The sequence below is a fragment of the Saccostrea cucullata genome, unplaced genomic scaffold (genome assembly GCF_032062105.1).
Source record: "Saccostrea cucullata isolate Sc308-1 unplaced genomic scaffold, CSIRO_AGI_Scuc_v1 ctg260, whole genome shotgun sequence".
Taxonomy (NCBI): domain Eukaryota; kingdom Metazoa; phylum Mollusca; class Bivalvia; order Ostreida; family Ostreidae; genus Saccostrea; species Saccostrea cuccullata.
The window spans coordinates 1,623-145,801 of NW_026924928.1; the positions used below are offsets into that span (position 1 = coordinate 1,623).

Consider the following 144,179-nt stretch of genomic DNA (forward strand, 5'->3'; position numbering starts at 1 on the left):
TATAATATAAACAGCCTAACACGAATACTAACACTGAACCACCGAAATCCTTCTCAGATGTTTTAAAATTCACCCAGTAACGTTGCCCTGTTGAAAAACACGGACCAGCTGGTCATAATTTTTCAATCAGACATTGCAATGCTTTGATGACTGGTAGATTGGTGTTGAAAAATTCAAGTAAATATGATAAATCTCTAATTAATGCTTCGCAACTGTTGGGAAGAAGACATTGGTTAAAGAAATAGCACACTCTGGAAGAAATGTCTGTTTAACATGATTCATGTTTCAATTTTGTTTATTCACGTTTTTCTGGCGTTGGAAGTTGATATTGCCCATATCCTACAGAACTGGGGGATTGATATCTACCATGTGTCAAAGGGCTAGTTCTTTGTTCCAGCGCAAAACTTTGTAGATTTGTTAATACGGATAAAATTCATTTTTGAAAAATAATATCAATGCAAGAACATTAAATAAATAAAAGAAAAATAGCAAACTCGTTTTTTAAAGTAATTAAAAAATCTTTAAATTGACCGAAAAAATCAGAAAGGTTTTGTTGTAACTGTCCGCTGACGTTGTCAACACGTTTGTAAGTCTTTGTATGATTTATTAATTAAATTAAACAATGTTATCATCAACCACTAGGATTAATGACAATCATGTTCTGTGAAACTTATCAACGTATAAGTAATAGAAAAAAAATGAAAAAACCACATCACAAATCTAGTAATTAAAATTCTTTTAAATCTTTAAATTGACATCTATTTAAATATAAAAATTCGAACAAAGTTGATGCTGGATGTTGTGAGATATTCGCTTTCAAATTGCAATAATTTTTTACTTGATTGGGCCTTCACTAATTGTAAAGCGGGAACGACGGGACAAAGAATATATTCTAAACTCAATGAATATTTGCTCATTTGCATTAACTTTACAAGGTTTTTCCTTTGATCATATGGTGTAACTTAAGTCACAAACAACATTTTAGCGGTCTATTTGTTTTGAAAATAAGTCTTTGTCGGGAAAAAGTCTATGGCTTCATTTATCATAATCAACATGGCGGTAGTTGTTGATGTAGACGTTTTCATTAACTTTTCCATTTACTTAACGTTACAAGATAATCACTTTAAATTGTGTAGACTGGATAGCAACTATGCACTTCAAACATGTCTGTTTACATGTGAATCAACCATGTCTAAAAGAAAGATTAGTGATTTCGGCTGCTCAAGAGATATATGGAACAATTTTGTTGCCCTCTGATTTTATAGAAAGTGAATTTTCATTGTAAAAAAATATTTTATGACGTACCCGGTACCTTTATTTTTTTTTACACACACAAATTTTTTTTTTATAAGAAACCACAAAAAAGTTCGATTAAGGACATTTGACGAAAAAAAGGAAAATTATAATAATGTGGTGCATGTATTTCGTGCGGTTCAGCTCCATCACATTTAACCCTTATGTAGAATTTTTTTGTTTATTTACGTTTTCATGTTTATAATATCAAATAACTTGAAAATATTTTACCCAGGAAGTGCAAAACTCGTGTTGTTACTGAACTCGGGTAGGAAACACTTTCTAACGTGAAAGCTTGATATTTTGGTTATGTGTCCTCATAATGCTTTTCATGATTTCATGTCAAACAATAATTAAGGAGGAATAAAATGTGTAGAGGAATGTTTATTTCACTAGATTTTTTAAATTCTTAGGATGGAATAACATCGTTTCTCAATATCAAATCAATACAATTGTGTTTTTTTTTTACATGTGTGAAAATCCGTAAATTTATCTTTAACATTAATTTTTTTTTTTACGTCAAAAGTGACGACAAAAATGCATAAAATCATATTTGCTGTATGTTTGATACCAATAACTTACTAAAAGGGCATATTTACTGAAAAACGCATGTCCTCCTTTTTTAAGGGGATTCTTTCTATAAAGAATATGTTAGAGGCGATTTCACCAACAACTGAGTACAATTAAAAGAACGGATGACGTGTTCCTCAAAATTTAAATATCATAAATGTGAAAAATGCATTTATTCAGTTTATTTTATCAAGCTAATGGACACGTATTATTCGAAAAGAGTTAAAGAATGAAATATTTCTTTTAGGTTTAAACAAATTCCCATGATAAGGGGACATGTTTTTATGCTCAGACAGTACTCTAATCTTTTCATCACAAACAGCAGTGGCAAAATCCATTTTCATAAATCACTAAGTTAGCTACATCAATGCACCAGAAAATTTCATAGCACTGCCCAGCTGACCACGAAATGGCCACAGCACGGATGCATTAAATCTCGACTTTATCACCCGGGCGACTGACGGTCCAACGGCAAAAATGTGTAGCAAGTCATAAAAATCGACAGTTCTTTACGATTTATGACCGAACAGAAATTCTGTCTTCGATCTTTTTCATTCAGAATATTTTTACAAGCATCACCATATCCGCTAAGGGGTGTTATCAATGGATCGTACAAAGACACTTGGTTTTTTCTCACAAGTTACGCGTTAATTATGGCTAATTGTAACAAAGGTCCGTCTTCACATATGTCGTTTTCTTTCAAAAATATCTTTCGAGTTACCATCGGGCATAAAAAAACTTCGCTTTTTAACATTGCTACCGAGAAGGCTAGTAGTTGAGGGGGGGGGCTTAAAAATATTTCAAAGGAGATGGGTGAACTTAGCGTGCAGAAAGCCCAATAGCTTCAGATATATAAGAATCATATTCAAATTGTGAATTTAGTATTTAGAGTAAAGTTCTCATCATTGATTTTTATGAAATCATGAGAAACAAAAAGTTTTGAGGAAGATTTTTCGTTAAAATTTATTCTTTTATATTAAAAAAAAAATAATGTGGTATTCATTGGGTTCGAACCCTGGCAATAAAAATCTTGAGCTGTATTCTCTTTTGAGACCAGCACGCAAATCACTACGCTACACAAGTCCTGATGATGTATTGCCTTTAAATCATGACCATTGACTTAAGGAACTTCTAGTATTTCTCGAAAAGATACGAAAGTTATGTCATAAAATTATATTTTTAAGGTATAGTGGGTCTTTGCTCCATAATTTTGGAAACCAAAATATGTACATGTATGTTTTTATGCAAACTTTGAGGATTATCTTTCAAAAAAATGGAGAGAAGACCCACTCATAACGAAAAATAGTGTTATAGTGTGAAAAAATAACTCATTTTGTCCTCTTTTGTGTGTGTATAATATTTCATAGACAAATAACTTTAATCTTCATGAGATTTGTGCAAGTTATAGAGATTTTACAGAAAGTATACTTTAATATTAGGTGAAATATTAAGGAAAATTTTGATATAATTGAAATTTAATTTTTCACCTTCATGTTTGTCGCGTTATGGGCTTATCTCTCGACATGTTCACCCATCTCCTTTGCAGACATTTTACCAGTGTTCTGATATCGGGGAGTGTGTGGAATAGGTCGAGACATTAACACAATTAATTCGATACAGTTCAACTTTATCGAAGACAATCAGAATGGGAAGTGGCAGGACCAGTGCTAGGAATCAACCATGCGTGAAAATCTCAATTTCTACGGCACGTGATGAACTTGATTAGACACAGAAATTGTGTTGTAATAGCCGCGTGCCGAATGCTGATGCACGTGATAAATGAAAGAGCCATCCTAGTTAGAAACCTTCTGATCTACGAATCTATCGATTTTATCTTAGTTAAAATTCATTATCCCCCGTTTCATACTTGATTTTCCTCGTTTGCTCCAAGCTGTTCCAAGATTGGAAGTAAGCATTGACACCTATGCTCTAAAACATATAACTTCATTTGCATAGAAATTGCATAGTACATGTGTTCTTTTTCCTCATAACAAAGTAATCTCGCATTTATAAATTATCTTGATAAATATAAAATATTATATAAATTATGTAAAAAGCTTGATATCTTGATGTAAAAACAATGTATAAACATTTGCATTGAGGATGGGGGTTAGCATATTAAAAAAAAATTGTAAATCCATATTTTCACTATAGAAATCCGATATTGTATGACATTTTTTTAATATGATATATCACCGAATATAATTTGTTACCTTAAAATTTTATAAAATCCAAATACACTGTTTATGCAAAATGTTGAATCATGACAAATGTTAGTAATACTTTTTTTTTTTAAAATAAACAATTGGTTATTTGCAACTTCATATAAATAAAATACCATCCGCATTCTTAAGTATCTTCATTTACATCCACATTTTAGAAACTAAAATGTAAAGCTTCTTATGATCGAAAACATTTTCCAGGGTCTGGGAAAAGATACTCCACGACAATCAAATCAAATGTTTGATAAATATTAATAACATTTTCCGTATCAAACACGCTCGTAGGAAATTGTTTTACTCTCTCTCTCTCTCTCTCTCTCTCTCTCTCTCTCTCTCTCTCTCTCTCTCTCTCTCTCTCTCTCTCTGGGAACTAAGGATGGGGTGGACAAGCAATATAAACTGGGTAGATCAGTTTTCTATATTGAAAAATACAGGTGTAAATATCGGGAAAAAAAATCAGCCCCACACCATGTTCGATTCCTGTGTCCATTCAAAATGTAGTCAACTTTATTGTTATAATTTACAAAGTGCACATATAGCCAATGAAAAGTTATAATATTAATATGGACATAACATCAATCAGTTAAAAATATTACCTTATTACAAAAAAGTGCTGTTGTATTCTTTTCTTTTTTTAAATAAAAAATATTTTTTTAACCTACAACCTGTTTCAAACAAGTTGGTCGAATTACTCTTTTAATATTTTAGTATTGATCGTTTCACTCAGTATTCATGAACGTTGATGAATATGTCATGCAGATACTAATATTTGTCAAGAAATCGTTTGTGACGTCACTATGGATATTACTTGTCATATATTATGACATCAATCATGACATCACAAAGGAAGCACCTGCATCATAAGTGTCTTGCTTTACGGCTTGGTAATTCTTTTTATAGCTGATTGTTTATTTTGTTTCATCTATTTATATTTTTCTTTCAATTTGTCTGTTATAGATATCAAGCTGTAGGAATGCACATATCTATGGTTAAAAATAACACCAACTTTTGTCATGATTGTCCACATGTATGTAAAATATTCTAGATTGAAAATGTACTATAGGCCTACTGACGTTCTTCATTTGAAACATGCACATAAAAAGATTTAGAATCGTAAAGAAACGTTTCTTAGCTTAAAGGAAATTTAGCACATCACAATAAAAAAAATCCCTCTAGGCTTGAAATAAGTTAGACGCTATTTCATTTTCACACCTTTTCGCCAGGTAGAAAAATGACAGAAGGGAGGCTACTCCTGTATCATTCTTGTAATCTAGATTTCATTAACGGCGTAAGACAGCTTTATTGTTTTGTTTTTTTTAATTTGTAGTCTTTTTGAGAAAGTCTTGAATATGCTGTTTAAGTTTCACTTATGCGATTTATACATAATGTGAAATACTTTGTCGTCATCCCAAAGACGTGGTTGATCAAAGAAAGTAAACGGAGGTGTTGCACTTCATTCCTATGTATACAAATACTACAGCGCATGCGCCAACTTTAGTAGCAGAAAGTGAAACATGGCGAAGAGACGGACGGTTTTTTCAGTGGCTCCGTATTTTATTGTTTTAAGTTGTTTATCTACAATAGGACTATGCGCTAGAGAAGGTAAGATGAGTTATTTCATTTATGAAGTCAAATATTACATTTATACGTCTAGATGTGCACATCTTTCCAAAAGCGCGTGTTGAATATCCAAAGATTTTGGCAATGAGTGGTTGAATGAGCTCTCTCTAATCGTGGGGACAAAAAAAGCAAAAAGGACATTTTAGAAAAATAAATACCAAAAGACTACCTGATTAAAAAAATAATTTGAAGTGTATTTTGATTTTCGGGGGAATATTTGAGAGGCGTCCTAAACATGATAAATACAGGTTGGTCTGTCATTTGTATTTTTTTTTTTTCGTTGTCGGCTTTCGGGATTTGTTGACAGAAGGGATTTACTCAAGTCGAAAGAATTCCTATATTAAAAGCTTTCATGCGAAACTTATAAGGATTTGTAGTATTCAGTAACACATACAGAAATGTGTTTTTCTTTGGGATATATTTTATCAAATCACAAACCTTTGCCAACACTTGAAAAATCACACCAAACAACAATATCGGAATAAACTATTTATTAGATTCCTGTCATGGATACTTTTATTTTTAAAATTTTGGAATAACTTTCAAATGATATATTTAGGTACATATGTATATTACAATTAAAAAGATATATTTCCTTATATTTCTTTTTTTAATTGAATTGAAAATAATGTTGAAGAACTTATTTTTAATTTTTTTTTTTTTTGTGAAAATGTTGATGTTTCATTTGTATTACATTTTTTATTAAAATGAATTAGAAATAAGATTACTATAAATAATTTACACCATATTACTGTTAGGTTAGAAGTATATACAATAATTTAAAATTTCCATTTAATCATAATATTGTGGATAAAATATCACCACTGTACATATAATTGTAACATTGAAAATTGATGATTATATGAACGGATATGAAGTTTTACGAGTTTTAAAATGATGTTTAATCTGCTCTAAATCATTATATTAAATTTGATAAGAAAAAAATGATAGTTTTGAAAATAACACCGTGTCAAATGAGAGTACATTACAATGTGGAAATGTTGTACAAGGTAGTAAACATGCAATTTAAAATTTGTATATAAAAGAGTCCAACAACGACTAATATTGGTAAATTTGGTGGTGTCGTAGGTAGCAATTTCATATTTCAGTTGTCAGTGACTGCAATTACTGAATAAACAAGAGTAGACAATGTAGTATAATTATGGTAATTATCCTTCTTTAAATTCACCAACAATTGTAGCCTTCTGCTCTAAATTCAGCCAAGGAATCATTCCGCCTGAGTGCTGGAACACACAATCGGTCTTGATGCACCCAGTGGACTACAACTTGAAACTGAAATTCGTGATGGTCTTTTAACTGCGTTTGTGTGATGATAGCTCCATTACTAAATAGAATACTTTCATAGCAAGTGAATTTATAAAAAAAATGTGGTCCATTCAAAATATCTCAAATTTCAAAAGTTAAAATCTTAGTAGGTGGGTTTTCACCAGTTATTTTTATGCTTCTGAGCTAGAAAGGAAACTATTTGCCATATTAAAAGAAAATTAAAAGATGTTAATTTTTTTTTTTTTTTTTTTTTGAGATTGGAATAGAAACATCATTTGAGGGGAATTAATCATTTTGACAGAGGCTTTGACATGGTATTTTAGTTCAGGTGATTTCTCACTGCACTGGGGGTCAAGTCTTATCTTGTGTAGTTCTATGGTCATCTATCATATCGGCTAAATTGGTGTTTGATTGCCAGGGCATCAGTAGGATACTTGTATTCCCTTCGGAGAAATTAAAGATGTGTACAATGCGTAATGAACTCCCTACACATGATTAGCAAAGGGCATTGGGTCATTGTCAAGACTGGATTAAATTAGCTGTGTCAAATCATAAAATCAGTTACGCTTTAGTTTTTAGATGACTTATGCAAATATAGGTTTAGATGATACATGTAGTAAGTGTTTATTCTGTATAAACTTTTATAATTTACTGGCCACAAGAGAAAGTTCTTATCCTTTCAAATGAAAGATTACTTGAAATGCACACCATTATGTAAACTTATATAGATGTCTTTGTTATTGTTGGAAGAATATAAAGAGAAACCATTGTATCAAGTCTGATACATGATCATGACTGTGTGTGGCAAAAATTTGGCCTACGAGTAAACTACAGCTGAAATTCTGGAGTGTTTTCAATTTCCACTCCCAATGAGGGGCCTAGAAATACCCATGTCTTTCAGGGAGTTATAATTACTCTGATGCATGCAAATCCTTCCATTATTCAATGTGGGGTTCACTAAGTGAAATGGACCACAAAGATATCATCACTTGTTTTTCTATATGGACAGTTCCTTACCTTGGGGCAGGTTTAGTGAAAATGACGATGACCAACATAAATTACCTGGTCTATAGAAGGTGGAAAGCAGTGGCCACAGAGGTGGAGATCTGAGGCCATTAGTTTTGTCCAGTCAATTGGAAAATTGAGTGAAAATTGAGATGTTGAAAACAGAGGAAGCCATTAAAATGGAGTTGAGTTCCTGTGCCTGAATATAAGGTGTAAATACAAAAAGTAGATGGCCAATATCGATGGTGTGTATGCTTGTATAAACACAAAGATTATGAAATGCTTCATAATCAGAGAACTGAAAGTCTATAAACTTATTGATGCCCAACTCTGTGTTTAGTCAAGTGGATTTTTGACATGGCATTTATGATACACAATATATTTTGAAGTGATCAATCACACTCGATTTTATTTGCCTTTTCTGCATATTAAGTGGGGTATACCTTAGTGTATTATTACTTTATAACCTATTTCACACACAGTATATTACGGTTGTCAAAGAATCCTGAAAGCATCTAGTCAGAGGCTTAACTTCTGAAACCATCAGAGAGAATCATGCACATATCACTATATCACATAAACACTTATCAACATGCACTTATTGAAAAATGGTTTGACTAGATTTTACAATCTACTAATCTGTTTATATGTCATTGAGCAGTATGGAACGATGTTCTTTGTCAAGAAACATTGCATAATTAGATGGATATTAACTGATAGTAAGAGAAGAGATAAGGCACTTGTAAGTGGGGCATATGATAAAGGAGAAGAATTGCCATTGTCCAACATGGCTAGTTGATAATAAGTACTGTTAGCAGGTTTATGGTGGATTTAGTGATTTTTATGGTGGGGTTTTCTCAATTTAATTTATAGCCCCCCTGCTTGTCATAATACAATGTATGTCATAGTCAGTTATCACAAACACCCTGACTGGTCTACTATTGGTTATGCAGTACCTTTTCTATGGTGGACAAAAATCTACTCAATACACTGCATGGGAAATCCTGCAGTAAATATAAATATGTTCTGTTCTTATCCCGTGTTAATCTTCTCTATCTAAGTGTTAATGGACAGTCAAAGACTTGAGAAGCAGTTTGTTATTTCTTGCTTGTGGTATACGTCTGTCTGACTCTGGTGTCGGGACAAGTGGCCACAATAATGGTTGTAGTACCGAAAGGAAATGCCTTCCTACCTATATTTATCATTTGTTTTTGAAGTGGTAGCAGGCTTATGGTATTGCACTCTTTTCTGAAGTGCATTCATTATTTTTTTTTGAAGTACTAGTACTTACTGCTATGCTAAGTGCAAGCTTTATGTGCATCTTAGCTAAGAGCTGCATTCACATGATGTATAATATATATTCGAAATGTTTTTACCGTTAATTTATTGCATAAAAAATTAAATTTCCTTTTCTAGATATTCATTATTATGTATATACAGTCATGTTAGAAATATGCTGTGTGAAACATTTCTTTCATTATAATTATACTGTAAAGCAGGGTATTTAAATTTCTCATTTTAGAATATTTTAAACCTAAAAGCCCAATTGTTGTTTAGGCAAAGACATATTGGAAAGGAACAAGCTATAAAATATCAAATTTCTTGCATGATGTTGGGCATTTGTCTCAGTCCCCTTAGACTGAGGGAGGTGTTTTGGGGTCACAGAGATACGATTTTAGGTGATTTTAATGAGGGCCGATCTAAGGTGTCGTTTTGTGCAATAAAAAGGATGTGGGTCTTTATCTTAATGAATCTGATGTTCTTGAACATGATAGGAAGACGCCAAATGAAGTTGTAAATCTCCCTGAAGTAAAATGTTCATTATGTAATGTTGTTGAGAAACAAGCTGTTTACAAGTGCTTCCTCTCCATTTTTTCAGAATTAAGAAAGTATTAGAAACGTACTTTTTGAAGGAATGGAAATAATAAAAGAAAGGAATAACTTTGAAGCACTGCTGCAATTTTTTTCCCAAGCTTGTACAATAAATCTGCCAGTTGAAAAATAAATTACAGGTATATAAAGAGAAATTTCTATTGATCGTTGAAGAGTGTTAATAAGCTTTTGATATATGTAGTCTGGCACAATTCTTTGTAATGTGTTTTTGAAAGAAAAGATGTGAGATGTAAATAAATCAGATCGCTTAACAAATCCACAAAACAAACAAGTTTAAAAAGGTGGTGCTATAGTTCCCAGATTCGTTGGAGAAATAGGAAAGTTTGATCAGTATGTCAGGCTGCCTAATATTGCATAATCCTGAAAACAGAATGAGACACCTTAAAGTCTAATGATTTAGAAATAAAGCTAGGATAACATTTTTGTAACCTTGGCACAAAAGAGGGAAATAGATCAATTAGCTTAGTATACAGGCAAGGTCTTCAAAGTGTGGCTTTGTTGATATGTGAGAAAACAAATCTTAATTCTCATCAGATTTCATTTTAAACAGTAAGTTTCCAAATATACAATGCAGAAACTACTTTACGAAGGAGTGGTTTGAAAAACAATACCATGCAATGAAGCATGGTGGGAAAAAAATGTTGTATTTACATCTACCTCTGACTGGTACATGATATTTAATATTGCCATTTAATTATCAGGGTGGAAATAAAAATCAAAGCCCTTGTCACACTTTAGAGTTTCCTTGCTTGTATATTCCTTTATCTGAGGATTCGGCTGATTAGAGTAACATTTCAAAGAATGTCATTAAAGCAATCAATGCTAAATTATTTCTTTTGACACTCCAAGTCTAAATATCTGAATGACACATGTGAAAGGTATTTTTCAAAGTGTCTTCTGAAGGAAGATTGTGTTTTGCTCTGTTTATAAAAGAATTAAGATACCACTTTGGAGTATTCTTTTGCATTTACTCATAGGCGTTTATATATAATGTTCATTTTACATTTATATTGGTCACTTTCAATGTATGCTGGGCATATGTTGTCATTATTGCATACACATTGGTGTATATATAGAAAAGAATTATTGGACGTCAGTAATTTCCACCTCAAGTTCACAAAGAATTCAGACTAATTAACCGTCCACTGAATTCGTCATTTATAATATTCTCATTGTTTAACGTACACATGGAAAATCTTTACAGATTATGAATAATTTAAGACTCAATATTGACGAAATTTACAGCCTGTCCGTTTTACACTTGTGTAGAATGTAGCAATCACAATGGACCATTAGAACTTAAATGGGCATGCTTTTAGATAGTTCCAACTTAGCAGAGCAAAGCAATGTCATTTGAGATTGAAAGTAAGTGCCTGGGCAAATTCTTCCTGATATGGGAAAGAAAAGCTTTATTGGGAGTTGTGTAATGCAGATTGAGTAAATCAGGCCCGGTAACAGTGGTGCTATCTTGGTTAAGGTTGCTCTGTCAGGCGATAACGCTGGATAGCAACAGCTCAACCCGGGGTATCTATCTACACCGTTTGGCATTCACCCCTTTATGAGCTTGTACCATAATCCTGTTGTCTATTGACTTACGGACTATTTATTTTAAATTCAAATATAAGACAAATTAATTAATTTGATAAAAGGCGCAGGGCCCTATAGGCTTATAAATTTAGAGAGGTAAATATTTTAGCAAAGTCTTGGCAACATATTCATATATGCAGAGAAATGCCAATGGGTTGAAGGAGAGTTAGTATTATCCCAGTTACTCGGTCTCAGAGTTGATTCTCTCTGGGTTTCTCTAGATGTTGCAATAAAAGAGAATTAAATTACAGAAGCTATGTTCACTCTATGAGGGTAATTGTGAACTCTATGCAACAAGTTGATTTATTAATATAATTCACTTCTGCAGTTAAGTGCTGAAAAACTGGGAATGCTAACAAAATAGTGGTGTTCTGTTAGAATACTTGCTATAAAATTTGATTCATGTCAATTGTTTAATGTGCTCATTTTCAGTGATGTAATCAATTTAGAAGATTTTCCCTATTTGGGAGTCTTAACTGTTTTGACAGTTATTGGGTTAATGGTGAAAATTGGGTTGTGAGGAAGGGACCCCCGTAACCTCTAGGGTAACATCAAGCCAGGCAGGTTGTCAAAAGGTGCATAATTTGCCCTTCTTGCTTCCAAACCCATTCAGTCCAATCAAATTTTTATGCTGTGAGAGTGTTAAAATCGCTTTTGAACTTGAATTTGATTTGGTTGATAATTTTAAAGTTGTTTTTTATATTGAAAATGTTCACTGAAATGCATTTCAGCCTGAATGCTGTCGGCTTTAGACTGTTTTTTAAAAGCACGAAAAAAAAAAAAAGAACATTGAAGCAAATAAACTGCCATTGCATGGTTAAAAAATTACAGTTTCACAAAGTTTATAGTAAAGTGAATCTTTGAGTGAGTAAACTTCCAAGGGATTCTCTGGTCATATGATCAAAAAAGTTTCATTCTTCAATCATCTTCATTTTTTTATATTCTTAGATTTCTGATTATATTTCCACTCCTTTCCCTCTGGAGTTTCTTGGCTTTCATCTTCGCTATTCAGCTGATTTTTTTCCCCTTCCGTGTTTTTGAATGGATAATCTTGGAAGATGAGGAGTATATGCATTATCCTCATGGTCTTAGCTTCTAATTTGCATTTGACAACTCTGTCTCTTCCAGGCAACATTGCAGAGGTCTTTCATTTACCTCTCTGCCTCATTTCACAGCTTTCAATGGACATAAAAAAGAATTTCAAAGACTCAAATCTCCACAGAAATCATAGGGATGTTTATTTTTAATTCAAAGGCTTTGGAGATTTTTGTCTATCTAATAAGTTTAGTCAGCCGCATGTGATGTCTCACAGACAAGCGAGATGATTACTTCTTTCAATAGAGGAAAAGTTTAATATTGCACGGCTTATATTTCCCGAGGACAGCTCTAGTAATGGGGGTGAGGTCTTTATTTGTCAGGTGTCCATCATACTTTTTGTTGACCATTTTTTAGTGTCCACTATGTCTTAATCAAATGTATCCTGTCTATAATCCATCGAAAACTATCAAATTTTAAAAAAATTCCTAAAATTGTTTACTAGAAATGCATTTTGGCAGCAATCTTAATTTGAAAAAATGCATCAGTATATTTAGAGTCTAGATTGACCACAAGTAAAATGCTTGAAAATATGTACTGGTAATAAAATTAGAAAAAGGGTTTGGTTTGCTTCATGATGATTGGATAAATAGTTTTTGAAAAGTATTCACTTGGTATATGTAGGAGGAAAAAATAGAGGGTAATTACGGTAAATCTTTTTCAGCCCTCCTCTTCAGTAACAGATCGGCTATAAACCTTGTAAAGTTAATTCTATTTCGTCTCTTTCTAATTTTTTGTGAGAATGGATAGTTTATATGATGGCATTTATCCTTTTTCTGGAATCTGCTGTATGTTAACTGTCAGACGAGATCCTGTTTGCATTGATTTTCCTTCTGTTGAATCTTTCTAGTTTAAGAGATTTCAATGTGTTTAGTTGAATTTGGGTGTCTAAGTATTTGTTATTTGAAAGATCGGAATGATGTATGTAGTTCATTGAGGAATTATTAGACCACTAATAGTATTAACTTGACAATAACCTGTAAGCTCTTGGTACATTTATTGGGTAGGGGAGTTGCATGTTCACTTCACAAGCAACTTGCATTGTCCTTTCATTCAATCAAAATTTTATTACCGATAGTAAATTTTCTTCTTTTCATTGAACTGAAAAAGATTAAATATCCTTAAAGATCTTGTTTTGCAGGAAAGCAAGATATTTTAGGAGTGAAATACTCTTTCGCAATGTGTCCCAGTAGAAGTGTTAACTAAATGTTTGTCTTCTTGGAGTTGAGGAGGGAGGCTGCATGTTTGGTCTTCCTAACACATTTAAGTAGATCCCAAGGTGCAGATTGTTTGATTTCACCATTTTAACAAAGGGGGATATTGTCAGTTTGAAGTTTCCATCTCTTAGCAGAAGTCTTACCAAAAGTGAGGATTTGAGATTGTCTACAATCAAATCTGTTTATACAGGCCCATTAAATTGGGTTGTATTTCAACTTTCTATTGACATGAGCCTAACACAAGTAGGGATCCCAGCGTACCATGTTTGGCACTTTTAGCAGTAGATTTTATTGTTTTCCACCTTCTTTTTAAGGCGTAATTCCTCATTTGAGTGCCTTTAACAGCAAAGATCGACCTTTCACTCATTTAGATTCCCTTTGGGAAATTCTTGTGTTTTTCTTGGAAACAAGTTGCATTATAGTATCTGTTGACTGCCAGTTGATGCAAGTTTACTATTGCATAATTTCTGATTAAGTTTTTAATACAGAAGAGGCAATCAGTGACTCCAGAGATTTTTGATTCTTTGCAAATTAATTCTGTTAAGATCTTGTGCTGTAAATGAACTACTACTTTGACAAAGCTTTAATTTCACAGAGGAATTGTATCACTTTTTTTTAAAGGCAAATTATTTTAATTCCTTCTTTAATATCTAAAATTCGTAATGTTCTTTCTCATGATTACTAAAAGATGAGAGTTGTCGTTTTGAAAATATTATGCCTTTAAAATAGCTAAAGTTAATCACTAATCAGTAGCATAATGGTGCCAAAAATTTTATCTATAGTGATTATAAAAGAAATTCAAATATTTTTTCTTTGTATTTTAACAAACACAATTTTTAATGAGAGCAACCCACTTTTAACATATAGATATAAGAATTAACATAATGTCTCGCAGAGCAGCCATGACATCACATTAATTTTCTCTTGACAACCAAATTTACAAAATTTATCTTGACATCTATATGTATTTTATCTGAAAACCTGAATATATATGACTTTATAAGTATGACACTAAGAAAATATCTTTCATAAATTAAGTAGGAACATCAGTATTGTAGGAAGTATGGAGTGGAAGTGGGATTTTAGCAGCATTTCTGGATGGAAATTTCACTGTAGGTAGTTTTCAGGAGTAGTGTTTTATTTTGAGAGAAACATGTTAGAAGGGATCACTTATCAGAAACCTGCATCAGGTCGTGGTTTAAAAACAGATTATTTTATCTGTAGTCAGCTTCCTACATAGAATCCAATAGAGAACTCAACACGAGAAAAACATCAGAGAACTGTATTCAACATGTTCAAAGATTTCCCCCAAAAAGTTGGCTGCCAAAATTTTCATGCAGGTTTTTTTTTTGCAGGTCTTCATTTTCATTGTGTTTGGTTTTTTGGTAACCTATTTAATGAACAGTATCATTCCAAAACATCAAATACAAAGTGGGCTGCGGGGGATTGTTTTGCTTCACAGATATGCAGCGGGTTTGTAAATATTTTGTTGGACCTGCCAATGAGGAGCAGATGTAGGGGAATGAAATCATTGTCGGACCGGTGATGATGTTAGATGGCTATTTTAGTTGGTACCGATATGTGTTTCAAGTTTGTTAAAAAAAAAACCTTAGTGATAACAGATGTATCGGAGCTGTCTGTCAGAAGGATCCCACCTGATCAGTGTTAATCAGTCTAATTAGGTGGGGGAACCTGCCCTGGTAGAATGTAGCTTTAAGTTACACTCAAAAAATCCACCTCTGTACCCAGTCACCCTACAATTTTGTGAGAAAAATTTTTTTACTTCAAGTTTTATTTTTCATTCTTTCTAAATGACACTTCCTTAGATTGTTTCTTTTTCACACGTTAGATCATTCAAGGGGCCTTCTTGAAAGGTTTTTGTCAGGTCATCGTTTGGAGAGAGTGAAACTCACTTTCCCCGGAATCCTCTCAAACTCTGTGGTTTGTTGTTGATGGTTTGTTATGATACGTTTAGTGATAACATTCACATATCGGCCCTGCAGTCACAATTTTTGTCGAAGGATTATACATATTGTGAGTCATGTGACATTCACCATGCAATCGGGTCTTTGGGTCCACGAGAAAGACATAACCAATACACTAACAGATCTTATCACTGCTTTACACACAGATGATAAAAAATTTGATAATTAATACATGTATGCTTCAAGTTATATTTTAGATTGAGAATTTAAAGAAAGTTTTAAATATTGTCTTTTTACAGATTTTCCATATTATGAGTGTATGTACTCAGTAGACTACACTTGATGTAGATGTTGGTGTTGATTGAACAGTACAGAATGATAGAGTTTTGATGTTTATTTGATTGGCTAGATGTGTCCAGTCACTTAGAGGAGTGGAATTAGCCAGTGGTAGCTCTTCTGATTATGCTAAATAACCAGCTCTAGTGGTCACTCATACAAACCAAAAATCGATCAGACATGATCATTATGTAGTGTTGTGTTATAGACCAGCAATTTTATAGCCAAGGCAAGGGAAGTGTGCCATTGAGTGTTGTAATGTGTGATATCCAAGTGTGAAGTGTAAATATATTTAATATATTTTTAATATTTGCAGTAAAATTTCTCTTAACATTTAAAAGTGTGGTGGCTATTAAAAGATTTTTTAACAATAAAAGTTTACAGAAAAAAATTACCAAAAAAAAAAATCTTAAAGCGAAAGTCTTGTGCAGGTGCACAAAAAGAGAGAGAGTGTGTGTTAATGTAATTTATGAGCAATTAAATGTAGAAAGATATTAGATCTTTGTGATAGGCTGCGGTAATTTATGTTAAAAGTCTGGGCTTAGGAATTTTTGTAATGGTACATCGAGTGAGAGAGATTGACGGGGAACATTGTACAAGAGGTGACAGCTTAATCCATAGAACGATGGTAGATACAGGTACACTGCAGCCAGACAAAAACAATGCCTGTACACCTGTACAAAGGGAATTTGTGGCATTTAGTAATAACCATATGTTACCTGTAGGGCCTGACCAAGGTCCTTGGCTCGAGGGCCATCAGGCTCAAAATTCACAGACCAGTGTGAAATATGTGGACCTTGGGTTCATACATTTACTTTATCACTGGCATCAGCTGTGGTTGTATATTTCACACTCTATTACATATTTATTGCACAAGAGACACATTTCTTATTCCCATCTCAGTAAATTAAATGTGCATTAAAGTAAATTTGTTAGAGGCTGTGTGTGATGTTATCGTGCTAAAATCTTATCATGTAGATATAAAGTGTGCAGAGCCAAGAAATTTTCTGATGCTATAATATTTTTAATTGCTTCATTTGCTTTATAAAAGGAAAAATGTTGTTTTGATTTCATTTCATAACTGTTTTTTTATGGCATGGCCAGTACCTTTTATTCATCAATTTGCTGACTCAGGTAGAAGAAATGTGTATTAATATTATTGGTTATACATGTACATGCATTGTGATCTATTCACATTTTAAGTATATATATAATTACAAATAAATTTTATGGGAATTCCAAAAATCTTACTTTTGAATTAAAAAAAGGAATGAATCTTTAAAAGCAATTTTGTCAAAGAAATTGTCAATTTTCTGATATATATGTAAATATATAATTTGATTGGTAAAAAATTTTAATTATATTGTCTTTTCTGTTTTTCAGTTGTTTTAGTAGATTCTTCCAAATTTCCAAATCTAAAGAACTGGACAACACACATAAATGAAAAATCAGATTCCAACACTGGGGTACGTAGTATTCTAACATTTAAAACTGGGATGGATGCATGGTGTATGAAAAACCTGATAGTAAATATGAAAATGGGGATGGCAGCATGGCATACAAAATATCCAATAGTGTGAATCACTTTTTATTTTATACTAGAACTTTTTTTTTTATGCTTAATTACTTGAGAAGGTGTGCTTGTGCAGGGATAGACATTAACATTTATAATCACTTGTCCATCAGACTAGTGAACGTGTAATTTTGATTTGCCCGATTTTATGCAAAACTTGTTCGCACATTTTTTAATCCATGCAGTTTCTGTATCTTAATTTATTGTTTTTAAATATTTAAAAGTGAAAAATTGATTTCTATTTTGAACTAAGTCTTGCTTGCCAAAAAAAGGGTTGATGTGACGTTGATGCTACATTTGTAAATTTCCTGTCATGTACAATCCTAAAAACACGCACAGATGTACAATTTATGAATATTATTTCCTTATGATTTTTTTCCAAATTTTATTTTTTCTCTAAAAATTGAGGTCAGGCTAAAGGAAAACAGTTGCCATGTTTTGAATCAAGATATATCATGCACCGAGAATAAGTTTTTATCGGTAATCAGCCAACTCATTACCCTTAGTGCCCATTCCTGTTTTGAAAATGAAATTCTCATGTATAATAGTATTCCTTAAGATATATTATATATAGCAATTAATAACTATGATTTGTGATGTTGTCTTGCTGATCAGTTAAGAGTCATTTACTATCTTGTGAAAATAAGTTGTCTTGAAAATAAGATGTCGCAAAAATTTAATGCTCTATAGTAAAGATAATTACCATTGGTTATATAATATGTAGAATTTCATGTACAAATTTATTTTGGTGACTGCATATCCTTGAAAAATAAAATTAGAGAAAAAATTGCCATAAAAGTTCTAGGCAACATTTCAGTAACTGATAAATGGACATCATGACTCAGTGATTAAGCACATATTAAAGCTTGAAGAATTGGATATATGATATATAAAAAACATATATCTGCAGAATATCTGTATATCTAATAGACATAAAAAATATTTTCTAATGTTATTTTAGTGATATTATTTACAGTAACGAAGAACATTTGGCAATAAGGATATAGTCTCCACTGATTATACGATATTTTACCCTTTTCTCTGAAATAAATATCATCATTTGGCTAAATATACTCAAATTAAGGGAGGCAAATTACTTCCCCTTGTCATTTATTGCCATTTGATTGAAACAATTTATTTGTATAAATACGATTAATAAAATTGTTTTTATGGCATAGGAAGTCTATTGCTAAACTTATTATTTCTTCAATTATTTCTTTATCTATAACTGTACACTGTATTATGTTAGCTTTGTGCTCAGATTTCGGACTTGGAGCCACCTCTTTTTATTATTTCCCAACCTTAAATGTAAATGTATACTCTGGGTAACATTATTATGGCAATATTGAGTGCCTTTTTCCTGAAAAATAAGATTTATGGCACAGTGAATTTATCACAGTCAACAAGGGACAAAGCGTTTGCTTACAAAGCGTATATTTGTCAATGGACACAAACAATGTAAAATGATCTGAAGCTGACATAAAACAACATTTTTACCTGTGTTTTACAAACTAATTTGTACAGATGCTGGCTAAGATTTCAATTATCTATCTTACATTACAAACTTTGAAAGAATCACACAACATTGACTTTTGCCTGGGTTGCACCAAGCATGGGTCACAATTTGATTCACCTCTAATGGGAATCATGTCTAACAGTTATCTGTGTGATAGAATAGGACATTTACATTGGGTGCAGTAGAGTCAACATTTCAAATCTTCCCATGACAAACCTCTTGTTAGGTTTTTCGGAGAATTTAGATATGCAAACAATGGATTGCATTTGATTCTGTTCTCGGGGGCATGTGAACATTGTAGTATATTCAGAGCATCAAACAGAAATATGTATGCACATTGTCAAAAAAAAAAAAAAATTTGAAAATTTTAAATTCTTTAAAAAAAGGATTTCAATTTTTTCTTAATTAAAGGGGTGTAACGGAAGTTGAATGCTTGTACATTCTATTGAAAAAAGAACTTTTTCCTAACTGTAGATTCTAAACCCTATTGATGCAAAAATCTATAGTCAAGTATTCATATATGTTGAGGTAGTCAGAACTTTGGGCAGGAACCCCGTGGTGTTCTGTTGATGACCTGCTGTGCTTCGCTGAAAATTATAAAGTTTATTGTACAGGGCCTTGAAAGGTGAAAATTCAAAAGCAAATAGTTATACACAAAGGCCGTAGCATGCAAGTGTCTTGCACTGATATGCCACTGTATTTTTTTAAAAAAAATGTCTGTATTTTGGGTTTAGGAAGGGGGGAGGAGGGGGCTTAATGTCAAAGGGGATAAATTATTTTACCTAGTTAAGGTGGTAAGGAAAGCTGGCCCATATTGCATGTATGCTAGTATATATTTTATGCATTCTCATTAATAGGGACTTATTGTTACTTGGTGCATGTGTGCATGCTAAGAACAAGTTCAACATGTCAGTTCTCAAGGCAGCCCAGAAAAGGCATTGAGTTTTGATCCTTCCTTCTATAAATTTTACTTTAGTAATCTGTATAAAATACAATACGAAGGATAAGTATACAGATATACACAGTATACAGCTGTGCTAATTGGGGATAATCTTATTAATCATTGTCAAAATCAGATTAATCTGGATTATTGTCCATAGGAAGGGTTATTTGAGGAGATCACTATAGTATGAAGTACATTTAAAAGAGAAAAAATTGCCCTCCCACTTTTTTTTATTTGAGAAAAGAAGACTAGAATTAAAAGGCCATGAACAAATGACATTTTGGATTGCCTTCATCAAGGATTTTAGATGTAAACTGTACAATCTGACCATAAAGCTAATGTTTCTAACATTTGGGTAAGACGTGAATAATGGAAGGGAATTTCATTTTATCCTTTAATGGTTTACACGAGAAGTTAATATTGGCAAGAATTTCTTCTGGTAATGGCCAAGATCAGGTTTACAAAAAGAAATGTATTATTCTACAATTTTAGTTATTTAACCCACCAAAGTCATAATATTGAGACGAAAGTCTTACTCATTGTGGAAATCCAACACTTTTTGTGGTTTAAAAAACTAAGGTCATAAATCCTTTGCACTATATATGAAATGTGCTCTGTTTTTCTTTTAGCATGACCATTTCAGCAAAATGTTGTTTTAGTTTTATACTGGTATTTCCTGATTTTCTATAGTTTCTTTTTATGTTTTGAAAATTGAATGTTGACAAAATTTTGTTCCATGCTTCCCTGGGTGTATTTTCCATTGTCAAAACATTTTATTGTATTTAGTAATTGTTGGGGTGTAATGGCATATTGTGCTTCTGTAAAATTGATGGTTCCATTTAAAGGACCAATTTTAAAGGGTTCAAAGGTTGTATAGTGCCACAAAAGAATAGATTGTTGGGGACTTGTCGAACTTTTATTTGCCGGGGAATAGAAGGACCGTTTTTTAATTACGGCCTGTTAGAGTGATTATTGACACTCCCTTTCAGGGCAGTTTGGTTACGCATTGATATGTTTTTGTGGGGACCAAGCGAAAAATCATTTATCAAACAATGCCGACATATTTCATTACTTTATCATTGATATCTTGATCAAGCCAAAAAAAAAAAATGAAAACCGAGGAGACCGCAGGTAAAATTTTTCATTCTAATCAATTCCCCTGTTGTTAGAAAACATTCAACTTCAAATTTATAAACAGATTCTTTAACTAAGTTATCGCGGAAAACAAACAAAATATAGAAGATCATCACATAAGGGGCACATGCTGAGAAATATTTCGTCTGATTCATTTGTTTGGTCACCCCCGCATACACTAAAATCTGCTGACCTCTCAGGAATATGTCCAATACAAAGACTAAATAAAGGGGTAGAAATGGGTAGCTGAAATATTATTTTCAAATTTGTTAAAAATGGGTACACAAACTTAATCATGAGAAGAAAGGGAATTAATGAGAACCACAAGATGGGAGATAACTGTTGCTGCTCAAAAACGTGTAGTATTGTGGATGCTTAGGTGCTAAAGTACTCCACTTTTATACCTGGCTGATGTTAAAAAAAAATTCATGTTAGAATAAACTAAAATTATATGTATCAGTTTAGGGATTCAAAATACATATAGATATGGTACAAGTAATTTTAATTTATTTGATATGAAGGCTGACCGAAGACTGTAATTTATCTTTTTATTATCAATTCAAGTTAGATTAAGGCAGGTCCACACTTTTACGGATCCGGTTTTAATTTTACACACCAATATAAATCTATTGAAAAAAAATCTTTTTGGATGATTGAAAATAATTTAGCAAGTATATATTTGTTTATTATAGTGTCATTGTGCACACAAAGCATTTCAATTTATAGGAATAACCACTTTGCACTCTGTCCATAGGATCTACATGTAATTTAGTACATACACAGACAGAGAATTCTTAATTGCCTTTATGGACCTAAAGCTTTTTAATTTTTTTAAACAAACTAACTTATAGTTATCTTTAATTTTTAGCATATATCATCTTATTAAATTTACTTTTTAATAAGTTTTGCAAAGAAATGAAAAAATAGATATTCCAAAAATGGGGGTATAGGTGTTCAAAAGGCTGTTTTGTAAAAACTGGTCAACCATAATAAAATGTTTTTTTGCTAACCTAAGATATAATTCTAAATAATTTATAAACATATAAGATTTTGAGAAATATTTAAAATAAAGATATTTTGAGCTTTTTCTCTGAAAGATTTTGACAGAATCATCATCAATATTTTAGTGTTTTCAAATAGAAATTCAAATATTTTCTTGACAAAGAATATTTATGATTTTCCTAAGTTTTAACAATAATTGGATGTGATTTGGTACATAGCTAAATAAAATATGATGTTACACTTTTATGTTGAATTTTTGCTGTTGCATTTTTAGAGGTATATAAATGAAAATTAATCTGCAAGTTAGACTTATTCAAGAAAACAAAAAAAAATTGAAAGTAGCCTACCTTAAAACAAAAAAAAAATTAGGTTTTTTTGTATATCTATCATTTTTATCATGTCATTCCGAGGGGAAAAAATGCAAAGAAAACAAAAATGTGCTGATTGTAGTATTCTGGTTTGTAGTAAATGGCATGTGTCCATCACTAGGCGATTTGCTGGCCCCTGTCAGAAACAGTTTATTTTCCTTTGAATTCAAGCATGAAACTGAAATTAAGGAAAATAATACACACAATAGATGAAAGTTTCTTTTAACTTAATTCCCTTTCAAAAGGAATGAATACATAATACTTTTGGCATTTATAGGCTGGTTTATAAAATGGATGGTTCAGTGACTCATTCCCTGGGATAAGGTTATGTACCAGAATTTGATAAATTATATTTTACTCCATTCTTCATTTCAACCTAATATATCTCCAAAAAAGAAAGAATGCATAGAAATATGTAATCCATCATAACTGTTATATGAGGGGAACAAAAGAAAGGAAAATGAATAAATTAACAGTGAAATGTCATCCACTTTGAAGTCATGTGATCTAGTGGACAGTCTGATATATCTGTTCTGTTGCAGACTCTTTTATATATGGTTGAGGGATAGTGGACATCATCTTTAGGCTTTGCTTTCCTAATACATTTTGCTGCATGACCAAAATGCCATCATCTTTTAAATTTCCCAAGTAAGGTAGCTAGTGCACCCCTACCCATGCTCTTCCCTCTCATTTTGAAAAACTTCGTCAAAAGTAAATGAGTTCAAATAAAATGGAAGAGAGTCAATTAAATCATGAACAAAGTTACTGAGAAAGTGATATTTGTGAAATGTCAAGCACCTGTGAGATCATGATTAAGAGGGCAGGGGAGGCAGACATTGCTTGTCAACACCTTGTCCAACCTGTTTAATTCCAGACCTGATTGGTTTATATGACTCCAGAGTTGCCAGTGATTCATTCACACTCCAAAAAATACCCATAAACTTACTTTTCTAATCCACAAAATGTATGATAGAATATACAACTTTCTCTTTTTTTATTGGTTGGAGTGATGCTGATAGAACCATAGGTGTCAGTTTGATTAATTAATAAGATATTATGGTCCCGATGTCAATATTGGTTTTGATGTAATTAGTTTATTCATTATTAAACAGAGTCTGCACATTATTCTTTGTAAGTGTTAATATCTGCTAGATACAAATCGGAAAATCTCTCTTGGTATACCCAAATTTGGAGTCTTGTAGATCGAATAGGTGAAGAAATAGCCAGGCCAAAAAAAAAAAAAACAACCCAGAAAGACAGGTGGTCAGATAGAGGCTAATAAAGGGAAACCGCAGCTCCTTCAACACGTCAGGTGAAAATGAGGGTCAGACATTAGCCTATACCCTGATCCGCATGTTATGTATAATATGTGTCGGCTAAATTCAGATTTTTAATCCCGGGCTGAACAGTCAGCTTGGAATGGTGAGAGGATAAATAAATGTTTACCTTACAGATCTATTGTCATTGCAAATATTGTTTTTACCTGTAAAAGGTGTGTTTGATATGAGATCCGGGCCACTACCAGTCTGCTAAATCCAGGTGTACATTTAGCCAAGAGGCATCATAATAGAAAATCTCAGTTCCCACACTAATATAAAATTTTTAGATTTTAATATATTAATTGGTCAATGTGAAGAAAAAAATGAAAAGCTGCAGTTAAACATGAAAATATGACTGCATGAATGTTGTGATTTCTCTTTAACTTCAAGAAGCTTAGATAATTCTACATAATTGCAGCTATGGTTAATGTTCTTTTTTTTTTTAAATATTCATCGATCTAACAAATTACTGGTAGGGCAAAAGGTATTATTCCTTGGCCTGCATTTGTGCATAATTGAAAATAGATAAATCCTTTCACAAAAAACTCCCATCCGTCATTAGCTTAATATCTTATGGTATTTAAAGCTTGTCAGGATTTTCATTGCCATAAATGAGACGATTATGTAATGAACAAAATAGTGGCCGCTCACCATTGCAGTGTGTAAGTTAGATTAATTGTGCAAGTCCTTGTACCCTAAGTAGACAATGCTTAAGGTGAAATCATATTGATTTCAAGTGGTACCACTCCAGGCTTCTTGAAACACCAAGGATTCCAGAACCTGAAGTGCAAAGGGCTTCATTTGAATTTTGTTTCATGCAAATGGTCAATATTAAATATTATTTGCCACATTTTTGGAATCATATTTGCTTATGTATCATTGTATAATCTATTAATATGAAAATGTTGGAAACAATGTCTTCGTTTCCAGGCAACGCGAAAACGTAAACTTGTTGAGGGTATCTTGTTGATCGGACCAGATAAGGATATGTCATAGACACTCTGCGCTTGAAGTGCACATACAAATACCATTCAGTCGACAGGCCCAATATGGTAATCCCCTCCCAAATCTTGGTTTTGTCATTTTTCATTGATCTTGCCTTACCAAAAGAAGGAAAATGGATTTGGGGGAACTAAAAATGTTGATTGATTGACATGTTTAGTCGATAAGTGTACTGGAGTGAAATGAAAATGTTGTCTTTGATGATAGAGCTCTTTTTCAGAGTAATGTTCATTTTATGACTTATTTTTTTTCATTTCCACAAGTTTTATGGGTTTCCTTTAATTGCTTTTTAAGATGTGAATTAAAAATGATAAATGGTGCAATGAGTAAATTCATTAAATTTTACCATGCTTACTGACATGCGGGCAGCTATATAATATACTTCTAAAGACTAAAACGCTGCATTAAATCTGAATTTTTAAGGTCTTTTATAGATGACTTGACAAAATGATTAATGATGTTTATTAAGGTTATGAGTTAGCCATATGTCTCCCAAGTTATCTAATTTTTATATAGCAAATAAGCTCTAGTATTTATAGTATAGATCTGTCTCTTTGGATTCTAAAGGAAAGCAAAAAAAAAAAACAACAGAATCTTGGTGTTCGTGCTTAAAACGAGTTTCTCTTGCAGGAGGTGTCATGATGTTGGGTCGTAACAACTGCTTAAGAAATCTTTAGTATCTAGCCAATGTTTAATCTCTTCAGATTTTTATGACTTATTAATGAATTTTCAGACACGCTGGGACAAATTTTCAGATATCAGGATTTTTGGGGTGTCTTGCAGAGCATGTGAATGTGCAATTCAAGATTTCCATCTCACAGATTAACAGTAATAAATTATTTTGAGCTGAAAGGACCAGGTTCTCACAAAGAGAAAAAAAGAATACATCCAGAACTTTTATTTTCTTGTTATGCTGAAGGCAGTTCTTTTCTTTACCATATATCAGAATCATTTAATGTCGCTCACCATTAGGCCTTATTAGAACTGGGATTACCTCTGACGGAATAAAGGAAGATAAGCATTCAGTACACTGATCTACAATTAGCCTACAGTCATAAAAACGGGGAATTGCATTATAAAAAACTGAGTCTCCCTCCTGTGGTATTCATACTGACATTTATCACAACTCTGCATCTGAATCTTTGTGTACACATTTGGTGGGGTAAAATGCAACTGCTGGGATGGGATAATAAAATTCATAGGTGGGACACAATTTAATGCATTTAAATTTTTTTCATATGTCAGGAAACAAGATCAAATGACACCAAGTCCATGAGGTTTACGACCCTTTTTGATTACTTTTGGGTGCCAAATGATTGTAGGTGACTCAAGAGTTCTGAAATATGATGGAGTACCTGCAGCAATTTTATTACCTAAGGATGCAGGAGAAACATGTTTTTCTACTTAATTTTTTTTTACCTAAGGAACAAACAAAATTCCGGTAACCTACATATAAGCATGACAGAAAATTATTCCGAAGTGATATATTCTTGCAAACAAATTCTTGCATAACTGGTGACGTCCATTTTGAAAGTTCAAATTAGTGGATACAAAGTGACTACTTTGTCAAAATGACCTGTCACTGGGCTGGGGTTATTATCAGAACTGGCTTTTCTACAACAAATATGATCTGTATAAGGTTATCTTGGGTCAGAAGTCCCGATACAAATCATTGTATAGATAGCACAATCCTATCTCCCAATGGATTAAACTGTCCCACATTCCTAGCACACTGGCTGCTACCTGGGGTGGGCTGTAAACACAGTGTAGGCCATAGATGTTCCTTGTCAGTGACTATGCTCACAAACACACAGATATACCAATGGTTCAGCTATGCAGTTATCTGTTCCTGTCTTGCTGAGAAGAGCTTCTGACTCTGAGATACGGCCTATTTGCTTTATCATTTTTGTCACTTCAAGTGTTTAGATGAACTGGTGGTAGATTTGCACTATCTATTGTTATCCTGGCCTTTGTTTTCCGAATTATTGGGACACCTTCGTAGGAATGGCGCCAAGGTGTTTCGAGGTTGTCTCACGTTGACTCAATGTCCTGAACACCTACTGTTTTCTAAAGTATAGTGTACTTTTTAGGGGGATTTGAAAAATAATTAAACACACAAACATATTCTTTGTGCAGTTTTCTTGCTAAGCACTCTGAATGCATAAAACTTCTCTTTAGTTCTCCCTCCAATTAATAATTTTCAAGGCTTTAGGGCATTATGGAAAAGTTATCTGAATGTGAAAGAATATTATTGTAGACGATATCAGAAATAATTTTATTTTTTTGCTGTCAAAGGCTTTTGTACTCAAGGAAGACTTTGAGGAGGAATATAATTGTTCCCAACTGTGGGAAGTTCTTCATGCAATACCTTGTGGTTGTTATGATGGTGATATTGTGATTATGACAAGGGGTAGATTGTTCCAGTATTTCACTGTCTGTCATAGACAGGGAAATCTGACACGGAATTCACCCCTTCACCTTACCCAAAGACCGGCTGAAGAGGTTTGAACTGCCACACATTTGAGTATTTGAACACAGAGAAGATTATATTCAAGTTGAATTTATTAGAAAAAAAATCATTGTACCCCCGCATATTATTGCAATATCTATAGAACTCGTGAAACTGTTAAGCCTCTGGGGAGATAAAATGAAGTTTTATAAGAAATCCCAGCGGCCCAACATGGCCTTTAAATGAGAAGACTTTTATTGAATTTAAATTTCTGTTTTCTTTGATCTTTAAAGCTCAATTCAATCATAAATTCTTTTCATAGGCAATTATCTATATTTTAAAGGAGATAATTGCTTTTTTTTTAAACTAATGTTTCATCGTGAAATGATTTACTTTTCAGGGGTATTATCTGGTCAATTTTTTTTATTTAACACTCTGTACTTGTAAATGCTGCCAGTACAGAGACTTAAAACTTTCTTCTTCTTACACTCCAGTAAAATCGTTTAGAATAAAGAAAAAACAGATTAAAAATTGAGAAATTGACAGAAATTACAAAATGACTCTTGATTGAAAATTGCACTGATTTTTAAAGTGGTATCATTTTTAAAAAAAACACAAATGGATGGAAAATTAGTTATTCTTTAGTAGCTAATTCAATCAGCCGCAGAGTTCTTCTCCCATCTCGGAAACCTTTGGCAGTAAAATCGGAGAAACCTCTCCCAAGGGAGCACGGAGAGCCTTAGTAGCTAATGGAAATACACCAAAGCGGGCCCCCAAAACCTGAAGTCAAAATCTCTAAAATTTACAGAAACAAGGCAATTCCAAGGAAGAAATGCCTGTAATATTTACTGTGTGTTTTTTTTAGCAGAATATTGATAAGATGTATGATTGATTAGTTGTGCTTTGGGGATAGTTTTTTTTAAAGGTATGTCATAGGTCTTGCCTCAACATTGATGTATAAGTTTGTCTGACATAATACCTTCCGTTAATTAGCGCTTCAGTAATTATGAGGTGGGATTTAGTTCCTTTGTTTAGAATTAATCAGAATTTTCTGTTCCCGTGCAGCGGATGGTGTTGATGTGTAATTTCACACCTATCTTAGCTTCCTGAAATGATTAACATCACACCTATTGCATGTCATGTCTACATTTTTGTGGGAATTGGGGGGAGGGAATTGAACCCAATTTTATGTTAGCATGCTGGTGTATTAACACATTCCTGTCTGCTCATTATCGTGTGATACATATTGTAAATGGGATTCTTGTTGGAATTTTCTTAATCACCTCTGAAAAGATGTACATGTGGAATAAATGTTATTATGCATTTGAATGATGAATGACAGCTCATCTTGATAGATGTGGTCTTTTATAACGTATAAATCTTATAATGAGGCAGAAATGATTTGGTTTAATTGTATGACTCTCGTGCAGTAAACAATTCATATCAGTTCAAACTATCGTCATCGGCATACTTAGGAATTTTTATTTCCATCACTACTTCCCCACCCCCTCCCACCCTGTCTCACCCCATCCCCACCAGTGTATGGTCCAAGGATTCACGATTTGAAAGGCCATTTCAGGTCTGGACTGCAATGAAGAGAGCAAATTACCCCATTAATCAAATGGACTGTGGTCACTCTCAATAATACTCCAGGCAAAGGTCACAGTTATAAATAGATTTAGAGGTTGTATTTTAATAAAACATATATTAAGCACAGTATTATTTGGATTTGTCTTAAGCTTTCAAGAAAAATTAATCGCAACTATTAATGTGTAAAAATATAAGCATAATCTGTGCATCAATTAGTTGAGATCTCATTACTTAAATAGGCACTCTAAGTCTTCCGCAAATTAGAAAGGTTAAATTTGTCAGGGAATGTAATAGAAAAAACACATTATATAACCAAGTGTAAGCATTGGTGAGTATACTGTCATGTTAGTCAGGGGCTATGGAGAATCAATAGTGATAAATTTGTATAGAATTGATGAAGCTGCCCCTATAATTGGTCTCTTGTTGAAGTTCAGTTGATATCTGTATATTGATAATTGAATTTGCTAGGGATGATCGTATCCCTGGCTGGATTTATGATCTACCATTCCTATACTGGAAATTCAAATGAAATCTCCTGCTCTATCTATACAAACAAGTCAAATGGATTGGGGTGAAATATTAATGTCAGGGGTATATGGTTACAGTTAAATTATGTGAAATCAGTGCAGTTTAATCAATTGTTTTATTTTTTTTCAATTTAATTATATTTTTTTGATTCTGAAAAATCTTTCCTTAATTTTGGTTGTTAATGGATTGCACTTTGAATAATCCATAAGAAATACAAATTTGAATTCACACATTGGTATAAACAGACTAAAATAATGTGCCATATTGATACAAGAACAAAGTAACAAAGTCTTGTAGCTGCTTTTCCAAATAGTAAATGCATATATACACAAGGCAGGAGGTAGTATATATTCAATTTAGGGGAAATTGAAGGGTCATTATTATTTTTGAGACTAAAGCAATTGGCCTTTCATCTTGGACAGCTAGTAGTTTGATTTTCCCATCATTGCCTTGGCATGTTTTGTAAATGGATTGGAATATTGAACAGGGCTGAAGGAACTGTCAATATAGAGCATTGCACAGTTACAACAATATTGACCTCTGTGTAACAAGTTTTCCTGCTCTCTGACTGTTTTTCTTTGGTATTTATCCAAGAGTATAAATACACTTAGAACCCATTTTCATAGAGGCTAATATGGTAAAAAAGAAAAAAAATTCAATTGAGTGCTCCAAAACAAGTTCTTTTGAGAAATTGTTTGTGTATATGATATGGAGTCTGTTAAAGGTTAATCTCGTCTGAGTTTTGATTTTTTTTGGTTTGCAGCCTGCATTCCATTCTGAAGTTAATTTAAGGTTTCTCTTGCCACTTGGACATGGTTACTGTCAGAGGAGATTAAAGCACACAACACTTGCATCAAAGAAATACCAGGGTATCTCAGATGCATTTGGCGTATCAGTATGGGATAGCAGCACTGACAGTGACAAAGTAGTATTTGAATTCTCTTTCCACTGCCAAAACCTATCCATGTCCAAAAGATAGAAGGTGTTTACATTATGTATCAGTAATCTTATCCTACATGTAAGGATGTTGATAGGGTTTTGTCCATAACAGGGTGTTTGAAGTTTGCCTTCTGACTGAGGGCCCTTTATGGTATAAGAATTAATTAAGGTGTGAGAATTGACTTGTGACTCGATTTGGTTGGATCAGGGGGAATTTTAGCCATAATCGGTTGTGTGGTACTCATGAATGCAAGATGAATTGCTGACATTTTTATCAGATGGGGTCCCAAGACATATGTCTGGCTAGGACAAGCCAACCTTTTAATTTTTTGACTGCTGTTGTTGTAAAGATATAATTAAGAAAATTGCTTCTTTGATATTTATAGTGTGCATGCTGTCCCATCATGAAGCTAAATAAAGAACATTTTATTATTAACATCTAAGAATAGACTTTTAAAATAACCAAGTTCTGAATAACACCCATCATGAATTGATAATTTACTACATTTATTGTGCTAGAAATAATGATTATGAAAAAACGTTAGACTTAAAACTTAATTATGTTTCTTTATTTTTCAGTGGAAAGAAGGCAGTTTTAGAGACAACGGGAACATCATCCGAATTTTCTCTTCCTGCTCTGTTAGTAGTTCAACAGTTGACAACTGGTTAAGGACTCCTTATATCCATCGACAAGGAGCCAACAGTCTACGCATAGAAATCCGATTTTCCATGCGGCGTTGTGTTCAACATTCAGATCCAAGCACCATCAAACAGTGCAAAGAAACTTTTAATTTGTATTACTATGAAGCTGATGATGACATTGCAAATGCACACATGCCAACATGGGACTCAGTGTCATATACACACATTGATAAAATCGCAGCAGACAATTTATATGACTCAAACTCCAACATCCAACTTAACACTGAAGTTAGGGATGTACCCTTAACCCCCGGAATGGGAGGTGTATACATTGCATTTCAGGACCTCGGAGCATGTGTCACTTTGATCTCTGTAAAAATTTCATACATTATGTGTCCGAATATCACCGTCAATTATGCATTCTTCCAAGAAACCCCTGTTGGTCGATTGAACCCTGGATTTGAGGAACACACCGGGGTCTGTGTAGCAAATGCCGCGGAAAAGACCCGCCCCAAGTATCTGTGTCGGAGTGACGGGATGTGGACCTACCCCACAGGGCTGTGTCAGTGTCTATCTGGCTATGAGGGGCAAGGAGGAACAGCGTGTGTGGGTGGGTATCTATTTATAGTTATAATTAAAATAAAAATTCATCATAGGTATTTTTAGCCTATGAAATCTTAAAGCTCAGTCTTTGAATACCATTAGAAGTAGATGGCTTTAAAACAAAAAATCAGAATATTGAATCAATTCATTGATTCCTTGAATCAATTAATGCTGTGTGTGGTTAGTCTAAATATTGCTCACAAACTTTACCTCCCATGAAAAACTGTGGCAGTCTTTTCTTTCCTAATGAATTTATTAGTGTATGTGCTTGTGTAGAGCACTTTTGGTGGTGAAGTCAGCAGTTTAAAAAAATAATTGGGCATGCATAAGGTTAATTTGTTTGCTTTGTTATCAGTGATAACAACACTAGAGGCATGGGGAACAGCACCAAGAGGTCGTTCAAGGTCAGGCTAATTAAAATAAATGGCCCTGCATGTTGGAACATATGTTTACATCAGTACGGAGTTGTGAAGACAGTAGCCTCATAAAAATGGTGCAGTTTGGCACTATCAGCAGGCATACTCTAAAACCTGGCCTGGCCCCTTTGGCCTGGCCTGGCCTCTATCTTGGCCTCTAAATTGGCTTCAAACCAACTTTTGGCCTGGCCTCAAAAGTTGGCCTGGCCTCAGATTTGGCCTCTGTAAAATTTTTTGGCCTCACTCAAAAATCAATTTCTTTTTCAGAATTTGATTGATTTCATTGATTTTTTATTGGTTTCATTTTTTCAATGATTAAGCAGGTAAATAATATATTTCTGTTGATATGTAAATGCTTACATTAAAAATAATCGTGTACTACCACCAATTTGATTTATTTTATTGATTATCAATCGATCAGTGTACACTTATTTCATTTTATGATTTGATGACAGGTATTTTATACTGACACTACCTACACTCTTGCTTAATTATTTAGAAAAAAGTATAAGAGTTTATTTTGTGTTTTCCAAATTGTGCACATTGAAAAAAAATATATAGTAATAATTCATGTCAAATGTCATTAATAGCTTTGAAAATTCCCACTTGTTTAGTGATGAATCATCACCTTTCACACACTGTAGAGAGTTGTGTTACTGTTATGCCTGCATCATCTTAAATGTGACATATAAATACAGGCACTAAAGAATTTTAAAATAAATATACATGTACTACCATATACCAATGCAGATACCAAAATGTTTATATTATACTGATTTGATTACTCTGTTAAAAACTCACATGTACTTAAATCTAAGAACAGTTGGTATTTAAAAAAACTAATATAAATAACATTATCAGATAATTTATAACTTTCTGTTCCTGTGCGGTAACACTGTAATTGGATATCTAATGACAAAAAATTCTGCAGCATGGTTCTTGACAGGAGATAAGGTTGAAGTAAATCAGCAATGAAATGTATATGTGCATAGGCTGTTAAGCCATCCATGATTTGTAAAGAATTTCCTGCTACAACTTTCACTATCTACAATTATCAAAACAAAAGTTGAGTTTGATGATAGTTTATTAACATTTGTGCTGTAAAACAATTGAATCCTATCAACCAGACCATTAGAACCCTATTATATAAAATGTGGCCAATTACTTGTATATCATAGTATTGACACTTTTTCTATCAGTTTGTAAAAGTAGTCCACGTTATCAAAAAGATTTTTTTTATTCTGAATAAAGAGTTTATAAGACATGTAACAAGTGATACTTTAAATAGCAAATTTAAAATTCTTTTTAAGTCTTAGGTAATTACTACCCATCTGCATTTCTTTGCTGTCTTGATAATTTAAATCGATGTTTCAAAATGTTTTACTTTATAAAATCATCAATCCTACTATGAAAAGTCTTCAGAATTGCAATTGATCAATAGAAAATCAATAAAATAAATCAGATTGGTGGTAGTGTATTATTATTTTAATGTTCACATCTACATATCAACAGAAATATATTATTTACCTGTTTAATCTTTGAAAAATTGAAACCAATAAAAAAATCAATGAAATCAATCAAATTCTGAAAAAGAAATTAACTCTTGAGTGAGGCCAAAATTGAGGCCAAAAGTTTTTACAGAGGCCAAATCTGAGGCCAGGCCAACTTTTGAGGCCAGGCCAAAAGTTGGTTTGAAGCCAAATTAGAGGCCAAGATAGAGGCCAGGCCAACTTAGAGGCCAGGCCAGGCCAAAGGGGCCAGGCCAGGTTTTAGAGTATGCCCTATCAGCAGCAGTTGGTGATATTTTCTTCAAACCGAAATTTTTATGTCGATGTAAAATACATTTTCACTGGAAGAAACATTTTTTAGAAGTCTATATATCGTAACGTGCTGGCTGTTTTATTGCCTCAGAAATGGAACCAAAAAAGAATTGCTAACTACCACACATGAGGTAGAGATTAAGATGAAAAATTTCCTCACTCAGTTGTTATAGCAGACACAAAAAGCAATAGATATAAAAAGTTTGTAGATCATTTACTTTTCTGCATTATATAATGTCAAAAACATAGTAACAGGTTAAAAAAAAATAGAATCTCAGTCTAGAATTAAAACATTTTCTAACAAATGGTAAACAAATCAAGGAAGTGGGTGAAAGAAAAGAACATAAATTGCTTTTTGATGAGGCCACAAAGGAGCAGTGAGCTCTGCAAGTAAGAGACTGATTTTGATGAGAAGTGTCATTGATAAGGATAAATCTTAAGATGAATTCCCAGAAAAGTGTCAGTATTTCATTTCACCCTTATAACCATACTAGACACCCAGTCATTCCCGCTGGACCAAAGTCCTGATTCTTCAATGAAAAAATTACATTCCAATAATTTTCAAAATTCATGGAAACTGGTATTATTTTAACTGTCCCAAAATACATGTTTACTTGACAAAGAGTCTGATACCTACATATATTGGAAAAGTTCTCGTAAGTAAGAAATTGTTCTTGACAAGGAAAGCTAGGATATTAGCCATTGATTGGAGAAGAATAGAGGGGTCTAGTGCAGACATGTCCATGATCAGCTTTCACTTAAATTCAATTGACCATACAACTTCTTACGGTGTAATGGCTATTTGATGTCTGTGAAGTCCCCAGGGGTCCCTGATAGTTTGACCTATTGGTAACCTTATACTCTCATAAACAGTAATTTACTGCAATGTATCCCGGGCTAGACACTGAAACTGTGTATTCCCAGTTCATGCCCGTTAAGGTGTGATATACTGATTTCTCCCTAGTCTTGTATAACATTGGAAGGCACCATGCTTGTGTATTCTTTATTAGGTTTAGGTAGGAAATTGAGGAAAATTGCAGATAGTCTGTAAGAAATGTGTATCCTGTTATTGCCTGTTTATTCTTTCAAATTATAAGATGTCAAGGATAAAGAGATTCCCCCAAGGAAAAAAATAAGTTTGATTTCATTTTCTATTCAAGTTTCTTGTGGGTTTTTTTTTGTTTTTTTTTTAAATAAAAGACATTTGGTATGAAAATGTCAGAAATTTAATGCATGTACGACAAACTTTGAAGACCTTGGTGCATCATGAAAGTCGGTCATCACATTTTAGATTAATTTTGCTTGAGTTGTCTAGGGGGAAAATCCCATTTTGACAGTGCTGTTAAAGAAAATCTTTGGTATAGGATCAGGATAAGTCTGTCAAAGCAATGACCATTCCTAATAAAGGTCTATTTTGAGGGCGTCGAACATTTAAAATGAAAAATTTGAAAAGTTCTTTTTGATTGAAATTTCAAATTAAAAGTTTATAAACAAAAAATAACTTTAATAGGTTTTGGACTTTATTTCATTGTCCGAATTAACAAGACACTGTCAAAAAGAAACAAACATGGAAGCTTCATTTTATTTTGGTAAATCAGGTAAAGGGGTTTTTTTTTTTACTCTTTTACTTTTAAATTAATGTCTAAGCCTCGTTATTTTAATATTTTTAGCTTACTCAGTGATTGGACGTTAACTCTGAGATGCGATTTGGCATGGTATATGATGTACCCAGTAATGGAGCTTGACTTGTCGATGTTTATTATAAAATTTGTTGGTTGTAAAAGGTTGATCTTTAAAAGTCAATAAGTCTAACATTCTTTTTTTTTGCCAATTAAAATGGTTTCATGATAAATTTATCACTTTGTTGTTTATTTTCTTTTTACTTTGTCATGAACTGTGTAATTCAACACATCGCAGCAGCTTTCGGTAAAGTCATGACTTTTACTTTTGTAACAAATAAAACCGTATCTATATTTCTTTAAAACATATTTTATTGTAGGTATACTTAATTATGTTTATTTGATTTTCAATTCAGTGTAAAAAGTTGTATTTCCTGTGGATGCATCAACTGACATCTTCGGTTGCATAAACACTCTGAGCTCCTCAGATTTCTCTTACCTCTTGTATGAAATTAGCCAAGGATTGCCGATTATTACATAAAGCCAGTGATGATCTCGAGATTGTTTTAGTTCAACCTTTGGTTGAGATCATAAAAATTAATTTGAAGGGCAGTTATAGCAACATTATATTTTTCAATAAGCAACCATAGTAGCTAGCTTCTATAATAATTGTAAGTCAAACGAGGTTTCAATATTTCACAGCCATAAGATCTCGACGCCCCTGACACCTTCACTCCACCCCTGCAAATAAAAAAATGAATAAGAAGATTCAACATTTTAATGCCATATTATTTTGAACCCAAAATCTTAATACTCTTTAATGTCTAAAAGTTACGGGGATTCAAAATACTTAAGTCATTGGGGGATTCATTTTTTATTATCAATGATATTTTGAACCCGGATTCAATTTAAATCTTGCAAGGTTCAATATTTTAAATGACACTGTCTCTACAGTTGTCTATTAGTCTATACTGTCCAATCCATTATGATTATGATAATCTGTTTCTTAAGATGATAACCATATTGAATTTTTTTTAATTCATAGTAAACTTTCCGGGTAGATATTAATCTTCAGATCTGCAGTTCTGCAAAGAAAAGGATTAACTGAAGATAGGCTTTTTCAAACATATGTAAATTAGCTCTCACTGATTTTATGTGCCCATCTTTAATGAATGGGCATTCGGATAAAAGAAGAATGGAAAACCTGCTAATTTGAAAAGGTTGTAAATCAAAGAAAATGTAGTTTTTAATGTCATTTTTCTTTCCAGGCAACTTGATGTTTTCATCTGTAAGACTTAGTTATTCTTTCTATTAAAAGGGGATTATGGCATTGAAATTAAATGAAAAGATTAAAGAAGTGGTAGGGAACAAAATATTGAAAACTGTAGCGATTTTCCTATAATGTAATATAATTTACACATTGGACATGCAGGGCAGACGGCTGCCACTTTTTTTTGATCTGTGAGATTAGGGGTATCATAGAGTTAATGCCACTGGCAACTGTTGCAGTCCCCAATACAATAGTGCTTAAGATGGTCTCACACTCAACTTTTGCTGGTCCAATCTTAATTTGACTTTTGTCCTAATGACAGATTTCAGTTGCTAAATTGATGTCCCCATCCATTACACATTGTTCTGCTTGACAAAGCCACTACCAAGGTGATCCTGCAGACCAGGTAATAAAGGTACATTTTTCTTTCCTGGCCGCTTTGTTGCTATGGCAAGGCCAGGATATTCAGAAGAGATGCATGAATTGCACCGGACAATTCAAGGGATACAGGATGCCAATTTAGGAGTAGGTCAAGCGGTCAAGCAGCTTGTTAGAGGGTCCCCTTAGTTTTCCAGTTCTTGGAGGTGTTGCCATATGTTAATGTTTATAGCAGTTCAGTCTCTGTTTTTTCTAAAAATATAAGTAAAATAATTTGAGTTATGTCTTATATTTAGATAGAAGGTATGTCAAAGGTTCATACACTGTTTAAATCATTATATGTACCAAAATTTCATCTTGTTTTTTTTTTTTTTTCTTATAATCATTGCAGCGGTCAGTGCACATGTCCAGAAGTATAAAAACTTGTTGAATTATAGGTACACTTTCACCCAGCAAATAAGCTCTCTGAGATAAAGGACCTTAAATATCCATTAAAATCTAGTATGTCGGGCATGAAAGATGTGTTTTCTTGCATGACCTTCCTCACTGCTGGAGTTCTTCTTTATAATGAATAGCCGCATAGCTTTGTCTGGTAGAATGTGTTTTCCACAAATTTGATTCATGAAGGAATTATTGTAGAGTAATTGGGGTCAAATGGGCCAGATTCTAGGCATTTAAATGATTCTGACCACAAGTTATTGTTCAGGCCAGACCACTTGGGTACCAGTATTGGGAGAAGGGCTATTTGAGATTTTGAGGGGATATTGTGTGATTTGGAGGAGAATTAAATTGCTGATTGCTTCGGTCTTTTTTGTATAGGTATAACAATAATTGAGCTGTCAACACATGAAAAAGTAAAATATGTGTGTATTTATATGTGTAAGTGACAAGAGCAACTAAAAATTAAGGTGAAAGAATAAAGCATCTGCAGTGATTAAAGACAAAATGGGGAAACGTTTTTAAAAAATTGTGCAAGTGTAACAATATATGCGGCTCAGACAAGCCTAATTTTTTTTTTTTTTTAGAGACTCCATGTTTGATAACAGAACATTAATTTTAACTCATCTTGAAAGGACTAAATGCTTTTCACAAGTTTTTACTTCAAATAAAATTTATGGAAAATATCAAGTTTTTGAAATTTTTTATGAAAAATTGTGACTGTCATCTGTCTTATCTATAATATGATCAACAATCATTTAATTTTAATAGAATTATTTATGGTTATGTGTTCCTGTTTAGTATTTATTTTAATGTGAATGATAATCATTATCTAATACGGCAACTTCGAAGCAGGGCAGTGGAAAAATTTTATGAGAAAATTGCATCATTCTGAAAGTAAATGATTTTAGGGAGAGAATTGAAAAATTCCTATCTCTTCTATGTAAACATACTGCAGCCAGTTTTATGATGGCAATGAAATATCCTGCATTTTATGTTTTACTTTCTATTTTATATTCGGCAACAATTAGTTGAAGGCAGTTAATTACCCCATGATGCCATCGCGCCAGCCCCAGTAATGCATCTATCAAATTGCAGTGGTTTGATGGGCAGATAACTTCATTTGAACAGAGTGTTTAAATTCTCCCACTGGGCCCAAGAAAAAAATTTTATTCATGTAATTTAGATTCTGGCTGTTGATACAGCCTGGCATTATGATTTGATGAACCCTTCCATAGACAATAGCACTTAGTATAGCCTAAATTCTGTATAGTAAAAACTGTGCTTAAGTTTAGTGATGCTACAAAAGGCTTTTAAATCAAGGGGAGATAATTCTTTTGCTGATTTTTAGGTTTATAGGGAGAGCTTGCCTGGATGAAGATAATTATTATTCGTTTATTGTTTGTTTGAGTGTTGTTGTATGGTATTTACAAGCCCTTTGAGAAATCGTAATATTGGGCTTTAGTCTGGAAAAAAGTGTCTGATGGATCTTGTTTTAATTAAAGCAAATAATTAAATCTGATACCATGGGAACTTCAATCAGGCATTTTGTGTATCTTTTGTGTAATTTCTATCTACAGTTATTTCTGTTAGACAAGAAATGGGGTTAAGTTGTCAGTGTATAGGCATCTGTATGGCTGTTTCTTTGAGGCCATGGGAAAACAGGACACACTTGAACTGGTTTGAAAAACAGCAGAAGGGTTGGACTTCAGAAGGTAGTTCATTAAAGATGACTATCTTATGTAATAGAATATATGTTACATTGAGTCTGTTTATCACATTTTTTGTGAAAAAGAGTGTTCGCTGTCAAAGTTTTGTAACATCAGTGGTAGAACAATACTGTAACATATTGTCAGTGGTAAGAATTAAATTTCAGCCCTTACCATACCTAGTTTGTATTCTTGTATTAACTTTTCTTCCATTTGATCCATGAGGTGGTAGAGTTTTATAAAAACTGTTAGGAAATAGTATCCTTATTTAAGTTATTTTGTCTGACTTGTCATAGGAGATCGGTTTTCAAATAATTTCCGTAGGAGGTTGCTTTTAGTTTTCTTTTGTTGTCGAGTATCATATTTAATGTCGAAGCAATTACTGCATTTAAAAGAACATAAATTGAGATATTAAATATGTCATTTTTTGGCATTTGTTGAAAGCTACGGAGGACAGACTCATCAGAAATGAAGGCAAAGTAATTTCGGAAGCATTTTAATGACTATGTTAAGTAATATGGATAGGAAGCTATAAAAGCTTGATTAAAATTTTCATCATTCTGACATATACATGGAAGAGTGCAGTTGGTGCACAGCTGTAGGTGACTTGTATATTTGATATGTAAAGCTGCAAAAGGTGTATGCATGTATTATAACAATTCATGTAGACCATCAACCATCTCTGTTTGAAATATAAGCTTTATTATCCCTTTGTAATGTAGTTGGAGGGGATATAGTAATTGCTTGTTTGGGTATGTTAGTTAGAGTGTGTGTGTGTTAGTTTGTCCTGTGTGAAACAGAAGTGATGTAATTTGCATTGGGAATTAAGCTAAAGATAAAGTAAAAAACATCAATGAATTTCATACAAAATTCTGTGGCTACCTCTTTGATAATATATTTACTTCTGAGTAAGTACATGAAAGGGATGATAAAAAGTTGTTTACAACAGGAAATGTCCCATATTTGCATGTACTTTTTTTAGATGTGAAAAATATTGAGTACTCTATTTCTTATACATGTATATTCATTTTCCTCTATTTATAATTTTGTTGTTGTAGGATGTAGACCTGGTTTCTTCAAGTGGCTCCTGGGAAATACTCCATGCATTCCATGCCCCTCTAACAGTTATACCAATGTCCCGCGGTCCGTGGAGTGTACGTGTGCGGACGGCTACTACCGCAATCCCATGGACAGCAAAAACTCCTCATGTACCCGTAAGTCTCGTTTATAAAACTGTTTTTTCTGAAATAAATGACTGATAAGTTAAATGAAAACAGATTTGTCAAGGCAGATGAAATATATCTATACTGAATTCTGAAAAGTTGACAATAATACAATATTGGAAAGCGTTCACTCTTTGCAAGCTGTAGGCTAAAAATGATGCAATGAGACTTGCATGTTTGTTATATGAGATATATTGAAGTTAAAATGCAGGGTTTAATTTTTCAAGTTTGAATTGCCTGTATTTGAAATAAAATACCAAATCAATGACAAATATTTCTCTTATATCCATTTTAATCTCACCATCAATCAATGCATGGAAGTAATTTCTTTCATGCATTCATTTGTTAAATTTCTATAAAAAGGACTAACACATTTCCAAAATATGACAATGACCTCTTGCAACTATGTACACAAAAGTTAGAAATTCTATGATGCAGATTATATTTCATATTAGTCTCAGTCACCAGCTTATTCAACAGTGTTTCTTGACAATTTATTGTATGTTAGGGGAATATTGAACACGCAAGGGGTACAAAAGTGTGTGATTTCAATGACTTTTAGCAAATGGTCATAAAAAGGTTTCTAGCTAGAGCTTCTACACCTTTCTAATATTTTCTGATTTATGTCGACAAAAATAACACCCAGCATTCAGATATCTCGTTTTAAAATCGCATGTCACAGACACATGAAAGAAAGGCATATTAACAGGCAGAATTCTTTAATATGTTTGAATAATGGGGTATGCACTGTGTTAATTTCCATCTTTATGAAAAATAATTTTTTAAAGTCTATAAGCTTTAAAATCAGGGAAATTAAGCCATAATTGTTGATTATCGGAAAGATTTTGAAGACCTGTAAAAAGAAATGGCCGACTTAGGTTCTCCCTTAGTCATAGTTTAAACAGATAGAAGATATAGCTCAGCAGTGGTTACGACTTTAAGCATTGACATGATAATTTATCAGGTAAATTGTGATATCTTTGTTTGGAATTATGAAAATTGAGGTGAAATATAGTAATAATGGGTAGAGCAATTTCCAGCTCCAATGTATGGCAGAGGGAGATAGTCATGCTTCTGTGAGCAGGAGTTTAAAGCACACTAAATTTTACTGATATTTTACACATTGCCACACATAGAAAGTTTTAAGATTTTATCAACTCAACAGACACACCTGTGGCTGTGTTAAGTAAGGGGAGTAATCGAGAAAACAAAAAAAAATCATTGCTAAAGGAAGAATAAGCGGATCAGTACAAATTCGTTTGTACATGTCCTCTCTCTTAATTGGTTAAGTTCACTGCTTTTCTCCTATTTTGGAAAAAATATGATTACTAATTCATCAAAGAAAGATGGAATTTTTTCAGTTAAATTTACTTTTTCATAAAATAAAATCTTCCAATAATTATAAATAGTAAATGTGTCAGTACAAAAAGTATTCATTTCTACATGATTTTAATTATATCAGAGCCACCATCAAAGCCTCGTAATTTAGTGGCTGAGGAGATAACCCATAATTCCATTACCTTATCGTGGATACCTCCTCAGTCAGACGGAGGGAGAAAAGATGTCCGCTACAGGGTAGCCTGTACACCTTGTGAGAGTGTGTCCTTCCATCCAGGCTGGGAAAACATCAATCAGACAAGGTACAGGGGGGTATAACATACACTGCAGTAATGCAAGAACAATTTTAAAAGAAAAAATGGTTGGCTTCAAAAGGGGTGATTAAAATCCATATCAATGTACAGTCAAACCTCAATATCATGAACTTGATGGGACTGAGAAAAATGAGATATCCTAGGATTTGGAGATACACAGGGTAAAATATTTAGATGACAAGTGGTAGGATTTCAAAATCACTTCAACACCTCCATGATAACGAGACATTGGTGTTTCAGATACCTATGTTCAACTGTATGTTTTAGAGAATGGGTATTGTGCTTTGTGAACCTAAAGGATAGATCATTGCAAGCCTTAAAAGAAAGAAAACACAAACTTCCTGCTTGTAAAGTTAACATTGCAATAAACTAATTATAAATACTTGTTATAGAGAAGGTCCCATTTTAATGATACAAGTAGTATCTAAAGAAGGATTTTGTTGACACATTTAGGGAACTCTTGCACAGAATTTTTTTTTATCATTCACAGGGTATCAATCACGGGATTGACCTCCAGCACCAAGTATAGCATTAGAGTGTCTGCCATAAATGGCGTCAGCAACCAGAGCAACATTCCAGTGGAGTTTGACGAGGGACAGTACATGACCAAGGCCAGCACCCAGACCATCGTCAACTTCCAGATCAGTAATCGCGGACAGACAGAAATCACAGTCACCTGGGACATTGCCCCTAACATCAGAAACAAGGTTATGTTCTACCAGGTCCGCAGTGCTCCCAGACTGGGAAATGGTATCATCTTCCTGAAGAATATATCGGCCAACCACCAGAATTATACATTTAAGAATCTCAACTTAGGAGCTGAGTACAGTCTTCAGGTAATTTATGGGGTTTTTCTTGGGGGTAGTTATCAACCTGTATAAGTTATCAATGTGAACTGAAACATGTCACTTTTAGATAGAGGGACCAAAACAAAGCAATTTCAACTTATTTGATTCATCTTTACAGCTGAAAAAGCTTTCATAGAAATATGCTTTCTCCTTTTTTTTTGGCGAGTGTAAGAATTGTTTATCTTAGTATACTTCACCTCTGACTTTGCTCAGAGATACAGTAAACTTTACTCATTGAAACATGCCATTATTTCTGCAATATACAGTAATGTTAAAGTGGAAAAGTCTGTTTTCAAAGAAAAAATTTGTTAAATAACAAGACATACAGATTCAGTTTGTATCGTTTCTAAAGAATGTTGTCTAATTATAAAGGTATTCCATCTCTGGTGCAAAAAATTGTCCTATTGATGGGGGATATAAGAGAGATTTTCTAAAAGAGCATTACAAATAAAACCATTGACTGATGTGTCAGATGAAAGAAGTTCTATAGAAAAAGATTATTTCATTACTTAAGTATCCATATTTTGTTTTTAATGTTCTAATCTAACAAAAACACCGTTCCTAGGAGAGCCATAATTAAGTTACTAAGACAAAATGCTTGACAATTTATTGAAGTTTCTGTGTTTGTTGCGCATCCCCATTTTCGATAAAGGAAATTGTCTTGACATCAACTCGAGGATAAAAATGCTACTCTCCATTTTATCTTCCACAGGTTGATTAAATCAGGGGGCTAAGCCTGTGTACGACATCTTCCAATTCATTTAAGGAAAACCATTTCCTACAAAATATGATCTTAACTAGATGTTGTAATATTTAATTTAAACAAGCACCGCTGCTGCAAAAAGTGCATGTAGACTGATGTAATATGTTGTAGAAAATTTCTTTTCGAGAGTTGCTTGACGTATTGAAATTTAAGAGTATCTGCCCATGTATCAGAAACTGATAAAATGCATGCGTTGAGTAACTGAACAAATTTGATGGTTGTCAATGGGCGTGGGGAGAAAAGATAATCCTAAAATTGCTTATGCTAATAGTTATCATGTTAAAGTAGGTTCGAAATCATATTTTTTGTGCCCAGTAGTAGAGAGAATGTGTTATTTTGCGAATGTGTTAATTTACCTTGTAATCAGAACTTTTGTTTATAATTAAGTATTGATTGATTTTATTCTTTTAAATAATTGAAATAGGAATAATTTCAACAAAGTGGGCAGACAAATCTATGAATGAAAATCGTTAATGGCGGAATGTCAATTTTTTTTAATTGGTGTTAGTAGGTTTTTAGCTCATTTTGGTGAATATTGAATTTACACTTACCATTCTGACTACCAGTATCGCTCATCTCACATGTGGCACATTTTCAATTAAGCAGACTGTATCAGTTGGTTGCTATGTTAATGCCCTTTTATAGTGGGAAACATAAAACGCAAAGGTGAAGTCAGAAGATTCACCCTGCGTGCCGTAAATGTATGTTTTGGGAATAGCCAGGTTTTCCTGTATACTGTGAAGTGAATTGATTGGAAGCACAAAATTGAACCATTTTATGGTCAGGTTCATTCATGGAGAACCATTTTTATGTCCCTTTTCTTTTAATCAAATGTTTCCATTGGTACCGGCTACCTGAAAATCAACTGAATTGTCATGCCTACCACCTGTAATTACTAGTTATTTCTTTAGGAAGTTGGCAGTTTTCTCTCCCTTTTAAGCAAAGTAATTTGGAACATATCAATTAATGAAGAGGCTTTTCCTCGTTTTGAGATGCTCAAATCATAATAAAATTTGCACGCTTGCATAATCTGATAAAAATCAAAGCAAATGCTGGACATTTTTCCATGATTTTTTAATGCTGCAGTAGCAACTTAATCAACATATAAAATGTACTGAGTTTAAGGAGATTAACTTAACATATAAAATGTACCAGGTACAGGGTTCATATCCTGTGCATTCATTCATTGCTATGTTTTATTAACACCTTAATGCTTAATTCTTGTGTTTCTGAAGAAAATTATGTCAATCTGTCAATCTACAGATCATATCATATTTTTAGAGTTATTTGCAATTTAGCATTTAATGAAACTTAAGCACGCTAAGGCAATAAAAATTGTCCTCTATGTGGGATATCTAATTCTTCACGGTGTTTATTAGTGAAGAAACCTCTAGTGATGTTAGGTCTGAAATATTTCAATTTATAAAATTACGGGAGCACATTGATAATACCAATGCTCCATGGAACCAATTCATCTTTCAAATATCTGCAAAAGGACACCAAAAAGAGCCAATAAATTGAAGAGATTTTACATCTCAACAAACTTCATTCAGTAGGCAACATCTCAATATTTTATATTAAAGCTGTATAAGAGAGGGTAATATTTGGCAGAATTAGGTTTTGCGGAAGAAATTGGGTGCCATATTGAATGTGCCGTGCAGGACAGGAGTTAAAACCAGCAAGGGACCTTTCACTTTCGTCATTACAAAGGACAAAACATATGGTTCAATGATTTAACCAACGGAGACATGGAAAAAAACATTGCCCAAGGAGTATCATTTTTCCTTCTTTTTATGCAAGACTGCTGTTCATCTTTTCAATTTAATCATTGGGGTTTAAATCATTTTATTTTTTGCTAGAATCTCAAGGATTTTCTCTTAAAAAAAACAAGAGGTAATTAATACTATTTATGACCCTATAAGATTTTGTCATTCAATGCTGTTACTGGGTATAAAGTTATGCCAATTTTCCTTGAAAAAAAAAAGAGATAGAGAAATGTTTTAGGGTAGTTCGAGATGGGAATAAAGAGTTTGGTATTTCATTATACAATTTATTGTCTTTTATCAGCAGGAGTTCTCTGCCCTGATTAATGATAAATGTTCGAGAAAAAAACAAGATAACATTTGTCATGCAGGGGTTGAAATTTTTACTTTCTGTTGATAAGAAAGAAATTTTACACCTCCAAGTGTGATTCAGTAATCTAATTCATCAAATTTATCTCAGGAGATGATACCAAAAAAAATCTAATCTTGTAGTGGTTCAAAAACAAATTCGAGATTTGGGAATCAAATGCCAAATTGAACACAGCTAGCAGATGGTTCTCAGAGCCATAAAATGATCAGAGGTGCCTCATAGTTATGTAGGGGTTACTGAAGGACCCTCCTTAGTCCCAAATCTTCATAGAACAGCTCTGCAAGAGGTTTTTAGAGCTCAGGATATTTAATGGAAATAGGCATCAGCTGATAAGTTTCCGATTTTTTCCCCCTTCATAATAATGGCCTGCATATTTTTCAATGACGTAAAGAGTTTGGTTACAGATAAAGTTGACACCTTTTTTCTGTCTCTCCAGATATGTTATCATATAACTTGTGAGAACTGAGAAGGACTATAAGGTATTGGTAGTATCGTGCCTGTCTTCGTTGTAAGTCATATTTGGTTACTATAAATGTTGCGCATCTTCAGTTCACCATGTGAGGTCTCTGATGTGATCTTAAAGCATATGACTTAATTGCACACAAGTAGCAGATAAAAAATTGTGCAATTTTATGCTTCCAAGGTGAAAATCTGCCAAACCTGTGATTAATCAGTTCGTGAACTGGAGTTTTTCGCGCATGATAAATGCTACAGAAGGCTTAAACTGATGTAAGGCTTCTGTTGGGCTCGAATAAAAATCCTGATACTTGTCTAACCGGCAGACTTTATCATGTTTTATGTAATGTTCTATGAGGAAAGCTGTCGCCAGAAGACAGGAAAAAACTGTGAATTGCAGTCACAGATGAGCGGTCCGTTTTTCAGCGTGCCACATTTTCACCAACTTTGAAGCAGTAAACCTATAATTTTTCGGATTTAATAGCAAAATTAAAGTGTTTTCTACAGGTTAAATGTTTAATTTTTAGTACCTGTTTATTTCTTGGTAAAGGAAATTAGAAAATAAATAGATAGTTAAAGTCCTATCTTAGATCAGGAATAATAAAAAAGATCAGTCTCGCTTTAATCTGTTAAATAATTGTTTTGTCTGATACATGCATTAAAAAGTCAAATGTTGGAGGGTAATGTTCTGCCCCAATAATTTTTTTTCTTCCAACTTTTATGCCCAACTAAGAAAATAAAATTTAAAAAAAAAAAAACTTGATCTATTCAAATTCCGCATACCAAATTTTTCCCGTTTTAAATTGTACATGTATATATTCATGTGGTCTTCTGATTTTCAAGAAGTTATAATTCTGCAGAATCACAATTTCCATTCAATACAGATTTCTTAATAGATTACCCTTGTACATCTTAAATGATCATGCACTTTATAATCTTTATATAGACTATGAAAAATTTCTGCCAAAAATTTGTTACAATTAACATACAAAGCATAATACAATGTACCACACAGACAAAAAAAGTCTGCATTACAATCCATTCTTAAGGCATTGGAATATTTTTCATTTGTTCTTGCATATTCACTAATTAGGGGCCTGTTGAAACTAAACAAGACATCTCACAGATACTGTGAACAAAAACATAACACTGAGTCAATACCTAAATGGTTTTCTTAAAAGCTGGCATTTTGTGTGTGTGTGTGTGATAATTGGTAGAGTGGACAGAGAGAGAAATGGAGGAATTGTAAGCGTTGTGTCGCGGAAGTGAGTGGTGCTTTGTCATTTCATTTCCACCTAAAAATCCAATAATTCTAGGACCCTCCTGATGACTTTAGGAAGATGTACACTAAACCACTGGATTATAACGAACTACCGAGGACGGTTAATTAAAATCTGGCTCTCCCGGCTTCCTTGTGTCATAATTCATCATAAATACAATTACAATTTCATTATTTGGGGGCCGAGTAGGAATGATTATATTCCTCATAACCACAAAGTCCTTAGAACTTTCACTGACTTTGAAGTGTGTTTCAATGAAACCTGCTAGAAAGAACCCAGCCCATACTTATAAGAAAATTACTACAAATACTTCAACAGTAGTTTTAGAAAAACGTCATGCAGTTCTATGATAGTGGATTTGTAATGAAAAGAAAACTTTCAGATTCATCTACCTGATTCAGCTTCACAATAATTTTTTCTTCTGTTTTGTGTTTAATTAAAATTTGGAATGTCAACACTTGAAGTAACTGATGTATTTATAAAGAGGTACATGTACCATTGACATAAAACAAGGCACTATACATTGTAGTTAACAAAAAACTTTACCGAGTTATTATATTTTTAGGTGAGGTGCTATCAGGTGGAGAAAGGATGGGGGGACTTCACACAGCCAATTAACGTCATACCAGGAGAACCAATCGGTAAGTTAATTAAACTGGAAGACTTAATTACAAATTCCAGATCGAGCACATCATCTGGAAGATCTAAGCCTGTGTTTGAAAAAAAAATGCATTTAATCAGCAGTTCATTGCAAAAATTTTTTTAGACAGCATCCTTAAGAACATCAGATTGATAGGCTGTAGAGAGATGCAAACTTGAAAATTATTCGAAAAATGACTAATATAAAATAGAGAGATTTCACACCAGTTAGATGATGTTTTTAAGAACATCAGATTGATAAGCTAGAGAGAGATGCAAACTTGAAATTATTTGGAAGATGACTAATTTAATAAAAAGAGAGATTTCACACCAGTATTTAATTATAACAGGTAGATATGATGGTATGGGGCAGTCTGAAAGAGGTAGAAGTTTTGTATGAAAATATTCTGCAATGTTATTCAAACATTTGGTCTTAATGTATGCATGACAATTGTCTTCTTTTGACATTTTATCAATGTAAACCTATTTTACTGCATCCATTTATGATACTGAATGCAAAGTTTGATGCAGAGGCAAAAAGAATAATGACATTATTTCCAAAACTATGTGACCAAGTTTTCTCTTAAAAATTGTACAAATTTCTGATTGAATGCTCTATGCTCTTCTTCTCACTTAATCTTACTTACATCATAAAAAATTAATGGTTTCATATAAGTAATGGTTGTTCCAATGCTTCTTTGACAGTTATATTGTATCTTAATTATGCTATTGATAACTAGCTTCTTTCAGCCTTATAGAGCAATTACTAAAAAAGAAAACTTAAATAAGTTCCCACTTGTTATGTACTTAAAAGTATTGATCCAGACTTTGATTGGTACACTGTACGATAAGATAAGTACATGTACTGAAATTTTTTTTTTTTTTAACAGGAAAGAAGGAGATAGATCCCCCCCAGCAGCTGTCTGTTGGGATCATCATTGCAGCTGTCCTAGCGGTGATACTCTGTATGGCCATCGCTACCGGCATGATAGTCATCCTCATCAAGAGGTTAGTCCGACCTTCACAGAAAGATAATACATGTACTAGAATATGCACTGTAATAATTTCACCAGAATGATTGAAAAAAAAACTCAGAGCAAATAATTGTGGAAAGTTTATTTAGTTAATATAATTTTGTTGAATCAAGCATTATGAAATTAGCAGGGAAAGGAGAATTATAATTCTATCAGGGAATACCATGAATTGACAATGTAGATGCCGATTGGTGTTTAAGTCAATTCTTATTGTTCATTGGAAATTGATGTTTTACGTTATGTTGTAGAAATCAACGAGACAGTCAAAATGACAAGAGCTGCGGAGAATACGACCCCCAGTACAATCCCGGTGAGGGTATGCACGTTTTTGCACGTACTAATCAGAAATGTAGGCCTAGTAACTGCTAGTTACAGAAGATGTAGAGACCAATAGGTCTATTGTTATGACAATGTGTGTTGTTGTTGATGTTTAACAGTTTGTCACATTACGCATTTTTGATTGCATTTGGTAAGGAATGTGAAAGAACATTGATTTTTTTTCACCCCAATTTTTTTTTATTTGAGACCAATTTAACAAGCTGGCGTATTAAAGCGATGTCATACTAACCACTTCTTGCAATCTACGGCATGCACAAGATATATATATTATTGCATGATACATTCCTATTATATACTTGTACTTGCTAAATTTATTTCCTTTTACTGAAAGAAAATGTTTGTTTGAGTTCTTGTTTTACTTGACTGTCTTGTCCATGTAAATGTCTGCCTGTTTTTGTTTTGTCTTAAAAATTGAAATCATTCATTTTCAAGAATGTTCATGCAAGTCTGCATTTTATGATCATGTCATAAAAGTACCAGTAATTTGAATTGTTGCAATGAGATGCAGAAATTTTGCCTGTAGGAAATATTGTTTTAGTATTTAGGAGTTTATGGTGAAGGGTATAGATAGAAAATAGATGTTGCATAAAAGTTGAAAAGTTCTTCCATTGCATGGCTGACTCTTTATCATGCAAGAATGTGCATGCATTGAAATGATAAGAAATGATTATGCAATAATTTGACAACTTAAGAAAGCTATCAAATGATATTGAAAACAAAATTTTTCCAAAAGAAAACAATTATAGCAAAGTGAAAAGTTTATCGTGAGATCATGGAATTTCAATGCTATCCATATTTCAGAAGTGGAACAAGTTAAAAATTTCATTTTTTTGGTGGGCTTATGCTTGATTATGTTTTGATTTTTTTTCTGCTTTACTCATAAATTTTTATTCCTGTAGTTCTCCATTGCCCCCCTTTGGAGCCCCATATGAATGGTGGATGTAAGTAGCGTGTATTCTTGTAATAACCTTAGTTAGTTAGATTCTAGTTTTATAGTCTCTAATCCTAATAGTCACACATGGGGGAAGTTGTTTGGTATATTGTACACCCTTTTTATAAAAATATTCTTTCTACTCTTCATTTCTTAAGTTTTTCATTCTTCAGACACTAATATGGATGTATAATTTTTGTGCCATCTTTACCACCCTAAAATTTCTTCCGATTCTTTTGTCGCTTTTAGCTGCACTAGCGCCTTGCCTTATAGTAGCGCCTCTGATGAAATTTTATTTGCACTGTATTTGCACAGTTTCTAGCTGTATTTTGCTTGCATATCTGACACTGGCTGTTCTTTAATGTTTCTTTTTCTTGGTATCACCAAATTTTCACATCAATGAAGTTTATCACTTTTTATCTATTGGTCATATTGACATTTCTATATCTGAAAACACTGAAAAATATGGTCACTGTAAATAAACTAAAAATAATTATTTGAGTCATAAAGAAAATCGATCAAATATGCTTCAATAGAAAAGTGTTGATAGAAAAGGTGGAGCCTTTTTATTGAAAATTAATATGACATCTCACACTAAAACAAGGAAGAGACATCAAACTGCAGATTGTTACGTAACTAAAATCTCAGTGTATCAAAGTGCTCATGGAACAAGCATCGAGATTTAATGCTTCAATATAAAAGATAAGATGAAAGAAGAAAAGGCTAATAATGCTCTTGTTTTCTCATTTCGCTGATAGCTTTTAAACTGCAGGATTTGGGAGTTCCAGATTTGTGGACCCATATGGCAGAATTTTTTAAAAATTTATTTTTCTACTCAGTTGCTCTTTGTCTGCAACTCCTGTAGAAAAATACATCTTGATGTGAAAATAATAAGGTGCTTGCTTAACTTGCTTTTAGAGGAGCAGATCTGTGAAATGTGATTGGCTCCTTGCAAAATTAGCTAATACGATTATCGGGGAATTATCCATTGATATGCGAATGACTTCTTGAGAAGAATACAAATATTATGACAGTTCACATTCCTTACCAGTTGTTCATTATTGTAATCAAGGATGTTCCATTCTTTCCTTTTTCTCCCCTTTTTAGATCAAATCCCTGTAGTTAATCAAACCCGTTTATAAATAGCTAAATTATTGGTAGCGTATTTCCCTAGTTACCATAAAACGTGCTTGAATGGAAAAGCAAATTGTAAACACGCATTGATATTTTTTAATTTTCTGAATAACATTAGGACACTATAATTCAATTAAAAATCTGTTGTATAAATTAATTTTAATTGATTAGTTAAACTTAGTTTCCTACTGCACTGAATCCTTCTTTTACAGTGACCATGCCGTTGTTTCCTCCCAATGATTGTGTCAAATCTTATGTTGACCCCCATACTTACGAAGACCCAAACCAAGCGGTACGAGAGTTCACGCGAGAAATTGACGCCTCCCACATCACCATTGAATCCGTCATTGGAGGAGGTTTGTTGCTATAATTAGTAACATTAGAGTAAAAATTTTATTGTAATTTCAAGCATACTGTTTTATGGTTAAGTCATGATAGCAATTCAAAACTTCATTGCATTTTGATGAACGTTTTATCAGCAAAACAACTTTTTTTTAGCTGTTATCATTCAGTTTCCAAATTTATACTTTTTAAGGAGAGTTTGGTGATGTCTGCAAAGGAAAACTACGCAATCCTGTAAAGCCTGAAATGTCGGTCGCAATAAAGACTTTGAAACCCGGCGCAACAGACAAAAACCGTTTAGATTTTCTGACGGAAGCCAGCATAATGGGACAGTTTGACGATCAGAATGTTATATTTCTAGAAGGAGTTGTCACAAAAAGTAATTATCAGATTTTGTCACCCCCTTCTAAATTGAAATTTCTAGGTTTTTTTCAAAAGTCATTAAAGAATGCATGGAGACTTTTTCACTTCCTGTCGTTGTTTATTGGAATTTTTATCATTACTAGGGAAAGTTTTTGGACTCATTTCTTTAGTTATAAGATATGCCCAGTTGTGCATTTTCAATATTACATAAAAATTGCTTTTTATTTGGTTAGGAAGTTGAATATGATAACTTTTCTTTGCAGGTCATCCCATTATGATTGTCACAGAATATATGGAAAATGGATCTCTTGACACATTTTTAAGAGTAAGTTAACTTTCCCAATTCATGAATTTAAAAAAAAGTCAAGAAAAAAGACTTTCTGCAAAACACTGTGTCACTTAAAAGTGTGGACAGGTAGCTGTGCTCTGTTTAAAGGTTTTTGTTCCCTAACTGCCAGAGTCGCTGTTTATAAGAATTAAAATTAATCTAGCACTGCGAGAGTTAAATAGACACCATGGTAAAGCAATATTATTCAATTAGGACCTCCTTCCTTTTATGGGGAGATGATTGTTTACCCTGACAGATGACTGGGAGATGGAAATTGGCCATCTCTTTTTTCCCACCCTGATGTTCCGTAGACTTTTCCTGAAGTAATCAAGAAAAATATTCTTATTGATGAGTTAATGTTAGTTGATATTCCAGTCTTGTCATAAAATATCCTGGCACATCCAAATAAAAGGACTCATAAAATTCCCCCTGATTAACTAAGAAGTGTAATAACTCATTCTATGGTCCAGTCATGTAATGCTCCGGAATAATTAATCAATTTTGGGCCGTGATCATGCGGCGCGGATGTACATTCAATGGCTAGGATAAAACCAACATTAGGGTGGAAGGGGCTAGGAGACAAAGGGACATAAATATCAATTAGTCCCCCCAAAATGTCAACACCTGGTACTAAGCTGCAGGGCTTGTAAAATGTGGCACTCATCCTTTTTTGTCTGCCTCAATGACAGTGTCGCTTTAGCAGGCACCACTTGACAAATTTGCTGCAGGGGAAAAATAATCGCCAATTTGGGAAATAATCTACGGAAGTTCTTGCATATTTCAAGACTCATTTGTCTTGAAATTTTCCTTTCCCCCTTCAGTCTGTAATTATTAGGTTTTCGTAAGAGATATGGTTATTTTGAATTGTTCTGACTATTTGGTTGAATATTGAAAATTGTTTTGGAAAAAAAATTAAAAGTTAATTATTTTTTTTAATTAATCAAGGCTTGTAAAAAGAAATGTCAACATACAGTATGGAATGAAATGTGATTGATTAAAATGTGCAACTGACTGAGAATTTCTGTAAATTGAAAGAAAAAATGTTAATTAATTATAAATTCATTTGGCTGAAAAAATATATCATCCCTTGAATTAATTGATACGTGTATCGAAAATAACTTTGAATTGTATATTTCCACTAGAGCATGGCCATATAAGAAACAGATTAGCATTAACCAATTTTTATCCAAATTTTGTGGAAGAAAATTAAAAGAGAAAAAATAGAAAATCTGTGTCGATTCCAATTGAATGACAAAAGCAGATTAATTTTAAGTTATACTGGCAATTTGAGACTTTTATTGAATGTTTGTGTGTAAAGTTATATGGAAAATAAATGAGAAGAGGAAGGGTTTGCCAGAGGAGAGGGAAAGCTGACTGGTTTTTGATGAGTGGCTTGAATGCAATCAGGACCAGCTCTCTCCCCTCCAAGTCATTTTTCATGACATTCCTTGTCAGTTCTTGAAAACACCATCAAACCTCCATTAATCTTCTAACCCATACAAGGGGAAAAAACTAGACGTTTATACTCTGCACACAAAAACAAATCTAGACCCTAACTGACAAAAGTATCCAAGTCAGTGCAATGCAAGGAAAAAAAACATCATTCCATACAGACAAATTATCAATTATTTCGTGATGAAGGACAGAGGATTACAAAACCAGAGAAAATGAGTGATGGATTGATAGAGAATGCAGAATCTTGTTATTGTGGGCAATTTTTATGCATGTCTGCCCATATTATTTCCTCATTGGAAAAACCAACTTGAATCTGAATAAGCTGATTTTCATCAGGGGGGAATCAGACTAATTCTGATTTATGTTCTCTTCTGTTTGTCTAGAAGTCCTTCTAAAACTCTCCAGTTGCAGAAAATGTAAGAATATTTGCAGGAAAAGTGGTTTAATACAATCCTACCTCATAGTCATATTGAGTTCTTTAATAAGAAAAACATTGAATTGCACGAAATGTCTGGGTATAATTCTCATCTTTAAAAGCAAGTCAGATGCTACTTATCTGACATTTTTCTGTTTTATTAACAAAGATAAGGTCACAAATCACTTGTGGCATTTGTCAGGTTGATATATTTGATGAAATTTTTAGCAGTTGTTTATTATTTTTTTTATTTTTTTCTCCAGAACAACGATGGGAAGTTTACAATCATGCAGTTAGTAGGAATGATGAGAGGGATCGCGCTAGGAATGAGATATCTCTCCAACATGGGATATGTACACAGAGTAAGATTACCAGCTCTAGTTCTTAAGTTGACAAATTTAAAACAAGAACATTTTTATGCTTTTCAAATAGAGTCTGTACATGTACCAAGCTCCAGTTTATTGTCATCATCAGTAATTTTTCTGAAATTACATGATTATTGAATTTTATTTTATTCAGTAAAAAAATTTTTTACCGATAATCAAAAATTGAATTTTATAAAAGACTGAGTGCTTGAAAAAATCTGATGAGAGAAATTCCTGATATTAAATGGTGGCAATAAAGTTGGTTTGATGTTAGGCTCTTCAGATATTGAATCATGGGGGTAAAATTTTGATAAATTGATAAGGAGATTAAAAAGAATTGGCTTGCAAACAAAACATTTCACTTGTGAGATAATGTATATGACATGCGAGACAAAGGTTAATACAAGCTTTCCAAATTTTTACATTAAGAGATTTTTGCAACTGCACAGCAGGCAACTTGAAATGCATAACATTTGATGTAAACCCTCTTTTGCTTGTTTAGGACTTAGCTGCCCGGAATATTCTGATAAATGGGAATCTGGTCTGTAAAGTTGCCGATTTCGGATTGTCCAGGGAAATCGACATAGACACTACTGATGGGGCTTACACAACAAAGGTATGGACGCACTAATATTATGCACTTCTATCGCATCAGAGGCATCTTGGTAACTTTGGCCGCAAGGGCTTAAATGGATTATACTTGCATCTTATTGTACGCTAATGATTCCTCTGATAAGAATAGTCTAGACCAAAGCACTGGCGTGATTGTTAATATACGCCCACTGTAAGTCAACAGGTATTAGTACATAATCTATCCCTAACCAATCTTGTTCATATTCCTATATTTTATAGATGTAAATTCTCCCCCAAAAAAACCCCCCAAAATTTGTTTTAATTTCTCCAAATGATTGTATAGTAAGATATAAATGACCTGGATAAACCTTAAACCAAACAGTTTTTATGAACAACTTTTTTTTCAGGGTGGAAAAATTCCAGTTAGGTGGACAGCTCCAGAGGCCATTGCCTTCCGAAAGTTCACGTCAGCCAGCGATGTTTGGAGTTACGGGGTGGTGATGTGGGAGGTGGTTTCCTACGGTGAGAGACCGTATTGGAACTGGTCCAATCAAGACGTCATTAGAGCCGTTGATCGGGGTTACCGACTTCCACCACCTATGGTAATAAACTTGATTTCAAAGAATTACAAAAATTTGGTATATTTTTTGGTCCCATTGGAAATTACTTCATACTCATAATTATAGCTAAGAGGTTGATACTCTGACAGTGGTAATATTTTCGAAAGTTCATTTCCAAGTTAATCTATTTTAATGTTAATGAAGAGTAAACATCATTGCTCTATTTTAATGTAATGAAAAATAAGCATCATTGCTTCCCTTAATGTAAAACTCATGTTCAGTAGATTGGCCTGCCTGGCAGAGAGTGGTCAGTGTAAAGTGGATTAATATGACTGATTGTATTTTCTTGCATTTGACAGGACTGTCCCGAGGCACTTCATCAGTTGATGTTGGACTGCTGGCAGAAAGAGAGAGGAAACCGACCCAAGTTTGACATCATTGTCAAAAGTCTGGACAAATTTATCAGAGCTCCAGAACTCCTCAGAAAAATTGCAAAACCCAGGTATGGTTGACAAAAACCTTCCTTTTTTGCAATCTAAGCTATTATCAACATTTTTTCTAAAGTACATTAGCTTGAATTTTAGATGATCCCTTGGGATATTGTTTAATTTCATTTAATTAGCAAAAAAAAAAATATAATGAATCTGAAAAAAATGTTTAAATTTTGAACTTTGAAACATGTAACTTGAATATATATTAAATATATTTATATTTCGTAGGCCTGAATTCTTAATGGACACAAATCATCGCACTATGCCCATGAATCGACAAGGAGAAGTTTCTAATTTCACCAACGTTGAAGGTTGGCTTATATCCATCAAAATGGAAAAATACATTGACAATTTCCTCAACTGTGGTTATAGGACAATGGACCAAGTGTTGAAAATCACTCAACAAGACTTAGAACAAAGAGTAGGGGTCACATTAATAGGACATCAAAAGAAAATCATGAACAGTATCCAAACTCTGCGTGCACAACGATTCGGACAATTCTCTCAAATGTCGGATGGATTCCTCGTATAGTCCTGTGTGTGCTTGCTTTTACTTAGTGCGCTTGTTATTACTGAAATTATTCCTCAGTTTGTGATGTTGACTTCTTGTGCAATTTTTCTTGTCCAGACGAGGGAGTTGTATGATCAATCAAAAAATACAACAACAAATCAGGACTGCAAGTGCTGCCGCCTGTGTATCAATGAGAGAGAAGAGTTGTCCCACACCGTACCGCAAAAAAAAATTTTTATCGGTTTTTCTCATGTTTTTGCATAATGACTATTCTTTTAGCATCCTAAGGATGGCATTGTTTGAGTGTTTGCTAGAGTGAGAGAAATAAACTAGTAAGGTTGTGAGATGAATTTCTACCTAGTTATATGTGCTAGAGATTTATTTGCTCATTGATATTTTTTTTTGGTCACACCTTGACAGTATGCAATGTAATTGGCTGTCACTGATTAGCAAATATTCCAGCACCGTTGTTTGACTGCAGGTTCAGCGTGATGTTTTGTATGATGTACATGTGTGAACGATTGGTGATCGTGTGTATGTCTGTATGTGTTTGGTACCAGTGTAACTGGAGAGTGTTTCATTATTATTTAAGTCAAAAAAACTGTGTATCAGTATTTATATCATAAAACACGTTTATTTTGTCAACACTGAGAATTACATCATATGTCTCAATACTTGGTCATTTTTAAGTTTCTATAACTTTTATTCCAAAACTTATAATGTGACAGTGGATTAAATATTTGTTCTGTTTTAACATGTAAGTTTATAACTTTTTTTTACATTCTTTGAAGGTGATAGTGCAGTTCAGTTGGGTGTTCATTTTTTAAAATTCTTTTTAAGGTGCTTATAGTAGGAGTCAAGATATTTTATGTTCGGTTTGTTTCTATGCAACATTTGAACCATTCCATTGACAAGTTATTCCCACTTATGCCAACAGGACTCAAAGTCTGCATGTCATGTTTACCTGTTGCACTCATTGTTTTTCTGGTCAGTTAAGAAAGCATATGTTGATTCCGTAGGAGTGTTTGCCCACCCCAGATGAAGTTTTTATCAAACAACAAATTATAGTACCAGTACATATCAATGTTAATTAAAAATCTTTTGAAATTATATGAAAAAAACTAATTTTCAAACCCTACACTGAACAGTTAAGGAGATCTATTCCTCATTTTGTTAGATCCTCCCCTGAATACTTTACAATTCTTACATCCACCACTCCCACCCACCACCACTTGTATAGTAACCTGTGTAGTTCATTATTTGTAGATCATTTTATTTTGACTGTATATAATTTGTAAATTCCAATAGTGCTGTATATAGATACGCAAAGTGAAGACTTAATGATGCTGAATGCAAAAATGAAACAAGGAAATCTCAAAAACAGAAGTAGTGTTTTCTTCTTCATGCAATACTTGTCAACATTTTTAATAAATCTTCTTTTAATTGAATGTTTAAATGTTTTTTGTTCAATTATTTTGTTACTGATTTATTTTATTACTATGAGTAGCCTAAGCCACCATCTTTATTTATAATATTGAAAGTTGAATGTTTACAAGATAAATTATTTTAAAGTTTAAGGCTGTAAAATTTATTTTGTGTAAGAGAAATCCTTTTATGTCACTGTTTCATTTCAGTTTTAAGAAATCCCAATAATTGTTAAGAGTTTGATTTTGAAAAGATGTAGTCCAAATTGTACAAATCGAAAAAAAAAAATCAATAATTTTTAAGAATGTTTGTAAATATGTTTTGGTGTCAATTTTAACATCATTCACAAATCATTGCTTCTATGAAATCATATCTGAAATTAAATTGGTGCTGAATTTACAAGTTTATATATACATGTATATTTGATATTGATAGCTAATCCATTATAGTTTTACCTCTTTAGTGTACATTTAACTAAATCTTTTCTTGCTTCTTTCAATTCTTTTCCTTTAAGTCTGTATTTTTAAAAACTGTAATGGCTTAAAGTTGCGAAGTCAAACAAGTGATGAAATAATGTTGTATACACTCACTTCAGAGTGTCTGTATGTTTTTTCTTCTTGAAAAGACAATTTTGAAAGCAATATGGTTCCATGACTGCTAGATGTTCAGAAGTACACAAGATATCACAATAAATATGTATAAAAGCTGATTCTTTTGTTGTATTGTTTTAGAAGTGAAGGAGGGACTCTTCATGTGCTTTTGGACATGTAGTAATGATATTTGTATCATTAACTGAGAAGTTTGGGTGATGAGGACATTTTACAGATGTTAACTTGGTTTTATTGATAGTGACATTTCTGACTTCCATTTTGTTTTGAGCCACCTTATACATTGAAGAACATAAATTGTCCGTAGTCGGTATTCTAAGGTGTCGCAAAAAGATGTGTTTTTACTTCTTTTCAAGAACCCTCATTCTCTGTAGAAAAATTTCAATTATATTTCTATGTACAACCCCTCCTTACCCCATGTCAAATGCAGTTTCGTCACTCTGATGACCCTGAGAAACAAATATTATAGGACCTAGAAAACACGAATTCACACCAGAACTTTGTCTAAAACTCTAACATCAAAGACTGAATCAAGCACATATTGTAACCATTTAGACCAGAACCATGTCCTTCTCCCCTTTCCTCTTAAAGGTTTGGTGGATCTGACAATGACTTTACTATTTAAGCTATTCAGAATTATGAAGCTATTGTTATATTTTTGGAACGACTGGTGTGCCCTGTTCAGGTAGTATCAGAAACCTGACAAGTTTTTCGTTTAGGTTGGCGGATGGGGGCCGTTTTCAAATATGGAGTGGGGATTCCACATGCAATCTTTTTAATAAAATGATGACGTGAATAGAGTTTATCTAATTCATGAAAAACCTTGTATGATTCATTTTTGTACTGGTGTAACAACGTAATATTGTGTATTTAGTCTTACATATTCTGGTACCTCAAGGGCATTTCTTTACGTTTGCATTAAATATGACAAGAAGGTGGTTTATCAGTGCTTCTTTCTTATTTCTTGTGCTTCGGTGTGTTAGGGAAACAAATTCTTATAGTTCAGGTGCGCCATCTATGACGTCAGTCTGCAAGCAACGCAAACCTCTGCATCACTCTGGCGCTGAAATCATCCCTCCACAAATCAGCAACGCTCCCGTATCCGTCACAACAAATGTTAGCAAAGCAGTGGGTGGAGATGTCATAACAGGTATTTTTCAGTATTTTTTTTTAACTGCTTTCTTTTTTCAAGATTGTTAAATTTGAAAACCTGTAATTTGTCAATCTAATTGAAACTAAATCTAGATTTAATTAATGCATTGGTAGTTTGTTTCCCTAGTTACACTGACAGCTGAAAAGGAACCTTTCAAGGGATTCCTGGTAGACACAGTTACTGATACAGAATCAAACGAAGAGATTTCTACCCATGGAGGGTTTCTTCAATCCAGTTACACTAAACAGGTTCAATGTTCTTGGAAACAAACCATGGTGACACATTCTTCATCTTCGCCAAAGCAAAACGTTACATTACTTTTTAGGGTGCCGAATATGAAAGCTACTATACGATTCAGGTATTGGTCAAAGAGAACGAAGTAAAAACTTATACTGACAGTTAAATTAAATGCATTTGAATTTTTTATCCGCATATTCTTTTTTGTGTCTTTTTAGAGCTACAATAGTTCAGACATACGAAGTTTACTGGATGGATGTAACTTCAGCTGCAATTTCTGTAACACCATCAAGTAAATACTTTTTTTAAAATTCGTGTTACCAAACTATATACATGCACACATAGATAAATGAAACCCAGAACGTGTCACTTAAAACAATCCCATTTTTGGAGAAGGTTGAACTTTATTAGACATTTATGTGTACTTGAGATTAAGTTCAATAATTTCTTACATCTACATTTGATTTTGATATACATGTATATGATTTAAATATTGCACATTTATTATCAAGACCTTTTGTTGTTCATTTCTTAAGATTCTACGGGCTCGAATCTATCGAAGGAATGGCTGAAGAGTGTAGTTAAGACTGCAAAAAGCATGAAGCAGGGAACAGAACAATCAGATATTCGCTCCAGGTTTTCTAAAGGCTTTGATGGAGTGATGAACAATAACAACATTATGGCTTCAAAAGAAATCCTCAACTCTTTGCCGTTCATAATGGCTGAATCGTCTGTTAAGGGAGATCACACGGCGGAAGAAGAGTTGCAGGGTGTGAGTCGGTCAATTGCAAACCTCCTTAAAGGAAATCTAGACTATACAGAAAGAGTAAATCTTTTTCTTGAATAAAACAGACATTTTAAAAACTCACTTGTTTTTTGTTTTTTTTTTATTTGACGGGAAGAGAGAACTATAACTGCCGTCTGATTCAGAGTTTCTTTCAAGTAAAGATCTTGCAAAGGGACAGATTCTGGATTTTGTTCCATTCGAAGACTGCTTCATGAACAGTAGCCTCTATAATTTGCAAAACTACTTCGAGATATTTAAGTTTAATGTGAAATATACGAATTTAATCGAAAAATGACAAATATTATAAAGCTTGCTGCAAATATATATACACATGTACACCAAAAAAATTTCCGGCAATTTCGTAATCACGCTCACGTTCTGTGAGATCATCTCGAATGTCATAGCCAGATTGTCCCAAATGTTAGTCATAAATTGTGTATCCTCTGCTATATTAATAAACGTACACAATATAGCGTTTAGTCTATCGGGTACGCTTTATAAAGACCTAACCAATGGCCTCATTTGTCACAACACGGTTAGCCTCTGGGTATCTGTAGACGGAAGTTTTTTCTCAGTTGGAATATGTTCGTCAGTATATAGAAGTTATACCAGTAAATCACACCCAGTACACGAAACAACTGAGGCCCGAAAACACTTTGTGGTGTTCATTTCTAAGATACTGACGGCTTTTAGAATGGAATTTTTTTCAAAACCGTGAACTATAGTGTACTTTTTCATTGCCTACAGCTTTAAGAAATATTCCACTTCGGAAAATTATACCAAAGTTTTCATTTAAGATTTTTCTCCCCCCGGTGCCCCAATTACGTTATAATAACGTTGAAGCAATCAGAGTGTTTATTTTCGATTTTTCGTTTGACAAGGGCTGGACCCTTGCTAAGTAACTGAAGTGCTTTTTTTAATGACAAAAAAGGATTTGTTTCTTTTAGATATGTATAAATTATTTTTATTGTGTGTTTTTGTGACTATTTGGACCTATGTTTCTTGTTATCCAACCGGTGCTCCTTTGAATGGATACGGATGCCATGGACATGTACGGCACTACAGGGAGGGGAGTTCAACGGAAATATATCCTCCTCAATATACTGTTTCACCATATAAAATTCTTGTGAATACAACACATGTTCATAAAGGAGATATTGTTGAAGGTAAATCCAAAGAAACGTCTTCAGCGCTTTATTTTCTAAGTGCTAGAATTGGATTTTAATGATGAATTGAAGATGTTGGGTTTGTTTTCCTTTTGGTTTCTTTTTTTTAAGAAACAAAAACGTTTTCCAAAGGTATTATAATTATGACAGTATGAATAAAAATAGGGAAAACTGAAAACCTTGTCGCACTCCATCAAATCGCCAGAATTAGTATTTTGTCTCTGTTACATTTTTTAATGGGTAAAAGTGTTGTGTTACCTCTTTTATATAAAATTGTCATTTTGCTGAACAACTTTATGGTTTACTTAAGTGTGAATTCGAAATACATGCTATTTATGCAAGTCACAATAAGCTAGTAGCCTCAAGGATATATACGACTACAGTGTAAATCTTATGCTAAACGGTATAATCAGATCAACTAACATGTTTCGATGAAATTCTGCCTTTCTGCATCTACATTTTTATAGATTCTGTATTATCATTTTATTGAAGTTGCGTTTCAATTTAATGCACAAAAAAGGCTTATTTAATTTAAAAAAAAAATAAAGAATGAAAGACATAAAGGCCGTAAGCCATATTTAAAAAAAAAAAATTAGAGTCCAACCTAGAAATAGAATGAGAAGGTAAAAGAAATACCCTTCAACTCGAACACGAATATCCTATTTCCGGTGGGAAAGGGGTCTCTTACTTTTTTGGGGATCATTTTTTTTTTTTCAAATCCCGTATTTGCCAGTACTTGACCTTAACAACAGAGAGCAAAGGAGGAATTCAAAAAATAAAAATATAGTAAAATACATGTACTAGTACTTAGGAAAAAGGCAATATCCCCCCTCCCTGCTTTTAAAATTGCCTTGTTAACTTTTTTAAATTCTATGAAATTAAGAGACAGAACGAATATTTGGGTTATTTTATTTTAGAAACATTGTTTTCTATGCAATCTGCTTAAACAAAAACGACGGTTACTTAATAAAAGGAGACAGAGGGTGGTTCTTACCATTTTACAATCCTAACATTCATGATTTCGTTATCTCCATACCCTTCTTCCTTGTGCAATAAAAACGCAGTTTTGTCTCAAATGTATGTTTTATTATCTTGTACTTTTAGTAACACTCTACGGGCAGGGAAAGTTTGATTTCTTCAAAGGATTCATTGTGCAAGCATTTCCTGCCGATGTATTTGGAGATAACCCAAGACCAGAGGGAACATGGATGCTTCGGGGCAGGTCCTCGAAAACCATGGGATGTCATCATAATGCTGATACAGTCACACATACCAATAACCAATTCAAGGCAAATTTGACGATGTTATGGCAGGCCCCAGTGGAAAACTTGAAAGACTTCCGAATACGGTAATAGAAATGCATGCATTTGTATACATATTTAAATGAACACCATTTCAATAAAAATTTAATAGGAAAAGAAATTCATTTGCAAAATAATTCGTTTTAGAGCGACCATTGTTAAAGATGCTAAAACACACTGGGAGGGAATCATGTCGCCGATCATAACAGTAGAAGCCCACAGAGGTACGTACAAAACGAATATTAAAATTTGAAATCCCCCCCCAAAAAACCCCTCCCTTTTTAAAGTTAAGTCTTTCCTTGCAAACCGTTTAATAACAGACGTTTGATCATTACAGATATACCAATACCTAAACCCAATCCAGTGACATTCATTACACCAGCGCCAACCACAAAGCCTGACACATCAGATCAGAAGAAGGAGAGTGAGAAGAAAGCTCTTTTAGAACAGTTGGCCAATGAAGTTGGTGCTGATAGTGCAACTGAACTCCTGGAACTTCTGAAAGCAAAAGTCCAAGAAAAGGATGCAAAGGACAGTGGAGTACCAGTTGTTACAGTTCCACCAGTAAAGAAAGATGAGGAGATCAAGAAAATTGCAAACAATGACCCAGTAAAAGAACAGAAAGTAGAAAAAATGTTGGAAGACACTAGTTTGTTAGGAAAAGTGAAAAACCTCTTTGGGGGTGGAGGAGGTGGACTTTTAGGAAAAGTGACTGGTCTCTTGGGTGGAGGAGGTGGAATTAGTGGCATGATGAAATATTTGCCACTTATGATGGGTGTGAAAAATTTAGCTGGAGGAGGGGGTGGGTTAGGTGGAATGTTAGGAAATTTGATGGGAGGGGGAGGGGGACCAATGGGATTACTTGGAGGACTAATGGGTGGAGGAGGAGGAGGGGGAGGGCCCTTGGGTGGATTGTTAGGAGGAGGAGGTTCATCAAACCCCATGGCAGGTTTACTTGGAGGTGGAGGAAGCGATCCACTTGCTGGTCTTCTTGGTGGAGGAGGCGGTGGAAGCAATCCTTTAAGTGCTATGTTTGGTGGGGGAGCTGGAGGGGGAAGTGACCCCCTTAGTGGTCTCATAGGGGGTCTTGGTGGAGGAGGTACAGGGGGTGGGGGAGGATTAGGAGGGTTACTAGGTGGAGGAAGCAATCCTGCAGGAGGTCTTGGTGGAATGTTAGGAGCACTAGGAGGTGCAGGAGGTGCACTAGGTGGACTCCTAAATGGTGGAGCAGGACAAGGTGGCAATTTGGGAACAGCAACATCCTTAACACAGGGAAACAATGGATTGGCTGGAATGCTTGGAATTGATCCTGGTGCCACACCAAACCAAGCACCAAGACCAGAATTAGTGGAAGGCACCCAGTCAAGAGCACAACCAATAGATCCACTTTCATCTATGATTAAAAGTTTGAGTGGTAATGGTGGTCTCTCTGGAATTCTTGGCAACTTGGGTGGAGGAGGAAATACAGCTCAAAGACAACCATATATGGGAGGTCAAATGGGAGGATTTGGACAAAATCCCATGGGAGGACAAATGGGTGGTTCCATGGGCTTCGGTCAGAATGGAATGGGAGGGCCACAATATAACCCTCAGTACCAGGTGATGCAGCAACCTAATTATCCATCCAACCAAATGGGCTTTAGGCAACCTCAATCTGGCTTTTCTCAAGGTAATTTTGCACAAAATGGACAAAACAGAAATGTTGGACAGTACAATCCAAATACAGGCATGAGCCCAAACCAGTTCATGGGATCTGGACAGAACAACTATCCACAAAACCAACAAAATTATTATCCTCAAAATCAGAACAATTACCCACAAAACTTTCAACAAAACCCAAACAATTTCCAAACAAATCCAAATAATTTCCAGCAAAATCCTAACATGCCACAGAACAGAAACTTTGGTCAAGGACAAAATATGGGCCAAAACCCTAACAGTCAGTTCAATCCAAATAGTGGTCCAAATGCCAATAACTTTGGTCAAAATCAAAACAATTTCAATGCAAATCAAAATTTCAACCCAAATTCAAACAATATGGGTACAAATTCACCGAATGGTCAAAATCAACAACTTCCTGGAAATAACAACATTGGACCAACTCCCAGTGTAGGACCTAACATGAACATGGGAAATTCACAATTTCCACCAAACAACATGGGTGGAGTACAGCCACCAATTAACCCCAACACAGGACCAGTCAACAACAACCCACAACCACCTGCCCCTCAACCTAACCCAGTTGCTCCAGTTCAACCACAACCCCCATCACAACCATCGGCATCAAATGACCTTGACCTTAACAGCATTTTTGGTGGTGGAGGTGATCTGCCTGACCTTGGCAGTATATTTAATGAAATGGGTGGTGGTGATGGAAGCAGTGGTGGTCCTGGTGGTGCCGGAGGTAGAATGCCAGATTTGGCAGGACTTTTGGGAGGAACAGACATCTCTAAGTTAATGGGAGATAAAGGAATAGATATGAACCAAGTGTCAGGAATGATGAACAGTCCCCAAGGTCAACAAATGATGTCTAAAGTCAAAGAAATGATGAGTGGACCCCAGGGAGGTCAGCTTATGAATGCTGCCATGGGAATGCTGCAAAATGGAGGTGGATTAGATGGCATATTGTCAGGGCTGGGTGGGGGTGGAGGAGGAGGTGGGGGACTAGGGGCTCTAGCAGGCCTATTAGGTAAAAAATAAAATTTTGGTGACAAAGCAGTTATCACAAATGTGCCAATTTCAGATTACTGTGCTAACATTGATTCCTGTGTGGATCCTCAGAAATAAGACTTATCCTCTCCTCTGTATTGTGTCAGAATGTCAAATAAAAACTGAAAAAACTGAACAATATTTCTGGTTATTAGTTTATGACATTACTATGATCTTATTTTGTCAGACAATATATTAATAAATAGGGCTGGGACAATACAACTTTTTCTATATCGATACGTATCACGATATTTGAGCCACGATACGATATGTATCACGATATGTTTAATTGCTTATAAAATCTTTTTTTGCATTGAAATAAACAAATTATTTCTTTGCAAATGAGAATAATTTATTCAAAATAGATGTTTATATGTTGTAAAACAAAAACATTTTTGTCAGTGGTGTTTTATTTAAATAATAATAAATACATTGATGTTTCAAACCTTTTCAACAATGTCATTGTATCTAAGACAATAGAACAGAAACTGGATAGATAAGCACATTGTTACTGAGTAATCGTGAGGAAATTAAGTTTTGGAAGTTTTCTTGAAGTTAAAAATCTGATTCAGAATTTTCTGTGCAATGTTTTTTTTTCAAAGAAATAAAAAGAGGATGACCATTTAATTAATTGGGATGGAGCTAAAGAATTATTGAAATAAATCAGGTTTCCGAGCTTAGATACCCCTCCTCACTTTTTGATTGTCAAACTCTTCATTAAAGAAAAAGATAAATAATATCTCTTGTCATCCTCTCAACAAAATTAGCTCCCCTCCTGAATCAAAAGACTTAAAGTGCATGCATATGAAATTTGAAATCATTTGTGTTTTGGTCATACATTAATACTCTGCATAAAAATTTACTAGCTCAAGATTGAAAATGAATGTCAGACCAATATTTTATCACTGCAGGCATTAGTGACAAATTGACTTTAACAGATAGGAATGACATAAGCTGAATAAGTTAAATGTTTTGTGGTCTTATTACACTAACCTAGAACCTGTTATTAACATACATTAAAAAAAAAAAAAAACAAAAGTGGTGATTTTCCTTCACAATTTATTATATGATGTACAACATATGTAAATTGAATTTTTAACTAGTGCAATTCATTGACCACAGATGTCGGGATGCAGTACTGTTGAAATGGACTTTTTTAAATCTGAAATTTTACTAACTGGTCAGTGTTTTTGGTGGAGTGACTGGAGTCCGCTTTTCAGTATTTCAGGGCACGGAGCTCTGCTTTGGCCTTTGTACCAGCTCAAGCAAGCTGTAATCCCTCACTGAATATCTTGATCCTGAAGCTGGGATTTATCAATTGAGATGCTGACAACATGATGACCAGGGATCATAGCTAATCCCAAAATACGAGGCTCTTCTTTCTCTTTACTCTCTGAAAAAAACACTTGTACTTTTAAACATTTTTTCTAATCTGAGGTAAATGCACAGTAGTTAATCTGACACTGGTAAGGAAAAACTACTTCACAATAACAAATGGGAATCCAGTTAAATGAGCTCAATAATGAAATCCTCTCTGTTATTTTTAACCTGATATTTTCAAGGGAGGGCTCCTTTCCCCACCCCACTCAAATTGGAAAAACAATAAAATAGAGAGAGCTGCATAATTATAGGTGTTAAGACTACAGAAATAAACAAGAGGCCCAGGGGCCACAGCGCTCACCTGAGCACAACGGGCTTGAATTTAACCCCCCCCAAGGTGTTCATCATTTGAACAAACTAGAATCTTAACTACCTGAGGATGATTCTACATAAAAAACACTAATTGTAGCTTTGAAGTACTTGAAAAGAAGATTTTAAAAGGTTTCCCTATATATCCCTATTTTAAACTTGGGTGGGCCATTTTGGCCCCACCCTAGCCCCAGGGGTCATGATTTGAACAAACTTGAATCTACACTACCTGAGGATGATTCCACATGAATTTCATCTTTCCTGGCTCAGTGGTTCTGGAGAAGAATATTTTTAAAGATTTTTCCTATATATACCTATGTAAAACTTGGGTCGGCCATTTTGGCCCCACCCTTGACCCGGGGGTCATGATTTGAACAAACTTGAATCTACACTACCTGAGGATGATTCCACATGAGTTTCATCTTTCCTGGCCCAGTGGTTCTTGAGAAGAAGATTTTTGAAGATTTTTCCTATATATTCCTATGTAAAACTTGGGTAGGCCATTTTGGCCCAACCCTTGCCCCATGGGTCGTGATTTGAACAAACTTAAATCTACACTTCCTGAGGATAATTCCACATGAGTTTCACCTTCCTGGCCCAGTGGTTCTTGAGAAGAAGATTTTTGAAGATTTTTCCTATATATTCCTATGTAAAACTTGGGTCGGCCATTTTGGCCCCACCCTTGACCCGGGGGTCATGATTTGAACAAACTTGAATCTACACTACCTGAGGATGATTCCACATGAATTTCATCTTTCCTGGCCCAGTGGTTCTGGAGAAGAAGATTTTTAAAGATTTTTCCTATATATTCCTATGTAAAACTTGGGTCGGCCATTTTGGCCCCACCCTTGACCCGGGGGTCATGATTTGAACAAACTTGAATCTACACTACCTGAGGATGATTCCACATGAGTTTCATCTTTCCTGGCCCAGTGGTTCTTGAGAAGAAGATTTTTAAAGATTTTTCCTATATATTCCTATGTAAAACTTGGGTAGGCCAATTTGGCCCAACCCTTGCCCCGGGGGTCGTGATTTGAACAAACTTAAATCTACACTTCCTGAGGATAATTCCACATGAGTTTCAACTTCCTGGCCCAGTGGTTCTTGAGAAGAAGATTTTTGAAGATTTTTCCTATATATTCCTATGTAAAACTTGGGTCGGCCATTTTGGCCCCACCCTTGCCCCGGGGGTCATGATTTGAAGAAACTTGAAGCTACACTACCTAAGGATGAATCCACATGAGTTTCATCTTTCCTGGCCCAGTGGTTCTTGAGAAGAAGATTTTTAAAGATTTTTCCTATATTTTCCTATGTAAAACTTGGGTCGGCCATTCTGGCCCCACCCTTGCCCCGGGGGTTATGATTTGAACAAACTTGAATCTACACTACCTGGGGATGCTTCCACATGAGTTTCACCTTTCCTGGCCTAGTGGTTCTTGAGAAGAAGATTTTTTTAAAATGCCATTAATTTTTCTCTAATTCATAATTACCTCCCGTTGGAAAAGGGCATGGCCCTTCATTTGAACAAACTTGATTCCCCTTTACCCAAGGATACTTTGTGCCAAGTTTGGTTAAAATTTGCCCAGTGGTTCTTGAGAAGAAGATGAAAATGTGAAAAGTTAACGACGACGACAACGACGATGACTACGACAACGACTACGACAACGACAGACAACGGACAAATTTTGATCAGAAAAGCTCACTTGAGCCTTCGGCTCAGGTGAGCTAAAAACTTAAGTTGTAAGCTATGCATAGATAAGAAATATTTGATACATACCAGGTGGCCTCAGATACTCTTCACATGAACCTAATATAACATTTCTGTCCTTGTCTGTACAAAGGAATATCCCTACAAAATAATTGAAAACTAATATGTTTTTTTTCTTAAATATGTTTTCAAATTTATCTGAGTCCTGTTCAAATGAGAATAAAGGCTTAGGTAAACAACAGATATGACCTTGCATGTGTATGTCAGAGAAACACCCTCTTAGTTAAAAATTAAATTAAACAAGGGCACCGCTAAGCGGAGCATCCCCTCGCGGCAGGAACATCACTGTAATGGCAATATCTCATGAGAGATAAATTTTCTAGAGGGACTTTGAACATGTTACAGATTGATAGTACAACGTTTCTTCTTTAATGTCCCTCTCATGAATATTTTGCTCATATGAAGGCTTGCCGGTGGAGAGCTGCACATCTTTTCCTATAATAGGTACTGACGGCCATTGAGCAGTGAGGGATCTTTTTGTGCCAGCATCTATTGGGACATGGGCCCTTGGTTTACACGGTCTCATTCGAAGGACCAGTCTCCACGTCCCACAGTGGGACTGGAACCCGCAACGTAAGGATCAACTCCCTTACTTTTGACAAAATAATTAGTGGAGTGTTGTTGCTGATCCATTTTTTTTTTACAAAATGCAAAGTGCAAAGCGTCTAGGTTAAAGGGGGGGGGGGGGGGGGGCATAACATTGATACCTAATTTTGGATAGTAAAGTTTAATATAAGGTATTAAATTGTTTTTCAGCTCTATTTATTTCTTTAACAAAATTATGGGAGATGGGGGTGTCTATTTTTAACAAAAATCAAATTGCATATCATTTAAGTTGGAAGGGGATGGGGGGCATAATATGCATACGTAATTGGGCAGTTTCCCTTATTTTAAATACCAAGTAGTTCTAAACATATCACGTATGCTACATGTACAAGTTTCAGTAATTTTAATTATTTAACAACCTAATTATTATATTTCACAGTTCCAGGCAATATGCATTTTTTTTCGTAATGAAAAATAACAATGTACATCGAGAGTTTATTTGAACTTGTGGCATAGGCATCCGAACCAGGGGGGTGAGCTTAGCCTCCCACTTTTTTGCAAATACATGTATTGACAATTTCTATGCATTGAAAATTAGGGTTATCTTTTTTGTTGGTTTAACCCCCCCCACACACACACACTTTCAATTTAACGTGCATCCCAAATTCTCAGACACCTGTTGGAATTTGGTAATGAAACCGCGACGTTCATAATTTTTTTTTAAATCTGGTTTCCACAGACTCGACATGGTTTTTAAACTGGTTCCTTAGCGGAAATGATTATTGTGTACTCGTACATAAAATGTCAGGGTTTCGAGACAGTGAAAATGCGATATCTGAGGAATTATTTCATCACTGAACTTGAAAATTAATAGGCTTCTTCCTTTTATACTGCCACACAAGTATGTAAACGCTGAGAGTGGTTAATGCAAAGGTTCTCTGTCAATCTTGCCCACAAATGTTTATTGTCAACTATTGCATAAAATGTCAGGGTTTCGAGGCAGTAAAAACGCGATATCTGAAGAAATATTTCATCAATGAACTTAAAAATGAATAGGCTTCGTCCTTTTATACTGCCACACAAGTATGTAAACGCTGAGAGTGGTTAATGCAAAGGTTCTCTGTCAATCTTGCCCACAAGGTAACGAACACACTAACACACTAACACACACACATACATACGCACATTCGCGACACTATATCCCCTCCGCAACTAGTTGCGCGAGGGGATAAAAATTGTTTGTTAGTTCATAATGGCAAAGAAACAAAGATCACCGAGAATTTTCTATGTCTAAAATCTATATTGAGGTTTCTTATGGTAATAAAAATGCTTTTTGTTTCAGGAGAACTTTGTCACCATTTCTCTGTTCACAGAAAAATATCCTTGTTATGATTCAATGAATTCTGTTACTTTTTATACAAACTTGAAATGACGAATTTTTTTTTCAAATCATGGAAATTTAAATTGAGTACTAAATCTCATTCATCTATACAATTACCTGCTCTAAACATTATGACATAATGCAGATTCAAGGGATAAATATTAAACTAGTCAGCAGCTAAGGAGGCCTAATATGCATGTAAATCTTGTGTGCATCTGTCTTTGTGTCTGCAGCTAAGGAGGCCAAATATGTATGCAAATCCTGTGCAGCTGTCTTTGTGTTTGAAGTCAGTTGGCAACGACTTTTGAAATTGACATGGGAGGCCTTGTGTAATTCAAATCAATTAGTCTACATTTTAAAAGTCTAAATCTACAATTTTATTTCACAATGAAATGGAAATATAATGAATCACTGTGTCTGTCTAGTTAGTACAGCAGGACATTTACGATAGTGATAAACGTGGGATAATTTATGCATAACGGGCTTCACCCCTTATGCAAATTATCCCACATTTCCTAATATCGTTGATGTCCCTGGCATACTATACTAACTAGACAGTGATTCCTTAAATGTAGGAAACGACCATCTCCACTACCTTAAACCTACCAATAAGAGTTCTCCCATCTGTCATTCTGACCTTCATGCTTTTGTTAAGCCAACTAGACAACTTTTTCTTTCCTTCGCTTACATCTTTATCATTATCTTGCTTTTCCTGAAAAAAAATTTGGAAAATTTATGCATTGTTATTGATATTACCCCTAATGGCCCTAACATTTTATGTGCATTGAAAGAGTTATGTAAATGTAGACAATAGGGTTCCTTAACGGATTCCGATTGTTCCAGGCATGTAAAAAATATCTAATTTAATGCTTTAGTTTGATTAAATGCAGTCTAAATCATCAAGGAAGCTAAAGTCCACTGCATTATCATTTTGATACACCAAATATTTCCGAGGAAATTCGAGTCGGTAGTATAAATAGCTTTGCAGAATAGCAAACATTTCACTGCCATCATGATTTTTAATTAGCTTACTGATGAATTCGGTATATTCAGATTATCATTATGCTAAACAGTCATATTAAAACATAAAAAAAATAGAGATGAGCGATATAAAATTAGGATTTGTAACACAAAAGTCACTGACCATCACTTCCCCTGCCATCGTGGCTAGTTCCCAGTAAGAGAACCAGCAAAATCCATAACTAAGAATTGAAGAAAGAAAAAAAAGAAAGAAGAGAGAACCTATGTTTAATTTAAAAATATTTAATGTTAAATATTTTATAAATATTTTGATAACAATAAAATTTATTGACAAGAATTGTTAAATATTTTGTGATATGTATACAATATGACTATTTCAATATATTTTCGTTTTGTTTTATGATTCTTCTGATAAATTGTTGATTTCGTTGTCAAGTTGATATTGACAACTTCAATTTAGAGGCAAAATGGGAAGGCCGAAGTACTTCACACCAAACGAAGTTTCTGTTCATAATACCGCCGACGATTTATGGGTTTCGTTTCTTGGAAAGGTCTACAATTTAACTCCACTTTGTGAAAAATACAAAGGTAAACATACACATGAAAGTTTCAATGTCAAATTCAAAATATTGAAAATAACAATAACTATCGTATATAGATAACCATGGTTTGTGCACTTATTTGAACATCATACAAATGTTTTCTCGTGTTCTGCTACTTGGCGATCAAATTTCAAGCGTTTATTTATACTGAATATTATCTGTATACAAGAAATTCTTTTCTTGGTCGAAACAATTTACCAAACATACTTGTAAATACTAAATACTCTTTTCTTTTCTCCTTTGGTTTACTACACTTTAAGAATAATGCATATATTTCGGATCAAGTGGAGTTAACGGATATGTAGTTCCATATTACGGCAGATATTTTTTCATATAGTTGTGATTTGTTTATATTTTACTGCTAGAAATTAAAACAGGTTGACAGGTCGGCAGGTAGTTAGAATAATCTAACTGTGTCTCGGTACAGGCCCTCACCACAGTTAGAATACGTCCCATATACTTGTAATGTAGCAAATCGGAGCGGATCCGCTCCGAAACGATTTTGAAGAATATAAAATGATTTGCACTGGGAATAACTACCAAAATAATCAAAACAAACCTTCTTGAGATTGCTTATGCCTTTTATCCCAAAAAATAATCCATATAAATACGAAAATCCAATTAATTTTCTCAACGTTTTTCTCTCGATTCAAATTACCGGCCATGTTTACATTCGGAACTCTCTAGATTGTTCCAAGTAAATGCACTATGCGAGTTATCGCCCGTGTTTCTTTCTGCTACATTACGAATACACGGAACGAATTCTATCGTTAAACCGGGTCCGTAGGACAATATCATTTTAACGATAGAACATTCTATCTAGTCGGCAGGTAAACATTTGCTAATATACAGGTCGGCAGGTCCGTCGCAAGTCGGCAGGTAGACAGGTCGGCAGGTCGGCAGGTAAACATTTGCTAATATACAGGTCGGCAGGTCCGTCAGATGTCGGCAAGTAGACAGGTCGGCAGGTAGATATGTCGGCAGGTCGACAGCTAAGCAGTTTCTGGTTAGTCCTCGCACATTATTTGACAGATTAGGGTTAGTCTAGCATCCACCTAAGAGATTAGGGTTAGTCCTCGCGCATTATTCGCCTGAATAGGGTTAGTCTCGCATCCGTCCGAGAGATTAGGGTTATTCCTCATATATTTTTCGAGAAATAAGGGTTAGTCTAGCATCCACCTGAGAGATTAGGGTTAGTCCTTGCACTAGTATTCGACTGATTAGGGTTAGTTTCGCATCCATCCCAGAGATTAGAGTTTTTCCTCACACATTATTCAACTGATAAGGGTTAGTCTCGGATCCATCCAAGAGATTAGGGTTAGTCCTTGCACTAGTATTCGACAGATTAGGGTTAGTCTCGCATCCATCCCAGAGATTAGAGTTAGTCCTCGCACATTATTCGACTGATTAGGGTTAGTCTCGCATCCATCCAAGAGATTAGGGTTAATCCACGCACATTATTCTACTGATTAGGGTTAGTCTCGCATCCATCCGAGAGATTAGGATTAGTCCTCGCACATTATTCTACTGATTAGGGTTAGTCTTTCATCCATGCGAGAGATTAGGGTTAGTCCTCGCACATTATTCTACTCTCCACTTGAGCTCTGATGGCCGACCTGTCTACCAGTCGACCTGTCTTCCTGCCGACCCATCTACCTGACGACCTATCTACCTGCCAACCCATCTACCTGCCGACCTGTCTACCTGCCGAACTGTCAACCTGCTGATCCCGACCCATTTACCTGCCGACCTGTCTACCTGCCAACCCCTCTACCTGCCGACCTGTCTACCTGCCGAACCATCTACCTGCTGATCCCGACCCATCTACCTGCCGACCTGTCTACCTGCCGACCCGTCTACCTGCCGTCAACCAGCTGTGTACCTCTCTTCCTTTTTTGTACACATATACTTTCTGACCGAAATATGCGTATGAATATACAAATATAAATTATTGCGCCACTTTTGCACTCTCCAGCCTATATTTCTTTACCTGTCAAATTTAATTTTTTGTGATGTTTACATTTAGGTGATGTTTTGTTAAAGCCTATCATACAGTCAGCTGGAAAAGATATTTCACACTGGTTCAATCCAAAAACAAAAGAGGTAAAATCCATTAAATAAATTAGTGAAAATTGTCATAAAATTAGAATGTAACCAATAGACAAAGAAATACAGTTTTATTTTATGAATTTTAATAATTTTAAAATAACATTATTGAAAACTGTTTAATTTGTTTCAATTTTAATCTCTTTTCAACTGCTTTTTTATATATCATAATTCAGCAAGAATAACAATATATCAAGAAATCATTAACATTCCAGAATCAGAAGATTCATTTACTCTTTACATTATTTTTTATTATTTCAGATCCGTACACATGTAGATCCACAGACAGGCTGTGTCATACCGTACTGCCCTAATGGCCGGTTCATTCACATCCCGCCCCCCTACCCAGACAGTGACTGGGCTAATGATTTCGGCCGCCCCTGGTGGAGGGACGAGGGATACCTTGTTGGAATTTTGTCAAAGAAAACGCGAAACATCAAAATTATCAACACTCTTACTTCACAAGACCAAGTTATTGAGGTAAGTTAATTGTATTGAAGCTGGTCAACTGTTTCTGAGCAGCTGAGGTCCACTGCTCATAAATTAAAATTTCTCATTGCCCATTTCCAAATCAAACAGTCATTAATCAGAGACAATATTTCAAGTAAAATTTAAGTTTTATACACATGATAAATATCATTCAGTGGGAAAAGCCTTCATCACACAATGATTTAATGTTTCTATAATAAGAATGATCTTATATTAAAATTGTACATATTTCTGATATAATATAGGTGGGATTAGTACCTGTAATTGAACTTTATCCAAAAAAAGCCATGAAAAAGTTTCTCATTTGTTGCAGGTGTGTTCAGAGGAAATAATGACAGAGATTCTGGCCCGTTATCTTCGTTACAATGCCCATGCTGCAAGCTATACATGGAAATACGATGGCAGAAACCTGGATATGGAAAAGACACTAGAAGAAAATGGTATCCCAGATGAGGATGAGGAGTTTTATAAACTGAGCATGAATGATGACACTTTCCTTCAAGCAATTCATTTATACTTCAATGATGACTTAACAGAGGCTTAACTCTGTCATTTGTTGATTGTTATTTTTGAACATGTGTAAATAGACAAACTGTAATATTATGTTTTATATGTATATATAAAAAAAGGTATCAAATATTTGGTTAACTTTTACTTTATGTGATCATACATTAATGTTTAAAAATGATAGTGATCACCATTTTAAAAAATCCTACTGGTACATGTATGTGATGTGCTTGGTTTTAGAAAATAGTTAAGTACAAGGTTATCACAAGTCTTTAGTAATTTGATGTAAGGAGAAATATGTTCATGGCTTTAAGGGAAGTTTTACATTGTTTAAAATTATTAGATATGACAATTATATGTAATTAATGATTAAGAGAAATAATTTAAATATTTTTTCTTCAAATATTTTACAAAGAAAAAAATTATAGGGATAAGTTATGGTTCTTTTCTGTGGCATTGAAATCCTGATGTCATTTTTCTAATTCTCTATATGCTCTACGAATTTGTGGGGGGGGGGGATTAAATAAACCACAAACAATTTGTCCCAACATGAAAATCATATTCTGTTGGATAGGTTTTGGGGTTGCTTCATGACTCCTCTCCATACAATTTCAGCAGGGGTCAGTTTTGTTTTTTTTTTAAGTGAAGAAATAAAAGAGGAAGTGGTCCAATTTTTTTTTTAATACTTCACTATAAAAAATACAATCTGAAATCCCCTGGACTCCCCATGCTCCCCCATCACCTCCGATCTGTACAAATGGATTCGGAGCAAATTCACTGAATTTGCTTAGAATGTCCCAATAAATTACAGGGAATTATCAATATAATATATAGGATGCCGGTAAATACCAATTAATCAAGATGCATGGCACATCTAAATCACTAGTTAATTATGCACACGTCTGTTAAAAAAAATGATTTCGTGTTTTTCTTTAAAATGATCCTATCTCAGCCCCCACCCCACCCCATCGATCGAATTATTTACCACAACACTAATCTTCAAACAAGCAGGAACACCCAGAGGTGCACCTATGTCCTATATAATGTAGAACCACTCAAGCCGATGTATTTTTTTCAATTTAATGTATTGCTTTGTGTCCTGTTATTTAATCCTTCTAGTCATAATACGACTTTTCATTTATTGTACCTAAAGGAATATACAAAACAAGTTAGCGTAAAGCAGTATCCATTGGATTTCCAGATTTTTTAAGGGGGGGGGGGGGTACCTGGTGTCCGAAATTAGGGATTGCAGCACATTTTAATATCAATTTCAGAGTACGTAAGTAGAATCAAAGTGATTTAATTTTTTAACAAATTAATTTTGTTGGTGACTAACCACACGTTAAGAAAATGTCCGAGTTCCATTTTTGTTGAAGAAGCTATTATGTTTTTGGTGTGAATTTTCAATTCATTGTGAGGAATGATATTATAAAGTGATGAAAACCCGTAGTTAGAAATCCATTATATTTATGGTTTAGGGGTATCGAAGTCTGTGAAAGCCCATTTAGCTCATTTTCGTAGGTTCAAAAAAATCAGTTTTACGCGTTAAAACGTGAAATTTTCGCGATTAAAATATAACGCATAACTTTCGCAAATAAACGCAAGTGTGACGTGTTTCTATAAATGTTTTATTTCCACAGGTTGAAATAAAACCAATTCCTAAAATACAGCTATAATAATAGTCTCACAAACAAAGACGATATCATTATAAGCTTTATTAACATCACCGCGATAATTACGTTTCAGAACCAGCGTAACTGCTTGTACATGTAGTGGAAAGAAGGAAGTTAAAAGATGTTCTAGCTCTTTTAATATATCCATGCCAGGCACGTAGCAACCGGAGGGGAGGGGGGGGGGGCAGGCTTGCTATTGAATCCATCTTAACTGTCACAATTTGTCTTTCTCAACGCTGTTCAACCAGTTCAAAGTTTACGAGTACCAAAAGTTAAACTTCAAGCTTATTAATTTCGGGGGAAATCACCCCTTTCCGGTTTTTTATGCAATCTTTAGAGAATTTGAACTAATTTTATTCTATAGAGATCAAGATCTCAGAAAATTGACAAAATGAGGTAAACATGGTAAATTTGTCGTGTCCCACCGCATTTGTGAAAATTGGATAGCAGATTTCAATTTGTCTCCGTTGGATTCACTGTGGAAATTAGATATCGTATTTTGAGGTTTCACCACGTTGTCATTCCATTGCCTACGAAAACATTGACATGCAATTCAAAGTGTACAAACTCTGCTGTATACCTTCATAGTTTTTATTTATGGCTAGTCCACGAACTTCTCTATAACCCAATATAAAAGTATTGGAGACAATGAAATTATACATTGTTCATTCACTTTTAAGTTATATTTCTATAGTGTATAATTTTTTGTCCAAAATGATTGATTGCTTAATTTACTAGTGGTACAGTTGTAGTAAATGTTACTGATTAAAAAACAGCTAGAAAAAATGTCAAGTGGAGATTTTCCTTAAGAAATAATCAGTCTAAAGAATTCAACAATTGAAAAACATGTACAAGAAAGTAAAATTCATTTTATTAATTCAATAGTAAGGTTTAAAAAAAAAAATAAAATATTCTGATGACTAATCTATCCAATTCTAGCATCATATTTTTTCGCGAAATAACGCGAAATTTATGCGTTTATTCGCGAAAGTTTCGCGTTATAACGCGAAATAAAATATTTTTCTTACCTACGAAAATGAGCTCATTGGGCTTTCGTAAGGATATGTAGTATTGTATGGAAAAAAATGTAAGTGAAAGGAAGTTGGTCTTGAAAAAAAGTTAGCTACTACCCCCCTTTTTTTTTGTTGTCAACTTTTTCAGGTACATGTACGTAAAAAAAAAATTTCTCTGGTTGACCCCCCCCCCCCTCCACTTTCAAAAACGATGCTACGTGCCTGCATGCTTGCGATGCTTTTGAGCCTTCTGGAGAGATATTGTTAGTATTTTGTTAGTCAGTTTGGGGCGCGATACTTTCAAAAATACCTTGAAAAGCAAAAACTATTAAATTAAATATTTAATATTGAGGGATACTAGCATATAAAAGCTATATTTTTCAGCGTTCTAATATAAATGTCGGCAAAGTTATTGGGGAGGGAGGCATTCCCCCTTGCCTGACGTTGTGTATTAATCGAATGGATTCTGATTTTGTTACTTTTAAATATTTTAATATTTTATCTTGTATATGTACATTAAATGTCTTTTGTACATTTGAATGTAAACTTTTATCATATACTCTGCATGATATTTTGAAATAGGGAGGGTGACAATATAACTGACATCTTCCAGCATCAGTCGCACATACCTAAATATTACCACCTATTAAGGTATGCCCCCTCCGCTCTCACATAATTTTGTTGAATTATAAAAACATTCATCTTATAACTACTAGTACTGTTCTTGCATAAACATGTATTTATTGTAGCAGCTGTGTTAGTGAAATCGACGCCATACCCCCGGGCAGCATACCATGACAAATTGCTACTGAACTGTCGGTGAGAAACTTGTATAAGTTGTCTTTCTTGCAATTTAAAAACAAAATGGCTGTGAACAGGTGCGTCCAGGTAGACTAATTTTTGAATGCTGTTTCGCTGCTGATTTTCTTTAATTTCAACACAATGGAGTTAAAAGTGCTTTACGCAATAACTTTGTTATTTATTGGTTGTCCTCTCTCCGCAGGTAAGCTAATTCCTTCCTGATACTTAATTGTTTTTAATTAAATTTATCTATTTCCGCATTTAATTATACAGTTTCAAAATTTCAGAATATTTTGAAAGAGAGAAAGATAGAGGATAGAGAGAATGTGGGTATTTTTAAAATTATGTAACCATTTCTTTCCAGCTTTACTGTGCTCTCAGTGTTATTCAATGACAGTCAGAAATCAAAGTAACATGGACCCGCTGTTCCAATCTGTGGCCCCGAGTCTCTATAGTTCCCAGTGTGGGGCAGAGTACCACCGTGCACTCGGCGTCACTCCCCAACCAGTGATGGGCTCGAACCAGCAACCCGTCCTGCCCACCACGTGTCAGATCATGGCAGTGGCGGGAACTAACACCGAGATTCGGTGTGGTTTTTACACTGGATACATTGATGTCACCACCCATAGCGGAGAGGGTAGGTTTTCTTGTCCCTTTATCAGCTGTTTAATATATCATAGAGTTATTGTAAAAACTAAAAAGTAACATCAATTATTTAACATGTAAATGTAACATTTTCTTGTGTATTATTGGATCAAAAACTCAGTTGTACATTAGAAGAGGCCTCTTGCTGGGTCCTTTAATTTGAGCTATCTTAGCTTTTTTTATCAAAACAATATTCATTTCCATTCATATATTGATTAAATATTATTCTTTTCAGTTAAAATTAAGAAGAAAAAAAAATACCAAAAAGTCTGACATATCTGTTTCAACTTTCATACTTGTATATGTGATGAATTCAACTTTTCTATCAGGAACCTGTGGCAGTTTACCAATATTACCTAAATATATGATTTACATCCCATAGTTGATTCAATATGCAAGACCATGCTCTACACAAGTATGAACAATATCTTGAAATAGCAAATTGTTGACAAATAAGTTTATGATACAACGATAATAGCAATCATATCAAAATTCGGCATTTTTAAAAATCATGCTGCCAATACAATGACCTTGCAAACAATCTATCATTAAGCAGAATGTTGATTGATTGAGGTTTTTTGATACAGATTCTTTGATGGTCATGACAAGGAGCACAAGGCAGGTTTGACGGTCAGCAGGAATGCTTGCTCCCCTTTTGTACTTGATCCTATGTCTGAGTCAGACGCTTTTAGAGTATTTTGATTTGCTGTGCTCCCATTTTATATGAGTTGTTTGTTATCTTTATATTCTAAAAAAAAGACTCAATAGTCAATTTTAACATTTTCTTTTTTATATTTTTAGGTAGAGCCTCCTTAAATGTTTTCTCCATGACCTGCTTTAACGTGGATGTGAACGTAGAATGGCCGTGCAAGGCTAGAGAGTTTCCTATACCTGGAGACCACCGGCACTTTGATCTCATCCTGCAGAACAAATTTAGAAATTTACTGAAACTAACCAGATTTGTCGGCAGCGTGTGCTACTGCCGCCGCCCTGACTGTACTGACGTCACTAATGGCAGTTCCGAAACAGTTCCATCAGTTGCTCTCAGTTTGCTATTGAGTGTTTTAGTTCTCTTTAGAAAATTTTATATCTAAATATATTTTTTTACAATTTTTAAGCGAAAATGTTTTTTAAAATGCTCATTTTATTCAATTTATTGCAAACTTTTATTTTTTCATCAATTACACTGTGTCATAATCTTGAGCCAACAACAAATTGCAAGGATATGTGTTTTTCATCTCATAACTACCTTGCATTCTTAACTACCCAATGAGTTGTATAAAATACAGATTGTTACTAGAAAGAATTATATGTGAAAAGTGATGTAGAAGAAATCTACAAAATATATGACAGATTGCTGATTTTTTTCTTCTTCATATTTCAGAGTTTATACATGTTTTTGAATCTCAAGTGTACTTAGTATATACTTGTAATTGTATGGTATTGGTAACCAATATCAGGTTTATTTTTATTTGTCTAATGTTAGGGGAAGACTTGAGGATATATGTATTCAGAAATCTGAGTTCAACTTGTATTATTATACATGTATATTTTTCAGCATTTGTATGTGCCATTTATTTGTATAAACTGTTGGGCATTTTTCTTAATGTGTCCTACCCTGTTCTTGATGCATATTTGGTATTTTTAAATATATTTTGTGCAATTTTACAATGTCATATTATTAAATATATTCTTTTTTAAATCGGTTTTACAAGTTGTTCCCCTGGATATGTATACACAACTTTTCTTCCATATAAATGTTATATCTTATTATATGTCGTAAAAGGTTATGATTAATACATTATTATGATATACCTTGACTTGGAATAAAAATATATCAAAATATATACAACTGTACTAGAGAAAGCTTATGCTGAAGTATTTCAAGTTTTGTTTGTTTGTTGTTTAATATTCCTCTCGAAAATTTCTCACTCATATGGAGATACCACCACTTGCTGGTGGAGAGCTGCAAATTTTGACCTATACTTGGCATTTAAGGTCATTGAGCAGTGAGGGATCTTTTTGTGCCAGCACCTACTGCAACATGGGACCTCCATTTATATATGATCTCATCCAAAGGGGTATTCATCCAAAGGACCAGTCTCCATGTCCCACAGTGGGATTTGAACCTGTGACAAACAATCAATCCAATGGGTTCCAATACGTTTTGTCATCATAACCATCCTTGGAAAGGCTAGTTAGATTTTATAATTTTTTAAACACAGCAATTCAGGGCTGTATCTATTAGATACAATTTTCTTCTTCACATATAGATTTCATTACAATACAGTGACTAGCCCAAATAAAAATGTACTCCTTGTGCTCATATATTTCAAGGGCTTCCAAAAGTGGGCTGGAGCCAAAGTTCAAATGGGAATTGGATGTAAATATGATAGCCCTACCAACATAAATGATCTATACATGTATCTTCCTATTATGTTTCTGTTTATGGTAAATGTAGTATTCCGATAGGGTACATGTATCAGTGATTGAGTGCATGCCAAAGTTAAAGCAATTTTTTTTTTATCAATGTGCTGGGGGACATAAGTACATCATCCTCTGTGTCTCATTTTTTCTACATGCCCTATACAGAATCAAAGTTTTAAAAATGCAGAGTGTTATCTGCCTTGCTAGTATACACAACTTTTTTTCTGTCTGTAAGATCAAGCTGTCTATACAACCTTGCTTACTCAATCAAGAAAAGAAAATCTTGTCTACTTTATCATAACATTCTTTATTGTACAAGGTTTCATTCATTCAAACACCGAATGTGTTTAAATATACATATTATTCAAGTCAACAGTCGTAGTCTTTCAGTACATAAAATTTTTAAATGTATTCTTAAAGACAACGACAAAAAAATAAAAACATGAAAACAATACACCCAATAAGTAATTGTTATACAATGTCAGACTGCTATGATGTGGTGTAGTACAAATATAGACTCTCATTTCAGATGTAGTATGACCAAGCAAGATTAACAGGAATAAAGATCTGAAAAACTTTAACATTCTTATAACTCCAAAAGACTGACATAAATATGAGCCCTATATCTATATAAGTAAAACAAATTGTTGTAGTTTTTAATGTACATTTTTTTCTCTTTTCAAACTCCAAAAACTTTTTATCGGAGGTTAATATTGCTAGCCAATCAAAAAAGATGTTACAGACCAGAAGCTTAGTAATACACGTAGAAGCATCATTTTTTACCCAGAATTCTACAATATCTTGACAGCCAATAATTTTGAAAAAATCTTTAAGTACAAAACTGTATAAACTGACATGCAGCAGAGTTGAATATAGTCTCTATATAATAAGCACTACTAAATTCTAACATACAAAGCTAAATAGCATCTAAGAGAAGAAAGTATATAAGTATTAAGGCAAAGGCTAAATTCTAAAAGAAGGCTAAGTACACTGTACAATCATACATACATTTTAACAAGTGATAGTAAGAAATAAGTGAAACTTTTTCCCAATGGGAGGTAACCTTGGATAAGCAAAATATATTACCTGGGTAACTTTTACAGTATTTTTCAGTAAAAATGTTGACTTCAAAATTATGCAAAAGATTCTGAGAAATGGATTATCGGTACATTATCAGATGTTAGAAATATTATGCCAAAAATTGCTCTTTGAAATTGCAACTGATTTTACTTTAAGTAAACCCACTTTTATTTGCAAAAAACTTTGAATCCCCATTAATCAAATTTTCTGAGCCTGGAATCATTCCAACATTTACAGTATCAATAGATAACTGTGATTGCCTGAATCCTTGACAGTGAACGAGTGATACATGTATCAGAAACAAATTGTGGTCATGACATGATTGTTTTAAAAAACTCATATGAAAGAACTCTACTCAATTTTCCTTGCAGTGCAAGGTAAAAGCAAACAATGCTTCACACATGTTTAGAAAAAAAAATAAAAATGTAGATTTTTACAAAGTGATTTGTATAATGAATAATGATTTCTTCCAAAAAAAGCTTTCCTTTTTATTATTATTTGCAACTGGAACTTAAGGTCTGACAAAATGAACACACAGATTAATGTTCAATATATACTCATCAAGATGTACAGCTTAATGAAGTATGTCGCCTAAAAATGGATCCTACTGATACAAAAACTTAAAAAATCAAGACCTTAAGTTTCCAGTATAGAGTTGAATCACAGTTTCTGGAACACCAAGTTTCAATCAATTTACCAAACCCTTGGACATCTCTCTTAAGTTTTTAAGCAACTTCTAAATTTTAATAGTGTTTTTTTTCCTCTATAGAATAAACTTCTTAAAAAGGGACTACATGTGCATTGTATATTTGAAGCTCATTCATGCATATGAATATATACAGTAAAACATAATACTACTAGGAAAAAATGCTTAAATACAGGCTAATATTAACAAAGCCAATTTTTACATTCTCTTGCAAAATAAGAAATAAAGGACTTATCTTGACTGTTCCAGGCTATATCCTAATTTTACTTAAAACCCAACTATGGCCTATTGATACTTAGTTTCTTCAATTTAGCTTTACTTCAGAAGTACAGTTACTGGCTAACAAAGTTCAAACACTTGACCGAACACAATTCCCTCAGCCCCCCACCCCCCAAAACAACTACACAAAAATGCTGCAATTCAGAAAGCCTAGCTGGAAAGCAGTCAAAGAAATATTTCTTCATCACACAAAAAACATTACACTATTGCTGTCAGAGTTCAAAAAGCTTCCAAAATCGCGCAAACAAAAAACAAAACAAGTACAGAATACACTAAATCTAGTGATGAATCTATAATTTGAATATGAGACCCATGAACCAATATGCTGTCTTCAGACTGCTTACTCATTACCTTTGCTGAACATAATAACAGGAACCCAGACTTGACTATTACCTAGGCTAAACAAAGCAGCAGGAACCCGGACTCGAAAATATTCAAATTACAATATACATTTGAATGATAACATACTAGTAGTTTATCATTTTTGGCCTTCAGATCTAGAGATTATCTCCCCTTGGATGAGAAGTGGCATCTCCATTCAACATGAGTCCCATTCATTCTTATGCATTAGTTTGGTTACAAAAGGTATCAAGGTTAAGTCAAAAGACAGTGAGAAAGACAGGTAATGGGCTGATTTCACAGATAATGGGCATACTTCATAGATAATGGGCAAACTTCTATCAAAATACACAAAGCAAAGGTCAGCTTAAACACTTCAGCCATTTGAGTGAGAGATCTTAGCTCATGTGAAAGCAAGCAGTACATGTATGTATTTTCTTTCAACTTGAGTAGAAACATGATTAAGTGAAATGTGCAAGTAGATGCTTAGATAATTTCTAAGTACTGAGAAGGAATATGTTTAGCATTATGCTATAGAGAGAGATTCATAGAATCCAATTTGCATTATAGCATAAATACCCGGTAATGACTGACAAAAATACATCTACAGCAAGTGTAAGATAATGAATTCCTTGAGAATGTTGGTAAAACTACATACATTTTTCTGCATTAATAAATAAATACATGTACATATAATCAACCTTAATGAGTAAAAGTAACCAACCGGACAGTTGTGTCCTGACCTTTGAAACAAATATACTTCTACAAGCTAGACCAAGACTGAAATCTGTCCTTCAAAAAAATAATATGGCTTTGAAATGCATGGAACAAGTCATTAAAAATGCCAAAATAATTGAAAGAATTCAAAACAATCAAATGCTCTAAGCTCTGGTGAATGATTTGTAAAAGACAAAATATTCCACATCAGAAGTTGTTGTAAAAAAAATTCCAGCTTTCAAACATTGTAGACACTTATAAATGTATTATATTAGCCAACAATATTTTAACTGACCATTTTTTTTGCAAAAAGAACAATGTGAAACAAAAATGAGAAGTAAACAACTTCCTGGTAGTCAAATGAAATATCCTAACACAAATTCTATACTTTATAATGCTGATTCTACAAAGATGTTTCAAAGAATGGATGTTTACAACAAATCATGATGTCCATACTATAGTTGAAAAAACGAAGTAGAATTTCTCATCGACAGCCGCAGCTGAAATTGATGTTGGTGTCCTTGACATGGTCGTAGCGACAACCTACACAATCTGTGTGATACCATTCGTCACAATCGTCACAACATACCTACAGAAAACAGAGGAGTCAACCTTTAGTAAAGTTTTTCGTTCATGTATTTCAATAAAAATTGAAGAGCCATCCGTTTGTGAAAATAAAATGAACACCAAACCAATGTCTTAGGATGGTTGGCTGACAACTGACGAAAACAGAAAGCAATGTCTCATCTAAGTGACTTTGGTCACTTAATTAGGCAATGAATTTAAATTTTAATGATTTGTAAGGACATGATCTATGAAGTTTTATACACAAGCATATTTAATGAAACATGTTGTGGTTCATGTACCTCGTGAATTTTCAAAAATTAAATTCATTTCTCATATTCACATTATTTTTCTGATTAGCTGCCAGAAATTAAGCCATTCAACTGTCATTTTTAAAGCAAAACAGTTTGCAATGTGGTTCTGATGTCAATTACGATATTATGAAGTAACAATGGAGATATTCATTCTCATCCATAGCAGTTCAGTAGAAAATGAACAGTCTTTGCAAAGAATCTTCAGGAAAAATATTTGGAAATGTAAATATTTAAAAATCCCAAGCACAAATTCAATATTCTTGAAAATTCTATAGATAGATTCTAGAGGTACTGTGAGCACAAGCTCAAAACCATAGGAAAAATACATAATAATAATGGTGGGAAATGTTTGAATATTGAAATAAATTTTTAGTCATATTAAATCAAGGTACAATAAAGTTAAGTATAATGGACTGAATACTTACCCAGCCTACTCGTTTTCCCTTGGGTCTTTTACAATCAGCAGAGGCACACTTGTCTTCCTCAAACCACTCAACGCCTTCCTCTAGAGACTCCTCTACTTCAAACTCATCGTCAAAATCATCGTCGTCATCATCAGAGTCCTTCTTCTTCTTTTTGGGAGGTCGGCCTCTTCTACCAGGTTTACCTGCGAAAAAGATTAAAAGAGATTTATCACCCTGCATGAGGAGAGATGAGGTTTAATTAGACTGCAACAACAATATGCAAATATTGGCTGAGGTTGAGGGCAACATTGATCATACAAGACCTAAAGGGACGAAAATATTGCCCAATGCCTGGTGGAGGGCAATATTTTTGTCCCAAAGGGGGCAAAAAATCAATACTACAAAACACAATCAATAACTGCTATATTATATGAAAACAAAAAAAAATAGTTAAACAAGAGTTGTTTGTAAAACACTTATGCCCCCCTCCCCCCTAAAGTGGAATTTTTCCAAGTCCAAAACGGCATAACTCTGTCAAAAATGGCGTGACTGTATCTAAAACAGAACTTGACCTAAACATTTATCTGATAAATCTCTATACTAAATTTCATTTCAATATGTGCAGCCTCTGCGAAGAAAATGAACGGAAACTGCAAATAATTGGAATTTTTTCTAAGTCCAAGGGGCATAACTCTGTCAAAAATGGTGCGATCGTACCCAAAACAGAACTTGACTTAGATATATTCATTTGATAAATCTGAAGGCTAAATTTCATTTCAGTATGTGCAATGGTTGCGAAGAAAATGAACGGAAACTGCAAATAATTGGAATTTTTTCTAAGTCCAAGGGGCATAACTCTGTCAAAAATGGTGCGATCTTACCCAAAACAGAACTTCACCTAGATATTTATCTGATAAATCTGAAATTTCATTTCAGTATGTGCAACGGTTGCGAAGAAAATGAACAGAAACTGCAAATAATTGGAATTTTTCTAAGTCTTAGGTGCATAACTCTGTCAAAAATGGCGTGATTGTACCCAAAACAAAACTTGACTTAGATATTCATATGATAAATCTTTATACCAAATTTCATTTCAGTATGTGCAACGGTTGCGAAGAAAATAAACGGAAACTAAGTGGACCGACAGACAGCAGCAAAGCAATATGCCCTCCCTTCTCAGAAGGGGGGCATAAATAGTATCATTAAATCATTTAAATCAAATAGCTTGTAATCCACAAATTTATCTGCATGCATTCTGATAGCAGTTACTGACATAGCTAATCTTGCGATAAATTGGAGGTTGAGGGGTCATGTTTTTTTGGATGTCGCAAGATTAATATTACTGTTCCATCACAATAATTCAATCAACTAATCAGAATCAAAATCAAAAAAATTTTGAGACAACTCTCTTTGCTGGTCAATATTTTAAAAATGACCATCAATGCTTTTAGAACTAAATATGTAAATGTATTGTGTTGCCTGTTTCTCTACGTAGAGAATATTCTTCACTGAATATATACATGTATATAGAATCATATGTTATGAAAGTCTTTTTGGGAAAATCAATTGACTTAATCACGTTAATGGTGTGTGACATACTTTTAGCGGGTGCTTGCTTTCGTTTCTTGGCAGTTTCTTTGACAGATCCTCGACTATTGCTTCTCTGAACTTTGGCTGGTTTTGCTACTTTCTTTTCTACCGATGTCTTCTTCTTGCTGAGAGTTTTCACTGAAAATTGATAATTAATGGAATCAGATTTGACTTTTCTTTGTCATATTGCACAAATTTAACAATAATCAGGACCTTTAGAAATTAATTCAAGCATACACTGATATTAAAGAAAGGGCCAAAAATAATATCTCTTAATCTGTGATTTTATTTCTACAAAACTAATTTATGGTCATCATTCATTTCTAATCTCACTTTCCCATTACATGTACTAGATACAATGTCAATGACCTTCTAAATGAACTTGTTGTACCTGATAAATATCAGTCTTAAATGGTTCTTTCATCAGAAAGTCTCACAGGTAACTTTTAAAAGGAACATAAATCTGCTATTATTGATTTCCTGCTTTCTATACCCTAGCCTGCTTCTTCATTAAAATATAATCAATAGTCTCCACACAAAACAGATGTTGATCTGTGTTATTTCAGTGATCTACATTTTTTACACCTGGTGTTGCATAAGAATAATAGCAATCAAGTCTAAGGTTGCAGATTAAACTTTCTACATAATTGCACTTCAAATAGTTTCGGAAACAAAATCTATTTCCATAATCAATAAATAATCGGTGGTGCATTTCAAGAAAATTGATTTTCTTGTAGATGACTTTTTCTTAAAACCTCCCTTTGTCCAACGGGAAAGAGAGCTAAAACGTTTGTTAGGATTTTGAAAAAAAATAATTGATCATGTTGATACCTTTCTGTGCTCATTTATGTCTTATGTTTCAAACATCTTTTTTTGTAATTGCTTTATTGCAAAATAAGTTTGTATTAAAAAAACATGAAAATACTAAAGAAGCATGCAGAATTATAGCAATTTGTCAGACTGCATTTTCAAACTGAAGAGTTATTAATGAAAATCAGACGTGTTAGTATCCAACATGCATTTTTCATTGGTTTTCTTGAACAACAAATCATAAAACAAATTAATCTAGTGGAATTCAAAAACAAATGCTTTTTAAAAAGTCCTAATTTCTTTCAGAATTGGGAGTCAATAAAAGTCCTATTTTATTCATAAACATTTGGGTTAAAGTCTCCATGGTTTCATATTTCCAGGAATGGTATACAAAAAACAAGTGACAAGAAATAACTTTCTAAACTGAACAATGGTGCACCAAAATGTAAACATTATTTTCCTGAGCCCCAACTCCTGCAGATTTATAACAAGAACTAAGAATATGTACCTTCTGTCTCTAAGACTTGTATAGCATGTGAAATCTGATTGGCAATATCCTCTGTATATTACATAAATACATTTACATTACAAGGTTGTAAAACTTTTTTGGTAACACAAATGAAACAGTTTATATATGATACATATATTATCAGAAATCTTGCTTAAAGTAATGCTGATATCTGATTCTTTTTATTTATAAATCAGTGTTTGTACACATAAATGACAGAAAGAAAGAGTCTAGTTTATGTACAATAAGGCATCTTTATTCTAGTAAGATCAGTGTTGAATCTATTAATATAGGCTATCTAGGTAATGTGAACTGACTGCAGTCTGTGTTTCCTAGAAAAATGATATAATATTAATAAGCTACTTCCTCTTATTTTAAAAGCTACCTACTGAGTTGCCGAGGATATGAGATTCAATTGTAAGCTACCCTACAATGAGTGTAGCCAGTGTACGCTACTCCCTACCAATGAGTGTAGCCAGTGTACGCTACTCCCTACCAATGAGTGTAGGATAAGGATTCATGTAAGTTACTCCCTCCCCATATGTCAACAGGGGGTTGAAAGGAAAATAAGTGACCAGGAGCAAATGTCGTTGTAAGTGGGGAATTTCCCTGGCCCCTGGGTCTTAGGGACAATGATGTATATATGTAAGCTACTCACTATCAATGTGTCTAGGATATGTAAGCCACACATAAAGTCGAAGAATAAGCTACTCACTGTCAAGAGTTTTCTAGGATACAGATATCTAAGCTACTTATTGCAGTCTACGCGAAAGTTTAAATTTTTTACAGGACAAAATGTCTGGTAAAAATTAAAATTTTACCAGACCAAGCAATTTCTTACCAGAGTGGGATCGGGTTAATTCTCACTGTGAAATTTAACCTTAAATAAATTCAGAGAGAAATGGACAAGTTAACTTAACTATTTATAATTTTCCTTTGTAAAAGGTATCTATTTATAAAATTGCATGCATTTTTTTCTTCATATTTGACTTATACAACATACACTGTGTCAAAGATTTTCTTATACATTTATTTAATATTACTTTCAATGCATATTTATTTTTCCTGAAACAACTCATTATGGTTACTCAAGTTCAATGATCATTTGAAAATAATTTCCCAACCATATCTATGTATGAGCTTTCTAAATATTTTCCCAACCAAATCTACGAATGAGCTATTTAAAGATCTCTAACCCTGCACAGAGGAAATTCGAGTTAGAATAAAAGCGATCATGACAGGCTTGTAATACATAAAAATTAATCAGGTATTACTGCTAAATTGATCAAATAAAGGATATTTGTGGGAAATTGGACCATGTGTACCTCTTAATTTAGATTTATTTGGCCTTATTTTTTATCGGACATTTGGTCCTGTATACTGAAAGTTTTTACCGGCCCGAACTAAATTTTACCAGAAAAACCGACGGTCCGGTGACTTTCGCATAGACTGTTATCTAGGACAGGATTCATGTAAAGTTTTGTAAGCTACTTACTGTCAGTGTTTTCTAGGATTTTTATGTAAGCTACTCACTGTCAGTGTTTTCTAAGGTACGGATATTCAAGCTACTCATTGTCAGTGTTTTCTAGGATGTGGATCAGTGTTTCCGTTAACGCATATTTCTGCGTATTTTACGCATAAAAATTACTTTTGACCCCCAAAAACGTCACCTAGAGGGTCATCATGACGCAGAAAAATATAAAAACAAGTTTTAAAAATCCAGTTCAATATTGATTTTTTCATAGAAAAAGATATTTTATATGTTTAATTTACATTCTGGACAACTTTCTAGGAATTAATCATTGCTTTTAGTTTAATTTCAAAGTGGCAGTGATTGAAATCGGCATTTCCACGTCAACAATCTATGAAATATTCTTCTGTACGACTTATCTTATTCTTAACAAAACCGGAAGTGTAGATAAAAATGGCGCTTCAGCATTTTCAGCATGTTCAGTCTTACATCGGCATATTTTTATCAGCTTGGCTTTGTCTAAAAGGCTAATTATGGTAATAAAAAGGTGAGGAAAGTTCAAATCATTAATAAACAGTTTTGTAAAGCAGTCAACCACTTTAAGTTGTTATCTTTTGATTGAGGTATTCACGAAACCCTTACGGTGTAATCGGTAAAAATGTAACTGTGTACCGGTAAAATAAAAGAAGGATACATGTATCAATTATATTTTACTTTTATTTGTTTTTAATTTTAAACATCAATAATATGATCTTAGAAGGCAGAGCTAATGTTAGAACAGAAAGCAAAACCAGAATTCATTTGACCCTCAAAAAATCTTTTTGACCCCCAAAAGTTTATATCAAAGGGTCATAATGACCCTTGGTTTTAAAAATTAGCAGAAACACTGTGGATATCTAAGTTAATTACTGTCAGTGTTTTCTAGGATACGGATATCTAAGCTACTTACTGTCAGTGTTTTCTAGGATTTTTATGCAAGCTACTCACTGTCAATGTTTTCTAGGATATGGATATCTAAGCAACTTACTGTCAGTGTTTTCTAGGATACGGATATCTAAGCTACTTACTGTCAGTGTTTTCTAGGATACGGATATCTAAGCTACTCACTGTCAGCTACTACTCACTGTCAGTGTTTTCTAGGATATGGATATCTAAGCTACTTACTGTCAGTGTTTTCTAGGATATGGATATCTAAGCTACTCACTGTCAGTGTTTTCTAGGATTTTTATGCAAGCTACTCACTGTCAGTGTTTTCTAGGATATGGATATCTAAGCTACTCACTGTCAGTGTTTTCTAGGATATGGATATCTAAGCTACTCACTGTCAGTGTTTTCTAGGATACAGATATCTAAGCTACTCACTGTCAGTGTTTTCTAGGATATGGATATCTAAGCTACTCACTGTCAGTGTTTTCTAGGATACGGATATCTAAGCTACTCACTGTCAGTGTTTTCTAGGATACGGATATCTAAGCTACTTACTGTCAGTGTTTTCTAGGATACGGATATCTAAGCTACTTACTGTCAGTGTTTTCTTCACTAGAGAAGATGTTATATTTATCTTGACTGCTGTCTTCATCTGGAGATGGTAGATCATTGGAATCAGATGAGCTGCTGCTGCAAAATTTATGGCCAAAGTCAATGCAAAGTTCTTCAATGAACTTCATTCACTTTCCTGTTTAAGGATCAGGAAGAATAACATTTATATTATCAAAGAAATAAAGAACATTAACAAACATGATACAGTAAGCATTAGTTTACACAAATTAAAATATGCAAAGACATTTTATGAAACTCATTCTGTTGATATTAAATGCTTGCAAAATATACTGAATTCATAATCAACTAAAACATGCTTCCAGCTTAACAGCTACCTGCTTCTGGGCCTTTGTTTATCATGAATTAACTTTCGACTATGTTTGCTCGGGATTTCCACTTGTGTCCTTGAGGGGGGCGTGTCCCTCTCTCTCATGGAATTGCTATTTCGTCGGCCATTGTTTTTCACAGTAGACTCCACATTGATGTTTATATTTACATTCACTCGGCTTGTCTTTGTTTTACTTTTATCCATCCTGGCTAGATCACTGAAGGGTATTAATCCGTTTTCCCCTGACAATCTGTCAGTGGACTTTCTCACTTTGCTGGGGCTCTGCTTTTTGTCCTGATAACCAGTGTTTTTCCGTACTGGCTTAGGAGAGGGACTAGAATCCATACTTTCATCACTGTAGTCCATTCTGCTTAGCACAGAACGTGACTTCTTGTTGACAGTACTCACATTAGGTTTATAATTGTAATCATCATCATCGTCATCGTCACTCTCATCGCTGCTCGAGGGCGATGATTTCAGATCAAAAGCAGAGATCCTGTTAACATTTGGGGACCCCATATAGCCCACTGTTGAGTCTTTTGAGAGACCAAATTTTTGGTCAGTCTTGCTGGGTGATTTCTTGATGCTTGTGATGGTGTTAGCACTACTAGAGGCGTTCATTGGCGAGTTTCCATTGATGGCTGCTTCGTCACCCGTCCTAAACCCTCGTTCTTCTTCTTTTTGCACTAGTTTTTCAAACTAAAAAAAATGCTTTGTTTAAACAATCAAATTTTCATTAAATTCTTATTCAACATGAGTACTGATGAAAATGGCACATTCTGTACTTACAAAAGATTATTAATTCTTTGTGATATTCATATTCAGTAACAATAAACTCACTATAAATTGAAACTCTGAGTTTGGTTGCTTGGCATAATCCCCGGCTTTCAGTTTATAACCATTTGTGTGTCCAAATGTGACTTTGTCTCCCTCTTTCAAAATGTAGGGTCCACTCATCTACAAAAACCAAGAGAGGAAGTTAAAACCTTCAAACAATGAAACAACTGTTATTGTTTTCTGAATATCAAAAATGAATCAAATGTTAAAGCTAGAAAAAGTTAAATGAATTGCTATACAATGTAGTTCCTTTCTGCTAAATCAAACATGTCTAAGGGTGTTAAGTTTTGCAAAATGTTTTGATTATTTATATATATTCACATAAATTATTAAAAAGGTATATTTATAAGTTAAACTAAACAACTGACAACTCTTATCAATAATTGATATTCTTCCTTTCCCTGTTAATTTATGCTTAGTCAGGTTGTTTGTATTCTTTGTAAATCATCATATAATGCATGTATGTTCATTACTGTAAATATTCAATGAAACTTTTAAATATACTAAACATACACAGTGTTTTTGCAACATTTTGAAATATTTTCACACATTCAAAAGAAAATATATATAACATACATCATGCACTTAGATATGAATTCAGCAGCATTCAGGACTCATTCCAATATTTATAAAATGGATCACTTCATAAATGTACTACATGTAGTAAATTGTATATGTATTATATAAAAGCAATAATAGATCCTAATATATAGGACTTTGGTACCTTTGTGTCATTGATAAAGGTGCCATTAAGGCCCTTATCAATAATCCTAAACTGCATATCTCCATTTTCATTTGGAATTGCATGGATTTCAGCATGGATTCGAGAAATGAAGTTCTTCAGTTTGGTAGAGTCTAAATAGTAGTCATTGCTTGTTGCTCGTCCAAACTTGGTGACTCCACATTTTAATCTATAAAAAAAATAATAATTTCCTAATTCTACAACAGATGTGTTATCAACTATTACGAGAAGTAAAATTAGTACCTCTACAATAAATTTCTGTATGTAGACCTACATTTTATTAAACTTCTCAATTTCCAATCAAAAGAAAAGTAAAATCTGATGTCACAGTTCCTATGGTATCAAAATTGCTTCATTAATTTGCTAAGCTGACCCTAGAACCCTCCCCACTCATTACTGTATTCAGTACCTTTACATCACAGTGATCACACTCATATTTGTATTTGTAGTGTATTTGATACATGTATCTACCCACTAGACTATTCCATAGTCAAGCACTCCTGATTATTTTTCAAACTATAACCCTGATTCGTGAACATCACAGTCACATTTTAATGCAATTTAGTACTTATTTCCCACATGATATTAGTATTCCTATCATCAAATTCTTTTATCCAATAAATATTATGTAATGTAAAGGGAAGTATTATAATAATGTCAAGAAGAAGATAAACATGTGTTAAAGTAACACGCAGTAGGAAATATTACTCTAGTAATCATGAAAAAAAAATCTTTAAAGATTTCAGCAAGTGCTTGTTTTGAAATAATCTTTTGCTACTACTACTGTATCAGTAGCGTAGGGAATTCAATGAAAAATGCATATTTTGTAACTTCAGTGACAGAATTTTATGTCCCCGATTTCAATCTATACTTTCATGAGGAAGTTAATTAAATAAGAGTAAAGACATGTCTACTTCACATCAAAATGCACATTAAAATCAAAGTACAGAAATGTAAACACTCAATCTCTCCAGTTTTAGTGAAAGTGTTTTCCATAAAACGCACTTTAATGTGTGCTGCAAATTTAATGGATGCTACATATTTTGAAAATCATGCAGTTTGTAACAAATCAGTAAATTCTTCAACGATATGAACGCATTTTACAGATTTTAACCATATTCATTATCCCTATCTATGATGGAAACTGCGAAGTGGCGAAATTAATTACTGCAATCATGGCGTGTTGATTCATTGTTGATCTGTCATCCTTGTTTGCTTTTTAAAAGTTTTTTCCTAAACTGAAAGTAAGGTGATTATACTTACTTCATATTGTTACCGATACTCATGCATGTTGCGGAGGGTCCTATCCTCCGTAAGTGATAGGAGGTCGTCTCCCCGGTGCCCATTTGGCATCAACAAATGTTTCAACTACACCATAAATAATTTCACACGCTATTTTCAGGAACAAGATAACCTTGACCTTCGGTCACTGATTGGTGTTTCCCGCTATTTTATCAAATATACATCTTATTTGCCCAAATAAGTGCAATAGGTGAAAGAGAAATATACTGTTAAAACCAACTTAAACGAAAGGAATTCAAAGATGCATGTGCTTTCTTAATTTTAGTATTTTTTACCGGACACAAATTATCATAAAATATTTTTAATTAAGCAATAGAACCAAGTCAGAAAACAACCTTTCAAAATCCGGAAAAGAAACCCATCCTCTTAAATTTTCAGAAAAATCCTATCATTAAACAAAATGTTTTATTTCTAACAATGTGTTTGCAAGTTATTATTATTAGCACATGATCTGTTACAGGCAGCATTACAGAACTGCAAAATATTTTTCAAAAATTTGCTTTGCGGAAATAGGAATTCCGTACAGTTCTTTCAACTCTTCATTATAAAACTGATTTTGTATTTCCTGCAAAATGCAAATGAGTAGTTATTAATTGTAAAGTAAACATACATGCTTTATTAATACAAACGAAGAATTAAAAGAAATTTAAACTCTATATTAAAAAAACTTATCAAAAAAATTATCTATAATAAGGAAATTATTTAAATGAATTAGATCAACGACATAATTATTAATAAATTCGTTCATGAGAAAACAAAAATGTAACTTCTCCCTGAGGAATGGATGACAGGGAAACAAACAAAACTACAGCTTCTGAAAAAGTGGCAATTAACAGCATGACAGGTTATCTACCATCCCACAATGGCGTGAGAATAGATCATAATAAATGCAGATATCCTCACTGCATTGTTTGGACACCTATTCCTTGTTTGACGTAGGCACATTTTGATTTCTATTACAGTGTCAGTAATAACAGGGACCAACATAAGGTCCCTGGTAATAAGAAATTACCCAGATTACCTAAGTGACTGTTGTAACCCATTGATGCCTTGAAATTGCTTTATTAATTATCTCAGGGACCTATATACTAACAGTATATAGGTCCCTGATTATCTCTTTTAAATAATTAAAAAAGACACTTTCACTGTTTTATACCGTTAATTCTCGCTCTTTTATCTTATTTTGTTTATCTAATCTTCTCACAAAAACAAATCCAGTTAAAAATTGACACATTGTTGATTGATTTGCTATTATTGTGTCACCTAAACAATGTGTGCCATCAGAATCTCTGTATGGTCTTAATTTTTTTTTAAAACTAATTGAGAGAGAATATATATGTTTTAGCTTAATTGAAAACAGCATTTCTATCCATTGAATATTCTTTTCAAAATTTCAGGTGGCTGTTTCCATTTATCGGGCATATGGGTATTGCTACATCAACAGGGGTCATTAGGGATTTTGCTGGACCATACTTTGTTTCGGTAATATATACATCATATAAATCCTTATTGATTAAATTCTGAAGCCTCAGTATTCCCTCATTTATTGTTTCTTTCCACATTGAATTGATTTTAGAATAATATGCTCATTATTACTAATGCTTGAATTGTTAATTTTATTAAAACCTCCACTGATAAAATCATTTTGATTTATTAGGAAGATGATATGGCTTTTGGAAGACCAACTAAGTGAGTACATGTTTTATATTTTAATTGTTAGCAACAACAGTAAAACTTGTCTAATTTGGATTTTGTGTATTCCCAAATACAATGCTGAATTTTTAATATAATCCCACCATTTTAAATGGGACCAGTGGTGTCTAGGCAAGTTTTGTTGTATAATATTGTTGATAGTTCCTTGAAACTGAAGATTCATACAACCAATATCCCTGTATTTGGAAGTTTAAGCACATAATCAAGAGTTGTATTATAAATTCTGTTGATGAGGATTCAACATAAATTTTTTGGTGGATTCAAGTAGGTTACATTGTTAAAGCCAGGGTCATTTAATATTCATGTTTCAAATTTGATTTTTCATACTGTACAGTTACAGTACCTGTAAACAATTGACCATTCTTTTTGTTGTTTTCTTTAAATCAACTAAGGGTTTTGTGTCAAGATTTGCAAAGGGTTTTAATTTGGGTTCTAGATAGTAGATACTGTGAAATCACTAATTTTTGTGGAGGTTTAATTTTCATTTGTTTAGAGGTACGAGGAGACCCACAAATTTATTACCACCATGAAATGCAATATTTGATATGCATTACTACTAAACATTTTCCAAGTACGAAATCAAATCCCCACAAACCAATATTTTTTCCTCAAACCTCGAAAATTTGACCCCACGATAATATATGTGATTTTGCAGTAATTTATTTTCTTATAAGGGTAGGAATGTATCAGGAAATGGGTAAACAATGCATGCAGAAGAGATATAGAAGTCATATTCAGCTTCTGAATTTATTTAGAGTAAAGTTCTCATTGTTAAAAATTTATTAAAGTATGAAACAAACCCTTTTGTTAAGAATATGATTATGACCTTTCAGTGTTTTCCCTAATAACCAGCTACCAGCAAAATTGACCACTTCAATTGACAAAAATGCCACTTTGAAATGAAAATTTATGGTAAAGTCCACAGAGATTCTGTTCATAAACCTCTGCCCCTAGCCTGTTAAAACTGATCTCTAACCTATTACTTTGAAATATAGGGAAAACACTGACCTTTAACTTAGCATGCTTCAAGTATTTCTCAGAGATTTGCAAATGTTTAGACATGAAATTGTACTTTTAAGGTACCGGGTATAGTGGGTCCTTGCTCCATGTTTTTGATAACCCAAAAATGTTTATTTCCATAAACTTTCCCCAAAAATGGAGCAAAGACTCACAAATATAGAAATATTATAAAATTTGTGAGAAAATGGTCTTTTGCCTCTTTTATGTCTTTGGTGTGTATTCTATTTCACAGGCAAAGAATTTCAATGTTAATGAGGGTTTTGCAAAAAAGTTTTGTAAAATAAGAGTGACTTAAAAATAGTTTATGAAGAATGTAGTAGACCAAGATAAAAAAAAAAATTGTAATCAATTGCAAAAGTATCAGATCTCATGCATTTATAAAATGAAAACAAATGGCACTGTTCTGTCATATCTGTAGAATTTGGTGTACTATATCCTGAAATAATTTTTAGTGATATGATGTAAATGCAGTCATTAATTCGCTTACTTTCAGAGGTCAAATGGCAAAAATTTACAACCACGAAAAATACTTATTACACAACATGAAAGCCGAAGATTAACTGTTTGAAAGTTAGGTCCAAGATTAAAGTTTTTCAAAAGTATGTCAAACTCCAAGGTCAAGGTAAAAAGATCAAAAATATTTGTAACCCCCCCCCCCCCCCAAAAAAAAAAATTGTTCACAAAGATTATACATTTAAACTATGAATGCCTGAGAACCAACCATTCCAAAGTCATGGCCAAGGTTAAAGTTGGGTAAAATTTTGCAAAAGTGGGTCAAACTGCAAGGTCAAGGTCAAGAGATCAAATAATTCTATACCCAAAGAAAGATCTATCCTGTGAAATATGAGAGCCATAGAGCTCCAATCAGTCAAAAGTTATGGGCAAGGTTAAAGTTTTTGCAGACAAAGAGTCAAACAAGCAGATAAACAGACAGATGGACTGACAGGACAAATGTATACATACTTATGACCTGAATCTTTGATTATGGAATGTATAATACATGTACAATTTTATAAATGATGCTGTTAAAATACAAATTACATGAGTATCGGTAGAAATTGCAGTGCTATTCAGCCTATTGTAAATACAAATTACATGAGTGTTGGTGGAAATTGCAGTGCTATTGTAAATATTCTTTTTCCACTGGAAGTTTACATAATATACATGTACCGGTATGTACTTGTATTTGTATCCAGTGTATGTATCTCAAATTGAGAAAATATATGCATGTATAACACATCACAGCCAACTAGCAACAAACATGTAGTTAGAGTTGTCCCCCTTTATGCAAGACTCTTCTTTCATTTTTCACTAGATACTGGCAGCTGGATCTGAACAATGTTCCTAAAGGCAAGGAAAAGTGGGACAAGTCAGTGGCAGAGGCTTCGGAGGAATACAAACATAGAATGGTAATACATTTACACTGTGAAACAGTTGAAGACGATAAACTCGTTTTACCAGGAATTATTACTCGATGTATTTCTTTTTCGGCATCGAAATCTTAACTGCTCATAAAATACTGTCTAATATATAATCAAACTGCAGTGGGGAGTCAATGACCTTTTTTTTATGATAATCCTAGAATATTTTAGGTTAATCTGTGGAAGTGTTGCCAACTTTGAGGCATTATTGAATCTCCTGCAGTTGTAGATTATGTTGTGAGCTGCAAGTAAATCAAATTCGAAAAGTTAGAATAACTCTTTGAAAACTGAGTAATAATTAATCTGGCAGAAAATGGACAATGAAATAAAATTACAGATTTTAATTTGATAAAATACTCTGAAAAGCAGACTTCAACATTGAAATACATATGAAAATGGTAAGAATTTTAATACACTATACTAATTGTAATTGTATGCACAAGCTTAAGCAAATATCTGAGTTACTTTGTTGACCCTGAAGCAATTTCTGAGAAAAAATGCTGTATTTGCATTTTTGAAAAATTTTAGTGTGAATCAATTGAGGTAAAGATATTTTTGTGTAAGGATAGACTGTTTACTTAAATATCAATTTTAGACTACATATGATCTCCTGTATTGATAGAGGATTCCTGCCCTACCCATTCATGATCTATCTAATGAACAATTCACATTTCTGCAGTTAGAATGTACAGTTTGATTTTTATCAGTAATTTACAATTTTTTTCGAACTGCTAGGGAGGGAAATATAAAAACCATTAACTGCTATTTTAATTAAACACTGGGAAATAAAATTGATGATCAACCCTCTGATTGCAGCATTAAGCCAGCAGGAAGCAGTACAAACTCTAACAGGAGTAGAAAATCAGATAATTGTTTTAATTCTTGCAGCTCATGAAATGGCCTTAATTTTTGATTTAATAAACAGATTTATCTATATCAGTTAATGTTTAAACATTTTCCAAGGTGTACAAGGAACAGGTGCCTATGCACTTTTAATTCGAGAGATTTGAACCCCCTGGTGTGAGAAACATTATGTAATATCATTTCAAAACCCCATATTCTGCTCAAGCTGCTAACACTCTTGGAGGCTACACACTAGAAATATTTTGATTTGTGAAGATAAATGTTTATCATTGAAAGTTTATGTTAGTTTAATGAGAAGTAAGTTATGCAAGGATTTTTTGCTGTTCATGATATTATTTTATTAGAACTTAATGATCTGATAACCTCCTCACTGTCTGCAAAATACTCAACATTATATGTTTCGGTGTTTTTTCATAAAATTAAAACATTATAGATTACATTTCAAAAATACCATCCCTTTTCAAATTTGCATTTATGGAAATGTTGAATGTATCCTTATGGCTGTATAACAACTGTATAATAACAGCTGTTTAAGAAGTGTCAGTTAAAGGTCAACTATTTCATGACTCTTCCATCAATGCAACACATGGACTGGCAGTAGATATGTACAATATTTTCTGAACTTTCACCCACTTTAAACAAACAATTCATACATACATAGTGCTCGTGTGGCATAGTGGTTAATGTTCACTCGAGAGTCTCTGCATAAGGAATAGAGATTCTAAAGTTGCAGGTTCAAATCCCACTGCAGGTTGTGGAGTCATGGTGGAGACTGGTCCTTCAGATGATACCGTATAATCTGAGACCCGTTTTTACATTAGGTGCTAGCACAAAAAAGATCCCTCAATGCTCAAAGCCCCTAAGTGCTGAGTACAGGTCTTAATTTGCAGCCCCCATTCATTTGCCACAAAGAGACTCTTGTAAGCATTGGTGACTTACTGGTCTATGGACCACTTGTTTAAAGAGCTGCTTCATTGATTTTTCAAATTAATCAACTTGAAAGTCTTATTCAGATAAGATATTTGTGATTTAGATTTTTTAATATTCATGTATATTGTATATTCCATAAAAACTATTTACACAACAAGAAAGTACTCGAGTATGTCTTTTTCTATCAAAAGTCATTCAGTCAAGGTCACAAGGATTGGTGTTAATTAATTAACTAATAAAATTTCAAGGGTCTGTAATGCACAGACAAAAAAAGACACATAAATCTACATAGGGTATAAAGAGCAAAGATTATTTACAAAGAAAAAGCAAAAAGTGAAGTCCAAAAAGCATATACTTTCAACATGTTCAATGCGCATATAGTTTATTTACATGTAGTTACTTTGCATTAGTAATATTCCATTTTTATTTCAGCATAATTTGTGTTGTGATAATTGCCATTCTCATGTTGCCATGGCATTGAACTTAATGAACTATAATAACAAGTCTAGCTACAACATGGTGGTTCTATGTTTGCTGATGCTCATCCATGGGAAATATGTCAGGTAATGTCTTATGTAGCTGGCATATATCCTGCTATTCCAATCCCTGAAAATTAATGTAATTATTTTACTGTGATGCATTTTGAAGTGAAGCAGCATGACTATAGAGATCCTTGACTTCATTTTTTATTGTTTTAAGGAAAACCCACTCTTGTACTTTATGAAGATATTGAAATTAGGGTTTTATTCACTTAAATTAGGGCTAGGTATTCATGATACTCAGTTTTTAGCTCACCTGAACCATACTTTAAAGTGAGTTTTCTGATCACCTGTCATCCATCGTCTGTCTGTCCATTTATTGATTTTAATTTTTGGCCTCTTCTCCAGACCCACTGAAGCAATTTCAACCAATTATCATAAAGTAGTTTTGGAGATAGGGATTAGAGGCTGTTTTTTTAAACAAGATGTGTTTGTGAAACACTGATGCCCCTGTACGGCCACATAGCAAAGATTAAACTTTTGTTAAATGCAAATTTAATATATTGGTACCAAAAGTAGGGTATTCTCACTGGAAATACAATTGTGAAATATGAAAGTAGGCCAAGGTTAAAGTTTTTTCCAAAAGTACGGAAATCCTCAAGGTCAAGGTCATTGGTATCCAATGAAAGGTCTTGCCACAAAAAATACATATGTAAAGTATGGAAGCCCTAGCCCACACCGTTAAGAAGTTATGGCCAAGGATAAAAATTTTAAAAGTAGGTCAAACTCCAAGGTCAAGGTCAAATGTATTACTATCAAATGAAAGGTCTTGTCACAAGGATAAAATATGTAAACTTAAGTAGGAAAGCACTAGCCCTTACCCTTTAAAAGTAATGGTCAAGGTTTGCTTTTTAAAAGTAGGTCAAACTCCAAGGTCAAAGGTCTTGATATCAAATGAAAGGTCTTGTCACAAGGATTAAATATGTGAAGTATGAAAGCCCTAGCCCTAACCCTTTAAAAAATTATAGTCAAGGTTGTATTTTGAAGGTAGGTCAAATGCCAAGGTCAAGGTCAAAGGGTCAAAGATCTTGAAATTCAATGAAAGATCTTCTTACAGGGTTTACATATATGAAGTATAAAAGCCTTAGCCCTTACCATTCAAAAGTTATGGTCAAGGTTAAAGTTTTTTCACAAGTATTGAAATCTCAAGGTCAATGTCAAGGTTATTGGTATCCAATGAAAGATCTTCTCACGAAAAATACATATGTCAAGTATAAATGTCCTGGTATCTACTTTTCAAAAGATATGGCCAAAGTAAAAGTTCAAAATTTTTGTGTAAAAGTGGGTCAAACTCCAAGGTCAAGGTCAAAGGGTCAAATTTGGTGGTACCCAAAGAAAGGTCTTGTCACAAGAAATACACATGTGAAAGATGATTGTCATAGCTCGACTAAATCAAAAGTTATGGGCAAGGTTAAAGTTTTTGGGGACAAACAGACAGACAGCTAGACAGACAGACGGACGGACACGACAAACACTATATACCCCCAAAACTTCGTTTACGGGGGCATAATATTCTTGTCCTATTTAACGGAGAGATAAATTTTAAAAAAAAAGGTGGTGGCTGAAAAAATCTTCTTCTCAAGAACCACTTGGCCAGAAATATTAAACTTGTTTGAAATGTTTCTGATTTGATTTGTTTGAGTCATCTCTCAGGCAAAGGATGAATCTAGATCTACACTGTGGATCAAAGTTAAGGAAAGCAATCTTTAATTATTTTTCCATCAAAAACACCAGAGTCATGATTAATAGTCATATTAATGTGGCTTCTTAAGTTAATGTAGATTCAAATTTGTTAAAATCATGACTTTCAGAGGTAGGGTGGGGTTTTATTGTGCAATCTTAGTTTTAGACAGGAATATATTTGAAAATATCTATAAAAATCATCTGAAGAGCAGGAAATCTTTGGTTAGTCATATTTTAATGGAAGCATCCTCAGTTAATCTCTGTTGAGATTCTGCTGGGCTAGATATTTGGACTTGACGCCAGACTGCTGGTCCAAATACTGTAAATCACTTTTTATTTGCGAGAACTTTATTTTCGCGTAATTACTAGACAGTGTGCTTGTGAAAATTTAATTCTTGCATATAATTGCATTCCTTAAGATTATATAGAGCAATAACTGCAATTCGTGAAAATTTTGTCTCGCTAATCAAGAGTCAATGACTATCTCGTGAAAATAAGGTGTCACGAAAATTTAGTGATCTACAGTATCTAGCCCAGCAGAATCTCAACAGAGATTAATTCTCAGTTTAATAGTGTAGATTTAGAATTTTTCAATTCTTGGCTCCTAGGGCCAAAGTTATCATTCAAACTTTCACAGAAATACATACAGAAAAAAAATGCCAGTGAAGAATAAATGAGCCAAACTTACACAGATGAGCATTGTGGCCCATAAGCTTCTTGTGAAATAATTTCTTGATTTTTGTCTTTTCCAGTGTGTGTGGATTCCTGAAAACCTGGCTTCCTTTCCTGATCATGGCCTCCATAATAACAGTTGTATGTGTGCTGACTTTACATGTGTGAAGAAGAAAGAACTTGATGATACATGTCGTTCAGATCTTTGTTACCAAAAATTATCGAGTTGGTTTCAACTTTGAAGAAATCCCTATGACTATGGTACTTTTGTGAAGTACTTCTGTTTGAGATATTTATATAGTGTCATTATTGTTTTTTGTATTATAAGACCACCAAGAAAAACACCTATACACTCAAGGAAGTATATATAATATAATCTTTCAGAATGATTTGTTTTCAGATTAGATTTTTTTTTTCAATTCAGTGCATTACAAAATTTGGTGAAGCAGAAGTACATGTTTTGTGGATGAATTTTTTAAGAATGTATGTAAAATAAGCATGATAAATGAATTATTTTTAATCATACTTTAATGATATAATTTTGTTCAATTTTTTTTTTTTTGAAATAGAAAATTAAAACCATTATTTTGAATGTCCAAATTATACTAGATATAGATCATTTTCATGATTTAATGTAGACTGCAATTTAAATATGCAATCTAAGCAAAAATATTGGTTTAGAATGATTAGTCTGTTAGTGGCTGAGAAAATACAGCTATATCGCAGCCTCTGACTGAAATATGGCTGTAAACAATATAGATACTCTATAGAACAATGAAATGTCATACATGTATTATAGGAACATGTATATGTATTGCAGTTTCCAAACTGTGGTTTCCAAATGAGGAAAAATTTAGCTCTATCTGAACTAAGAAAGTTTTTTTTTTTTTCATGCGAAGCTTAATAGTGTTTCATTCATACCTGCCAGGCTGGTAAGATATAGAGGGTTTTTGTTATATCTTCTATAAATATTTTATTGAAAAAGTGATTTACCAGTAGTTTCATACTCGCAGACAAGGAATCCACTTATAGCGAGCGCAGCGATATATTTAACGTGTAAGAACAGAGGAAATTCGGATTTCTGTACATACGTCAGCCAAATTTCTCTGTGCAACATTATTCCTGCACTACCCAATGTCCTTTGCGCGAATAAATCAAAAATAGTAAAAAAAATAAAGGAACATTGTTTCTTACCGAAATCTTAACGAAATGATTCTGCCTCACCTTATTCAAAAAAATACCCCCAAGCAACAACACTGGCCTTCACCTTGCCCTTCGGAAATGATACAAATGACGTCACCGGAAACTTACGAATTTTGACGATATGCTAATTAAGTCATGTCGGTTGCTTCCGTGAAATAGATAAATAAATAAACAATAACGTAAAGCATAAAAAGCTTTTAGTTTGTAGAAATCTTTCAAAGAAACAAAAAATAACTCTGCAATTTTTTTCGACCCAAATTGCACTAGGTCTATAGTTTCAAACAGACGCTCGGCTGTCTCCGTAAGCTCCGACGAACTCCGTGACGTCGTGTGACGTCACAGGTAGTCCAGATGTCTCGTGCAGCTTGATGTTTGAAGTGGCTGATCAATTTTTTAGAGTGTTTTTGATGGTACAACTGCGCTCGCCCCAACGGTCACACCGTAAAACATATTAAATATATTTCTTATTTTTATGAAAGTTATCTGGATATATACACTGAAATGCTGGAATCTAATTTTACTCTCAAGAAAGGAAGTTGTGGTGTGTATTTTAATTTATCTCAGTTATCCTTAGATTAAAATCTATATGTACACTATCTGTCATTACATGCAAAATGGAGCAAGATTGCATCAATTTGACTTTTATTGATCATTTTATAATTGTTGTTTTGTTGTAGCTACAAACTCATTATTTTCCGAAGAGTTTTCAATGCAAATTTTTCTCATCATTATGTAAACATGATTTTTTTTACCTATATATCATTGTTAACTTTGTATATACTTGTTATGTAGTGGTGTTATTTGTAAATACAGACAGATTTGATCAGTCTTTGTTTTCTTTGTATTTATATTAAAATGGAAAAAAAACAAGATGTGTTTGTGAAACACTATGCACCCGGCATCATCAAAGTTCGAAACAGCTATTTTTAGCATTAAAGGTCACAAGCTCATTAACCTTGGTGCCATTTGAAAGAAGTTAATTAGTGAATTTTGCATACAAATATGCAGTTTCTATCTCTCATGGTTCAAAAGTTTTGGAGAAGGTTAAAGTTTGCTGACAAACAGACAGACAAACAGTTCAAAAACAACATGGGCCCCCAATCTATCAATCCGGATGCATAAAAATGTGTTTGTGTCTGATGCCTCCATATGACAGTTCATGGCAAAGGTTAAAGTGCATATAAGTTTTGGTCAAACTTCAAGGTCAAAATGACAAAATAGATGGTATCCAAAGGAAGCTCTGAAGTAAAATTTGAAAGCTAATACTAACTGATTAAAAGTTATGCAGAAGGTTAATGTTTTTTAAAAAGTGGAACAAACTCTTTTTTTTGGGCAAATTTAAATTGACCTTGGAGTTTGACTCACATATACAAAACTTTAACCTTGGTCATATAACTATTGATTGGTTAGTGCTAGGGCTCTCATACTTTGCAAGTATACACATTGAGACAAGCTATTTCTTTGGGTAACGACACTTTACATCTCTTGACCTTAAAGTTTGATTTGCATTTTAGAAACTTTGAAAAAAGTTGCCATACATGGGCATAAGTGTTTCACAAACATATTTTGTTTTCTTATTAAGTCACCTGAGTCACTCAGGTGCTATCCATTTTCATCCATCGTCGTGCATCATGTGTCAAGTGTTAACATTTGAACATTTTCAGCTTCTTCTCTGCAACCGCTCAACCAATTTCAACCTATTTTGGCATAATGCATTTATGGGTGAAGGGGAACAAAAGTTGTGAATTTCATGGTCCCTGCTCCCCTGGGGCCTGAGGAGGGGACCAAAACCACTAAAACTAATGCAATCTTTAAAAATCTTCTTTTTTACTCCTTTACATCAAGCAGTCAAACTGTTGGCATGATTGTAATCAGCATTGAGTCCTCTACCAAAATTGTGAAATTCATAGCCCCAAGGTCAGGGGTTGTAGTGCTAGGGCAGGGCTATAAAGATTATATAGTGAAAATGCATTATTTCTTTGAAAATCTTCTCTGCACCTGGGTATTAAACAACCTAACTACATACATAGTTATGATGAGGAAAGTTGCCTCTTCCAAAATTGTGAATTTCATGGCCCAGGGTCAGAAGTTCTGGTGTTAGGGTGGGCCTCTTTTGATTAAATAGTGAAAATGCATCAATTCTTTGAAAATCTTCTTACCTTACATAGTTATGATGAGCAAGGGCCATTCTTCCAGAATTGTTAATTTCAAGGCCCCTGGAACAAGGGTACGATAGAGGACGGGGGGTTGCTCTAATTATATACTGAAAATGAATTAATGCTTTGAAATCTGCTCCTTGATATTAAGCAAACATTTATGGTGAACAAAGATGCCTTTTCCAAAATTGTGAAATGTGTGGACCTAGGGTCAGGGGTTCCAGGGATGATCACCAATATTAAGGAAAAGGATAAGTTGTAAATTTAAAAAAAATTATTCAAGGTAACTTGCAGCAGTGGGTTTTGTCTTAAGGACACTTCAAAATTGACCCAAAAATGATGTTTTGTTTTGATATCATTTTCCCCACCAAGTATATGGACTGGATTATCAAATCTTAATTATTAGTTAATGCATCTTAGGTCTTTGTGTTATGTTCCCGCCTAAGTAGGTTATAGATTTTTATGCCCCGTAATCGAAGATTCGGGGATATATAGTTTTTGCCCTGTCCATTCATTCATCTGTCTGTATGTTTGTCTGTTTGTCCACAAAAACTTCAACCTTGTCAATAACGTATCATAATAAAAAGTGTGAATTAACAAGTATACAAAGATCACCATGACTTACTTTTTGAAGTTTCGTGGCTGATCGCTTCAAAATATTTTAATTCATTGTTTTGGATATTGAGAGGTTTAAAATCATTAAAGCTTGTAAGATCATGCATCTTGGGGTCTTGAAACATGTTAATGAAAAAGTAGATCACAGTGACCTACTTTATTTTATTTTGTTGGTATTCATTTTCAAATTATATTAGATGTGTGTTTTGGACACAGTGATGCCTGAATCACCCAACCTTACTGATCATTTGATGCGTCCTTGGACCTTGAAACATATTTATTAAAAATATGTTATATGGGCCCTTTTTCGGAATTTTATGGCTATATTTGTATTTTTTCATACCATATGGCTTAGAATCATCAAAATTGGGAACTTAATGCCTTTTAGGACCGAAAAGTGTGTGTCTCGAAAAGTAGGTTACCGTGAATTCTCTTGGAATTTCATGACAATACGTGTATCTATAAATATTGCAGGTAATAAGAGAGTCAGTAGGTCAATCATAAAGTGGATCATGGCGACTTACTATAGATATACCTATGCCTATATCGCAATATTTCAGATAATGAGAGGCTATAAATCGTCAAATTTCATCAATTGATGTACTTAGGTCAATGGATTGTGTCAACTAAAAAGGAAGTCTCAGCAACCTATTTCAGGATTTTATAGTTGTATCGAGGTATAAAAAAAATTGAACTATGATTCTAGGTTCCACTTGGGTCCTTGCAATTGGATTGACACATATTCATGTGCTTTAATTTTGACATTTTATAACTTCATTTGCTGCATCGTTGGTCCTCAATCGGCAATCCTCGGCTAACTCCGCTACGCTCCTTTCGAGGTACGAACCATTCGAGAAACTCCGAGTGCATAGTTGGTCCTTGGAGTGTGTTAACCTAAAAATAGTTCATGGTGACCTAATTAAGGATTTAAAGCCTTAATACGAAGATACTTAGAATAGGATGTAACAATTTGTCAGAATTCAAGACACTTGAGCCACACTTGCTTTTTAATTTTTTTTTCATTCAAACATCATAAAATCACTTCTTTTTCATAGCTTAAATCAACCCAGTAGATCAAGAGCTACATAACCTATTTTTTTCGCCGAAGATTATCAGTATTCGATTCCTCCCTCTTCAGGAGTGGTTGCAACCCGTTTCAAGAAAACTCTTATCCAGTACTTTAGGAATACATTGTATTTCAAGGAAGTTGAGAGTTCATTTATCGTTATCAAAGATGAACAATATTTTCCCTTTCTACTCAGCCTCCATTCATTTGAACCGAGCACTTTTCACAACAGGCCTTGAACTATTACTTAGTCATAGAAACTCTTGTCACTTTATTCTGCTCTTCGTACTCAGTTTGAATTCAGCGTCCTACAAACTTCAAAGATAAATATAATACAGCTGAAATTAATGCACAAGATATGCGTGCATCGGATTGTTTAAATGCAAATCAAGCTTGTTAAAAGTTCTTTATCATTTCCATGATACTGCTACAAATTGCTAAAATTTATCATTTTTCTCTGTTGAAAACATCTGTGTGGAATATGAATCCAGCATTTCTCCTCGGGAGTTCGAACATAATCATAAATTTCTGCCCTCAATTTGAAAATCTTCATGCCTAATTTCAAAAGAGAAATCGGCCATATCATTTTTCTAAACTCATAAGTGTGTCTCAAATTATGAATGTGTATCCTTTCATTACCAATTGCAAAATTCATGGAGGTCTTCTTTCTTGTTTAAGCTAAGATGAAATTAATTATAAAAGGCTTGCTCATACGAGGTATATGTATTTTCATTTCTTAAGTTCAATTCGAAAATGATTTTTGGAAATGAATAAACAAATTAACCCAAGGCGAAAGTCAAGACTCAAAACTGTTCACTGCATATCCATGGGAAATATTTTGACTTCTGATTATTTCTAGACAGTGAACTCTAAATAGTTTCAATTGCTTACGTTAACAAAATAAATATATTCTGTTTCAAAATCAATTTAAAATCTTGAATCTGAAATTCTGTATACTAGGTAATCTGCGTTTCTTCAAAAAGAACTGTCAATTTCCTAAAGCAGACATCACGAACGCGAGCATGCATTTTCTCACTCGATTTTCTAAAGTCTAGCGAAATAGAGTCTAAACTTTCTTATGTTTAGAAGATGCAAAACAGAAACAGGATCAGTTCAGATTAATTTTGATGCAATATTTGTCTAAATATAAATAAAAACTGAAATATCGAAATTACAAGAGCGGAAAAAATGATGCGGCCGATAAATGTTCAAATTTATTTACGTTGACGAAGAGTACATTCAACTTAAACGAACTCACATTTACGAGGAAATCTCGTAAAATTTCGTGTGGTCAGAGAGGTCAATCTACTTTAATGGTGAACGTCATCAAGGAACGAGAACAGGGTGCTAAAAGTTTCAGACGATACAGGTTTCTACATTGCGTTTTTTCCTCTCATTCTAATGAATTGCATGTCAAAAGTGTCAGCATCGATATAGAAAATCCTCAAAAAAGATGGCGAATACTTAATCTATATTAAACTTGTTTATCTCTTGCATGGATGCTGGGTGGTCATAATTTGTAATATTTTTAACTTTACAATAATTATTATTAATAGATTTATGAAGAGTTGGTGAATTCGCGCCACATAATAAAAGTTGCGGTTACCAGTAACAGGTTGAATGCATCATTGTATATCACGTGACTTTTTCTTACTCACTTAAAAAGTCGCCATCTTAATTGTCGATTTTCACTTTCAGCGGGGGACAAAAATATCTAAACATCAGGTTTTCCAGAAATTTTGCATTTCATTGTAGGATACACATGATATAAAAGTAAGGAGAGGAGTTTTTTTTTATTTTAAGAAACCCGTTTTTCTACCCCAATTGGCCTACTGAATGAAAAAAAGAAACACGTCCAAACTCCATCACATACCTACAGAACATCACCTTTCATATTTAAAACAACAAATTCGCTAATACATAACCTGTAAAAGTTCTAAAAAAAAAAAAGGTCGTTATATGAAGCAGAAAAATCTCGTTTCTCGACCACCAAATGAAAGAGTTCTTCAAAATGGGTTTCGTGGGAAAAGACATCGTTTTTCGACCCTTAATTGCCGTAAAGCCTTTTAAACTGGCTTAAGGTAAAAAGAATATTCTATATATATATATATATATGGACATCAACAGTCCACCGCAAATAATTTATTTGAACTGTTTTGGCTACTTTGTCATTTGATTGATTGATTACTGTTTAACGCTAAGTCGGCAATATTTCAGCCATATTTTGGCGGGAGAATTTACTCATATAGATCTTATCGGTTTTGAAAAAATTTAGTTTCTCTGGCGGCCTTTGTCATTTGAAAGAGGCGTTCTATACTAGCAGCATGTTTTTCCTGGGGAAATACCGCTGAGTGCGTCTCAATGATGTCACTTTCGAGTGGGATGCCTTGCTTTGCTGCGGCCTTGTTTTATTTCACCGTGTGTATCCTCGCAGTTAGTTTCCAAGTATCTAAGCCAATGCAAACTAATCTACTATGAAAATCTCCTCTAGCTTAGTATATTTTAATAAACTTATTGCTGCAAGTTTGTTTCGTTCCAATTTTTTTTTAAAAATTGAAATTGGTCACATTTTATTAAAAACTTTACAGGCTATATTTCTTGTTCTAAAAAAATCTCAAATCAGAACTGGTATTTTGTTCGTGACCAACGATACACCCTTTCCTTCTCTCTTCGTTTTTTGAATATGGTACATTTTGCGCACACGCTGCTTTTATTTTAAAAATTTTACAGGCTATATTTCTTCGTTTCTACAAAATAAAAATCTCTTTTAAAATTTATTAAAGTAAAAAATTGATATTTTGTTTGTGATTTTACAAGTTCAACGCATATTTACACCTTTAAATTATTACTTGAAAACGAAATAAATGTCATAGTCTTAATAAAAAGTAACTGATTTTCCCCTTTTATCATTTAGATCCTGTACAATGTTCAGATGCATACATATACATTGGATACTCACGTACATTTGGTAAAAGGAACGACAAGTTAATACAAGGACGCTGCTTCAAAGGGTCTGCATTTCCAATTGAATTATTTCTTTTTGTCTTGAAAAGTATAAGCACTTAGTAATTGCCAAGTGTTCCTTAATTCTGTTTTATGTTTTCCTCACCAAAAATAATCTTATTACATGTCAAACCACTCAATGCAGGTGAAGTGGATTTACAAGAAGTCTTGTTACTCAATTTAAGGCGGGAAACACGACTAGGTTCTCCCCAGTAGCAGACGAGCAAGAACAACAGGTTCACTAGCAGTCAGGGCATTAGACAGTTCAATCAAAATTTGTTTAAACAAACCAATAGAATGAAAAAATACACAATGTTACATCAAACCCCTTGAGGAAATTTATAGGGATGGCTCTGTCAAGCTCCTCAGATTACTTCATATTTGAAAAAAAATCACTTGACCCACGCCCACCCCTTTTTTCTAGAGGGCGAAAAAACATTTTTTCTGTAACAATTTAACAACTTTGAAGCAATACGTATAAATGAATATACAGGTGAAAATGAGGGCATTTTTTAACTAACTGTAACAATTTAACAACTTTGGAAGCAATACGTATATATAAATATACTAAGCTAGAAGAGATTTTCATAGTAGATTAGATTGTAGAGGGCATAGATACTTTGTAACTAACTGCGAGATACACACTGGGAACAGCATTTTTGCATCGAAGGCCAATAGATTTACTATTACATTTAATATGGAGATAACGAACATTAATAAAGCTCACAGGTCCAAACAAACAACACAAATCAGGAGCAGAGCAAATACAGGCCTCTATAATACGTCAGATGTCACATGGGATCAGGTGCCATGGAGTAATTAGCATCTCCTAGCTGTTGACCGATCACATCCATCGCGTATGGTCGTATTTGATTCTGCTTTATAATGATTTTATTTTCAAAGTTGTTGGATAACTTTCCCTATTCCCCCTCCTCAATCCCAAAACAAGCAACTGATATGATGAAAAAAGAAGGACATATCAGCTGTGTAAAGTTAGAGTTGTAGATTTGTCATTGCATTGACTAGGTCTGAATAAATAGTGTCTTCTCCAGTAAGCCTTGCTCAGGTATAAGCGGCGTGGCCAACTTAACATATCGTGTTTTCAGTATCTGTTACAACTTTTATCACTATTATTCTCACACATTCTTCTCCTGTGAGTAAAAGGGGACGAGCTCCAGAATGATTGAGACAAGAGAGAGTGGGATTTTTATATCCCACCCTTCTCTTATCATCCTACATATACATATACAAATGTAAGGTAATGTGGAAGTGAAGCAAAAACATATAAAAACATGCCTTTCATTGTTGTGTATTTATTGAACTTAGATTTCCTGTAAGGTTGTAGGTGGAATTGTAACTGAACTATCGGTTGAAAATTATTAGTTTTGTTTTATTGTTTACTTTGACGCCCGCCTAAAGAAATTACAAGTAGAAAACATTGGTTGACATTGCCAGTTTTAATCAGATTATAACCTTTCTGGAAGTACGGAAAAGGGGGCATTTTTTTGTACATTGATAAGAATTACAAGTTTGTGGAGGCTTGACAAAGAAAACAAAAATATTTTATTGAAAAAATTCCTTATTACCGGTATCTATATTTTGGTAAAAATTAAACATTCGAAATCCTAAAAAAAATGAGCTCCCAAGAAACTCCAGTACATGTCTTCAAAGGTACCTTAATTGTATAAAAGTTTTACTGATGACCGTCTTAATTGTTGGATTTTTAATATTATTAAATTGAAAATTTAACGAAACAGTCAATGCTTCAATAAAAAACTCGGTTTATATAGATTCGATCGAGGCACGAGGTCAATTGTCACGAAGCACCTATTTCCCTGAGGTGAATGCAAGACCCTCTAATACAAACATTTACACCATGTAGTTTATCTGTTATGTATCATTTTGTGTTAATTTGGCAAGATTTACATCTTGTAACGGCCTACAAACAGCACTTCTGTTTTTTTTTATGCCGTTGCAAGTAGAAATTGCTTCCTACACGTTTAGATATAGACTCTAAGTTAAATAAGTGACGAATTTGTGTCTTTATTTCAACATTTTCCAAAATTTTTATGGTGGTATTCATTTAAGGTGGGACATTTCTTTAATTTATGGGTGTTTATGTCCTGGATCAAAAATGTAAGAAAACTTCAATTTATCACCATGTCAGGGTATTTTACAATCAGTTTTCTGCCCTTCTAAAACAAAAACACAAAAAAAAACATTAAAAATGTCTACTTCACCAGTATTAGGATTTCAAAAAAGGGATTTTTTCCTGCTCCAAAAAGCTTCCTGCTGGCAAGAATATTTAAATTCTTTGAGGGAAAAACAGCATTAACAACTATTTACGGATATGTATCATTCTTTCTTGGTGATAGAAATCTTTATTACCAAAGATGGGGACAACCAGAAAAATTTTGAGTAAAGTTGTATTATTATTTTGAAAAAAAAATTGATGACTTCAACATTTCTATCGTCAACTTCTCTTACTTATGTAGCAATATGCATGTATTCTCATTTTAATAGGTGATATTAGAGTCTTCTAGTAGAGCATGGTCTACGCACAAACAATAAAAGAGGCAAACAAGTTGACGAAACAAGGATAGCAAAAACGTTTAAAATCGTTCTATCGTTCTATAGTCTGTATATAATGTCCTTGTCAGCAAATGCAAAGCCATTTAGTCCATTGCTGACTTATATTTATCATAATTGATGCTATGTCATTATTTACACACTGCATTGTCTACGATTTTTTTTTGCCCGACAAGGGGCTCACGACGGAAGAGACCGATCAACAGGGGATACTTATTTCTCCATGATACATGGAATGCTCGACAACTCGCATGATGATATCATCTTGTTGACATCACTTATTTTAATAGCAGTCGCCCGCGTGGCGCAGTGGTTAGAGCATCTGCTCGAGAGTCGCAAAGTAAGGAGTTGATCCTTACGTCGCGGGTTCGAATCCCACTGTGGGATGTGGAGACTTCGGAAGAGACCGTATAAACCAAGGTCCCGTGTCGCAGTAGGTGCTGGCACGAAAAAGATCCATCCCTGCTCAATGGCCCTGAGTGCCGAGTACAGTACAAAAAATTGCAGCTCTTCACCGGCAAGTGGTGGTGTCTCCATATGAGTGAAAAGTTCTCGAGAGGGACGTTAAACAATAAACAATCAATAATTTTAATAGATGATATCAATTTGAATATGAATCTGGATAAAACTAAATACATGTACCAAAAACGATGCCTCATTACATTCAAATGTTTTCATAGGCATTAGGCGGTCAGTTATTTTCTCTTTATAAATTCTTATGGGGTTACATGTAAATGCATAAAACTATGGGATCTTGTGACTATGAATTTTGGTTTTATTTTAATTTTAAATGTAGGTGTGCGTCATCGAATAAATACAATTTACATTCAATGTCCAAAATGTATTAGGCACATTTTAGGACAATTTATGTAAAGGTGCTATTTGATTACTGTGTGTTAACTACAGCCAGGTGTGCGGAGGGCGATCAGTTTAATTAATTGGGTGCTCCATCAGTGACAGTTTACACGGTTCCTGAAATGACATCGGGAAGTCAATCCGTTAGATTCCAGAAATTATTGGTGGAAGCGCCAATATCACGTGACACATATGTAAATTACCTTTTCAATAAAGTTTCAAAGTAAAATTTTATATCTAAATATATCGATATGAATAATTATTCGTAGCAAAATAAAATTGAAAATTGTCAATTATATATTGTTTAATTTACAATTTATTTATTTTTTTATTGAATATAACTTTTTTTCATGAACATGGATCTCTATCTAAATTAAATATATTCACCATGATCTGAAATAAACATGCATCTATAAGGAACGGTAAGAAATAAGCAAAATATTTTCCCTGAACCGATAGCATTTTTACTTGAGTCCATCTATCATAATCAATTTATTTTATCCTATAAATTCTAAATGATAACGTACTTTAATTTTGATTGACGCGTGTCTACACAATAAGAGTGATCTTTTTCACACCAGGAAGTTTCTAGATGCAACGAAAATACAACATTTTATTGTAAATAAAACATGTATCAACCAGCATTGTTGACAAAACAAACAGAAGAAAAAAAAATGTATTTACATGCATAGGAATTTACATAACGAAGAATGTGAAATCTATTAATCAACAGAATTAATTTAAATATTCCTAAATTTTGTTAATTGATTAAGCTATATATCATATGAAATAATGGAGATAGGCAATGTCCATTGAAACAATACAAATCAGGAGCAGAGCAAACACGGACATTTTAAAGCATCAGAGGTAGGATCAGGCGCCATGGAGAGGTAAGCATCCCCTGTTGATCGGTCTAATCAGCCATGTGTCCCTTACCTTGATCAGGCAAACTGAAAATCTGTTTAACAGTTCAGTGTGTAAATAATGACCCAACAATAAGTATCAACCATAAATCTTGCGAAATAAGGTCGTGTTGATAACCTTGTTTTACCAACTTGTTTGTCAATATTAAGTACCGTCAGTTAAAAAAATTGTGTACGTGGAGCATGCTCTTGTGAATTGTTTAACCTGGAGACATTAATCCTATATGCAGTTGATAAGCTTTCATTTTTTAAGGGGATACGCTACAGGATTTGTTCCAGAAAAATGTACTCGGTCAAGAAACATAAAACTATTGATTGTGCTTGAAAGATTGTACATGTGTCTTTAACATACTAACATTATTTCTAATATGACAACTTCAGACAAAGTTTTAAAATTTGAGGAATTTTGTTTAAAACTCAATTTAAGCCCAGAATTTTAAGGTCATGAAGCAAAGGCCAAAAAAAAAAAATTACAATGAGACTGAAAGTAAAAATCAATATTCACAATTTCGAAGACTTTTATTTGTGACAAAAACGGTCAGACGAAAAAATTTTATGACTTTAAACACTTTGCATCAAAACCATGTATACATGTATCTAGATATGAATTCCATGTATTACGAGTATTTAAAGACAACATCTTTGCAAGGTTCCATTCTGATCTTCTTCATACAAGCTTTTGAAAACAGAACAGCAAAATATTAAGTCTGCTCAATACGCAAGAGAAGATGTTTCACAGATGGATTATTGCTTATTTTTAGTTATTCTTTCACCCATTTCGTAAGTCTGCAATATACACGTTGACGTCATCGCTGTTTATGGACCTTGATGATTTATTACGAAGACTGTAAATAAATAATATCAACAACCGGTGTAAAGTTATGTATATCATTACATTCTATAATAATCTGACGATTGTTATTGTAAATCCCCAATGCTTCAAAGAGTAAGAAGTAGAGATCCATATTGTTCTGCCTTTCCCCTTGTTTGTAATCATGTTGAGAACTGTTTGCTATATTTAAAAACTGCCTTCGGAGTCAAAGACATGTTTAGATATTTCGTATTTTAACAATGAATTCTTTTAAACGGAAATAATTACAGCTGTATACAAGTAACTATTAGACGTGTCCATTTTGACAGAAAATTATCACAAGTAAGTATTGATTGTGTAATCCCTCCTCTTCCCTACTGATTCTTTTAAATATAGAAGACCTGTATGGTCTCCAAAAAACCCACATAGATATTGTTAATCAGAAACTCGAGCATCTTTTTAACATCAACTTCAGAGTACTTGTGTGTTTTTAACAAAATGATTTTGCAAATGACCAATGACAAGGTAATTTACAAGTTCCATTTTAACTGAATAAGCAGCTGTCAATGATATAAAAAAAAAAGCCTGGAGTTGAAAAGAGGGAAGTTTTAATGTTGTAGATTTTGGTAAAATTTTTTGATTTCAAATGTTCCAAAAGTTCCTTGGAATTTTTTTGTATCCACACCAATTCTCGAATTTATTTTTGAACAGTACTCTTGAACTCCTGAAGTTTCCCCTTCATAACTGTTAATATCTTAGTGAGGAGTAAAGAAAGAGGCTTGGTAGAACATTTACTGGAACACGCTATGTATCTCTGTTAGGATTTTCATGAAACAGACCTAAGTCAAATTTTCAATCATATGTAATGTTTATTAATTATTTTAATTAAATTTTAAATTTGCAACACGTTTGTGAAGCAATATTGGAAAATAGTTTAATTTTTTCTGCTTGACTTAATAAAGGAATAGTTGTGTATTAAGTTGAAAAGTCATAAGTTTTTATGTAATTAATTTTGGTAAAATTTTGTGACTTTAAATGTTCCAGAAGTTCCTTGAATCCATATCTGATTAACACCACTTCTCAAATATATTGTTGTACAGTATTCTTTAAATTTCCCTTTCACTACTGTTAACCTTTGTGAGGAGTAAAGAAAGAGGCTTGGTTGAACATTTCCTGGAAACCGCTTTGTATCTTTGTTTGTAAGAATTTTTATGAAGTTTTTGGTATCCAACATAGATTTTGTAATTCAAATTTATTTTGGTTGTGTGGAATATTAAAATTATTCAAATCAGGCATATGATTTTGAAGAATTTCCTCCTTAAAAAAGGAGCTATGAGTATTAGTTGGATTACCATTTGTAGAATTAAATCCAAGTTCCTCTAAAATCCATTCAATATAATGAGCCTTACAAACAAAGATAATGTTACCTGCTTTGTCAGCAGGGACCAGTACGTACTGATCATGTAATTTATTTAATTCTCTTTTCACTTTTGGATTGTTGAATGCAGGAGGATAGATGGTTTTCATATTGCCCCACACTCGCTTAATCATGTTAATGCGCGATTATACATCTCATACATTTACAGTCATTTAGGGTACTGTGGTATTCAGAATCACCTTTTACATGTTAACTACAAACGCATTTATTAACAAGTTTATAAATGCATGGTTGTTTGATATTAAAGGAAAGCCAATTCTATGAAAAATCAGATCTACTTTATAGGGTGATTCCATTCCGACAAAGTATCAAGGTCTTCATTTTCAAGTAAATGGGCCAGACATGAAAATTGCTTCATTTATTTATTTTTGTTTAATATTAAATTACTTCATTTTAGTTTAATTTTTTTACTTAATAAAGGACAAGTTGTGTACAAGTTTTTATTAATAAAATTGTGCTGTAAAGGTAACACCACTTCTCAAATATAGGTATTTTAAATATTGAATATTGTAAGAGACGTAATTTAATATTAAATAAAAATAAATAAATGAAGCAATAGTTTGACGATCTTGTCAATTCTCTGCATGCTCTCTATAAAAATAGGACCATTACACGCTTAGTTTGGACTTTCAGTAAGGCGTGGCATTCTCGACGTTACCTAATTAGCTTCTGAAATTTACACAGCTTCCCGGCCGAATGTCAACTGGTGTAGTAAATGGCCAATTAAAAGTTCTCTCACGGCACAGAGGTGGGACATAAGTCGTATCAACAATTTTAAGTTCCTGATGTTATTAATTTCTTAACCAATGAGAATCTACTAGTATTCGCCATTACGTAGCGCCGAGAATGCCACACCCACTGAAAGTCCAAACTCAGGAGAAAATCGTCCTAATTCAAAACTACACTGTACATTTTTGTAGAATTTATTTTTGAGATACATGTACTTTTATTTAATCAATTTTTAAAAACACTGCATATTAAAAATATTATCAAAAATTTATATTATAATGCTTAATATGACATGTTGCAATAAAGTTGGCTGCATGAGTTAGACTCCTTAATGTTAAAACTAATACGATGATAAGGCATCACAAGAAAATTATCTCACAACGCAAAATGATGTATTTTGAGAAACTAATTTATTTCTCCTTGATTGAATGAAGAAAACATTAGCATTGAAAACGACATTGAAAATGGCAAATGTTCTATCAGTTTTTTTCGTAACATGAGTTATAGGAACAACTTATCATTGATTCTAAGTGGGCTGTACGAGTCAGAAAAAAAGCTACTCACTCAGACGACAGATAACAAAAAGACTGATGAATTTTTCTTCCACAAAAACAAGCTGTTCTGTTGCATAGCTTCCATCTGATTGTTTCAAGGTTTTTTAAAAAAAGACATTTGCGATCCTACGGGATGAAAGTTTTAATGTATCATATTTTCAAGATTTTTGTCTATACCTACACGATGCTAGTCATTGACTGCCATGTGTCAACATCCCTGGCAGTTCAAAAATAGCCATGTAAATGATGATTCTTCTTGTATACCTACCGCTAACTGGTTCTGTCCAGCGGAGTATTGTTCGAAACACAATTGGAACTACATGTAGATTTCTAATTATATGGTTGATTTTGGTGATTTGTTCTTGAAATATACCCGGTATATTGAAAGCCCTTTCCTCATTAACTTTCTTCGAGTTTGAGACCTTATTTTTACTTTTCATCCTGTCTGTTCATGTATTTAGAAATTTTAAACACTAAACAAAGATACAGACCGGGTTCTACTAAATGTTTACCAAAGCCATGTTCTTTACTCCTCTATAAATATTAACAGTAGTTAAGGAGAAACTTCAGAAGTAAGTACTGTGCAATGTGGCAACGCACTTTGAAAAAATTACGCACTTTGAAAATTTTTTTCAAAGTGCGTTAAAAGAAGCACTTTGAAAAAAATTTTCAAAGTGCGTAAATCAACGCACTTTGAAAATTTTTTTCAAAGTGCGTCAAGAGTTTACATCAATATATTTTACCATTGAGACTCTTAACGCACTTTGAAAAAAAAATATGTAAAAACAAACATTCTTGATTTGGATTTTAGAAATGGAAAGATTCAGTGTTATTCATCTTTCAAAAAACTCCCGTCGAGAAGAGGAGAAGACAAGAAGAAAATCTCAGTCTAACTCTTTCTCTTTCAATACACAGGCGTCGGTAACAAATAAAACGAGTGAAGGGGAGTAATAAGCCCAAAAAGCCCCCTTCCCTTGCCCTTCGCCCGGTTTCAATGCCTACATGTATGCTATACCCAAACAATGGATAATGTATTTACATTACTGGTATGACGTTGAAAACTATCAATAATTGAATTAACAAAAAACAGATGAAAACTGGAAATTTTTAAGTACAGTAAAACGTATGAGAGAGAAAAAATTTTCATAGTCTTGAAAAATCTATTTGTCCCTTTTTCTTAAAATAAATGCTATGCTTTAATTTCACTTTTAAACCCCCCCCCCCCCCACATCTACGTACACGTACTTATTACAGACTAAAAGTTATTTTAAAAAAAAGAAACGAAATGATGGTTTTAAACAATTATCTCTCTATTTTGTCTAAAAATAAAAACATTTCCCTTTTATAAAATTTATCAAAACCGAAAATATTTAAAACATCAATATCTCAGGTACTGAAGTGACCTTATTACAAGAAAGTTATCCGACCAGGGTCAATTATTTTTCATACCGATTATTTGTAAGAATATTGATCAAGCTTTACATTTTTTCAAAGTGCGTTAATATGGTCGATATTAACGCACTTTGAAAAGAAATTTAATTTTTTCAAAGTGCGTTAGCTTGGTCCTAAATTTAACGCACTTTGAAATTTTTTTTCAAAGTGCGTAATTTTTCAAAGAGCGTTGTAACAGTGCAACAATATTTTTGAGAAGTGGTGTAAATCAGATGTGGATAGTTAAAAATTCCAAGAAACTTAATTTTGAAATAACAAGATTTTACCAAAATAAACAGCATAAGAACTTACGACTTTTCAACTTTATGTAGAACCATTCCTCGCGATAAATTAAATTCCAGGCTTTTTTTTATATCATTGCCAGCTGCTTTTTCAATAAAAATGGAACTCGTAAATTTACTAACTAATTGTCACCAGTCATTTGCAAAATTATTTTGTTGAAAAAAAAACATTCTGATTTTACACACAAGTACTCTGAAAATAATATTAAAAAGATGCTTGAGTTTCTGATTGATAATATCTTGGTGGCATATGAAGACCAGATCTTCCAACAATCTATTGGAAGTCCCATGGCTAAAATTGCGCCCCGTTATAAGCAGACCTATTTTTGTATTCATTTGAAGCTGATTTTGTCCAAAAAAATTTCAGAGTCTTCTGACACATCTATTTCATATTTTGATATTTTACTTGAAGCTTTATGATAAACATGATGACTGTAACTTTTCAATAGTCAACTTCCCTTACTTATGCAGCAAAATACGTCTATCACCTGTATGCGGGGTTTATACCTATCAGTTGATTTGATACGCAAGAGCATGCTCTACGTATGTACAATTTCTAAAACGAGGTAAATTATTGACAAACAAGTTGATGAAACAAGAACAAGAATATCAGTAGACTTCATTTTAATTCATCATTTCCTAGTTTCCTAACTTTTGAGTAGTATGGTTGTCAGCAAATACATTTATCATTGAGTCATAGCTGACTGGCAATTTTCATACCAATTGATAGGCCATTAAAATTAGGGTGTTTTGTTATTTCTCGATCATGACAAGGAGAACACGGCGGGTGTGACCAGTCGGCTGGGGATGCTCAATACTCCATTGTACCTGATCCTCCCTCTAATGTCTTAAAGATCCGTTTTTGCTCTGCTCCAATTTTGTATTTTTAAAATGCTTTTTGGGCTTGAATGCTGTTCGTTATCTCCATATCTCCGTGTATTTCATTTAACTGTTTTTCATACGAGTATCCTACCCCTGTATTCTGAATTTTGAATTTACTGACTGTAGCTGAATCCAAATTAACAACTTTAGTTATGTTATCAGTGTTGAAATTTTGTATTTAACTCAACGTAATAAATTCGCATGACACATGGAACCTTTTTTCAAAAGTTTTTAATAATTTTTTTTACATTTCTGGCGAAGTGGGTCAATATAAAAAATGATAAGGTAAAAGATAACCGGTTCAAGTTTAATATACATGTATTTTCATTGTTGTATTCTTTATTGTTATGAGATTTTGAATTGGATTCCGAACAGATCTGAAACTTACAAATATGTATACGACGTGACTATTAAACTCCTGGTATTAGAAATTGTAAGATTTGAATCAGTGTTATAAAAAAAACAAGATGAAATTGTTTGCAAACTATCAAGAAACATTTCAGTACTAGTAATTTTGAAGGTCCTTAGTATATGCCTAGGTATTACCTATAACCTATTGATCTCTCAATGAGAGAAAAATTCTCTTGCTTAAAGTTAAACAACAATTAGTCAATCAACTCAATGAACTTAAATGGTCATCTGTTGAAAAACATTTGAACAAATGCTGAACATATTAACTGTGTAAATCTGGTAAAATAATCACTCATTTCAGGGGGGAAATGAAAGTATTATTATTCAGTTTAGATACCTGTTAGCTGCAGATCTGTAGCGTTATGGTTTTATATATTTGTCGTTGACCATAACATTTTATTATACTTTCATGTTAAATACTAAAATCTGATTGGTTTAGACGCAGTTAACAATCCGTTCTATTACCCTCAGCCTTAGCAACGCATGTGACAACGGGTAACACAACGGTAATGCCACATGCGTGGATATTATGCGCGTACGGTTCACCGTAGAATTCTCAAAACGTCAGTTGCGCGTTTGAAAGAACTGGAATAAACTTGACGTCAATGAAAGCTTGAGTCCGATGTAGCTTACTTGAAAACAACAAACGACAGACGAAACATGCTTGCGAGTGCAGAAATAACGAAACTTTATATGATAAAAGACTCTTAGAGTATCAAACAAACGATAAAAAGGTCAGTAAATCTTTTTCGAAGTAGCGAGTAGTTTGAAAGCTTTATAAACGTGAACGTAAAGATGATCGACGATTTTTTTTTGCTGACTTAATTTAAGAAGACATTCAGTATAATAAAATAAATGGTGCCTGTTTTGGAGGGTAACAGTTGAAATTGACACCCCAAGGAAAACCATTGTCAACCTCCGCTGACGCGTCGGTTGACAATGGAATATATTTGTGGGTGTCAATTTCAACTGTTACCCTCCAAAACAGGCACCATTTATATAATGGTCAACGACAAATATATAAAACCATAACGCTACAGATCTGCAGCTAGATACATGTACATGTATAATGAATACGAATTGTGTTTTGCACAGGTAAGCTAAATCTATAACCATTTCATGCATAAAGATGGTTTCCCATTTCATATTTTGCTAAAAATCTACAGTGTAAATTTGTTATTCTGACACCAAGAATGTATTGGGAAGGTCTCTGGATTCTTCATTAACCGTTCAAGGTTACAGTTAAACACGTGCACTTTATGCAAATTACTTTCTTTTCAAAGGGAGCGTAACACTATATCTCGAGAGTCGGGGCAATTCTACGTTCAGAAGAAAGCGCAGCTTCCGCTGATTTCGAGTTGGGTAAACAGGGTTTGCAAATTAAAGAAAACCCATTACCTCTTCCCCAAACACAGACGGTGCTTTAGTAAATTTGATGGACTCGCCATTGACGGGCTTGAGGACAGATTTGCAGCCGTCTGGTGCCAAAACGTAATATACTGGAACAAAAGGATTCATTCTCCGTCACTGTGTTTAACAATACACAAGTCTAACCCAAACATCCATAACAGTGAACTTGGCATTTTACGGCTATTTCCCCTCTAGTCGTTTACTGCCAGATGGTAACATTTCTGGGTATCAACTAAAGTTTTCGCGGTGCCAGAACATGATTTGCAACTGCTTTCGTATAAACGAAGATTTAAATCTGTGACGGCATATATACTTAAGATTTTTCATGCATTCACGTACATGTATAATTATGTATGTTTTCCTAATGATAAAATCAGAATAAAGTACAGTGAGCAAAAGCCACCTTTTATAAAGAGTCTGGTATAATGTAAGCCTAAAATGTATACACCGTAATATATTATGACAAAGAACAACACGACGGTTGTGACTGGTCGGCAAGGGATGCTCACTCCTCCATGGCACCTGATCCCACATCATGTTTAAGAGGTCCCCTGATGTGTACTGTTTGAATAGATTTTTTATAGTTCTATGATAGTTACTGATAGTTCCATTTTTGTTTTGAAAAAAAAATTGCATCATTTTGTTACACTGTAAAGTGTTCTTTAATATTTGAAGCTAATTAGTACACACGGTTTTTCAGGCAAAGCCAAAAGGTAAAATTCCTTGCACCGAAGTCACACCAAAGTATACTGCAGTAATATATATAGTTCTAGTCATTGTAGTATAGATACGCATGTTTAATAAAGATCGTAACTGCTGAGTAGTGCCTTACAACCGCATCCTGACAGCGGAATGTGTTATACCAAGAACACAGATAATTGTTTGGTTCACACGTCTACCTGAATCTGAAAATATGGACCATGTTAATGATATAACTATTTCCTATAAGAGGATAAATAAAAATAATAAAAATCTGGATACAGTTTTTTACTTGTTTTAATTTTGTTCACTCATTCATGAGACATGTAAAACATTAATATCACAATTTGGTTTGTATTGCATTTTACATATCGTACACACGTATTTGTACCTATATTTACAATATCAACAAAGAAAATGATTTTGATTCATATAAATAAATAAAGTTAAGAAATAACAATTATATGCTAGAAATAATGTGGATTTTAATTTGGGAATTTGTGGGGGGTTAACCAAAATAAGAGTATTTTTTTCACATCTTGGGGTTGGGATTAAGACAAAGGCAAGACAGGCAAAAATCAAACGATAGTAGCACTTTATTAAAACAGGGGGCACATGTATTTGGATACGCAGTAGGGAATTCATAAATAATAACTAATCTATAGTAAAATGATTATATGGAATAGACATGAAAAATATGAAGTCATAAAATGTGTCTTAAATGAAAATGAAATGAGGTATCGGGAAAGGAATATATCAGATACATGATTTATATATCACATGATCACAATATCATTGTCTTCAAGAAGTCCTTATGAGTATTGTTACCCCCTGTACGGTTACAGCACTGATTTGTGACGATGTCCGTAATATTGATCTGTTGTATGAATGCACAGGTTTGATTCATATTTGGACCAATACACTGTTTCGGATTTGGACCGATGCACTGTTTCGGATTTGGACCGTTTAAACCATTTCCTTTAAGTTTATTGCAATTCTGCTTCATTTGATAAGGATGGTCATAACTAACTTCATATTATTGTGCTTTTCTCTTGCATAGAGAATTTTGTCATCATATCGACAAATTACAGAGGCTGCCATTCATATCTCCTAAATAAAAGAGTCTTTCGGCGGGATTTCAATTTAATGTCTAGAAGGGGATTTCACACTAATCAAAGAAGATATTGTCTTTTTTCTTTATCATTTACAAGTATGTTCTTCGATTTCTCTTTCACATTCCTGACACGTGACGAAGCAACACCAATGGAATTTACAAAAACACCTGTCCACTACTTTACGCCTGCGCGTTTCGTATCCTCTTCCACAACACATCAGTTCACAGCCATCAATGGCTTTCGATGTCTTATTACACACGCGACCCTTGGTTCCAAATGAACCTGTTTTCGGATCGGCTTCACAAAAGTCAGGAGATGCTACAAGATACACTAAATCGTATTTTGTATGTGGTTTAAACTGTGGATTTGTAGGCACAAGTCTTGGATGATTTTTTGTCATTACAGCCTTTACTTCCGTTGCCCCGTCGAATTTCTCTTTGATTATCCCCCCTATTTCCCTGAAGGGCGCCATTGCCCGCCAGCACGTCCTCAGCTCACATGACCCCGACACGCCATGACACTTGCATTCTACTTTCATATTCTGTTCAATTGCCTGAAAAAGAGAGAAAAAATATATTTAATTCAATATTTTTCATAAATTATAATCACGACAAAAACAATGCTAATAATTATTAATTGTTTTCTTTATTGCAAACCATAAATAAAGAATTGAATTTCAAAAAGTTATGTATGTATAAAAGAATGTGATTTTTGGTATTTTTTCTTTAAAAATCTATTCCCCAAAGTCGACCTCAAATTGCTGGAGTGTTTCAATTCATTTAAAATATATGATATCAGTTCCATCTCCTATGTTTTAGGACCACCTGTGTAATAGACACGTATTTATATTCGAGCAACATATCCATCATGTATGGCACATCCCTGGAATGCATTACAAATGTATGTTTATGCTCCCAGCTCGCAGTTTGGAGTTTAAAAATGGTTTTTCTTTCAATTACATTGCATGCAAATCTGCTTATTATTTTCTGTCGTGTACAATATATGCATTTTTCGATTCTCCAAACGTTTAGAAGAAATTACATTTGAATTTGAGCACTTGAAATATGTCTGGAGAATTATTTTATCGCTGTGAAATCTTTCCATTCCGACAGTTGTTCAAGAAAAGAAAGCTTTTTATACAAGTCATGGACCAAGGATTTTCCAATGAATTTAAATTATGTGTTATATGTTTGAAATGAAATTATTTTCTTGCATCATTAAATAAAGTAAAAGTGAATGGTGACCATAAAAATATTTCTGTTTGTTAATAGCGCTGCTCTCTTTTGATAAATTGAGGAATATTGGCATGCGATTTAAGATTTTTTATAGTACTTTCAAACCAGATCGGGGTGATAAAAGCGCGATTAATCATAATAATTTGCAGTTGAAAAAGTTCAGGGACCCTTATTTGCCGAGGTGAAATGATCGAAGCACTTCAGGTGCTTCATACTGATGGTCAAAATGTCAATTTGCTAAAAATTCATAATATTTTCCTCGCGGCCGGAGGTCCAGAATGGTGTTATTAATAACACCCGAGGGTTTTCCGCAGATGACCAGTCATTCATCATACGGGTTGTTAGCTGCAGAGTGCACCTGGAGACGATTTCATACATGTACCATATATCTTGTTCCAGCTTGGCGACAAGCGAACTAGTTTTAACATTTGTCAAATTAGTTTTAACATGTAGACCTAGACTTGTCATAAATGGCCATCGAGTTGTCCATGTTTACGGGTTATGGACAAATTAGACACATTAGTTGGGCCATTACGCCACATCATAGATTTGAGATGCTACTTCGCCTTGTCATATTTTGTCTGTACCTTGATTTATTCGCGAAATCCTGCGTAAAGAACACTTGGTATCACTAACAATCAGAAAAGATATCCAGCACTGAGATTAATGGTAACGCCATTTTCACATTAATCAGTCAAAGATTTTATTTATTATAAAAGGCAAACATTTTGATCATGATGGATTTACTGTTTACCAAAAGTTTTTGTTAGAAGCGATCATTCTTACATCTTAGTAAACATAGTAATATCGCTGTTACCAATCACACAGCTTTTCACACTGACCCCTGGCCCAAACGCTACAAAGCAATGCATACGGGAGCAAAATATCTCTTATTTAAAAATATTTGAATGAATCGCGGAATCAAAAAAAAAAAATACGTGGATGCAAGGTGCGCTCTCATCTCATCGTGACAATTTTGTCTTGATAAAAGGAAACTACCCGCACCAATGACATCTTAAGACGTTTAACAAGCGGAGAGTCCTAGACTACTTGGTATTTAGTAAATACAAGTCATAAGATTAATATCCCAAAACGAATGATAAACAGAGTGCTATTTGCCAAGGAATAATACTCTTATAGTTTCAGGACTTTGAAGCTCGCGATCAGCAAGAGGCCGGGACCAGAAGTCCATTACTTCTATTTCACGACCAAGCAGTCTTAATAGACTTTAATTAGTAATGAAATTAACAAACTTTATTTATCTCTCATCTGAGAGAGAAAGAGGGAAGAAAGAGAGAAAGAATGGCGAATGCGAATGATCTCTTGAACTGTCAGTTTACAAGACCTTATAGTGACATGTCCAGTTTATCAAGGCAACATCGTAATGGTTTTGTGTGGTTTGTTCTTTGGTCTTCCCTCTACCATCTACTTGTAGTCATTACGCTTTTAACGTTATACGTCGCTTCAATTTTGTTCAAGACTTCTCTTAAGATGTAGAAAGGAAGCTAAATAAAGTATCGTGTTTGGAGTAGTCTGTATTTTTAGATATTTTGACTTGCCGATTTACAGATTTTGAGATAACGTCTTGTATGTTTATTGAAATAGTTTGAAAAGTTTTGCCAGTCTTATGCATGGCGGAATGTTTGGGTACCACGTTGTATTCAAGCTTTACATATACAAAAACTGCCAAACAATTTTTTTGAACAAAAATATCACTATCTGGTTTCTTACTTTTTTCTGTTTGGGGGTAACCTATGTTTTGGTTGGTGCACTATGACACGTTTTCTCATTTGTCATACCCTTTACGATGTCACACCGACTTTTGCAGTTTGTCATATCGTAGCAATAAAGCGCGCCGATAGTATTTCGTGCCCTGGGTGTAATTCGTCTTATGAAACACACACCTCGATCGAAGGCAACAAGGAGATTTTGTATTCTTCAATGAAAAGTGTCACCCAAACACAACGATAAAAACTGCTTACCAAGTTACCAAGCATTAATTCTTGTGGTTTGTCTTAAAGATAGAATATCAGTATCTTTGCCATTTTTGTCATTAAAATTGAACTTTTTTAAAGTAATTTCATTAAACTTGTTTATTAGTAACAAAAATTGAACGGTTGTATCGAGTCAAATAGCTCCAAAACATCTAGCTGCAGATCTGTAGCGTTATGGTTTTATATAATTGTCTTTGACACAAATATATAAAACCATAACGCTACAGATCTGCAGCTACAAGAAATCGTGAAGATCTTTCGTGTTTTGTTACGATTCATCCTTCGGTATTATTTCAAACATACACAGAGAAATATTGTAAAACTCCTTACCACCATATGATATATAGCGAGATGTATATGTTTACACACGGTTTTAAATATTTATCTAAATATGATGCGGTGTTATATTTATATCAGAATATTGATGCATATATAAGATATGTTTTCATGCTTTCATGACCTTACGGCACTTGTCATTCTGGGGTCAAGGGTAAAAATATATCCAAACTCGAAGCCGGTAAGCTTTATATACAGAATGTCAAATTGAGACCCTTTTCTGTGTTTCGTTTATATTCTTCCAGACTGGTCTTGTTTTTTATGTTACATTATCCACGTGACCAAATTTTCTAGTTTCTAGTAAGAATTTGAACTTCAAAAAAAGCTTTAGCTATTAATATGTATTTATGAAAGATGCCAGTTAAATGAGGCATGCTTTCGATGTCTGAATGAAAGAAAGCGGGAGACCGAATCATTGAGAGAGTACATCCCGCTAACATGAGATCAGAAATTGAAAAAAAAAAAGTGGGAAAAAACGATATTCACAGTCTTTAAGAATACACGGCGATGACACTGTCAATTTGAAATATTTGAAAGAAAAAAGAGGCTTTAATAAAAATCAGATTTTCTTGGTTTCAATAAGATCAGACGGAGGGCATAAAACTAAAGTACCGGGTATGTTCGATATGCCAAATTTCTCACAAAACGAAGAAATTGTTACAATAAACTTCCATTTATTTGTCCCGTTGTTTAATTGTCATTTCCACGTGAAAACTAGCAACAAAGACTCAGGCTGTTAAACCATACCCCTTACTGTTTTATGGTGCAGACATAAAATTGAAAAGATTCATTTAATTATTAGGATAGCTTTCGTGACAAAAGAGACAGGTCATAAATATACAGCCCCTTATGTGGTCTGCCCCTGTACCCTGGCCCGGCTTCAACCACATTAAATTTATTTTATTCCTGGGTTTCACATATTTCCTTTTATGAAACCCCCACATTTTGACGATTTAATTTGATAGCGAGAGAGAAATGTTATATTGAGTTTTCTGACGATCTAGTTTTTATGATTCTGTGACATCCCCTGTCCACGTCCGGTCGCTAAATAGTCTTGCCTTTGCACTGAGAATGTTGATTTCTATTGTTAAAAGGACAAACATTCATTTCAAAAGCTGAACATTCCTGGGTTTTATTAGAATGTACGCCGTGTATATCTTTGTTATTAGCATTTCATTATCATGCAGCGGTGGTTTTTAGATTTAATTTAACTTGTATCTACATATCACAACTGCGAATACAATTTGATAAGATCAATGCAAAAAATCAAAGTTAAAGTCAATATAAGTTCATGACAGTGTTCTTTCTTGGGCAATTTTTTCATGTTTTATCGATAAAACCGGATTAAAGGGAAAAACTAATCACAAAAGATTGTAATCTTAATAATAAATAACTTACCAAGCGACCGGCTTCATTGTTGTGTAAATTCATTAATCTTCTCCCTGCATTTTTGCCACTTTTCTTGGACTTCTTTTCTCTAGCGTCGACAAATGTCTTAGAAAATGCAATCCCATACGCAATATTGTCTGAACAACCGGACCATTCGAACCCGTCTTTACTCGGTCCTCTCACAGTTCTGTCACAACCACATTTGTTGAGTTTTCCACTCGAACACGCCCTCGTTACAGCGTGGGCAACTCCTGCTGCCGATATTGCGTGCACAAAAGATGCTTCCCTTGTTCCTACGGACAAAATTATTGAAAAAAAAATGTAAACTTATCTGAATATTGTTCATTTTCTCTTTAAATCTCTTTAACAAAAATCGTTTTGCTATATATAGTAACAAAAGGGTATCCGCCTATATTTGAACAGTATCAATTCAATACTATAAATAACTTGTGGAAACTGATGCTGATTATGTAATTATTTCTATTTTAATTATTTTTGTGATATCATTATACATGGGTAGAGCGAGCAATACAAGGTGAAAATACTTGATAGCCAATAATCTATTTACATGACACTTTGATAGTGTACCTAGATCAAAGCAAGAGAAAGCAAATAGAGTTTTCCCAATATAAAATGACCGTGTTGGAGGCTTTACCGACAACTCTCTAAGTGATGCTTAAATAAAACTCTGTTTACCTAAGTAAGAGTCTGATTATGTTAAAATACATGACAATCAAAAACAAATAGTTACCACTGATGATTTTCTAATGTAATAGCTTTTCGCAGACACCATCAATTTTAGAGTACTTTGAAAAGGAATTTTTTGACTAACCTAATTTTAACACATTCCCAAAGAGTGACTTGGGATCCACCATGCTGCAATTCCAGCGTCTATTCTTGAACTGGTACTGACATTCTTGTATGGCTTCGTGAGCGCCTAGTTTCACGCTTTCCATCACTTCTAAATTCTTTTTGCAGATTCTTCTCTGTCTTTTGACTAACCCAACCAAAGAGTCACAGTAATTAGCAGTGCTAACTGCAGCAGCCCCAGAAGACACGGCTAACGAACTGAAAGAAAAATAAAGGTTCTAAAGTCTGACATCAAGACAACTGCTGCTTAGAATTAAAAGTTCTTGGTCTTTATTATTAAATGGACAATATTTCTTTTAAGTTTAGCATAAAATTGTTTTTAAGTGTTGGCGTTTTGTTCGTTTTCCCCTTCGTCTTGTTAAAGCCAACAACATTTAACTATATCTGTGAAGTTAATCTATAAAAATTCATCGCTATTACGCCCCAAGTGAAAGTAAGCCACCAATTTTAGGCCTGTCCAAGTATATTAACAATAATTTGAATACAGTGGCTCGTCTAGACTGAGCTAATATTGATCAAGTTAGTGCCTTCAATTTTCAGGTAAACAAAAAATCTGCTATGTGACAAAGACGGCTTCTAAATGTAAATATAGACTTAAATCGGTCAGAGACTTGAAGCGGATGCTCTTTTCATTTTCCTTCATTTGTTTCATTTTCAAGACTTTTTAAGGTAGTCCGATCCTCAGGTTTATAAAATTAGCAGTTAAGTAATCAAAAGTACTCATAAAAGTATCTCTGAATCCACAAAGTTATGTAAATTTATCCACAGTGTTTCTTTAATGTTCAAGATTAAAGTTAATCATATTATATAGGGAAAATCATCAAATCTCCAATATTTTTGCAGAAAAAGCGAATAGGAATATTAGCTTTGCATTTTTTAATTGCAAATTGATCAAAAAATATATTTTAGGTTAAAAAACGATAGGTATCCAGGCATTCAGAGAAATTGTCATGCTTTTTATACTTATTTGGTATTTTTTGTCTTCTATTTCCGTCATGTATTCTATAATACATAGTGTAAAAGGCTTTTGCTATCATTGCAAGACACCACAAATCACTTCTTATTTCATATCATGCTAATAATCATTGGTATATAAGGCTGGATTCAAGAAAATCTTATTTCTCTAAAACTGTATTAATTTTTTTTCCATTTATAGGGTACAAATGTCAACTTTTATAAGACCTTTTCTAAGACTTCCAAAAACCTTGAATCTTATAAAGATGAATATAATTAAAATTGTTGCATGAAAAAAATTCATTTTCAAGCCTTACTTTGATGCATTTCAAATTAAATATGTATTTTTGGAGTTATCCTTCCTGGCTGAGGATCGGATATCCTTAATTGACCAATCATTACAATATCTTTATTTAGCCCGGAGACCAATCATCGTCAGTGCGATTATAGCTTCTCATATCTGTCTCATCTTCGTGTTTCAGTTAGTTCTGATTCAGAAGCATAGCTACGTTACAAAGGCGTTAATGCCAAAGATTAAGGAAATGATTCAAATTGAAAGAAATATGCTCAGATTCCTTATCGCTTAAAATCGTCAAAAAAAGTCACAGTGAAAATAATTTCAGCTCTTGGAAACCTTTTAACTTATTTTTGGTTAACTAGCAAATTACATGTGGGACCTTGTTGCAAATTTAGCCATTGCAATTTTTCTGCTTTTGTTCGAAAGGCGTTTCCTTTGAAAAAATGCCTTTGGCAATAGAATCAATTTTAACAGGTTATAAATAAAATATAGATATAAATATACTGAAAAAAGGTGTTAAAATTAATCTATTATTTCCAGGAATGCAAAAGTATCAAAGGCGTGTGATCTACGCGCGTTACCTCTGGGCTTCGCTAATCTGTATTTTTTCTCACTCTTTGTCGATTAATATCATACACAAGTTTTCATAAGTTTGGACTGTTTTTATTCCATTTTTTTTGTAAGCATATATATATAGCATGTTTCTAAAAGTGTTTATAAAGAAAACAAACCCCTCACTAGTTCTGTTCCGCATGCAGGTACTAATTCAACAATTACATGTAATATGAAATGTTAACAGCATTACTCAACCATAAAGATTAATTTGAGTGTGATTTACTAATACTAATGGCTTTTGTACGTGTATTACATGATACTAACGTATATGGTTTTCTTTAAAATACAACAGTTCATTTAACATTTAATTTTATTCATATGTAATTACAAGTGAATATTATCTTAAAATTCCAATATTTTTTTTTTACCAAATGTATGGAAAGCATCAAAATTGTAGCAACCCATTGCATTTTTTGCAAATTTATCAAATTTCTCATTTAATCAAGTAAACAAGGAAGGTTATTTAGTAATAACTAAATATAGATCTTCTGTACTAAAACTTCTATTTACCATTTATCTGGCAATACTTAACAATTTCAGTAACAACGATCTGCGAACGGCTCCTAGGGCAAATAAACGAACAAAACCATATCTTGAGCAATTCTACTAAGCTTGATAGACGATTGGGAATTGTTGACCGAGGTCTTAAACTCGACATTCTAGATTTCATTTCTTTCTGTCTCTGGAAACTGGGGATATTTAATGAGTTTCAATTTCATTTCTGTCGTACACATGGCAAAAAATTCAATGAAAGTTATTGTTATACTTTGATTTATCGCGGGAAACTTGCAGACGAGAGACAGAGCAAAGTTTTGACGGGAACACTTAAAAGCTGCTTATCCTCCCAATTTCATTTCATGTCTTTTTTAAAACTGTAATAAAACACCAGCTTTCAAGAAACAATTCAGTGGCGTGCTCGTTCTTTATCGAAATATGTGTGATTTACGAGCGTAATCTTACAATATGATGTTGGTGATGCTCCCGCGCACTGATACAGCTGTCAAATCACGTGTGATAACTAAGCTTCCGTACTGCTAACTAGACAGGCCAAGAGTCCCGTCAGCTTTACTTACATAATTATATATGACAACTTCCCTAGAAACTTTTTGGCATTATTTACCATCAAACAATACACAAAGAATATTTTTCGGATTAACAAGCGTCTACTACAGTAAAAATTCTGAGTCGTCTGGTCAAAAAAAATTAAGATGGATACTTACAGCCATTTGATACTATCGGCAAGAGAGGTGAGGTGCAATAATACATAAACTCCCAATAAAAGTGATAGCAGGTCCAGTCGATTCATTATTTAAATCAGACACCTCTTCAATTATTTGGTGATGTCACTGCTATATATTGTTAGGTATCTTGTTCGTAAATCTTCTCTCAGAAATAATATCCTTTGAATATAAAATGAAAATCAAACAATTCTTTTTCTCAATGTGGTCCAGACTTCGTAAACTTTGTTTTCATCATCCATCTATAGTTTCACAAGATCCTGAAATCATTTCGAAGTTTCCATAAGTCGAAGGAATATAATATATTGTTGTAAGTCCTGGTGTCTCCACGTGTGTTTGGTATTTTGGAAAACTTCTCGGCATTTATAAAACCCACACTTTTATCAATAAGTTATGATAATTCGAAGTGACAATTATCTTAGTTGTAGCCAGTCGAATTGATATCATATGAATGAACCTATCGGCGACATGCAAGAGAAACCATTTGTCTCCTATTAACCCCTAAGCCTCAATGAGTAAGCTCCGCCCACCAGGCCGTGAAACGAATTTCGATTGGCTTCAGTGAAGCGGAGCACGCCTTAAATTGTTGTAATTACTTGTTTGTCGGTAAATTGGAGTGATTTAGTTTTTTGAGTTATTAGATTGCCTCACTTAAAGCTTATCGCAGCTTTAAAGAAATATTTCGCATTGTCCATTTTCTCCATTCATATATTCTGACTTGTGTACACATTTCTATCTTTAGTTCTACGTCATATGCAAAAATCTTTGAATAAAAATAAATGTAAAAGGCAAACTTCTTATTTTACCTTAAATTTATCTAGGGACCATTTTAAAAAGATGTATTTAAATAAAATATTTATTTGAATTAACGAACAAAGCTTAAAACATCAAAAGATAATATAACAATTCAATACCGGTGGGAGCGACTTATATTTGCTAGGTATTCTAAATATCTTAGTAATACTTTTTATGACTAATCAATTTTTTATCAGGACAAACGTAGGTATTTGTGGCGGATTTTGCTAATTTTATTCAGGAATCGCAACTTGTTTGTACACTAGAGGGTGTTTTACGATTGTAAATGTGATATTTCCGGTGGCTATGTCTCTTTTCAAACACACGGAATCGATTCCTTATTTTAACATCACCAATGAGTGGGAGGAAGATAGAAGTTGGAAATTTTTAATCAATGTCCATTTTTCTTTCTAACGTTCTTGATTTACGCACATCCTTTCCTTTTAGAATTTTACAATGCTCCATAAATTTTGAAAACAATTACTTTGTTTAACCGAGTATATAGAGAATGAATGGTTTCCATAAGTTTTGAGCAGTCGCTTTTTGAGAACGATATCACATAAATCCTATTATATGTCTTGATCTTTCATCCCCAAGACGTCATAAATTTCAGAACAATTACGCAATGATGAAAGTAAAAGTTATATAGAAAATGTTACTTGGTTTCCTTCCACAAATGAAGTTGTTTTCCGGAATATTCACAATATGCGAGTTTTTTGTTCCCATAAATCCCTATTCCTCCTGAAAAAAGTATCAATCATCAAAAAATTAACTTTGGATCTCGTATTCATTGGTTTTATAACTACATCAGAACTTTTCATCCAGAAGTCTTGAAACCTGAAGCAATTGGCCACTATTTGCGTCAAATTATAGTTTAGCAGCTTCAAAAGTTCCCACTACAAAATAACAATTCATTACTTAGAAATTCAAACTATACTCCTTTCTGAATGGCACAGAAAACCCGAAAAGAGGGCCGCTTAACAGTTTAGTTTTTAAGAAATTAATCCTTGCAAATTTCGCAAATCCTAGAATCTTCTAAGAGACTTCTTCGTAAAAACTGAATGAAGCAATAAAGAGTTTTCTTTTTGAAAAAGCATATAATTTCTTCCCGACCGCTATAACCGCCTATTAGTTGGAAGCAATTTCCAAACTTCTGTTCCTTTTTAACGCCTCTATACAGTGTTTATATTTGCTTGTGTTCTCCTCATCTTGTTTTGATGCAACTCTGTTCCCGGTATCTCTCAGCGTTTACATTCAATATACAATTGCAACAAAACTTGAAATTGCTTTAATCAGATCTTGTACCGTTGTCTTTGATCGCAACATTCCAGGCGCATAAAGAACACAAATGTCTATCATTCTACACTTAAACCAAAGATTTCCAAAACTTTAAGTGGTATCAATCTCCCTCTGTAAATGAACGGGATAGCTTTTACCTTCTCTAGGTGCAAGATAGATTCCTTTGTGTTTAAATCTAGCCTTCTTTATTTAGTTTTTTTTTGTCAAACTGGATGAAGTTTTTTTTATCAAACTTGTGGCTTATCTTTTTGAAAAAATTCAATTATATTCGTATTTGTCACATTACAACCATCAATAATCGCCCAGTTGTTGAAATCTCATCAGACATCTCAAGAGGTCGATTCATGAGGGCCCCTAAATCACGAACCTACCAAATCCCGGTATGGCATATCAGTTCTATTTCTTAGTTTGCTAACAATTTTTGAAACACAGAAGTTTTGCTCGTTTCGTGGACGTGTATTTCAAACAATTCCAAATCATGCTGACTTTCTGCATAAACAACTCGTTATGGATAAATGTCACTTAAATTGGAGATTGAGGTAAAACTCCTGCAATCTGAGCACGATTTTCTCTTCATGTGTTCAACATTTTCTTTATATTTTTACTTCAAATTTATTTGTAGTTATAACTATTATAAAGAGATCGAGAGAAAAAAAACCCAATTACACAGTTTACCTTGAAATTCATACCATCAAATAAACTCATTTTAATAAAATGTAGGTTATAAGCTCTTCCGAGGATTCAATTCCTCGCACATAATAGCTGAGTATTTGACAAGTGTGATCGATGACCACAAATGACCCTTGCTACTACTCTTATTTTCCGACTAAGATTCCTTGATGGATGGAAATTTAAACACGTTAATCTCAAAACAGTGACAAAGGTGGAGAAAGGAGGAAATTCCTGTAAACAGTGGGCTTAGACACAAAATATTAGCGAACTGAAGTTGATAAAAAGGCTATATGCCGCAATGCGTAGGACACGTGGACTTGTGGAGATTGTGTTCAATGGTTAAGATTTTTTTTGCTTACACATTTGCTTTTGAGAAACAATTCTTTATACTGTCATTCAAACGATTTTATTTAATAATTATAATATAGATTTTTATCCTGATTTTCTTTTTTTTATTTTAAGCAAGAAATTATCTTTTTTTGAGGATTTGTGTATTAACAAGACTTAAAATAGATAATACAAGATAAAAGTTTATAATAACTTTAACTCAATACCGTCGGCCCCTTTACGAAGGCAATCTTTCTCCGTCGAACTAATTAAAATTAAACTCATGTCCATCGCAATCGGTAGCGCCTTGTGTCCGTTAATTATTTAATTACCGTCATATTATCACTTAAGCAGCACGCTTGTTTGTTTATAGTGAAAACACCTGTCTGGATTTAGGACACAATGCGGACCCATATTAATTAGCACATTACATGTTATAATTACTCTTTACGGGTGGATGAACCGCTGACAAAAAATTAATTGCACACGTGTCAATCTTGTTACAACTTGGAATACTACTTTAATAACCGTATGTTCTTACACCTTTTTAACAAAATCTGTTACATGTAATTGTTTTTTGGCAATATATTTAAATAATGCTAATTTGTACTTCAAAACTAAATGAAACTGACATGTCCATAATATTGAAAGTTCATATCGTTGTTGGTCTCCAAGACTTTTCCTATTAATTTATATTTTTCCTATAGCTGCTGTTATTGCATGTAATATATTTTTTTAAATTTCTGATATATGTCCCCAGGAGTAACCGTTAATGATTCATAGGTTTGTCGAAGGTATCTACAAAATGGGATGCAAGTTATCTTTCAGGAAGGATATGGCGTAACGATCCCAAAAATATATTTTTGACCCCCCCAATTTTTTTTTTTTTTTTTTTTTTTTTTTTTTTTTTTTTTCAAAATGTATTCCATTTTGCTGGGTTCAGGTGCATTTAATGTATATTTAATTTATTTTCTCTTTTACAAGACAACTGAACAAAACTAAACAGCATTCCATTAAATATTTTTTTTCAAAAATGGTTACTAGTATTAAAATACAAAAATATATATTAAAAAAACGCAATATAATTGTCTACATCGTCCAGCACAATACTCCATCAGACAGCCTTAAAGTGGTCGCAGTACGTACATGTACTAATAACTAAGGAATATTTTCCTCACACTCCCAATTCTCTGAGCACCAAAGGATGTAACTTTCTCAATATGTTTTAATATACCCTATAAACGAGATAGGATTCGTGCCTCTTTCACGTGTCAGCTTAGTTTATAGCCCAGCTGATGAGCACCATGGCAGATTAATTCCCCTTTATTAGCGTTCTGTTTACGGCCTGACCCCCCATTTCAGTGTAATTTTATAGCATTGATAGGTAATTGCTAGACCAGACAAATAATGAGATTTTGAAGTATACAAAACTTAACGTATAGAAGGGGTAAATAAATGTTGGTCATCCCCTATACTATAAAATCTGTAATACCTGTACTCAGCGACTTTAATGATTAATAACAGTGCCTGTGTCGTTCCTAGAGAATAATTTATTCATAATTCAATTTACTGTCTTATGTTAAATCTAGATTTGTAAAAACAAATTGGATTTGCAAAAATATTTCAAAATTAACCGAAAAAAAAATCACTGTTACCGTGTTACCAAACAGTTACTTTTGGTAGTAAATACACATAAAAGTCTTTTGTAAATTCTTTATAACCCATTACCAATTGAAATTTGAGAAACTAAGAGTTGAATTGAGCTCATTACTTAAGCTGGAATGGAATTTAATACTAATCAAAATTTCATGTATGCATATATGCTGCATGCAGCATCAACTAAATATGTTAAAATCCAAAGAACTCAACCAAGTTACACTGTACTGTAATTGCTTAAATATCAAAAAGGTGAGAGACAAAAAATACAAGAAAACAGAATAATAACGTATTTTATTGACAATGTATGTCCTCTTGAAAAAAAAGATAATACATGTCTGATTTTTAAAATCTCAACTTCAAAAATGCAATATACTGTGAATGGAATAATTTTTCTGATGACCTGATTGATATTAGTAGCAAATGAGATGTCTAAACATGCTAAATAAGGATAAAACTGAACATTGATTAACAGTAAATTTATTCAAAAGGAAAGTGGAACTTCCATCATAAATGTGATGAAATCCTGATTAAACCATATTCAGGGAACTAGTAGAGACTAAACAAAATCGAGACTCTGTCTAGACATTAGCCACTAGGTGTCACTTTCTTCTCTTCATGCCTCTACAAAACTCTGTACCTTGAAGAACTTTTCGGTTCCACAATTCAACCTTCGCGGTATTATCTACCACAGGGAATTCATTAACACAGTTTTTCAAACAGTTTGAATATATATGCCATTTCTCTTGAGCTAGTCTTGAAAAGTTTGACTTATAAATATTAGCTTCATCCATGTTTTCAAATTGTAATCCACAACAAAATATTCTATAATGTAAAACACACCATAGTGTCACCACTGCCTCACTGGATAAATGTCCGTCAGCATTTACATTGAATAAATCTATGAAATTACTACACAACAACACATCGTTCTCTGCATCATAGAGCAGTATTTGAAAATAGTCTGGGGAAATTAAAATAGAAGGTACCATACAGTTTGGTGAGTTTGGGTATTGTTGTTTCTGGAGCAATGAAAACACTATATTCTGAGCTATGGCCTCTTCACTTGTCCCTGTAGCTATCCTCTTCACTTCAGCATTTGTTTTTCTGTCAGTATACTCCATGTTTTCATCAACTTAACAGAAAAAAGACAGTTTTCTTTTTTAAAAAAATATTTTCATGTGATGAAATTTTGATACAACATATAGTCATATATCCACTGAAGTTCTCAAAATCTGACAACTAAAAAGGTGATTATAAAATATATCAAACTAAACCTATTTCTTTTATCATGTTCATAAGAATTTGTCCTAACACACTAATATATTTACAATCACCCATAACCCTTATTATTTAGGAAATACAAACTCGGTCATTTTGCTTCAATATTAAAATCTAGATAGATATATTTACACACAAGTTAGTTTATACACTGTAGTTTGAAACTTAAGTGATAAAATATCATGCAGTGTTAATCCCAAATATAATATTGCATTGTTGACTTCATAAAACACTGTTTTTTTTCTGGCAGATCCTCTCATTTGATTTAAGTACACTGACTGTATTGGTCTCTTTATCCAGCCATGAAAAATAATAGCAGGGTTAAAAAACAGCTGACCCTAGCTTACCATGTAAGTGTGGCCTTTTTACTGCTGTGTTCTCCTGATCTGATGTGCTAGACAAACTGGGGAAACATTTTCCAATACTTTGGTTCTCAGGATGATGAGGTGAAAAAATAATGTCAGCATGCCCATGCCATACCTCTTCATGTCCTGGCACAATGAAAAGAGTTAACATAATTAACATGAAATGTTAAATATTACCAGTATACTGAATAAGACATTTTTACATGCTTATCATTCTTTCTTTCAAATGCCATAAAAGTAAATTTGAACCTGTTAAGCTTCTCCAAATAAGTTTAAAGGATAATGTAATCACTTCAAGTGTTTTAACTTTAAGTTTATTTGAATTTATTTTAAAATATTCCTCTCTATTACAGCATACCTATGCCTGTATTTCCATAACTTGGTAGCACTTCACACCCACATTTGCACCTGTTCTCTTCCTTCCCCCTGGAGTCAATGAGATAGGATTGACTTGGAGCAAGCTTTCCTAGGAGGTGCTCTGCCACTGCAATAGTGAAGTCAGTCTCTGTTTGTTTGATGTCAGCTTCATCATTTTTCTTTTTTTCCTTCCCAATCACTTTGTTAAGGCTCTCTTCATGAAGATCTAAAACCCAAAATAAATCATATTTAAATGTGTAAATTAAAATAAAATACAATATTTATGCATGATAACCATAGCAATGATATAGTTTTAAAAAAAATATCAATTGTTCCTACCGAGTACATACTACCTATGTTTTTCCAGTATAAAAATGTCAGGATAAGAGTAATACAAATCTTAGATTAACAATGGACAAGACAAAGATTTGAACCAATGTCCAAGTGCAGCAGCTGAATTCTGAACATCTGTACTTATCATTTGTCCAACAACCATGAGTTTGAACCATACAAATCAAGAAATCATGACCATGATGACCTCTAGATGAAATATTTGAGTGCACAAATCAAAATCACGAGCAAACATATATTAAGATTGAAAGACCCAATACCTAATTTCCTAACACATACTTTTCAATGCTTTTATTTCTTTATTTTAGGACATTTTATATATTTTTTTTGCTCTTTACATAATGATCTGTTTCCCCTTCTCACCTAGATTTAGAAAATAATTGTTTAGTAAAGACAATGCCTCTTTTTTGTGCGCATCAAGTTCTG

The 144,179-nt window shown here is 33.6% G+C and overlaps 10 protein-coding genes across 16 annotated transcripts in view; 6 read left to right on the top strand and 4 right to left on the bottom strand.

The window, feature by feature from the left end:
• Positions 1-5,554: 5,554 nt before the first annotated feature.
• LOC134267625 (ephrin type-B receptor 1-B-like) lies at positions 5,555-59,277 on the top strand. 6 transcript variants are annotated; one of them, XM_062749823.1, is made up of 19 exons: positions 5,555-5,687; positions 17,434-17,516; positions 30,993-31,665; positions 40,367-40,522; positions 41,994-42,171; positions 42,674-43,019; positions 48,229-48,304; positions 48,653-48,685; positions 49,193-49,310; positions 49,585-49,652; positions 50,575-50,616; positions 51,953-52,096; positions 52,276-52,461; positions 52,709-52,770; positions 54,907-55,005; positions 55,511-55,624; positions 55,989-56,183; positions 56,501-56,643; positions 56,861-59,277. In XM_062749823.1, exons 1-19 carry the CDS (start codon positions 5,600-5,602, stop codon positions 57,162-57,164), a joined length of 3,108 nt encoding a protein of 1,035 aa, XP_062605807.1. In that variant the 5' UTR covers positions 5,555-5,599; the 3' UTR covers positions 57,165-59,277. The 6 variants fall into 6 exon arrangements, with proteins under 6 accessions (XP_062605807.1, XP_062605808.1, XP_062605810.1 ...); XM_062749824.1 differs by having other exon boundaries at positions 49,585-49,646; XM_062749826.1 differs by lacking the exon at positions 50,575-50,616.
• A 625-nt stretch (positions 59,278-59,902) lies between these two features.
• LOC134267619 (putative defense protein 2) lies at positions 59,903-61,414 on the top strand. Its single transcript, XM_062749817.1, has 4 exons — positions 59,903-60,326; positions 60,456-60,687; positions 60,785-60,858; positions 61,103-61,414. The coding sequence occupies exons 1-4, from the start codon at positions 60,101-60,103 to the stop codon at positions 61,411-61,413; spliced, it is 843 nt and encodes a 280-aa protein (XP_062605801.1). The 5' UTR covers positions 59,903-60,100; the 3' UTR covers position 61,414.
• Positions 61,415-62,069: 655 nt separating this feature from the next.
• LOC134267626 (uncharacterized PE-PGRS family protein PE_PGRS54-like) lies at positions 62,070-66,658 on the top strand. Its single transcript, XM_062749829.1, has 4 exons — positions 62,070-62,519; positions 63,624-63,867; positions 63,968-64,044; positions 64,158-66,658. The coding sequence occupies exons 1-4, from the start codon at positions 62,273-62,275 to the stop codon at positions 66,518-66,520; spliced, it is 2,931 nt and encodes a 976-aa protein (XP_062605813.1). The 5' UTR covers positions 62,070-62,272; the 3' UTR covers positions 66,521-66,658.
• Positions 66,659-67,568: 910 nt separating this feature from the next.
• Positions 67,569-73,089, bottom strand: LOC134267621 (N-alpha-acetyltransferase 38, NatC auxiliary subunit-like). The gene is made up of 4 exons (XM_062749818.1): positions 73,058-73,089; positions 72,520-72,625; positions 69,996-70,067; positions 67,569-67,922 (listed from the first exon to the last, which is right to left on the bottom strand). The coding sequence occupies exons 1-4, from the start codon at positions 73,073-73,075 to the stop codon at positions 67,810-67,812; spliced, it is 309 nt and encodes a 102-aa protein (XP_062605802.1). The 5' UTR covers positions 73,076-73,089; the 3' UTR covers positions 67,569-67,809.
• A 229-nt stretch (positions 73,090-73,318) lies between these two features.
• On the top strand, positions 73,319-76,730 carry LOC134267622 (cytochrome b5 domain-containing protein 1-like). The gene is made up of 4 exons (XM_062749819.1): positions 73,319-73,482; positions 75,523-75,599; positions 75,864-76,082; positions 76,405-76,730. The coding sequence occupies exons 1-4, from the start codon at positions 73,362-73,364 to the stop codon at positions 76,633-76,635; spliced, it is 648 nt and encodes a 215-aa protein (XP_062605803.1). The 5' UTR covers positions 73,319-73,361; the 3' UTR covers positions 76,636-76,730.
• A 3,385-nt stretch (positions 76,731-80,115) lies between these two features.
• Positions 80,116-82,569, top strand: LOC134267628 (uncharacterized). The gene is made up of 3 exons (XM_062749833.1): positions 80,116-80,287; positions 80,450-80,722; positions 81,532-82,569. The coding sequence occupies exons 1-3, from the start codon at positions 80,227-80,229 to the stop codon at positions 81,822-81,824; spliced, it is 627 nt and encodes a 208-aa protein (XP_062605817.1). The 5' UTR covers positions 80,116-80,226; the 3' UTR covers positions 81,825-82,569.
• A 2,436-nt stretch (positions 82,570-85,005) lies between these two features.
• Positions 85,006-96,991, bottom strand: LOC134267627 (uncharacterized protein C01G6.5-like). 2 transcript variants are annotated; one of them, XM_062749832.1, is made up of 8 exons: positions 96,649-96,991; positions 95,368-95,554; positions 94,647-94,763; positions 93,814-94,505; positions 93,462-93,553; positions 89,160-89,288; positions 87,582-87,763; positions 85,006-86,867 (listed from the first exon to the last, which is right to left on the bottom strand). In XM_062749832.1, exons 1-8 carry the CDS (start codon positions 96,729-96,731, stop codon positions 86,763-86,765), a joined length of 1,587 nt encoding a protein of 528 aa, XP_062605816.1. In that variant the 5' UTR covers positions 96,732-96,991; the 3' UTR covers positions 85,006-86,762. The 2 variants fall into 2 exon arrangements, with proteins under 2 accessions (XP_062605816.1, XP_062605815.1); XM_062749831.1 differs by having other exon boundaries at positions 93,462-93,556; positions 96,649-96,989.
• Positions 96,992-97,461: 470 nt separating this feature from the next.
• LOC134267623 (transmembrane protein 222-like) lies at positions 97,462-106,554 on the top strand. The gene is made up of 6 exons (XM_062749820.1): positions 97,462-97,622; positions 98,085-98,169; positions 98,345-98,376; positions 100,736-100,829; positions 103,068-103,198; positions 105,610-106,554. The coding sequence occupies exons 1-6, from the start codon at positions 97,468-97,470 to the stop codon at positions 105,695-105,697; spliced, it is 585 nt and encodes a 194-aa protein (XP_062605804.1). The 5' UTR covers positions 97,462-97,467; the 3' UTR covers positions 105,698-106,554.
• A 20,333-nt stretch (positions 106,555-126,887) lies between these two features.
• LOC134267629 (protein Wnt-4-like) lies at positions 126,888-137,457 on the bottom strand. The gene is made up of 4 exons (XM_062749834.1): positions 136,633-137,457; positions 133,508-133,743; positions 132,685-132,968; positions 126,888-128,274 (listed from the first exon to the last, which is right to left on the bottom strand). The coding sequence occupies exons 1-4, from the start codon at positions 136,716-136,718 to the stop codon at positions 127,807-127,809; spliced, it is 1,074 nt and encodes a 357-aa protein (XP_062605818.1). The 5' UTR covers positions 136,719-137,457; the 3' UTR covers positions 126,888-127,806.
• A 4,219-nt stretch (positions 137,458-141,676) lies between these two features.
• LOC134267624 (uncharacterized) overlaps positions 141,677-144,179 on the bottom strand; it is a 2,782-nt gene continuing 279 nt past the window's right edge. The window contains exons 1-4 of the mRNA XM_062749822.1: positions 144,117-144,179; positions 143,404-143,628; positions 143,028-143,171; positions 141,677-142,534 (exon numbers count right to left, since the gene is read on the bottom strand). The exon at positions 144,117-144,179 is cut by the window's right edge and continues 279 nt beyond it. Of these exons, the coding sequence (XP_062605806.1) occupies positions 142,002-142,534; positions 143,028-143,171; positions 143,404-143,628; positions 144,117-144,179 (965 nt within the window). The 3' untranslated portion in view covers positions 141,677-142,001. The remainder of the gene's footprint in view (positions 142,535-143,027; positions 143,172-143,403; positions 143,629-144,116) is intronic.

Bases quoted from the DNA above. Each gene is read 5' to 3' on its own strand.
- LOC134267625 (XM_062749823.1), top strand. From the start codon at position 5,600: ATGGCGAAGAGACGGACGGTTTTTTCAGTGGCTCCGTATTTTATTGTT. The intron at 31,666-40,366 runs GTGGGTATCTAT...TTGTTGTTGTAG, and splicing joins AGGAGGAACAGCGTGTGTGG to GATGTAGACCTGGTTTCTTC. The intron at 52,771-54,906 runs GTAAGTTAACTT...TTTTTTCTCCAG, and splicing joins CTCTTGACACATTTTTAAGA to AACAACGATGGGAAGTTTAC.
- LOC134267619 (XM_062749817.1), top strand. From the start codon at position 60,101: ATGACAAGAAGGTGGTTTATCAGTGCTTCTTTCTTATTTCTTGTGCTT. The intron at 60,327-60,455 runs GTATTTTTCAGT...TTGTTTCCCTAG, and splicing joins GGGTGGAGATGTCATAACAG to TTACACTGACAGCTGAAAAG. The intron at 60,859-61,102 runs GTAAATACTTTT...TCATTTCTTAAG, and splicing joins AATTTCTGTAACACCATCAA to ATTCTACGGGCTCGAATCTA.
- LOC134267626 (XM_062749829.1), top strand. From the start codon at position 62,273: ATGACAAAAAAGGATTTGTTTCTTTTAGATATGTATAAATTATTTTTA. The intron at 62,520-63,623 runs GTAAATCCAAAG...TTGTACTTTTAG, and splicing joins TAAAGGAGATATTGTTGAAG to TAACACTCTACGGGCAGGGA. The intron at 64,045-64,157 runs GTACGTACAAAA...TGATCATTACAG, and splicing joins AACAGTAGAAGCCCACAGAG to ATATACCAATACCTAAACCC.
- LOC134267621 (XM_062749818.1), bottom strand. The intron at 70,068-72,519 runs GTAGGTTTAAGG...ATTATTTTGTAG, and splicing joins AGATGGGAGAACTCTTATTG to GGATATTCCTTTGTACAGAC. The intron at 67,923-69,995 runs GTATGTATCAAA...TGTTTTTTTCAG, and splicing joins AGAGTATCTGAGGCCACCTG to AGAGTAAAGAGAAAGAAGAG.
- LOC134267622 (XM_062749819.1), top strand. From the start codon at position 73,362: ATGGGAAGGCCGAAGTACTTCACACCAAACGAAGTTTCTGTTCATAAT. The intron at 73,483-75,522 runs GTAAACATACAC...GTTTACATTTAG, and splicing joins ACTTTGTGAAAAATACAAAG to GTGATGTTTTGTTAAAGCCT. The intron at 75,600-75,863 runs GTAAAATCCATT...TTATTATTTCAG, and splicing joins TCAATCCAAAAACAAAAGAG to ATCCGTACACATGTAGATCC.
- LOC134267628 (XM_062749833.1), top strand. From the start codon at position 80,227: ATGGAGTTAAAAGTGCTTTACGCAATAACTTTGTTATTTATTGGTTGT. The intron at 80,288-80,449 runs GTAAGCTAATTC...ATTTCTTTCCAG, and splicing joins TGGTTGTCCTCTCTCCGCAG to CTTTACTGTGCTCTCAGTGT. The intron at 80,723-81,531 runs GTAGGTTTTCTT...TTATATTTTTAG, and splicing joins CACCACCCATAGCGGAGAGG to GTAGAGCCTCCTTAAATGTT.
- LOC134267627 (XM_062749831.1), bottom strand. From the start codon at position 96,731: ATGGGCACCGGGGAGACGACCTCCTATCACTTACGGAGGATAGGACCC. The intron at 95,555-96,648 runs GTAAGTATAATC...TTTTTTTTATAG, and splicing joins AGTATCGGTAACAATATGAA to ATTAAAATGTGGAGTCACCA. The intron at 94,764-95,367 runs GTACCAAAGTCC...TGGTTTTTGTAG, and splicing joins CCTTTATCAATGACACAAAG to ATGAGTGGACCCTACATTTT.
- LOC134267623 (XM_062749820.1), top strand. From the start codon at position 97,468: ATGGATGACAGGGAAACAAACAAAACTACAGCTTCTGAAAAAGTGGCA. The intron at 97,623-98,084 runs GTAGGCACATTT...TCAAAATTTCAG, and splicing joins ACACCTATTCCTTGTTTGAC to GTGGCTGTTTCCATTTATCG. The intron at 100,830-103,067 runs GTAATACATTTA...TTTTTATTTCAG, and splicing joins AGGAATACAAACATAGAATG to CATAATTTGTGTTGTGATAA.
- LOC134267629 (XM_062749834.1), bottom strand. From the start codon at position 136,718: ATGAATCGACTGGACCTGCTATCACTTTTATTGGGAGTTTATGTATTA. The intron at 133,744-136,632 runs GTAAGTATCCAT...TTTTTCTTTCAG, and splicing joins GCCGATAGTATCAAATGGCT to TTCGTTAGCCGTGTCTTCTG. The intron at 132,969-133,507 runs GTTAGTCAAAAA...TTTTGTCCGTAG, and splicing joins TGGGAATGTGTTAAAATTAG to GAACAAGGGAAGCATCTTTT.